Source organism: Vigna radiata, chromosome 5 (genome assembly GCF_000741045.1).
Source record: "Vigna radiata var. radiata cultivar VC1973A chromosome 5, Vradiata_ver6, whole genome shotgun sequence".
NCBI lineage: Eukaryota > Viridiplantae > Streptophyta > Magnoliopsida > Fabales > Fabaceae > Vigna > Vigna radiata.
Window position 1 is genome coordinate 32,865,138 of NC_028355.1, and position 124,051 is coordinate 32,989,188.

The 124,051-nt window shown below is 31.7% G+C and overlaps 17 protein-coding genes and 2 pseudogenes across 30 annotated transcripts; 11 read left to right on the top strand and 8 right to left on the bottom strand.

Annotated features, from left to right (window-relative positions):
• The first annotated feature begins 1,998 nt into the window (after nucleotides 1-1,998).
• On the top strand, nucleotides 1,999-4,362 carry LOC106760631 (putative serine/threonine-protein kinase). The gene is made up of 5 exons (XM_014644049.1): nucleotides 1,999-2,392; nucleotides 2,491-2,639; nucleotides 3,156-3,371; nucleotides 3,582-3,731; nucleotides 4,234-4,362. Exons 1-5 carry the CDS (start codon nucleotides 1,999-2,001, stop codon nucleotides 4,360-4,362), a joined length of 1,038 nt encoding a protein of 345 aa, XP_014499535.1.
• Nucleotides 4,363-5,561: 1,199 nt separating this feature from the next.
• Nucleotides 5,562-11,771, top strand: LOC106762565 (vacuolar protein sorting-associated protein 26A). Its single transcript, XM_014646552.2, has 12 exons — nucleotides 5,562-5,839; nucleotides 6,058-6,111; nucleotides 6,264-6,338; nucleotides 6,558-6,632; nucleotides 6,762-6,834; nucleotides 7,697-7,741; nucleotides 7,895-8,006; nucleotides 8,141-8,207; nucleotides 8,416-8,460; nucleotides 9,265-9,320; nucleotides 10,033-10,208; nucleotides 11,175-11,771. The coding sequence occupies exons 2-12, from the start codon at nucleotides 6,109-6,111 to the stop codon at nucleotides 11,354-11,356; spliced, it is 909 nt and encodes a 302-aa protein (XP_014502038.1). The 5' UTR covers nucleotides 5,562-5,839; nucleotides 6,058-6,108; the 3' UTR covers nucleotides 11,357-11,771.
• A 2,448-nt stretch (nucleotides 11,772-14,219) lies between these two features.
• LOC106759977 (transcription factor MYB33) lies at nucleotides 14,220-19,514 on the bottom strand. Of its 7 annotated transcripts, none has more exons than XM_022781496.1 (5): nucleotides 19,382-19,514; nucleotides 19,134-19,164; nucleotides 17,817-18,181; nucleotides 15,612-16,605; nucleotides 14,220-15,254 (listed from the first exon to the last, which is right to left on the bottom strand). In XM_022781496.1, the coding sequence occupies exons 3-5, from the start codon at nucleotides 18,162-18,164 to the stop codon at nucleotides 15,064-15,066; spliced, it is 1,533 nt and encodes a 510-aa protein (XP_022637217.1). In that variant the 5' UTR covers nucleotides 18,165-18,181; nucleotides 19,134-19,164; nucleotides 19,382-19,514; the 3' UTR covers nucleotides 14,220-15,063. The 7 variants fall into 7 exon arrangements, with proteins under 7 accessions (XP_022637217.1, XP_014498876.1, XP_014498879.1 ...); XM_014643390.2 differs by having other exon boundaries at nucleotides 19,029-19,164; XM_014643393.2 differs by lacking the exon at nucleotides 19,134-19,164.
• A 5,754-nt stretch (nucleotides 19,515-25,268) lies between these two features.
• LOC106762719 (protein NCA1) lies at nucleotides 25,269-31,359 on the top strand. Its single transcript, XM_014646761.2, has 8 exons — nucleotides 25,269-25,421; nucleotides 26,284-26,568; nucleotides 26,654-26,882; nucleotides 27,192-27,337; nucleotides 29,029-29,116; nucleotides 29,218-29,364; nucleotides 29,735-29,884; nucleotides 30,845-31,359. Exons 2-8 carry the CDS (start codon nucleotides 26,297-26,299, stop codon nucleotides 30,914-30,916), a joined length of 1,104 nt encoding a protein of 367 aa, XP_014502247.1. The 5' UTR covers nucleotides 25,269-25,421; nucleotides 26,284-26,296; the 3' UTR covers nucleotides 30,917-31,359.
• A 1,714-nt stretch (nucleotides 31,360-33,073) lies between these two features.
• LOC106761238 (U11/U12 small nuclear ribonucleoprotein 31 kDa protein) lies at nucleotides 33,074-34,190 on the bottom strand. Its single transcript, XM_014644767.2, has one exon. It carries the CDS (start codon nucleotides 34,102-34,104, stop codon nucleotides 33,304-33,306), a length of 801 nt encoding a protein of 266 aa, XP_014500253.1. The 5' UTR covers nucleotides 34,105-34,190; the 3' UTR covers nucleotides 33,074-33,303.
• Nucleotides 34,191-35,012: 822 nt separating this feature from the next.
• On the top strand, nucleotides 35,013-43,426 carry LOC106761369 (histone-lysine N-methyltransferase, H3 lysine-9 specific SUVH1). Of its 3 annotated transcripts, none has more exons than XR_002668038.1 (4): nucleotides 35,013-35,251; nucleotides 35,508-37,663; nucleotides 38,328-38,395; nucleotides 43,414-43,426. XR_002668038.1 is itself a non-coding variant. In XM_014644919.2 (3 exons), exon 2 carries the CDS (start codon nucleotides 35,636-35,638, stop codon nucleotides 37,634-37,636), a length of 2,001 nt encoding a protein of 666 aa, XP_014500405.1. In that variant the 5' UTR covers nucleotides 35,013-35,251; nucleotides 35,508-35,635; the 3' UTR covers nucleotides 37,637-37,663; nucleotides 38,328-40,421. The 3 variants fall into 3 exon arrangements, 1 of the variants encoding a protein (XP_014500405.1); XR_002668039.1 differs by lacking the exon at nucleotides 43,414-43,426 and adding an exon at nucleotides 40,434-40,599; XM_014644919.2 differs by lacking the exon at nucleotides 43,414-43,426 and having other exon boundaries at nucleotides 38,328-40,421.
• LOC106761263 lies at nucleotides 42,054-45,334 on the top strand. Its single transcript, XM_014644794.2, has 2 exons — nucleotides 42,054-42,743; nucleotides 43,428-45,334. Exons 1-2 carry the CDS (start codon nucleotides 42,233-42,235, stop codon nucleotides 44,936-44,938), a joined length of 2,022 nt encoding a protein of 673 aa, XP_014500280.1. The 5' UTR covers nucleotides 42,054-42,232; the 3' UTR covers nucleotides 44,939-45,334.
• A 2,020-nt stretch (nucleotides 45,335-47,354) lies between these two features.
• On the bottom strand, nucleotides 47,355-52,616 carry LOC106760855 (protein ZINC INDUCED FACILITATOR-LIKE 1). The gene is made up of 17 exons (XM_014644288.2): nucleotides 52,375-52,616; nucleotides 51,989-52,029; nucleotides 51,659-51,719; nucleotides 51,484-51,586; nucleotides 51,274-51,376; nucleotides 50,941-50,994; nucleotides 50,789-50,851; nucleotides 50,560-50,609; nucleotides 50,388-50,466; nucleotides 49,657-49,836; nucleotides 49,485-49,572; nucleotides 48,803-48,888; nucleotides 48,465-48,572; nucleotides 48,347-48,391; nucleotides 48,192-48,280; nucleotides 47,962-48,005; nucleotides 47,355-47,572 (listed from the first exon to the last, which is right to left on the bottom strand). Exons 1-17 carry the CDS (start codon nucleotides 52,523-52,525, stop codon nucleotides 47,469-47,471), a joined length of 1,449 nt encoding a protein of 482 aa, XP_014499774.1. The 5' UTR covers nucleotides 52,526-52,616; the 3' UTR covers nucleotides 47,355-47,468.
• A 4,132-nt stretch (nucleotides 52,617-56,748) lies between these two features.
• On the top strand, nucleotides 56,749-59,651 carry LOC106762724 (annotated as a pseudogene).
• A 450-nt stretch (nucleotides 59,652-60,101) lies between these two features.
• Nucleotides 60,102-61,467, top strand: LOC106762725 (annotated as a pseudogene).
• A 306-nt stretch (nucleotides 61,468-61,773) lies between these two features.
• On the top strand, nucleotides 61,774-65,244 carry LOC106760632 (protein NCA1-like). Its single transcript, XM_022781500.1, has 4 exons — nucleotides 61,774-61,916; nucleotides 62,002-62,230; nucleotides 63,298-63,349; nucleotides 64,975-65,244. The coding sequence occupies exons 1-4, from the start codon at nucleotides 61,774-61,776 to the stop codon at nucleotides 65,037-65,039; spliced, it is 489 nt and encodes a 162-aa protein (XP_022637221.1). The 3' UTR covers nucleotides 65,040-65,244.
• Nucleotides 65,245-68,263: 3,019 nt separating this feature from the next.
• Nucleotides 68,264-76,351, top strand: LOC106762403 (serrate RNA effector molecule). Of its 2 annotated transcripts, none has more exons than XM_022781501.1 (12): nucleotides 68,264-68,782; nucleotides 69,504-69,631; nucleotides 70,954-71,005; nucleotides 73,104-73,178; nucleotides 73,278-73,352; nucleotides 73,467-73,514; nucleotides 73,676-73,744; nucleotides 73,827-74,627; nucleotides 74,716-74,761; nucleotides 75,083-75,324; nucleotides 75,416-75,595; nucleotides 75,977-76,351. In XM_022781501.1, exons 1-12 carry the CDS (start codon nucleotides 68,451-68,453, stop codon nucleotides 76,035-76,037), a joined length of 2,109 nt encoding a protein of 702 aa, XP_022637222.1. In that variant the 5' UTR covers nucleotides 68,264-68,450; the 3' UTR covers nucleotides 76,038-76,351. The 2 variants fall into 2 exon arrangements, with proteins under 2 accessions (XP_022637222.1, XP_014501789.1); XM_014646303.2 differs by having other exon boundaries at nucleotides 69,507-69,631.
• A 1,604-nt stretch (nucleotides 76,352-77,955) lies between these two features.
• Nucleotides 77,956-78,899, bottom strand: LOC106760723 (50S ribosomal protein L7/L12-like). Its single transcript, XM_014644133.2, is given in 2 exon segments — nucleotides 77,956-78,317; nucleotides 78,319-78,899. Coding segments are annotated over 2 exon segments (756 nt in total). The 5' UTR covers nucleotides 78,873-78,899; the 3' UTR covers nucleotides 77,956-78,115.
• Nucleotides 78,844-80,417, bottom strand: LOC106760713 (pentatricopeptide repeat-containing protein At1g77405). The gene has a single exon (XM_014644122.2). It carries the CDS (start codon nucleotides 80,199-80,201, stop codon nucleotides 78,879-78,881), a length of 1,323 nt encoding a protein of 440 aa, XP_014499608.1. The 5' UTR covers nucleotides 80,202-80,417; the 3' UTR covers nucleotides 78,844-78,878.
• Nucleotides 80,418-80,690: 273 nt separating this feature from the next.
• On the bottom strand, nucleotides 80,691-86,606 carry LOC106760714 (histone acetyltransferase of the MYST family 1). The gene is made up of 9 exons (XM_014644124.2): nucleotides 86,277-86,606; nucleotides 85,112-85,200; nucleotides 84,549-84,611; nucleotides 83,431-83,640; nucleotides 82,720-82,788; nucleotides 82,015-82,176; nucleotides 81,451-81,544; nucleotides 81,204-81,346; nucleotides 80,691-81,125 (listed from the first exon to the last, which is right to left on the bottom strand). Exons 1-9 carry the CDS (start codon nucleotides 86,545-86,547, stop codon nucleotides 80,922-80,924), a joined length of 1,305 nt encoding a protein of 434 aa, XP_014499610.1. The 5' UTR covers nucleotides 86,548-86,606; the 3' UTR covers nucleotides 80,691-80,921.
• A 2,865-nt stretch (nucleotides 86,607-89,471) lies between these two features.
• Nucleotides 89,472-91,317, bottom strand: LOC106760717 (ribosomal RNA small subunit methyltransferase-like). The gene is made up of 2 exons (XM_014644127.2): nucleotides 90,855-91,317; nucleotides 89,472-90,475 (listed from the first exon to the last, which is right to left on the bottom strand). Exons 1-2 carry the CDS (start codon nucleotides 91,161-91,163, stop codon nucleotides 89,735-89,737), a joined length of 1,050 nt encoding a protein of 349 aa, XP_014499613.1. The 5' UTR covers nucleotides 91,164-91,317; the 3' UTR covers nucleotides 89,472-89,734.
• A 185-nt stretch (nucleotides 91,318-91,502) lies between these two features.
• LOC106760727 (ubiquitin-40S ribosomal protein S27a) lies at nucleotides 91,503-92,175 on the top strand. Its single transcript, XM_014644136.2, has one exon. The coding sequence runs from the start codon at nucleotides 91,544-91,546 to the stop codon at nucleotides 92,009-92,011; it is 468 nt and encodes a 155-aa protein (XP_014499622.1). The 5' UTR covers nucleotides 91,503-91,543; the 3' UTR covers nucleotides 92,012-92,175.
• Nucleotides 92,176-98,291: 6,116 nt separating this feature from the next.
• On the top strand, nucleotides 98,292-99,471 carry LOC106760633 (ABSCISIC ACID-INSENSITIVE 5-like protein 2). The gene is made up of 3 exons (XM_014644051.1): nucleotides 98,292-98,606; nucleotides 98,856-98,927; nucleotides 99,391-99,471. Exons 1-3 carry the CDS (start codon nucleotides 98,292-98,294, stop codon nucleotides 99,469-99,471), a joined length of 468 nt encoding a protein of 155 aa, XP_014499537.1.
• Nucleotides 99,472-101,802: 2,331 nt separating this feature from the next.
• LOC106760705 (protein FAR-RED ELONGATED HYPOCOTYL 3) lies at nucleotides 101,803-110,207 on the bottom strand. 5 transcript variants are annotated; one of them, XM_022781504.1, is made up of 11 exons: nucleotides 109,962-110,207; nucleotides 108,516-108,566; nucleotides 108,273-108,395; nucleotides 103,257-105,462; nucleotides 103,128-103,184; nucleotides 102,824-102,895; nucleotides 102,669-102,731; nucleotides 102,519-102,587; nucleotides 102,397-102,441; nucleotides 102,241-102,323; nucleotides 101,803-102,135 (listed from the first exon to the last, which is right to left on the bottom strand). In XM_022781504.1, exons 4-10 carry the CDS (start codon nucleotides 105,423-105,425, stop codon nucleotides 102,267-102,269), a joined length of 2,532 nt encoding a protein of 843 aa, XP_022637225.1. In that variant the 5' UTR covers nucleotides 105,426-105,462; nucleotides 108,273-108,395; nucleotides 108,516-108,566; nucleotides 109,962-110,207; the 3' UTR covers nucleotides 101,803-102,135; nucleotides 102,241-102,266. The 5 variants fall into 5 exon arrangements, with proteins under 5 accessions (XP_022637225.1, XP_014499596.1, XP_014499597.1 ...); XM_014644110.2 differs by lacking the exon at nucleotides 108,516-108,566 and having other exon boundaries at nucleotides 108,287-108,395; XM_014644111.2 differs by lacking the exon at nucleotides 108,516-108,566.
• Between the last annotated feature and the right edge of the window lie 13,844 nt (nucleotides 110,208-124,051).

Below are 124,051 nucleotides of genomic sequence, written 5' to 3' on the forward strand. Positions count from 1 at the left end.
TGTGTACAAAAAATATTCTAATGTCCAAATTGGTTGAGTGTGTCAAATAATAGTTAATGTTATAATAATGAACATAAATTATTTATCTCATTAGTAGTATTGTTTATAGGATAATTACGACTCGGGTCCTTAATTGTCTTATACTCATCTTGTTTCCATCAGAAAGCTTCACCAAATTATTGTTCCAGAGAACGTTGGGTTATTTTTAAAATCAAAGTTGAAAAACATAAATTAAGGAAATTTAAGGAAGAATAAACACCAGATTTAAATATTTTAAATTTACCTCCTTAAAAAACTTGTTGAACGTACAGAGTAATCATTCCAATAAGTATTTCTAGTTACACTACAAGTGAAGCTTTTTAACCAAAAATAATAAGATCTGAAACAAAATCATTTTTAAAATAAGAATAATAAATTAAATAAATATCTTCATAAGTTAAATAATAATGTATAAAAAATATATTATATAAAAATTATTATTTTTAATTAGAGTATAAGTTAATTATAATTTTTTTTGTTTGTTTGTAAGGATGTTGATAGAAAAGCATATTAAAGTAAAATAGATTTCAATGAATGAGTTGGCTATGGTTTCTTTAAGAATATTTTCAACCACAAATTTTAGTGACATTTTCAATGTCAACTTCTAAGCATTGTTCTCTCTCAACTTCATATTTGGACAGATATGTTAAAGGTACAATTGATCAGAATATGGAAGTGTGTATTATAATAATAAGTGTTACATTTCCCAGTCAATTTTCTATATTTAATATTAAACAAAACTAATACTTAAAATTTATATAATAAAAGTGATAATATTTTATTGGTTAAAATTTATTAAAGTTCACGTAAAATTGTATAGTTCGCATCTTATTTTTAATGTTTTCTCTTGTTTTATAATTTTCTATAATTTCTAACTAATGTGTTAAAAAATCATTTTTATCATTTTCGCGTGTGAATGAAATACATTGCTTTAACATTGTTGTTGGGTGTTAAAATATATATGAAAAGCCTCCAAGTTGTGATTTATAAGCATTAATTTCTTGCACATTGTTATTCTAATCATTTCCAAAGCTTAAAATCTTGAATTCTCAAACAGTGTCTTCGACAACTTTTCTACTTTTAGAACTTTTCGAAAGTTAAAACACTTCATTCCAAAACATTACATAGACAATACTCCTCGTACTATGGAGATGTCTTTTTCTTCAACATTTTGTCTTTAGGATTGTTCCATTCAAAACAACTACTAAACAAATTTCCCCACCAAGAATCATGACCAGGGGAGAAAAAGAAAAATATTTTTTAATATATCTAAATTTTTTATATTAATTTGACTTTATCCTTTTCTATCTTTTATTTTTTTTTTAAAAAAATACAAAAATTTATACTTTTATGATATTTTATTTTGGGTTAAATATGTTTTTAGTCCCTATACTTTGAGACAATTTTGGTTATAGTCCATTTTCAAACTATGGTACAATTTAGTCCTTTAATTTTAGAAAATTCTGGTTTTAGTCATTTTTACCAAATTTTTTTAATTTTATTTGTTGTTTCAAGCACGTTTTATTATAACATTTGCATTGTTTACTTTTACTTTTATATTTTGTGTTAAATGAATGTAAAAGTATCTCACGGTACCATTGTCAACCAGAAAATCAGTTTTAGAATAAAAGAAAATTGATAACATCAAAACTTCTAAGTATATTCAAAGACTGGATGAAAAGAATCATCACATACAATTCCTTAACAATTACTACAATGTCATGTGGTAAAGACAGTTCCAAGATCCTTAATTGTTCTTCAACTTAGTAAAACCTGGAAAACCAAGGCACCAACATGCATATATATAATCTCACAAAATGCCAAATTTTCTGTCACCAAATTCAAGGTTAGTAGAATCCTTCAAATAGGGCATTGTGCATTCTCATTCTCTATGCTGAAGGGACAAGTCAAACAAAAATGTCCAATCCACAAACACAAGTTAAACAAGAAAAACAGCACATGAGCTGCCATGAAGCACACCAAAGGGCTGCAAAATCTGTTTGCTCTGTTTGCAATAACAGAAGACCACAGTTTGAAAGGAACAGAAAAAAAGAGTTCTCATATGCTGAGTTGTGTGCAGCCACACAAGGGTTTTCCCCTAAGAACTATATATCAGAAGGAGGGTTTGGTTCTGTCTATAAAGGGGAGTTGTTGTGTGGACAAAAGATTGCTGTCAAGCAACACACGTACGCTAACCAAAAGGGAGAGAAGGAATTCAAGTCTGAAGTTGATGTTCTCAGCAAAGCAATGCATGAGAATGTGGTCATGCTGTTAGGATCATGCGCAGAAGGGATTCATAGACTTCTTGTCTATGAATATGTCTGCAATGCTTCATTGGACCAACATTTATCTCGTACGACAGAAATCAAACCAAACTTGTACAGATTATGATTGCGTGCATTTATTGATATTAAATTGAAGGGGTACTAACCTCGGCTTCTTACTGTGCAGAACATTGTCGTAAACTTCTTGATTGGCCAGATAGGGTGAAAGTAGCTGATGGTGCTGCCAAAGGACTGCTATACCTGCATGAGAATAACATAATACACAGAGATATGACAACAAACAACATTCTTCTTACACATGATTATGATGCAAGGGTAATAATATCTGCAGTTAATAGTTGGAGATCTCGTATCCACTAGACTAGACATAATATTAATTTATAATAGATGCAAATTTTATCTTATAAGTCAATTTTATAAGACTGAATTAGGTTTGAAGTTCGTTTTCTAATATAGTATCAGAATCAAGACATGACAATATCTACAAGGATATAAATTTCTAATTTTGTAAGATGAATTAGGCTTAAAGTTAACTACTACATGCATATTACATGGTCATCAAAAGAAAAGAGAACTAATTTATTTTGTACCAAATTGCAGCATCTACTCTCCAATATATACACTTTCATTTATAATGGATTATTGGAAACACTAGATTTCTATATATATATATATATATATATATATATATATATACACACACATTTTATACTCTATTTTAATGATGAGAGATCGTTTAATGAGCCATGGTTCATTGCAATTTGGTTCCACAGCCAAAACATCCTTCACCTCATCAAGTTTGACTAACGAATTACTTTTGTGTTTTATCAGCTAGGCGATTTTGGTTTGGCTAGAACTGTGACTGAAGGCTCCTCATACTGTACAGAATGTGTAGGGAATCTGACTTATATGGCACCAGAATATGCAGAATCTGGAAAAGTGTCAATAAAAACAGATGTGTATTCCTTTGGGGTGGTTCTACTACAGTTAATAACTGGAATGAGGACCACAGACAAACGACTTGGGGGTAAAGGTCTGGTGGAATGGGTAAGAATCATATATGAACCTATTATCTTAAAATTTTAGGTTGAAGATGATGTCTGATGTAGATTGACATCGTTTCTCATTGGTGTTGTTGTATGTTCTGAGTAATCCTCTCTGGAAATACCTCTCAACTAGTTGATAATTAGCAAATAGAACTCATGCAGGCATAACAATGCAGATTCCAAGGATTTTTAGTTGCTCATTTTTGTTCAGGCTAGACCACTACTGAGGGAAGGAAAATGCCAAGATCTTATTGATGGGAGAATGATGAACTCCCATGATTGCCATCAACTCTATTGGATGAGCCGTCTAGCCGGAAATTGTCTTCAGAGGGATCCCGAAAAGAGATTGCATATGAGTACAGTAAGTCTACTGCAAAAGCTAGTTACATAACATGAATGACATCTAAAGTTGTCATATTCTGCTGTTTTCTCAAGCAACTTACATAAGATCAATGACATCTAAAGTTGTCATGTTCTGCTGTTTTTTCATAGATTGGACACCACTTCATGTCATCTTTATCTGTCATAGCATCAAAATGTTGAAAATATAAGTGAGTCTAAGTTCTACATTGGATAGAAATGAAAAAATAGAACACTATATAAAGATGAAAGACTCGTTAATCCATTGTCTTAAGGTTTTAGATAGAGAATGATATGAATTCATTATGTGATTGGACTTAACGTTAATTTGACTTGTAAGGTGAGATCTACACCTCATTATATATTATAATTTGGCGCTATAGTCGATGTAAGACTTTCAATAGATATTGTCTGAGTTGCCTTACATGAATGACATACATATTTTTTATAGAGTGAAGATTGAACATTCTGTGTAATGATGTGAATTTTGTAATTTATGATAGGTGGTGAAGGCTTTAAATCAGATAGGAAAAGGTTGTAGCTGCATTGTGAGAAAAGATCATACCCTTCTAATCTCAGGCACTTCAAGGTCAAAAGATGATTCAGAGGAATCTTCACAATCAGAAGAGTGAAGTGAAAGTATGTATTGTAGATCCAACAATGCAAAGTAGCAAAAGAAAGAAAAAAAAAAATTGTTGATTATATATATATATATATATATATATATATAAGCTGTCAATCTCCAACCGTAAAAATCATTGATTTGTAAGAGTTTATCCTCTTCAAAGTATCCAAATTGTATTAACTTATAACATTTTCATCTCCTCTCATATTAATGATTTCTTTTTAGTTGAAACTATGTTTGAAAAAAATTCTCCGATTTAATGGTCTTCTTTAGAATGTTCATCGTCGTTAGATGAGTGTTATACATTTAAGCATAAAATATATCATTGAAAATTTCTATTTATATAAAGCAAATAAAATGAAATAATAAATATGAATTTTATGATAACTCTTTTTATATTTAAATATATTAAAATTTATTCTAAAAAAATAATTTAAATAAGATAATATAAACTAAGCAACAAAAGTTAAAAGAAAAAAAATGTAAAAACAAAAACACTTTTAAAGAAGAAAGAAGAGAAATCTTCTTATCTTGATCATTTAGAAGTGAAATAAACATTCTAATAAATAACCGCAAGAAATTTTTTTTAATATTCAATTGTATTTATAATGGATTATAATCAAAATAAATGTTTATTTAAGTAATTTTAATAAAACGCAATTTTAAATTAACTAAAATTTAAAGAAAAGTTGTTTATATAAGAGATGAAACAAGAAACGTAATAGAAAATAATTACATTTTTTAATATTTATCCAAGCACCTTTGTTTTTCAGAGTTTTCTTTTACAAAAGATTATTTTTTTTCAATACTACTCAAATGAATTAAAAAGAAAAACTTTTCTACATGCTCCAACACATGAAATGTCGCAGCAAATTTTGTCTTTTATACAAACAAAAATATTTATATATATATATATATATATATATATATATATATATATATATATATATATATATATATAGAAAAATTCAAAAAATAGTAATAATAAAATGTTATTTTTATGTAAAAAAATATTTTCATTGTATTCGTCTGGTCATCCAAAATCATCATGTGATTTGGTGAGAAAAATTGATTTATTATTATAAATTAGATCTCTCTTATTATTTTAGGCAAAATTATATAAATTTTATTTTGTAAATTTTCGAAATTAATATTATACTTTTTTATTATAAAAAAACATACGACTTATTTTGGCCATGTTGTCCAAATGGTACAGAGCAGAGGTGAATGGGAGAAAGAAAAGGCAACGCAACACAATACAAGACACAGCCTCAGTGAAACGACAATGCGTTTTGGTTTTGGAAACGCAGAAGAATAAGAAGACGCGATTCTGCTACTTCTGCTACCTCTCTCGTTTCACTGTTAGGGCTCACGGAGTTTCTGATTCACTTTCAAATTATGCGTTTCGTTACCAAATCAAACCAAGTGGCAGATAATCGCAACTCCACCGTTTCCTTTTGTTGATCCGTGGGATAGCGCACACGGTACCTCTTCAATTTCATTAGATTTCGGGTTTCGGGTTTTGAGAGGGGGATAGCGGTAGAACTAGACAATTTAGGTGAAAAGGGGTTTTGAGTGTGATCATGGACGCCCAATTGGACTTTGACTCAATTTGATTTGGTTTTGGGGTGAAGATCTGTGAATCAGGAGCATTTTTTTTTGGGTGTGAATGGTTTTAAATTAATAGATTTGTGCTTCACAGGTGTTGGTGTGTGCACTGAGGTATAAAGAAGAATACTGAATTTTGAGCACCATGGTGAGTTTTGTTTCCTTGGGGTTTATGTTTTGGTTATGATCCTGATGGTTATTGTTCTAACCTTGGTTCACTTGATTTGCTGATGGTGATGACTCTTTATGCTTATTTTTGGGGAACCAAAATGAAAAAAAAAAAAATATGCATGTATGTAGAATTACTTGCTTGGAGCTTTCAAGCCTGCGTGTAATGTCTTGATCTCGTTTAACGATGGGAAGAACCGGAAGCAGGTAAGCAACCGTTTTTATTTTGTTTTTATGAGTAGTGGTATACTTCACATTGTGGCAATTTCATTTTGTAATAATGTTGTTAAAGGCAAAGGTTGATGCTTGTGATAGTTGAAGATGGTGGGAGAGGAATTGTGATCTTTCAATAGCTTTGGCTTTCCTTGTTCATTGTAGTGTCTTATATGCTAGTTTTGGTTGATTTTCTCTTCGTGGGTATTTCAGGTTCCCTTTAAAAAGGAAAATGGTCAAATGGTTACAGTCCCACTTTTCCAAAGTCAAGAAAACATTGCTGGGAAGGTATTTTATTTGATGTTCATAATATTGGACCATTAAGTTTAAGTTTAAACACATGCTGTTTTTCAATAACCTATTATATATTGTCTACCTCACTGCGTTGAATACTATTTTATTTGCTGCCATTTTTAGATAACTGTAGAACCAATGCAAGGGAAGAAGATTGATCACAATGGTATAAAAGTTGAGCTCCTTGGACAGATAGGTTCGTACTTGACTAATCTCTCCGATTCTTCAACGAGTTATATGTCTTGAAAATCTCAACGGAATAAAACAAAATGAAGAAGTAGAATGAATTGGTGTTTACAAATCTTTTGCCAGTATCTAAGTGATGAAACTGATAATGATAGCAAAATTCTGTTGTACTTTGTGGACTTATGATGCACTTGCATAAAGGAATTTACCTTGTCAGTTACCATCAAGGTATATGATTTTCCATTTCCCCTAAAATAAAATTTTCATTATCTACTATCTTTGTCCTTTTGTATCACATGTATTGAATGTTCAATTACGATTATAACTCCTAGGGATGCTACATTGTCACATTTGCATCACATTGTAAGATAGATGTGTGATTTTCTCTATGTAATTCACCTTCATACCTTTAAGGAGTCTGGAATCATTTAAAAATCAATCTGGCATTGACGATGCATGAATTTTATTCATTATTTTCTTATAATCTTAGGCAACATAAATGAATTATTATACAGAACACTTTCAGTCCTAAAGATGCACAGCGGAAAGATGAATTTCCTAATTGAAGTTTTTCATTTCAGTTTTATGAAAATAGTTTATGGAACTTATTTTCTTTGGATTTTTATCCACCCGTTATTCTCTTGAGCATCTGCACCTGAAACTGTTGTAATCGTCCTGACATTGATAATCTTATTTCAAATTTGTGCACTTGGAGATTATTTTTACAATGATGTACGTAACTGTTAAATTTTTTGCTGGTAATGGCTGGCAAAGAAGAAATTATCCATTCATCGTTATTTCTTTGGGAATAATTTTTGTTGTGACCGTTATCTTACTAACAAATTCATTTTCAATTTTGTTTCATTGTGCAGAGATGTATTTTGACAGAGGAAATTTTTATGACTTTACTTCCCTTGGTAATCAGCTGTTTTCTGCCATTTCCATTCTTAAACTTAAATATTCTACCTGGTTGTAGTCAGCCTTTCATTTAGTACAACTAATGGAGTGACCCATGCGATGCTTAGTTATACTATTGTTAAATAACATATGTTCTTTTTACTGTTTTGCAGTACGAGAGCTAGATGTTCCTGGAGAAATTTACGAGAGGAAAACATATGCATTTGAGTTTTCTACTGTTGAAATGCCATATGAAACTTATAATGGGGTGAATGTGAGGCTTAGGTAAGATACCTTGTAGATCCATGGACTTCTCAGTTTGCTTTTTGTTTATAGTCTGAAATATTTATTTTCCTATAAGGGTATGGGATGCATGAATATGATATTTTGTTATGCTTTTATGCATTTTCAACTTCCAGGTATGTCTTGAAAGTGACCATTAATCGGGGCTATGCTGGAAGCATAATAGAATACCAGGATTTTGTGGTATGTTCTCTTTGAGTAAATAGAATTTCTGATTTGTGATCTCTGATATCAAATTTATTGTTTTATCAAATCATTACATGCATGCACAAGATTGTGGTGGATGTAGTTGTAGAAGTATATAATTCACTTGAGTATGTCTAAAAAAAATAAGTTTGTATATGTGAATATATTTTCTTTGTTAACTTGTATTTTTTTCTTCATCTGTCAGGTTCGGAACTATTCTCCACCTCCAGAAATTAACAATAGCATCAAGGTGAGCATAATGATGTGGTGATTAAATTTTAATTGTCTAGCACATATCCGTTGCTACAAACTGTGATATTCATTTTCACAATTTTCAATCAATCAAAACCAATAATGACTCAGGAACAATGATAAAGTGAAGTCATGAAATCAATGTCTACCATTGTCTTTGAATTACCTGTCGCCAAAGTATCTGCTGGTGCATGTAGTTATTGTGATAGCTCTGTTAGTTGAGGGGCCTTAGTTCATCAGTAAGGGTTGAATTAGTCAGTTAGTGGATTACTTATAGAAACTGGATCATAAAATCAAAAAGGAAAAGAACACTCAAACAAAGAAACTAAAGAGTTTGTATGGAAGTTTCAAAAGTTTACAGATATACCATACTGCTGGCATTTTGAGGGTTCAGAACACCTCCCACTAATCACTAATTTTTCTGACACATTCAAGACCTGAAAACGCACCTATATACAACAACAAACTTAAGTACTAACAGATTTACAGCTGTTTGAATTAAAACAGTTAGGTGTATTTTCCTTTTCCCTTCTTTCATCTTTCATAGACCTTTGTAATAGGAGCTCATACCCTGACAGTTACTTAGTCAGTCACGAGGCTGATGTTATATAGAAATAGGAAGAGGGGTTCAGAGGGGAGTCATTTACTGTCTGTTCTATGTTCTTGATTCTGAAAACACATCGGTGCCTGTATTGGGAATAAGGGTTCTTAATAAAATCTATTCCTTGTGTGCTTTACCTCAACTTTGTTATTGGCTACTTCCATTTCTTAATTGTATTTCATGGTATTATACCTTATACAGATGGAGGTTGGAATTGAAGATTGTCTACACATTGAATTTGAATACAATAAAAGCAAGTAAGCTGAAAATTTAATTGGCTATTTGACTGGAATTGTGTTTGTTTATCTTAATTATGTACCAACCTGTATCTTGTGGAGTTTCCGTTCATAGCTTGCAGTATGAAATATATGCATTACGTTATCTTTTTCTTTTAGACCTATGGATTTGTTTTTTTGTTTACACGAAGCCTATGGATTATAATAGAAACAACTGGACAATTTAACAGTTATCTGCGCCAAAGATTTTTTTGTCAAAAATTTACACTGCATCTAGGAAGGAAAAATACGATACGGACACAAGGGGACAACAAATTTTACAAATTATAGGACACAACATGACTATAATATAATATTTAAAATTCATTTAAAGTAGACATTTTAATCAAAGGATTGAGTTTAAATTTTAACAATTTTGTAACTTATAGCAGTCACGATGAAATACTACATCTATCTAATTATTGTAGTATTCCAATCTATGTTGGCATAAAAGTTTGAAATCTATAGGAAAATAAAGTGTAAAAATGCAGTTAAGATTTTGAAATGTTTACGTTGGTACATGTCCATCACGGCTATGACATGACATGGCTACTATTTAGAAATGTCTGTGCATCTTAGTACTGTATGCTGCATTGAGCTTTTGTGCATGTTTGAAGAGAAGATACTTTTCTCATCTAATGTGTACTTTATTGGGGAGCCTTGCAAATACTTATTCGTATGAACTGCTCTTCAGGTATCATCTGAAAGATGTCATCATTGGTAAGATATACTTTTTACTTGTCAGAATCAAGATAAAAAACATGGATCTCGAGATTAGGCGTCGAGAATCCACAGGGTCAGGGACCAACACCCATGTTGAGACAGAAACATTGGCTAAATTTGAGTTGATGGATGGTGCTCCTGTTAGAGGTTGGTTAGCCTTGAAATTGGATTACATCTTTTGTACTTTCTATTTACAAATTAATCTGGATAACATAAAAATAGTTTAGACATCTCATCTAGGTTTTCATATACTTTCACCGGTAAACCAACTCCCCCCTTTTGTATTAACTGAACTTTAAAATAAAAAAAATCTTATTAAGCATAATATCTCATTTATGCATACATATTCATAAATCTTTTTTAATTCACTCTTTTACCAGAGGTGAAAATGTATTTTACTGGTTTTGTATTCATAACTTATGATTGCTATCAGCAAAACATTAGTTAAGGCGACAATTTTCTGCCACATAGATGTTGATTTTAATGACATAAAACTTATCGTTTTTTGGAGTAAATATAAAGATAAATTACGTTTCTCTTGTAGATTGGTAAACTAAAGTTCTTTCTTTATTTTAAAACTCAAATAATTATTAATTATTGATATTTGAGAAAGATATGAATGTTTTAGGTGATGTTTCCAAAGCTATGCCATGGATGTTCTGAAATTAATAATAAAGCTTTTAATAATGTCTTTAGAAGACTTTGGTCGTATCAATGTTAATATTAGTTTGTTAAAATCGGTTAAATTTGTACTCATTTCATTTCTCCACGACGGAGGCTAGTCTAATTTACACATCTGCAGGGAAGAGAGTGTATCAAAATATAAAAGCCTGTCAAACTTTATGTAAACTGGTCTCAAGCCAAAGATAAAAGAAGATTGTCTCAAGTAATTGATAGACAACTACAATTTTGTCAAATCTTTTTTGCCAAAGTATTAATAACAATTTAAAGCCCTAAAATAATATCAAGGCCCTAGAATAATATATTTGTAAAAACGTGTTAATGTTTTTGTACTTCATCTCGTAGACTGATTAAAACTGAAAACAATAAACAGATGTTGACTTCACCCTTGTGAAATACATTTCACCTTTATGTGTGTGATTGTATTGACAGGTGAATCAATTCCGATCAGACTGTTCCTCAGTCCTTATGAGCTGACACCAACTCATCGCAACATTAATAACAAATTCAGTGTGAAGTACTTTTTAAATCTTGTGTTGGTTGATGAAGAGGACAGGCGATATTTCAAGCAGCAAGAAATCACAATGTATAGGCTGGAAGAAGAAGCTTCTTGATTACATGTCATAAAGGGAATGCGCATTAGGTATGTAACAAATAATAAAGATTGTGATGGACATTGAGAGCTCTTACATATGGAAGTAGTCACGTGAATCCTGTTTCTTAAGTGGTAAAATGGCTTGGTATTCTAGCATGCTTGAAATTCATCACTTTCAAACATGTACATTGACTGATCTCTCATTGATGTCTTTATAGTTCTGTAATTTTTAAACATGTCATCGGAGGAAGCATCTTTAGAAATGTATTGGGTCAGTGATACCAATGTGAAAGTGGGTTCTTTGTATACGTGTGATTCCTGTAGTACTTTGTCTTTTTGTTTTTAACTTTTGCATTGTTTACCTCATGAACATAATGATACCCTTTTTGAATTCTTTTGAAGAGACAGAATCTGATGCAGGACTTTGGTTTATCTGTCTTTGAGTTGCCATCTTCTATTTTGTTAAATTTATTTTAGTAACCATACTTTGCACCCAATGCATTTTGTCTTTTTTAGTAAATTATAATAATCACGTCTGAAGTTTGCTTGAAATTATAGTTTAGAGTATATTTACTTTGATCTTGAAAAAAAAATATTTTTAGCTTCAATTCTATTTCAAGCATATTATCTTCAACTCAATTTTAACCAAATTATTTCTGAATTAGCCATTTTCATCATATCCATGATCAGAGTATCTCAAACTCAATATTCATCAAAGAATGGGTTATCTACTTGTGACCATTCTAAATTACAATAAAACGATAATGGGTTATCTACTTCTTAACTTTAACTATGATTACAGCCTGAGATATTTTGTTTATTAGATATACTGATGTCTCTTCAAATGACATAAATTTTTGTACAACTATATTTGGCTATGTGAATAAAATAAATAAGTTAAAAAAATATATTAAAAATTCAAGAAATGAAAAGGAGAAGTTGACTTGTGTTTCTAAAAGTTAACTTATTTCTCTCCTCTCCTTTTTTTTTTTTCTTTCATTTTATCTTTAATTACACTGAATAGAATTTATGTTCTTTCTATTTCCTTACAATGTAATCAAATATATCATACATAATGTAGGAGAGCTTAAAACTGTCTACTATTTAACAAAATTGTAGCATTTTTAAAAACTAAATACTGAAATTAGTTCGTTTTTAAACATATTAGACACACAAATAGTGTTGAAGAAGTGTTTTGCTTTCAAATCTTATTATGTTTGTTATGGAGAGCTTAGAGCTTTAATTATTAAAGCGAATTGGGTAAAAAGATGAAAATGTATCATTACTAGAAGGAGATAATAACAAAAATATGATTTATCAATTATTAAAATTAAAAGATATAGTAATTCAAGATTTTTAGTTGTTTAAAAATGTATTTATAAATTTAATTTGTATATTAATTTATTGAAACTTAATTAATCAATATTTATAAATTTTATTATTTTCAAGCTTTCAAATCTTGTTTTTTTTAATCATTTTCGTTAATATAAATAATTGAGTTTCTTTCAGCTCAATTTATATTTCTAGTAATACTTTAGATTTATGAAAACTTGTAATTATTACTTTATTAACGGTTTGTAAATAAATTAATCTATAATTATTATTTTTTTAAAATTATGTTTTATACTAAATCATTTATAACTATATTTTGATTTTAAGATTATGCCATCTGAAATTTTTTAAATCAAGATATGTCTAATTATATAATTTGGAATTTAGATTATAGTGTTTTAAAATATAGTTTTGGATTGACTATAAAAGATTAGTGATTTAAAACATAAGATTTCGAATTGACTATGGAGCATTATCAATTTTAGATTATACATTAATAATTTAGAATATGTAGTTTTGAAATGATTATGAAATATTATGTTTTTTTAATAATATAAAAGATACTCATGGATGAATTTTAGATTTTGTTTTTTTCCAATTTTCAGAGAGTGAGCGAATTAGCTTTTAAATAAAAGGTCACTTTTATGTCAAGAAAACCACCATTATCTTTAATGTTTTATTGGATTTCTAAGATTTGATGAAAGATTTTTTTTATTAAATTTCGAGATTTCAAAATTTAATAAAAAAATTTCAAAAATTTTATAATTTTGAAATTTAATATAAAAAATCTAAAATCCATTAATAAAATATAATATTTAAGAGAACCAATAAACACATTAGTGAAATGAATGTTACTAATAATTTAAATGGGTTACAGAATAAATTGATTTTAAAAGGTAGATGTATCATGAAAACTTAGACCTATTGTAAAAACTTTCTGAAAAAATATAAATGTAAATGAATTTGGAACACTTGTTTTAAAATGGACATCACAAAACACTTATTCCAATCAATAACACCATTATATCTAATTTGTCAACAAAGAACCAAACTGCAACCAGCAAGGTGTTTCTGGTTAATTTATTCAGAGGTGAACATCTTTTCTAAGGCTCAAATACGTCCAACCGACAATGACACGCATATGACATGTATCGGTAAGTGTCTAATTTGAAACACATTTTGTTTGTCTCTAACATGATTTTAACATGATTCTAACACAATGTCACCGAGAACAAATACAATCATTTTCTAAAATCTTATAAACTTATAAACCCTTATTATATAAGTTTCTATTATGATTATAAAAATAAGGAAAAAATCATATATCATTACTACTTTTCACTTTTTGATATTAGATAAAAGGATTTGATGGTTTTTTATTAGGTGACAAATATATTTTACATTATTTGACTAATCTTGTACATAGATGATTTTGAGTATATAAATATTGGTTTTAAATTAAATAATTCATAAATAGATTTGTATCTCACGTCCTAGATTTTGGAACTTAACTGACAAAATACTAAGCTTCTAACCTAAGTCTTGGTGGCATTTAAGGCTGAAAAACTGTGGTTAAGTTTGCAGTTAGACCAAAATTAAAAGATTTAAAGAGTTTATTATGGGATAGGACAGTTTTTCGAAGGTTAGAAGTGATTTAGAATAGGTTCTTGGTGAGTTCGGAAGAGAATTTTGGTGATACAAGAGGTTGGGGGAGATGATGTTCTGGGTTGATTTTCTAGGTTTGGTGAACTCTTTGTTGGGGTTTGTTGCGCATTAGGGAAGAGATTGAACTTGGTTTACTAAATGGTGATAATGAAACGCTAAAGGCAGTGAACAAACCGATGGCCTAAGTTTTGTTTGGGGAACCATGGTGTGATTGGAATGTGGGAGGTTGATTAACATTTCTAAAACAGTGAGAACAATTCTTCCCTGGTTAATATCCTATATTTAAGTAAACCGAGCCTATCTTTATACTTTCTAAAATATCAAAAGCTACCAAACCTTCATACAGAACCAAAAAGAAAATGCAAGACAATTGTCATTTCATGACCTAAACGTTGTCAAAAGTTTCAAGTGCAGTGTTATTGCACAAATTATTCAAAACCCTGCAAAAACAATTTGTCTTGAAGTGGTTAAAGACGGTGTGCAATAAATGTAACAAAGAAACAAGTTTCTCTACCTAGGATAACATAGATCACATCCATATACACTCTCACAATGGTAGATGTTACACATATTAACCAAACATAACCAAACATAAATGAATACTAGAAAGTTTGAATCAGTTCTGAATTAATAGCAGACAATTGCAAAAAGAGTAGTCTTAATCCACACGAAAGAAACAATATCCTGTACTTGAACTTAAAATATGAGTTCCATTAGTCACCCACATGCTTACTGTCTTGTGAAATTATCACTAGCATCAATCATGTCAGCTTGGTTCATGCTATTGTTCTCAGAATACAGTTCGTGCCAATCTGAGGCTAACAAGACATCTGGCCAAGTGAGATTCAACATAGACATGGATTGATTTTCAATCTTAGGGGCCGAAACCTGATCAACTGACTGCAATTTCACATTGTTGCCTGCAAGAGTTTTCTAATAAAATCTCAACTTCCCAATATATTTGTTGCAACTAACAAACTTAGCACATGAATGAAGGAAAAAACTCATGGAGTTTATTTTCATCAAGATTCATAATCAATTTCTAATGAGACAACTTTAGAGGAAATAAAAATTTTTACTAAATTTATTTAAGACAAGTCAACATTTTTATGATCCAGAATGTGCATGACATGACATAATTAAGCTTTGTTAAGTAAAATAGGTAATCTTACTTTTAAATCAGTTTTGCAGTGTCAAAGATATATGTGGATGTGTGCAGAAAATAATGAATGCTTTCCAAATATCATCCTTATCATACCACATTAGAAGGTACTAACCACTAAAGGTCTGAAAAGGTTCCCACCCATCCCATGGCTTTCCGTTGGTGCCAACAACAGGATGCTCATTCAGGATTGAAGTTGCACCAAAGGGAGATACAGGGTCAGCATAATCCTCCCACTCTGTCTCGTACATATTCAAAGCTGAACTCTCAGCTCCATCAACGGGAGTTGCAATGGATGAATTTGAACTCTCAGGCCAATTATTATTTGAATAACCAAGAGTCTTCGCCTGCTGATAAAGAAATTCATTAAGGAAGCGACTGAGTGATGAAGAAGAACCTGAGTCTAGTGCATAAGGTGGTTGAGGAGAATGGATGAAAACATCAGTAGAATCATTCAATGGAGGCGGGGTAGAGGTACCCCAGCTACCAAATTCAGTTTCTGGATATTGGAGTGAAGGGAGCTCTGACTTCACAGCCTCAGAAGCCAGCTTAGAAGTAGAGTAATTGTCATTCGATACTGAATGGCTGTAACAGATTGAGCCATATGAGGAGGCACCATGATCAAGGGGAGAATGCAATCCAAATGATTCTGCAATCCTATCAGAAGTATTATCCTTAAAGTTGTCAAATGGATAAAACCCATTACTGTTCAATTCATTGGAACCAACAAATGAGACGGATGACTCTTGAAGATGATCATGGTTAGGTAATGTCGATGGCAGGAAATTACAGTATGAAGGAGAACCAAGAACATTTGGCAGAATGCTATTAGCAGAAATATCAGGAAGCTGAGGCACAAAAGGTAAGATTCCCTGATTTTCCTTCAGACTGTCATATATTGCATCATGCATCTCGTAATTGCTTTTCTCCATGAAATCCTGGTGGCCTCCATCTCCATCGCTGATTTCAGCAGTACCTTGGTCATGCTTATTATCTTGAAATCCTTGCAGTACTACTTCCGGAGGATAAAGTGGCAAGCCAGCCCGTTGACGCCTCTTCATCCGGGTGTTCCAGTAGTTTTTTATTTCGTTATCTGTACGACCAGGCAACTGAAAACAAAAGAAATCAATCATTCTAAATCACCATTGATAGAGAAAATGAATACATTATAATGATGACAGAAAAAGAAATTAAGTGTGCAGTGATTGCTAGCATACTCTTTTATTTATAAGGGGTAATTCCAGCTTCTAATTCTAACAAAAATATGTCCTCATTTGTTTTATTGCTCTCCTCTTTTTACTCATTAGCATTAATCTCTCCCACATCTTTTCTGTCACTAACTGATTTCTTTTTCTTTGGGTGGGTGGTGTCGGGTAGAAATACCAGTATTGTAATCTCCCTCTTCCACCCCTGGCAACAGCAGCATTGTGATCTTAAATAAAGACTCACTGATTACATATCCTTTTTAAAAGAGAGAATGATGGTTCTTTGGACACAATGAAAAGGTGGTTGAAGTTAGGAAGAAACTGAATTTTGCTGTCAATCTTTTGCGATATGCAAGGAAAGAAATACACAAGTTGGTTTGCAATAAATGCAATCTCAAAAACTCTGAATGTATTTTAAAACGGATGTAACTTTCATTTCCCCAGTTTGGCACATTACCATGTGCCATCTTTTATCAGACAGGAAACACGCACAAAAAAAAGAAAAAAAAAAGAGCATGACATAGGTTACCTTTTTCATAACAAGCGTAAGCAGTTTTCCTTTTCGTGCTATTTTCTAACTTTAATGGTCTAAAATTATGATTAAGATAAGAAAGTAATATGTTAGTCTATCTTCATATCTAAGAGAGAATTAAAAGTGATTTACAGACAGAAAAAAATTCAAATAGATGCTCAGAGACAAGTCTCATCAAGAACACAGTACCATAATACTGGTTACATTCCCAAAATAGACATGATGTCAAGAACAATCGAGAAAAAAGTTACAAGGCTCTATACTGTCAAAGATTTGTCACACTTAACTGTTGCAGTATTCAATGACAGTTATGCATAATGTTTTATGTTAAATTCAGAATATTATTAAATGGCAACTAAAGTGTATTATGCCACATTAGACTGTGTATTTATTGTTAAATGGCCTTGAAATGCATAAATCTAACAAGTTAGTTTCATATTGTAAGGGACAAGTCCAATAAAAAAGAAGACATGGGCAAAAAGAATTCATACATTTAAAAAAAACAAAAAAAAGAGTGAAAGAAACAGCAAAAGTAAAACAAAATTAAATACGTAAGTCAACAAAAATTGTGCAGTCTGCTTACATGTGCCGCCATGCGTGCCCATTTGTTTCCCATTTTGGCATGGAGTTCAGCGATCGTCTGCTCCTCTTCTGCAGTAAATGCGCCTTTCTTTAAGTTTGGCCGTAGGTGATTGGCCCATCGCAATCTGCAGCTTTTTCCACAACGAGAAAGGCCTGAATACTTCTGAACAGCATTCCAATTCCCCTCTCCATGCGTATTGACATAGTCCACCAAAATAACATCTTCAGCAGCTGTCCATGGCCCTTTCTTCAGAACAGTACCTCCTCCAATACCACCGCCATTCAACCGTGACCCTGTCTGATTCTCACCATGCACATTGTCATCAATCTCATGTGTCATTTGACCCATCTCTTAAATAATACTCTCTGCAATGAGTTTGTGAATCACATATTAAAGTACTAGAAAATGAAAAACGGAAAAGTAAAAATAAATAAATAAATAAAAAATAAAAATTGGAGCTTTCCACTAAATTCCCTCTCATTGGATGTTACTTTTGTGTGGTGGACCACATTGTAATATTGCACATCAATACACAAGTAGAATGAAATTCGATGATCGAGACAATAAGGAAGAAAACCAGAAAATAACTTTATAAGGTGCCTCAGAAACAAACAGAGATACCATAATCCTTAAATGGTACGGGAAACAATCAAAACTAAAAGCACCATAAAATCCAAGGAGATCCTTTTATAAAATTGTAGATCACAGAGAACAAGTAAAGCATTACGCATATAAGTTTTAACAATACAAGTTTCTGCCTGAACACAAAACTATTGATGATCTTCTGTAAACCAGGAAACCAGACCCCAAAATAAAACCAAGTACAATTGCCACAGTTTCAAATCATATTCACCATTCTTACCCAAACAGAAAGTAAATACAAAGAGGAACATAAGTCTTTTTATCTTGGAGATGGCAAAACAAAAAATTTCACCAACAGACCATACCCACAATACAGAATTCAATATCCCCACAAGCCTGGTGCTGGTTACAGTAATATATAATTATTTCAAAAAAATAAAAAAAATAAAAAACATTATCAAAAGAGCAAATTTCACTTTCAACACTTCAACAAAATTAACAGCGACTTCACATCTTAACACGTCCAAATTTCTTTCAAAGGAAAGGAACTTATCAGTAAATAACAATAGGGATAATAATAATTATAATAATAATAATAATAAATAATCGTAATATTATTAATAATAATACCTAAACAGGACGTGAGAGTATTGAAGCTAAAACCTAAAACCCAAGGATTTTAGTTCAAATTCCCAATAAACATGAATCTTATTGTTGCTAGCAGAGAAGCTGAACCTGAGTTAAAAACTGAAGGAAAACCGCGTCCCTGAAATTCACAGATGAAAAGCAAAATAAAGAAATTTAAATAAACAACTAATAATTAGACCCAATAAAGTGAATTCCATGCCACATTTATACACAGAGCATAACGATGAATTGGTTTCGGAATTTCAATCTACCCAATCATAAAAATAATACAATTGAATTGAGAATTCAGATTCATAGAGAGAACGAAAAGAGAGAAATGGAAATGGGAGTACAACCGTTGTTGGAAGAGGATCAGAGCGCAGAGACAGAAGAACATGAGATGAAAACCTCAAACATTCGCAGTCTCATGCAGAGAGACAAAAAAAGGGTTAAAGAAAACAAAATTGAAGAGAGTGAGAGAAGAACTGAAGAAAAAACATGAAGTGAAGAGAGAAATATATATACATATATATATATATATATATATATTTCTAAGTTAAAACCTACAAAAATTAGTTTATGCATAAATAAACATTAATTTATACAAATTTATATCAATTTTTATGTTAAAATGTTTTTATATAAGCTTCTTCCAATATACCGTAATTCGCCTTAATTATAATCAAATAATATTGGCATGATTTTTTTAAGAAATAAACAAATTGTATAAATACACTTTTACTTATTTTAATAAAAAAATTATGGAGTTGACTTGAAGATTGTCAACTTTTACTATTTTTATATCAAACATTTTATATAATTATGTGAGCTTTAATGTTTGACTTGGTTATGTTATGTTTTTAATTTACTTTATTTATTATGTCATTTTAGGTTAACTACATAGAGTCACTTTTGACTATATAATAAAGGTTGACAAGAAAAGTTTTTTCACCAAAAAAGATATATAAAGTCTAAATATTTCTTCTTATAGAATATAATTTCACATAATAAAAGAATTTGAGAAGACTAAATTTAAGTTGTGTATGCATCTAATGTTTTTCTTTTATAGTTTGTCAAATATTCATATTTCATTCTTCAATCATTATACATCTTTTAAAGGGTTAAATATGTTTTTAGTCCCTATATTTTCGGACGATTTTGGTTTTAGTCCCTCTTTCAAACTAAGATACAATTTAGTCCTTCAACTTTATAAAACTCTGATTTTAGTCATTTTTACCAAATTTTAAAATTTTACAAATAAATTTTAAAAAAATTGGTAAAAAAGACTAAAACCAGAGTTTTCTAAAGTTGAAGGACTAAATTGTATCTTAGTTTGAAAGAATGACTAAAACCAAAATCGTCCCAAAGTATAGGGACTAAAAACATATTTAACCATTTTTTAAACTTTTGCATACCATATAATAATTTATCAAAATCACACACACACACACACACACACATATATATATATATATATATATATATATATATATATATATATATATATATATTATGTAAAACTCTTAAAATTAAACTGGTGTCTATTTATACGATTTTTTTTACACCTTAGTAACAATTTTACGATAAACAAAATCGTAAGATGATTTTAAACACTTTTTATATCAATTATATAATAATCAATATAAAAAGGTCATTCAATATCATTATAATACAACATATGAATTAATGATAAATAATACTTTTTATATCAATTAACATAAAAAAACTTATAAATATTATAAATTTTGTATTGTGTTATAATTATTAAATAATTGATATAAATTTTTATTATAAATTACTTTTTTTAATAGTATTAATTGAAGTTTTTTATAATGCATACACATAATTATGCATTTTAAACAATGCCAAACACACGCATAAATCATCTTATGATTCAATCAACACACCAACCATATATAAAATATCTTTCTCTTCTCAGTAAAATTAATTATTGGGATTATTATTATTAAACTTTTTGAAGAAATATAATAAGGAGATGAACATTAATTAATCATAGATAAGTTATAAATAAATTCATATAAGCTAGCAAAACACTATCTTTATCCTATATTTAAACAGAATAAGTTTATAAGTTATTTTATTTATATATCATTTATCTAACTCTAGGTGTAATACTTCCAAAACCACCTTAAATTACTATATCTTATGTGTAAATTTTTTATCTTATCGAACAATATATTCATAAATATACCTTTTTGCATTGATTATCAAGAGAAGATTAGTAATATACTGATCATTAAAATCTTTATCTCAAATTAATAGGAGAATTTGAAAATAAATAACTAGCATACAAATAATAATGAAATATAATTTGAGTTTAGATTATCTCTTTTGTGATGAGATGTGATTATACAAAAGTTTATAGTTTTTTTTTTCTCATGTATAAGATATTAAATCAGATATTTTCTTGTACTCCTACCATGTTATTATCTATATTATGAATCAATTTCTAAGTTTTATTCCGAAAGATCATTTTCGAACAATTATCACAATTGTTAATTCTTAAAAAATAAAATTCATTAATAATAATAAAAAAAAAATCGTTGATAATTTAAGTTTATTGATAAATTTATTAACATTTACGAAAGGATAAAAAATTTGTCAATAATTACCAAAATAAATATATTTAAAAAAATTGGTTTTATTTGTAAATTAATTTTAAATTATGGAATAATTTATTTTTTATATTTTTCTTAGACTTAAACAATATATTGTCAATCAGTGTATTATTAACACCCTAGTTTTACATGTCTAAAACAATTTTGGTGAGATCCATTCATCTTATATGTTTAAATAAATATTTAATTTTAAGAGTTAAATATGTTTTTACTCTTTATATTTTGGGATGATTTTGATTTTAGTCTCTCTTTCAAACTAAGGTACAATTTAGTTCTTCAACTTTAGAAAACTCTGGTTTTAATCATTTTTACTAATTTTTTTTAACTTTATTTGCGGTTTCAAACGCGTTTCTCAGTTAACATTGAAGCAAAAATATGTCAAACAGTGTAAACAATCCAAATGCTATAATGAAACATGCTTGAAATAGTAAATAAAGTTAAAAAATTTGATAAAAAAGACTAAAACCAGATTTTCTAAAGTTGAAAGACTAAATTGTACCTTAGTTTAAAAGAGAGACTAAAACCAAAATCACCCCAAAGTATAGGGAATAAAAACATATTTAACCATAATTTTAATGAATTAATGATTTCATCATGTAAGCATTTTGATGTAATAAAATATCATCTATTCTCATAGAAGTTAACAAAGTCTTTGCATAAGATTGTATAGTTTATATAACCAACATTTCAAGAGATATATGAAACACATAAAAGGAAAAAACAAAAAAAACTATAGCAAGATGTGTTATAACATTTAAGACGAGTTTAATTCTAAATATTCCTTATCAATGAATCTTACACGAATACATAATAAACATCAATTGATCATGTGTTTCTACTACTTGATTTAAAATTAAGATTTAACACTTTATTTATCTCTTAAACCCTTGTATACTTAGATAACAAGTGATTAATCCTTTATACTTTACATAGATGGTGTGATGCAAAATAAGAAATTAAAAAATAAAAAAAATTGTCAAAGTTAGTATTCACAAATTGGTTTTTCCAAAAATTCAATTTTTTTTTTAAATTTTCAAGTTACATTAAGATGTTCATTGTTTAAACTTTTTTAACTATCAAGAAAAGCAAGATTGAAGAAAGAATTTGCCTCTAATTTTCCTTTAAACAACTGAGCTTAGAAGATTTTCACTATATTGAAAAAGTTTACAGAATTACAAGCGTACTATAATAATTTTAAACCCTCTAAATGCAATGCTTCACACAATTATAGCCAGACTACCATCTACACAGGAAAACCAATATAAAAAATTGAAAAATACATAAAGTAAATAAAATAAATACACCTAAAAGTATAAATCTTAGAAGACATTCCTAATGCTAAACAAACAAGCTCTAAAATAAAAGAAAAATGATATTTTAACACTATTTTTTGACACTACACACGTGTTAAGATGTAGTTGGACGATTTCAAATTAAAAAAAAAAACTTTAGTTTTTCTCTTCCAAATATACTCTTATCTAAACTTTTTTAATTTGAAATCGTCCAACCATATTTTGACACATGTACAGTATCAAAATAGTGTTAAAATATCATTTTCCAAAAAGAAACGAAACCTATCTTGATTGATTCCTAATGTAGTAAAAAGAAACCCAACAATGCTTTGTCGAAGAATTCAAGAAGGTCTTTATCTCACAATATTAATTTTTTTTATATCAAAATTTATGTTTTCAGAATGCGTAGAAAACTGACTTTTAAAGATAAAATTGTTCATCAATAATATTAGTTAATTATGAAATTACCCTAATAGAGTAATGTTCTTTAATTTTGAAATCCTATAAATTTGTTTTGTTTTTATTTATTAGATTGATGAGCTAATCAATTAATATTATTTTTACATTTTGTCAAAACTTATCTTAATTATGTTGAAATTAATTCGATTTCATTAACATTTTGTTTGACTTACAACATTTTCTAAACTTAATTTACTTATCTAGACTTACTCAATGGATGTACACAAAAAACCATAAACTTGGAGTTCCACCCCTTCAACAAAAAAATTGTTTAAATTAGATAAAATATAATTATTTTATTTATTGTTAACAAAAATCTTTTTATTATTTTTGATATTATTTTTCTGTCCATCCATTTTTTTTATTATTTAGTATTATCATTGTAAGGACATGGAAAATGCTAAAGTGTATAAATAAATCAAAGGTGTAGAGGTTATGGTTTAAATGATACCTTGATAGAGGCTAATATACGAGTGTGATAAACATTGAAAGCAATGAATGTTAGCTGCAATTACATTGATGTTGTGTAATTGTAGAAAGCATACATTAACATACCAAAAAAAATTATTTTAACAACACTTTATTATAATGTATGTCAGTTTATGATTGGTTTGTTTCAAAATTTTTTAAACATAAATTTAAATAGATCAATAAAATGATGACACAGTCCTATTGTCAAAAAATTATTAAAAAAAATTGTCAAAATATCAAGCTCTTTAACTAATTACATGGAGTAGACAATATGTGTAATTATAGAAAGTGAATGATTAATATTGTAGCTAATTAATTATGGTCTCATAAATATATATTTTTACTCACTATATTTTCAAAAAATTCAATTTTTTAGCTACAAAATAATTTTGTTATTAATCGTAGCTAACAAATGAAACTTATATTTAATTTCCAAGCTATTCTCTCACAAATTTATATATCATATATGATTCTATTCCAAAAAATTCCCAAATTAGATTAAAAAAGAATAATCATTTTAAATTATTAAATTTACTTTTGGAGATAAATTATTATTTATATAAAAAACTAATTTTGTATAGTATCAAAAATGAAATTTAAAAAATAATTATAATTGTTTTGAATAAAATTTAAATGTTAAATTTAAATTATTTATTATAATGTATACTAAATATATAAGTATTACTTTTTTTACTTTTTATTTAAAACCACTAATGATATTATAATTATAGATTGAATATGTTTTTGTTTCTAAACTATCACATCTTTTCTTTTTCTCTTTCAAATTTTGATCTTTTGAGAATTCAGTTACTAATGGATTTAGTCACACACAAAATTTTCATGTAAAACGTCTACGTAAATTATGACCAAAGCATATTTAATTAGTTAACATTAACTATTTAAAAGATGATGTAAACATAAAAGAATTTTATTGATGTAATTAATGAATTTACAAATAAAATTAAAACTTTTTTTTAAAAAAAAAAAAACCTAGTTGATACATTATTTTCAAAATAAATATATGATAGAGTATTTTAAAAAGCAACTAAATAAGTGTTTACTTTATAATTAAAGAGTATAAATGCAAATTCTTCTTAATTTTTCTATTATGTTTTAGAAATCATTTAAACATGTGGGTATGTATTTAAATTTGATTGAACGAACACAAAACTTAGTTAAATTTAGGACCTTAATAATGTATGGTATATTATAAATTAACCCTTACATGAGAATAAATATAATTTTCAATTTAAGTCTTAACAAACATATTACAGGGGTAGAGATAAAAAATAAATTAATTAGTTAAAACGTAAATATGTGGTCACTTTAGAAATACACAACAAATTGGGGACCAAAAACCAAAATATAAAGTACAGGTTCTTTCAACTTCATCATCATCGTCATCCACATTTTCTCTGAGAACCATCGAACGATTCTCTGCCTCACACAAACAAAGACGAAGGAAGAAGAACACCATAGCAGCTGCAACGACGTCGTTCTTTGCAACATCCAGTTTCTTCGTTTCCCTGGATACTGTAATATTTTCATCCTTTTTAATTCTGCAAATTAAGGAAAGGGATTTTTTTTTTTTGATAAAAATTGAATCTTGTTTTTGATTCAATGTACCCAGTTGGGAAGTCGATGATTCTAAAATAATTGAGGCACAAGGGAGTGTGCAAATTTTAAAAGTTCATCTGTGATGCAACTTTCGCGTTATTGCTACTTCCTAGGTTTGAGGAACTCTTCCTTAGATGTTGTCTTTGCAGTAAAAAAGAGAGTTTAGATTGAATTATTAAGTTCACCGTGTAAATCATTGATAGGATTTAAATGTGTGTCTAACTGACGAGGATTGGTGCATTTGTTTTTTCCAATATGACTTTTGTTTTACATTTATTTTTTTATTCAAGGCTTCGATTGCTCAAAGAAAAATGGTGAAGAAACAGGGTCGACGGATTGTTAACGTTGTTTTTTTTTTATTATTATTATTTGAACTGCAGCTTTTATTGGGTTGAAGACCTTGCATATATAAGATACCTGTTATAAACTTGAGCAAAATCAACTATTGAACGAATCAATTATCTGGAAATTTTATATTTCTCTTAAACCAAATACTTTTGTTTTACTCTTTCTTTTCATTTGATCTATCTTATTTTTTACCTTTTTACCAAATGCACCAGAAGGAATCACAAGTGAAAAGTTTAATTGAAATGTGTAGAATTTAATGTAAACAATGCCTGTTCTGTGATTTCTTATAAAAAAAAGAAACTATTTATTGTTTCCTTAACTATTATTCTTAGGATAATGGTTGGGAAACCTGTTATATGTTTAGAAAGTTTTACTTAAAATAAATAGTAAAAGGATGATAACAATGCCTCTTTGTTTTTTATATTTTGGCAGGCTCTTGTTCTTGATGAATATGACACCAGTTTGCCCATTTGTCAAAGCTGCTCGCCCTGATGATAACAATGCTTCCAAAAAATCGGGTGAAAACTCTATGAAACATCAGGTTGAGTCTGAGAGTAAGGTGAAGAAAGAGCCTAATGACTCAGCTAGTGCGTCACCAAAGTGCCCTTTTGGATATGATTCACAATCGTTTAAGATTGGTCCTCTTAGCTGTACAGTGTGCCAGGCTCTTTTATTTGACACCAGCAAATGTGTGCCTTGTTCTCATGTTTTCTGCAAGTATGTACCTTGTCCAGTGTTTATATCTTGAGTCTATGATGAATTGCATACGCTCATCTCTTATATTCTACTTGTCTGAAACTAGATCATGCATATCCCGCTTTAAGGACTGTCCATTATGTGGGGCTGACATTGTAAAGATCGAGCCTGATGCTAATCTTCAAGGTGTAGTTGATCGCTTTATTGAAGGTCATGCTAGGATCAAAAGGTCTGTTAGTTCAGACAAAGGAGAAGAAGCTACAGAGAGTAAACAGGTCATCTATGAGGATGTTTCTTTGGAAAGAGGTTCTTTCTTAGTTCAACAAGCCATGAGGGTATGTATGGCCTTTACAAATATTAATGTTGGATCTTATTATATATGAACGATTAAATGGTGTAAGATCCTTGAAATTGCATGCCCTTAATTTAATTGGCGTTGATGCTAATAACTTTTGATAGATACTAAACTGTTATATATGATTGGATGTGTTGGAAAATATATTTATGTGGAAGAGACATTGGTGTCAATAGCTGTTTCTCTGGAGAACCTACTGCCTTTTGTTTTACTAAATTACGATTTAAACTTTGTTGAGTTTGTACTACCACTTGATAGTGAGTATTTTGCTATATTCAATGCAAAACAGGCATTCCGTGCTCAGAACTTAGAAAGTGCCAAATCAAGACTCAACCTCTGTGCTGAAGACATTCGTGATCAATTAGAACAAGTTGGTAACACTTCAGAGTTATGTTCCCAGCTTGGAGCAGTCTTGGGTATGCTTGGTGACTGCTGGTATGTGTTCTTGCTTTCTTTCCCTGCCACTCACAGAGCATCTGATTAATAAGTCTGTTACTCTTATTTCCTGTTCATGCATATATCTACATTATTTTTTTCAGTATTCTCATTACCACAATCTGCTATCTTGTATTTGTTAGTTTTAGTGTTTGTAGAATATTATTGTTACAGATGCTCAACTGATTAGATATTATCTGCGTAAATGATTTGTCTCACTATAATCCTTGAGAGGACTAATTTAATATGATTTTTGTAAATTTAAGGACCAAGTTGCACACAAAAATGATCTCAGAAAAGGCAAATGGACGATAATTCCTAGGATTGACTTGTCTATTTAAATTATTATAGAAGTAGATGCCAAATAAATATGCTTTTATCCAACAAGATGTTGGAGATTGTCATTTATGATATAGTTTATCTGATGGGTTTAACATATAATCAACAACACTCATGATCTTTATTTGAGTTGCTGAAGTGATCAAGAAAATTATGAGTCTAGGAATTTGGGCTTTAGGGTCTAACTCAACCTCTCAACCAGCTTGTATGGTAAATCAATTTTCATAAGCACTCTTGAGGCAACATCTTTGGTCAATATGGTATTTCAAGCTCCCGAGAATGGATGCTCCAGTGGCTGCTCACTGCAGTGTTTCACTCAACCTTTCTAGTCAGCTGCATCATAGGTAGCCCTTCCTTAGACATTCGCTACCAACTTTTATAAGCTGCATTTAAGGTGGACTAAAAGTGACATTGATTAAGGTAGCTTTCGAAAGTATATCCTCACACCCAAGGTTATGAGCTTGGAGCATGACAATGCAGGTGGTCCAACAATGGATCTAGGACAATCTCTAATACCATTTTAGGATTTGAGCTTAGGGACTGACTCTACTTCATGACTTGTACAGTAAGGATTTCCAAGCTTTATAAGCACTGTTTAGACCTTATCTATAGTGATGTAGAATTTCTATCCCTAAGAGTTGTTGTTTCAGTGGTTACACACTAAGTTGCTGCACTCAACCTTCCTGATCAATCTCTTTGTAGGTAGCTTTTTTCTGAGACGTTGACAACCAACTTTGGTAACCTGCAATTAAGGCAGGATTAGGGATGAAAACAGTCAAGGTGACTTTTTGATGATGACATCATGTCATGAGCTTCAGTTGAAACTCAATCAAAGTTCAGGAGATTAGTTAGAAATTGAAATTAGAAGATAAAATCACTGATATTATTTACACCCTTATGTTAAGACTTTAAATTAGTTTTATATCGCTAACATGTCCAATCCTCATGTTCAAAGCACATACATATTTTATGATGTGCTAAAATTCAACGTTCCTTGAAGATTAAGGGCTGCGAGAATAAATCTGAATACTTAATCACGGAGGTTATGATAGTATTGAGGACCAATCATCTTAACGGCAAGTTTAGTTTAGTATCTCTGATAGAAATCTATACTTATATCCTAGATCTGCAATTGAAATCAATGTGACATCATTTTGGTGTAAAAGAAACATAGTTTCTTACAAAATCTAATAATTATCTACAAAAACTTGAGGTTTTAATATGTGACTAATTATGACCTGTTTCTTCTCTAATAATATTTTTTATTCTATAACAAAATGGTGAAAGAATATTGTTCTGTGACATGTTTAATGGAGGCATATTGTGACCTACATACGTTCTTTCTTTTGCAGCCGAGCAATGGGTGATGCCAGTTCTGCAGTTTCTTATTTTGAAGAAAGCGTTCAGTTTCTGTCCAAGTTGCCAAAAGAAGATATGGAGGTCTTTTCATCTGAACATGGCTTTTTTCAAACTTCAACATAATACTTTTCTCGTTTGCTTGTTTGTTGTTAATTTAATTTTTTAATTTCCTTGTCCTACAGATTACACATACACTTTCTGTTTCACTTAACAAAATTGGAGATCTTAAATATTATGATGGAGATCTTCAAGCTGCAAGATCTTACTATTTTAAATCTTTGGATGTTCGCCGGGGTGTTGTCAACCAGAATTCTAAAGTTCCATCCCAGGTTGGATATTACTATCTAAATACAGTTTGTTTGAACTTTTGATTTTATTTTATGTAATCATTCAAGTTTCTTACTTTTCTTTGGGTCTGGTGCAAGCTTTACTATGTTGGTTTCTAGATTGAGGTGCAATGTCATAAGTTGACCAGCTAAGGCGATTTATTAAAAGTTTGGAGAAATATGGAAGAAATTGATGAAATTAAATCTCTCAGGCAAAATTCACCCTTTATGTTACCAGCTTTACAGTCTGCCATGAGTTTTTTTATGACTATTGATACTTTGCAGTTTTATTTTGATTTTCTTCTGAAACAACTGAACCGTAATTTTGATAATTAACTGGTTCTCTTTTTCATTGTTTTTATAAACTTTATAGGTTCTAGATGTTGCTGTTTCTCTTGCAAAAGTTGCGGATGTGGACAGAAATCTTGGGGAGGAAAAGTTAGCTAGTGATGGGTTTCAAGAAGCCATAGACTTACTGGAATCACTAACGTTGAAATCTGAAGCTAGTGGGCTTGAACAACGGGTAAGATGCTTAAACAAAGGAGACTGTATATATAAGTGATATAACAAATGATGGGACCATTTTTATTTCAATGACTGAAGCAAATATTGATCATAAACCATACTAGTGAAAGATTAGAAGTTAAATGAAGATTATATGTTCACTTAGAAAGGTAGCAGGACTTATATGTTAAAATCTTAACCATTCATGGGAGATGTAGGGGTTAAGATGAGCTTCTTCTCTCAAATTAAAAAGTTTTCTTATTTCATGTCTCTTATATAGGTGTTGTAGTTGACTTTATGATAATCCTGTAGATGTGTCAATTTAATTTTTTTTCTTTGTTCAAATATTCAACAACCATATATGAAAACAGGTCTGAAGTATAACTAGAATTAAACTTTTAGAATAGACTATTTACTTAGATGAGCTTAGTTCTAATACCATGTCAGATTTCATTTGAAAACTAACATTAAACGAAATAACAAGTATATATAAGTTGTTCTTAAGAGTTGAGACATAGAATGTGAAACTTCCCCACACTCCCTCCACATATACTTGTTAAACTAGCAAGCCAACTAGAATAGACAATTACTAAGATGAACTATAGATTCTGATTAGGTAGCTTGTTCCACATCGCTTATCTCAATTCTTGAAGTATGACTTGTATATATGTATATGTATATCAAGTTACTTAATGTCAATAGGTTTTAAGATAAATCGTACAAAGTTAACTAATAATTTTAGACAGCAGTTATTAGTTATAAATTACATTTGTTAAGGTATAGTTAATGATTTTTTAGTTGAAGTACATTGTAAGCTACATTGCCCTCTTTTTTTTCAATAATTCCTAGTTATAACTTTCCAGCATACTCCAAGTAAAAGGAGTATATATGAACACACACACACAAACAAATGTTTGTTTCATGCTGGATTTCCTTATCAAATCCTGCAATTAATTTCAATTTGAATGCTTCTGCACAGCGGCAATCTGTTCTAGACTTCCTCAGAGGCCAACTTCCAGATAAACAAGAACAAGCTGAGGCAACAGTCTGAGATAGATGGTCCACATGAAGAAAGGCAACATGAATTCAGATGCAAATAAATGTTTCTGTATGCCATGGGACAAGTTTGTAAAATAAGCTCAGCTTAACAAAGGCACTACAATTGGAGGAAGAGGAGATCTCAGAGTAATGAATGTTTTAGTCACTTCTGACACTGCAGTACCTTCCTATACCAAAGATTATGCAGCGATTCTGTCTGTGCTTTCTTATGCACCACTCTTATCTTTTTGTTTCCACCTCCTTCCTTGCTTATATCTTGGTGCATTGTGACAGTTGTACTGGGGTGTTCCTTGCATCATTGTAACTAGATATATAATAAACTGGAAACGAAGAAACATGTGTAGGTTGTGCATTTTGAGTCAGAACTTGATGAATACATTCCATACTGTGAAAAGTGAAATTTATAGAATATTTTTCATTACCATATTTCTTATACTTGATGGTGCCAAATACTCTTGTGCATTCTGATTTCATAATTCCATGCATTAGAATTTTCTTACAAGTAGTAAATAGAAGATCATTTATCTGGGTGGAGATACAAGTATAAAATTTACTATGAATTAAAAATAACTTGACCAATTTACCTTTTTTATAAATAGATCTTGAGCTTGTTTGAAGAGAAAAAATATGATTCAATTGAATTGATAGTAAACCAGTCCACAAGGGTATATACATAAACCAAAATATCTGCTCAGTATCATATAGTATAATAATTGTCATAATTACAACAATTGATTATATCTTTTGCAATTCAACAAAAGCTTTTCATAACTCAAGTTGGTGGATGAATTTTTGAGCTTATTATGTAAAATGGTGGAATCGTTATATGAGAAAACTTTTATAAACAAATTCGTTGACATCTTGACGGAACGTAAGATATGGTCATTATCCAATTTTTCTTTGACGAATTATTAGTTATCTTTATAGATTTTATAGTAAGACTTTATAAACAAATATTAATTGATGTCTTGATGGAATGTGGGAAGTAACGATAAGACCATCATTCAATTTTTCTTTATTGAAGTATTGGGTATCCTTATTGGTTCTGTGAAATCATGCTTAACTAGCTTGAGAGTCATACTAATGGTTGATTTATTATTACAATAAAGGATTATAGGTTCTTCACACTTCATTTTAAGATCACTTAGTAATTTTCATTCATAACAATTTACACAACTTGTTCCACGGTTCAAGTCATCAAGTGTCCACCTAAACATGCAATATTCGAAGGTGGAATTTTGGATTCCAAGATAATTTTCTCATATAATGATTCCACGATTTCAAATACAACAATGGAGTGACAATTACAAAAATGATGAATATGGAAAAAGAGTGACAAAACAACTTGGGAGCACTTCAGACATCACAGAAAGAAGAAATTGGTGCACTTAAAAGCAAAAAAAAAATGACTTATAACTAAGGTGACAAGGAAATGAGATACTTTGATACCAACTGGAGAAAAGAAAGGAATACTTAAATATTTGAAAAGAAAATGTATGATTAAATTGAGTTGACAAAAAATACGTAAAGAGGGTGTATATAACACTGTAGAATCTCAGTAAGGTATAAGAAAACCAACTACTGATAATCCAACATTTTGCAACTGTTATGCATACACATACACATGTAATGTCAACCGGTGATTTTGTTATCAATGGCTTTAGCTTTTAAAGTAGGTTACACACTTTAGAAGAGCCAAATCCTATTGATATCTTTATTTAAAAAATATGTTCATAAAATATCAGTTTATGTAGAATACATTGAAGAAACTAACATAAATGAAGCATGCTCAATTTTATGTTTCAAATTTCACTAGACAACAATCTCCTAACAGAAAAACCATCTCAACCTAATATACTTAAAAGAGAAGGTTGTCAATCAATAACAGAAGGGAACCTCATTTTTGTATCAAACTATTACTGTGTATCAAATTCCAAACTTGGAACAAATTACATACCCTTCCATTTTCATCAACATAAAAACAACAGGCAACAGCATATTCAAAGATGAAACTTATAAGGCACTTTTGTCATTGTTTTCCAATCTAAATTAGAATTTCACCAAGAAAATCTGTGTAAGAAAGATTTAAATTAAAAAGTCAAAGTACATTATTGAAGGAAACCTTCAATTGTGATTGGAGAGCAGTATCAACACCATAAATAAACACCATTCAATTCTCATCAACATCAAACAAATAGGTAAAACCATGTAGTTTATTTGGCGTTTCCAGTGTTGTTTTCTAATCAAGATTAGAGTTCCATATCAATAATCTACAGAATAAAAGTTCACATTAACCTTCAAAATTATACTTCAAGTCTGATTGGATTAGAGTACCAAAGGCATAAAAAAAATTGCTTCTAAGTTTCCAATTGCACCAACTCAACCATCAAAGTCATCATCATCACTCTCATCACTGAAGTACCCAGCTTTCTTCTTCTTCTTACTCTTCGCAGCCACAGCATCGTCGTCGCGCTTTCCCGTCAACAGCCTCTCATCGGCGCCGTCGTCCACGACGGACGCCCAATTATCATCTTCGAACCGAGCACCGGCTCCGACACCGTCAGAATCCTCCCCGCCGTCGTCGTTGTCGTCATCGCGGTGGTGGGGCACACGTCGGGGGCGTTTGGGCTCGGGGCGCTGGCGGGGGCCTAAATGGTTCCGCGGGCAATCGTAGGAGAGGTGCCCGTCGGCGCCGCACTCGAAGCAGCGGGCAGTGTCGCGGTAGACGCGCTTGCGGATGAACTCGGGCGCGCGGCCGTTGTCGGTGGCGATGGAGGCGGTGAGAGTGCGGTCTTTGAGGATCATCCGGTGCGTCTGCTCGGCAGCGTTGCGCGCGTCGTCGGGGGAGACGAACTGGATGAATGCGACGCCACGGCTTAGGCGCGTGTGGCGGTCCTTGAGGACTGTGACGCGCGCGATTCGGCCGAATTTGGAGAAGAGCGTGTGGAGGTCGGAATTGGTTAGCGAGTAATCGAGGTTTGAAACGTACAACGTTGATTTGGACGGTGCCAACGACGAGGATCCTTTGTTATTGGTTTTGGGATTTGAATTGGGATTTGGATTTGAATTGGGATTGTGTTGGGTAGGGTTAGGGTTTACGCTGCTATAGCGGTAGTAGAAAACGTCGTCGTCTTCGTCGCTTTCGCTCTTTTTCTTCTTCTTCCCTTTGTTTTTGGACATGATTCGATGAATGCTTCTTTCTCTGTTTCCGTTCGAACTTGTTTCTTCTTCTGCTGCTCTTCTTTCTCACTTTGCTTAGTTTTTGAATTATTAATGTTTTATTGCAGGGAGGATAATTGTTTTTTTTTCTTCTGTAAATAAAATATTATAATAAATACTTTTAATTTTTTTTATAATTATAAACGTATTTAGTGTAATTTAATTTAAAATTGAGATAAAATGAAGTGAATTAAAACCAGTTGTTAAAGCTTTTGATTCATTGGGATTTAATCATAGTCATTAAGATTTTAATAAATTTTACAAGAAAACTTTTACATACGTACATTAAAATTAAACTATGAAATGAAAAATATTAAATAATAGCAATAAATGAATATTAGTTAAAGATAAAGAACCGAAAAATAACTTAATATATAAAACAATTAATTAATGCCTATATTTTTAACCTGTAAAAATAGCGAGTACAATATATTTGATATCCATTCATTAAGTATGATTTAATCTTGATCAGAACGACTTTTAATATACATTTAAATAAAATATAATTAAAACAAGTTACAAAATGAAACATATTAAGTAACTTATAGTAAATAATTAATTAATAATTTAGTACATATATTTAATTATATGATACAATTTTATATTTATATTTTCTTAACTTAATTGAGTTTTAATATATATACATATATATATATATATATATATATATTCCATTTTATCTTTAAGATTAAAAATAAATATATAAAATAAAATGAATGATTGTATTAAGAAATATTATTTATTATCTTTAAATGATATTAAAATTATTAAACAAAAGAGACCTAATTAAATTTTTTATATAAGAAACAAAAATGATATTAAGTATACATAAAACTAACAATAATTATGTTTAGAGATATTGTGTTCTTCTCAACACTTTTTCTTTTCTTATTATCGTCACCCTGACACACGAGCCATGCACAGTAACTTTACTGCACGTGTTCCTATGTCACCACACACAGCATTGCCTATTTATCAGCCATTTTCCTCACTCTTCTTTGTACTCAGAAGCTGTGCCTCATTTTCCTCATTTTTTTTTCACTTGGAGCTTTTTCATCCGCCTACTTTCTTGTGTCTTTCAAGCTTTAAGAATCAAGCACCCCACAAGGTAACCACAACAAGTTCTTCTTTTCATGCAATGTTGTCGTCCTTTTTGTTTTAAGGATCCTGTGGTTGTCCTGTTCCCTTAGTGGCAGACTGTTTGTTATGTTTATTTTGAGTGAAAAATGCTTACTTAATCTCATTTTCTTTCTGGGTTTTAACTACAAAGATCCTTGTAAATGCATGGCCCTTTTTTGAAAAAATGATGAAACTTTTCAATTTGGGTTTTGAAATGAAGTAGTGACTTTGATAATTGTGTGTAGGGTGGATTGAAGGGAAAGAGAAACAAAAGGTTGAGATGAATTATGTTTGAGGGTGAAAAGGGGGAAGTTTGTGAAAGAAAAGGGAGGAAATTTTCATCTAGTGAAGGTTGATTGAAAGGTGTTCTGTAATGGAAGGAGGGACAAGGCAGGACTCAGTTCCTCTTCATGGTTCCATTGATAAGTCTAGGATTCTGGATGTTAAACCTCTGAAGAGTTTGATTCCTATTTTCTCTATGTCTTCTCAAGCTCCACCTCCTGGCCAGTATCCTACTGGGTTTTCACCATTTTCCCCCTTTGGTGCACCTCAGCAAACTCCAACTGAGGTGACACCAAATGGTGCTTCCATACCTACTCCAATAAGGGTATATAGCATTCCACCAGGGGCAGGAGACTCCAGTTCAACAATGGAGGGGTTCAGTGGTCAACGTACTTCTGGGAAGAAAAAACGTGGATCACCAAAGTCGAGCAGCGCCAAATCATCCTTAGATAAGCCTAAGAAAACTCAAGAGCCCCCTGTTGATTTAGGTGTTTTAGTTGGTATTACCCCTGCTCAAAAAGAAGATGGTAGCCGTGAAGTGGTTAATTTTGTGCTCATGGCGTTTGATGCTCTTAGAAGAAGGCTCTGCCAACTTGAAGGGGCCAAAGAATTGAGCTTGGGTCCGATCAAGCGTGCAGATTTGAAAGCCTGCAATACTTTGATGACCAAAGGAATCCGGACAAACACGAGGAAGAGAATAGGATCAGTTCCTGGGGTTGAGATTGGTGACATTTTCTTTTTCAGAGCCGAAATGTGTGTTGTGGGTTTGCATGCTCACTTCATGGGTGGAATTGATGCCTTGCATATTAGGGGTGAGTTTGAGGAGGAAACTTTGGCTGTGAGCATTGTTTCATCAGGAGAATATGATGATGATGCTGAGGATATTGATGTTATAACGTATACTGGTCAGGGAGGGAACTTCTTCAAGAAAGATAAGCACGCCATTGACCAGAAGCTTAAAAGGGGTAATCTTGCTATGGATAGGAGTTCGCGACAACTCAATGAAATAAGAGTCATCCGGGGGATTAGGGATGATGTGAATCCAAATTTAAAAGTCTATGTCTATGATGGTTTGTATAAAATTCAGGATTCATGGATTGGAAAAGCAAAAGGTGGTGGTGATGTATTTAAGTATAAGTTGGTTAGAATGCCTGGACAACCTAGTGCCTATTCTGTTTGGAAATCAGTTCAGAAGTGGAAATCTGGCACTTCAAGGATTGGACTTATTCTTGCAGACATTTCCAATGGAGCTGAGAATATTCCTGTATCACTTGTCAATGAAGTTGATAATGTGAAGGCGCCTACTTATTTCAATTATTTCCATTCTCTTAGACACCCTAAATCATTCAGTTTGATGCAGCCTTCAAATGGGTGCACCTGTACTAAATCATGTGTCCCTGGTGATTCGAACTGCTCTTGCATTAGGAGAAATGAAGGTGATTTCCCTTATATTGGAAATGGTGTTCTGGTGAGCCGGATGCAATTGGTTCATGAATGTGGCCCTACATGTCAGTGTTTTCCTAACTGCAAAAATAGAGTATCCCAAACCGGTTTAAAGCACCCCATGGAAGTGTTCAAAACGAAGGATAGAGGGTGGGGTCTTCGGTCTCTGGATCCTATTCGCTCTGGTACCTTCATTTGTGAATATGCAGGAGAAGTTGTTGATAGGGCCAAAGTAAGTCAGCTTGTGAGGGAAGGAAATGAGTATGTTTTTGATACAACCCAGATTTATGGTCAATTCAAGTGGAATTATGAGCCTAGGCTTTTGGAAGAAGTCAATCCCAATGAATCTAGTGAGCATTATGCCATGCCGTATCCTTTGACCATAAGTGCCAAGAATTTTGGGAATGTGGCTAGATTCATGAATCATAGTTGCTCCCCAAATGTTTTTTGGCAGCCTGTGGTATATGAAGAAAACAACCAATCGTACGTCCATGTTGCCTTCTTTGCTCTCAGACACATTCCACCAATGACAGAGTTAACGTATGACTATGGAGTTGCTCGATCTGATCATGCTGAGGGTATCCGTGCAGTCAAAGGGAGAAAGAAATGCTTATGCAGATCATCGAAATGCCGAGGTTCTTATGGTTAAAGTCGCTCAAGAACAGTATGGTAACAGGTAATGCTTTTACATTTCTAGTTCTCTTTCATTTCAAAACTTACTCACCCAGATTCAACATTGTGATGTGTAACAATGTTGCCCTGTATATATATATATATATATATATATATATATATATATATATATATATATATATATATATATATATATATATATATATATATATATATATATATATATATAACTATTTTAAAAAATCACTTTGAAATTTACCCTTGTTTTGTTTCTTTCTCTTGTTATTCTAAATTTTGGTGTAAGCAAGAATTTTATGGTTTCTCAAACTTAGGTATGCAATATACATTAGATCTCTTAGCTTCCAATTTACCAATACACTTGAGTTCTAAAACAGAAACATGCTTCATTGTTCACTGTCAATTATTGTTCCTCCTATTTTCTGGAAGTTTTGCATAAAGGTACTATTACTTCAAATTTTTGTTCTGCTTCTCTGGTGTTGTTGGCATGCTACCTTTCATGTTTGACTTCAAATTCAATAGGCATGTAAGTTCATAATCTCTTGAATTCTTTTGAGGTGGTATTAGATGTTGATTAATAGTGTTATGTATGTTTCCTCTATTTACATGTGTATATGTGTATACGTTATCTGACCCAGGAAAGCTAAATAACTAATTGTTATTTTCATCTTTCTTATTTTTTTTAACAGAGGATGATTTTATGTTGGGAGCCACTTTAGGAGTTCGAGTTTAGTGGATGTATGGTTCTAAATCAAGTGTAAGTGTGTTTGACTATAAAAAACGTGACTCTCTGGACCTAGCCTTATTTTGGATCCAATAATATCATAAATTATCGGTTACGTGTAATGTTAAAGTTGGAAATGGCCATGATGCACCAGAGAAGTATATAACTAGCTATGAATTCACTTGTTTATCCCTGCCTTTTTCCTATGGATATGGGTATGTTTTGCTGTTAGTTATGTATAAGAAGATTAGAATTTTCTTCTACATTTTTTATTGTAGAAGTAATGGCATGGATCATATCCTATGCTAATTGCATTTGTATGAATTCATCTTCCTCTTGTTATGTTATTTATTAATTATTAGGGATACCTTGATATGTGCAATTGATTGTTGAATAAATAATTGTTTAACCATCTAGAGCATATTCATTTTAGCCCATGATAGTTTTAACTTATTTTAGATAAATAATTGTTTCTTACCAGTTTTTGGATAAGCCATATAGAATGTCTAACAATATGCAAATCCAATACTTGATATCACTCTTTAACTTGGAGGAAACAATGATCTTTGAATTTGGTTCTTTAGTATATGCTGGCATAGGTTCTATGCAAATAGTTTGCATATTGGAATTCAATGTAATGACAGTTACCTCTAACTTGTCATTGGTTACTGCATCATAGTTTTTGGGGCTTGGTTCCTCTAATATGAGATCAGCTTCTAAGCATGTCTAAGTGTATCATCAATCACATTTGTTCATTATCTCACTACTGCATTTCGAATAAAGCCATTGTGTTTATAAATTGTTTCTCATTGCATTATGTAACTTCAAACTTTGAAAAATAGAAGAAGCAATTATATCCTATAAAACAATCACAACCAAACGTATGCTTGTCAAATTCATTTTTGTCTCACTTAACCCTGGTGGAGGGAGTTTTTTTTGGTCAAGAGAGAGTGCTAATTTCTCAACCTTTGAGAGAGAGAAAGAGAGCACAATAATTGGTTGGCATATTTACTGAGCAGTTTCGGTAGAACTATGATTCCTACTTCGTTTGGATGAGACTGAAAATTGGACAACAGGTTCGCGTCATATTGTTCTTTGTTTGGACTGTTGGGATTGTTGATTGGATGCCGTGGTTGGAGAAATCAATTCTGCATTGTTGTTCTGTTTTAAGTTTCTTTTTCTTTGTTCTTCATCTGGGAAAGCATTACTGCTGTGATGTATAATTGACTGATGGTAAGCACCTGATTGCCGTGAACCTCCTGTCCAATTCTCAGCCTTATCCAATGATAAATAAAGTGGGAATCATGATTGCACCAAATTTGCTTGGTAAATAAGTGAACCAGTTTTTGTACTTTTTTTTTTCCAAATGGTGCAAAATTAAGACTCTATTAACCCAGAAGACTCCTCTCCACTTGGGTTAAGTAGCACAACTTGTTAAGTTTAGACTTTTTAGATACAGAGATAGGAGCTCAACCCAACAATACCATCTAAAAACCTGCCTTAGGGAGCAGTAAAGGCTAATAGTTTTCTTATTTAGAACTCATGAATATGACGTGTGTGTTGAAAATTCAAGTACGAGTCTAAATCCTGCATTGGATAAAAATGAGAAAGTAGAGCACTGTATAAAGATGAAAAACCCATAAATCCATTGTCTTAAGGTTTTAGATAAAGAGTGGAGTTGATTCCTTATATGGTTGGGCTCAGATGTCATTGGTGTTTGTATCTCTTCGATGAACTTCCTTCTCGATAGATTCAACCGTGTGAAGGACTATGCTTGAACACATCAATTGCTCTCACTCATGTTTTGAGTATTTTGTTTTTGTCCTACCACTAGTTTTTTCAAGTTCACTATGTTAGAGATTGATCTCCCTTGAATCTTTGATTATACGTTATTTAACATAGATAGTCTGCTTAACCTGTAAGTGCAGGGTGTCTAATAACCATGTTATCTCATCATGTCATACTTTGCAGGGTATTGAGTAGGTTGAAATTAATAAGGTTTTGTGTGTTTGAGTTAGATTGAGAAGGTTTTGTATACAACCAATTTATTTTGTGGTTCTTTCTTCTTTAGCAAAATTCTGCTATCTGGAGACTAGTTTCTGCAATGTTATACTTTTTAGAAAGCAGTTAGTTTGCAGTACATCTGCAACCAGCAAAAGAAAAAAAGTGAAACTTCACAAGAACTGGAGAATATTGTGCTGGTGAAGAAGACTGGTATGCAAACAAGAGAAAAAGATGACAAATTTTGTCATATAGGTATATGGTATTATAATATTCATTCCTTTTTTATTTAAATTTTTCTTTTATATTTAATTATAATGAAAGCCATTATAACAAGTTTTCTTCTCTGATTAAATTCATCAAATGAACAAAAGTATCTTAAAGAAGTTTCAATTTACAAATTTCATGAATCATTTTTTATGATTAGGAATGGAATTGATTTGAGCATTGGAATCTTCTTTTCTATGAAAGACATGTTTTGAAGGAGTGAAATAGTCTTTTTTTTTCTTATATTTTATGTAATAATATTAGAAAATATCAAAATCCTAATATATTAATTTTCTCTTAAAAATATTTTTCTGTTTTTCCATCTTTATTTATTATCTCTCAATTTCATCTTATGTCCAAGTATATTGTAAGATAATGTTCTAGCCTTCTCATTCTGCTCAAATCCTTTTTTAAAGTCTATTAATTTTTGAATTTAAAATTTAAACTTGACATATTTAATTTTAATATTTTAAATTTAAAAACTTTCTATTATAATATTTTAAACTTATATATGTGTAAGATAATATTACAATATTATGTGGTTTTTATCATTTTAATTCTTGGCAACAAAGAATAAGTAATAGGTAATAAATAATACTTTGATTAAAGTCAGAGTAAGCTCCAATCATATTAATTAACATTAAAAAGGCAAAGGTCACACATATAGTATAAAATTTAATATAGATAAAATAAAATTCAACTAACACATGATTTAGCTAATAAAATGTTTTCATTTGTTATTTTTAATATTGAAATAGAAAAAATACTGTAAAAAGATAATATTTTACATTCCTAAATTTACCTTAATGTTGACATTTAAAAATTGTAGATTTAGGTAGAAATGACATATTTTTACTACCACTTTTTAATTCTGGAAAAGAATAGTTTTTTACTTTTTAATTAATAAAATAATTTTAATATATAATTAAAAAGCTAACACAGAATATCCAACTTTTGTACCATTAAACATGAAAAATAAAGCCTTCAAAATTTAAAATAAAAAATACAAACAGATAATCACTACCATACTTTCTTCCTCTCTTTTTTTTTCAGAGACTATTATATCAATTTATTAGATGATTTTGGCATTTAATAATCAATTAAAAAACAATGTCTTTATGTTCTTATTGCTATTTGTCTATGTATTTTTAACTTTTAAATCAACAAAATTATTTCACAAACATTTTCAAATACGCCATCTTTTAATAAATAAGTAACTTTTTGATTTCTTTTTATTCCTCATTTCTAATTATCTCTCAATCAGTTATTTTTTTTTTCAAAATTAAAGATATTTAAAAATGGAGGAGATATAATATGCAACTTTTTGTTTAGACTAATAACTTTACTATATTAAGAGAGAGAAATCACAAAAAAATTGACAACTTTCATAATTTTTTAATTGAATTTAAACTTTTTTTGATGTTATTAAAAATTTAAACTTTTTTTTAAAAAAATTCATTGAAAACAAAGGGGGTAAATAATCAATTTTGAGAGTTGCAAAGACCAGATTTTTATAGCGGGAAAATTCTCCAGAATTCAGAGTCATAACCTAAGAGCTGGTTCATCTCTGAGATAATCATCATTCTCAAGCGTTTGTTTGCGATGGAGAGTGTGAAGAAGAAGAAGATGAAGAGAGGAGACATGGTGTGGGTCAGATTCCCCTTCTGCCCTCGCAAATGGCTTCCTGCATTGGTTCTTTCTTCCGACAACCTTGGCGTCAATGTCACCTGCTCCTTTTCCTACACCAAAAAAGACGCCGTTTTCCCCTCCTACGTCTCCCACTCTCAGATTCTCCCCTTCGAGGAAGCGTTCCCCTTTACCGCTAAGCGCAACGAAGTTGATTTGCCGCTGCTTCATTCCGCGCTACGCTTCTTTGGCCGGAGAATCATTTCCGGGCTGCGTTGTCGGTGTCTGACGGGCCTTGACGGGCCGGACTGTTCTTCTGGGTTTGATCCGACTGAGGTTTTGGGCTTTGTTTTGGACGCCGCCGTTTCGCCGTCGGTCGAATTCCCATCTTTCGCACGTGCTGTTAGAGTCGTTGCTCAGGTTCACGCTTATCGGAGCTGTTGTTCTTTAAAGCACAAGAAACTTTACAAAGAAACTAAAATCGCAGGTAGTTCTGTTTAGGTTAATAGCAGTTTTGTTTCAGTTTCGTCTCAGTATTTTAATAGTTCTTGGTCAAATTATACTTTAAAGGGGTGCATGTAAAAAATAATAATTTTTATTATAAAGAAAAAAAAAATCTAGACTTTGGGTGTAAATTTCTTTAGTTTGTTGATTTTGTATTTTCAACAAATTTTATTGATTGTGTTTGAAGGAAGGTATGAAAAGGTGTAATACTAAACTTTTTTGGCAGGGTTTGTTTTAATTTTGGTCTATTTTATTTTTGAAAAATTTATAGTTGTTGATTTTAGTTCCTATTTCTGTGTTATTCTGTTGTGTTTTGGACTAAGCTTTGAATGTATGAGCCAGGTTTCTGGCTGTAAATTGACGACTTCTCAAAGTGGCTCTATTGATTATTGTGAGTTGAGAAAAAAATTTGTAACATGTATACGCCTTGATAAGTTGAGGTTTACCATTTTTCTTGACATAACTAAGCTGCTGGTCCCGTATGGTGAATGACATCTTGAATTTAGAAACTTCTGTTGGGATAAGTATGTTGGATTTTCCAGTTTTATTGTTGTCTGGTACTCCAATGTCATGTTTCTGACTTTAGTATACATTGTAGTGAACTGCAGAGGCTGTGTATTGATTTTATCCCGTCATTTTATAATGTTTTTCAGTATGCTTTTCATAGGTGATAAGTTGAAGCTGGTTCCAAGTTCAATTTTGGGCCAGAAGAGGCATTTAGTTACTCAAGAATCTGTTGCTTTGGAATCCCAGGTAAAATGTCAGATCGTATCCAAAAACCAACAGTCAAAGAAGGTTCTTGGTGCTATGAAGAGATTGAACTCAACGGTTCCAGTTTGGGAAGTAAATTCTGCACACTTGTTTTTGAATAGACATCTGATTATTTCGGAGAGTTTTATAGACTGTCCTTCTTTAGAGCCACTTCACATGGTGCTAGAAAGACTAAAATCTTCAAGGCAGAGCCTTTTGGGATTCAAAAAGATATCAGACCGGGGCTTAGTTGATATCTCTTTTGAAAACATAGATACTATGAGTAAAACTCACATCTTAGTTCCTTCCAATTTTATGATTCATTTGAGAAAATATATTGATGAAAGAGAAGACAATGGTCAGGAGCTTTGCTGGAGATTGCCTGACAAAGACATCATTATATACCTTAACAGGAAAAGAAGGCGACTAGATAAATCAGCTTCATGTCATGTTTTGCCTCAAACTAGTGGAGTTCAAGAAAATGAAAGGGATGCATACATTCCAAAACATACCAGACCAAGGATCTCAGACATTAAGATGCTTGAACCAGAAGGAAGTATCCAGAAAGGCATTCGGTCCTCAACGTACGTTTGTGAAACAAATGTGAACTTCACTGACAAGGTTGATTCTACAAGAAGTCAAAACTGTGAATCATTGTCTAACTCAGTGTTTGACTTCCATTCTGATAAGTGTGAGGTTGATGCTGGTGCAGCAAAAGGTAAAGGTATTCTAGGATCTGACTCATCTCTTTACCAAGAAAGTCTGCAAATGAGTTGCAATAGTGTTGCAACGACTCCCAGTTCAGAAAAGTCTGAAGAAACGGAATTATTTTCTGAGGGTTGTTTGGCTGAGGGTAATGATCGCTTCCAAGGTGTTGCTTCTTCGAAATTCAATTCAAAAGCTGGACAGTTATCAAGAACGCATGTCCCCTCTTCTGTTAAATCTCTTCACATGAAGTTCCCCAAGAATTTCAACCTTCCATCCAAGGAAGAGTTAGTAAAAAAGTTCAGTGTAGTTGGTTCAGTAGATTCCTCTAAAACAAGAGTCTTTTTCTACTGTGGCTCGGCTCAGGTATGCTTTTTACAAGAAGGTGTTGCAGTTGCTGCATATAAATATGCCAAAAGGAAGGCCTTGTTTGGTATGGCTAAAGTCCAGTTTTGGCTTGACCCTTTTGAGCACAAAAGAAGAGGATTCGAGTGTTCTGCTAACGTGCCCTTACTGAAATCATGTCTGAAAAAATCCAATACCTTGAGAAAGGAAAGCCGAAAGAAAGAACGCAGAGTAAGATTTGAGTGTTGTGCTCTTGTGCCCCCATTAGCTAGTAAACAAACAGGACCACCACTGAAATCATGTCTGAAAAATTCCAGTACCTTAGGCAAGGATAGCAGAAAGAAAAAACGAAGAGTAAGATTCACAATAGTGACATAGTTGACATGGATTTGTTGAATGAAGAATGTCATAACGTATTCTGTTGGCTCATCTTTGTTTCTTCTTTCAACATGGAAGTGACGAAAAAGAAAAAAAAAAACCGAGCATTTAAATGCAAGGCGAAAATGTTAATTTGGTAAATATCAAAGGTCTGTGTTGAACCTTTACAGCTGTAAAAATGTTATCAAAAGGTGCTTAATGGTTGAATTTGTTCTTAACTAGAGATATTGTTTTATATATACTGACATATAAATGTTCACATGATGTGATCAAGACCATTCTAAAAAAACCAAAATCAAAATGAATAGATTCTCAATCAAAGGTTTGCTGTATGAATAAAAACTCAGATAAATGCAATATTTTTCATATTTCAACCACAATCAAATTTATGATAAAACTGCAACCATGCACCTCGCACATCTTGTTAGTAAAAATTGAAACTTCTATGTATAAACTAAAAATTTATGTTTTGTTAATAGTTTTAGTATTATTTTTCTTTGTATTTTTGAAGTAAAATTGATCGCTATTTCTTTTTAATTAAGATCCAGTTAAAAAATATCTATTAATATGTAGGCCACATGATTCTAATAACGGGGCAATGATCACAAGTAACTTCAACATCATTGTATTATTTGCATGGCTAAAGTCCCACATCGGTAGAAATTGAAAGTTAAAATATGTTTATAAAGCGTTACACATGACACGCCATTAACTTTGGATTAGGGGAGATGTGACTGGGCCTATGCTTATAGCTGGGCTTAGGAAAGTCCCCGGGCCCATACTGCAGAAATGCAGGCCCTGCAAGGGGTCACTACGAGCTGAACTTGCGGCTGAGACATGTGTGGAGCCTATGCTTGTTCTGCCGTAGTAATTGGCCAATTTCTCACAGTCATCCACATGGTCACCATGACTAACAGAACGGGGCTTACTCCCTCCTAATCCCATTTTAATTTTTATTTAAATTAATTTATTTTATCTTTTATAATATTTTATTTACATTTTAACTAATATGTTAAATAATATTATACAGCATGTTGTAATTATTGATATACAAATTAAACATATTTTTTAAAATAATTATGTTAGTGTGAGTTTCTTTTATATATATAATTGTAGTTTTTATGTTATTTTTTTTATATAAATCTATAATGATTATAAAAATGGTTTTGATAATTTAATTAAAAGGTTTTGGATAATTTAATCATAAAAGTGAGTTAGTTGAGATTTTATAAAATATATTATTTAGAGACTACCAATTAAGATAAAAATAAGTTTATTTATGAAGATAATGTTTTTTATAAAAAAAATTAAAAAAATAAATCGAATAGAAATAGGTATGTTTCCTGTTAATATGAATGAGAGATATGTTACTTGAATTAAAATAGAAAAAATCGGTGTGAAACATTATTATGGTGAAAGTGGTGTTATAACAGGACAGGAGTCATAGGTGTTTAAAAAAATGTTACAAAAGATAAATGGGTATGTTGATTTTTTTAGTGGCTACAGAGATTTTTGTTAATTGGCTATGTGATATAGTATGGTTATATCATTATATGTATATCACGTCAAATTGGTAAGTTTTGTTAAATTTAGCGTTGTAAGAACGGAAACGAATTGACGCTGATTGCTTGTAAATTTTAATGTTTTTTTTTTTTATATGTTGTCTTGGTAATATACAGGATGTAGTAATATTTTTTATAAGATGTGAGGTTGTGTTTTATAGAAACCGTAGTATTTTTATTTGAGGTTGTGATGTTTTTTTATAAAGTTGTTCTATTTGTTGTTGTGATATTTTATATGATACCATGTAGTATGAGTTGTGGGGGTGGATTGATATGTTTATTGTTGGTTATATATAAATTTAGTTCTAGTTGTTGGTGAAATTGTTATAAATATTTCCATGTAATTGTCATGTTGTTATGATTAAGTGCTAAGTTTTTCTTATTAATTAGATTATATTTTAAAGTTTATTAGGAAATAAACATTGTCTTGGAGGTTGTGCAAGAGAATGAGTTTTGAAAAGGAAAAAACTTTTTTAACAATTTTTTTTTTTACAATTTTTTGACAAAGCATACTTAGTAATTTATAATTTGTTCGTTTCAAATATTTATTTTTTTTAAATAAATTCAAACAGAGGAATGAAATGGTAACACATGTCCGGTTATGAAAAAATTGTTAAAAAGTGTTGTTAAAATATCAGAATGTAGTGTGCATTATAAATGTACTTTTAGCTTTGGTCATATTTAATAATCATAAAAACTATACTGACCTATCATAGAATGACACGTAAATGATATTAAAATGTTAAAAATATCATTATCCTGTGTGCACAAAAGACTTGTTTTGAATACATATTAAACCATTTGTACTAAAATCTCAATAATCATTATCCAAATTAAGATGTTAACACACAATCATCCAGAATAATTTCATCATACATATTGTTAGTTATGATCTCTCAAAAATCAATTAATACAATTTATCCCTAAATGTTTGACCCCTTATATAAAATTTATTAATATTAGGGTTACTACTCAGATGGTGTTTCATTCTTCACACTCAAAAATGGTTTGAACATCAACAATATCCCAAGTCCTTCAACAACATTCAGGGCTAGGAACACTACATGGGTGCCTGTAGTTAAATGTAAAAAGTGAGTTTTTAGCAATATACCAAGAAAAACAAAATTTGTTTCTATTGCATTGTCCAAAAATACTAATTACAAGTGAAAAGGTTAGACTAGACTTTGCTTGTATGGCTGTTGTTGGAACAATGGTACCATGACACACTTTTACATTTATTTAACAAAGAATATAAAAGTAAAATGGTCATAAAAGTAAAATTTTATATTTTTTTATAAAAGAAGAGACTAAAAAGTAGAAAAGAATAATGTGAAATAAATGTAAAAAAGTTAGGTGTATCAAATAATTATTTTTCTACGTTGTTTTAGTTAAGGAAAAATAAGTGAAACAAAAATAAGTACGGATTTCATATTTAACATTTGGAATAAGAAGGAAGCTTACCTGGAAGAAAAGAATCATTAACATGCTTTTGTGACCAAGATAATCTACATTGACCAAAATCAAAATTAGAAATCTAGTAGATTTATCAATAGAACTATGTAACTCAGAAAACATGAATTTCATGAGAAACCTAGAATCAATGGATGACAGAACCATGTCCCATATGAACATAACATCAAATTTGATATATATGCAAGAGAATTAGGGTTTGAAATGAAATGGAGACTCACAAGGCACCAGCACTAGCAGGACCAATTGTTTTGAATGCTGACATACCAGTCATGGCAATACTATTAGCTGTTCCTCTTTGATGTTGTTCCTGTTTTCCATAAAGAACAATCTTAACTTTTGCAAATAATTGAAAGCAAAGGTGTCAGAGATTTACCACTGCTTTGTTTTGCAGAAGGAACAAACTAGTTGCAATTGTCTCCTAAATCCAGCAACAACAATACAATTAGAAACTTTACAATGAAATAACTTTGGTGAATGAGTTTTGCACTTACAATCATTACATTCTTCAGAATGGAGGCAACATTGATCACTAGTTGTAGTGTGAAACCAGACAACATTGTCATCAAAGGATAACATTGCAAGAGAGGTATGGATAAAACCTAAAATATAATGCAAAATTACAATAATCCAACCAAAATCAAAATATACATTTAAGTTTTACATTAATTATGCAACAAAAAAGATTCACAAATATTTTAAATTAAAAATGATATCAGTACAATATCTTACGAGTTAGATTCATTAATATTATGTTTATTTGGAAATATACTCAAGAACATGAAATAGAAATTCAAATTAGTTGACTGATAAAAAAAAGTTAAAAACTAACCCCAGTTATTTGCACCAGAGTAACAGGTCCACAAGCTTTCTGCACTAATCGATAAAGGCTAAGCTGGTAGATTGTAATAGCAACACCTAATGAAGTTAAAAGATGTTAGTAATTAAACAAAATGTATGTTAAAAGATGTCAGTGACAGATATATATATGAGCATTATCACTATCATGACATACTTTTACATTTATTTAACACACATTACAGAGGTAAAATGATTATAAAAGTATATATTTTTGTATTTTTTCAAAAAAGAAAAAAGTAAAAAGTAAAAAAGGTTATGTTAAATGAATATAAAAAATTTATGTAAAAATGATTCTTTGATACACTTAAATTTTTTACATTCATTTGGCATTATCCTCCTTTACTTTTTATTCTCTTCTTTTTGAAAGAAAAATAATTTTTTTGACACATCTAAATTTTTTACATTCATTTTGACACTACTCTTACTTTTTATTTTTTATTTTTTTTTCAAAAAAAAATACAAAATTTTACACTTTTAGGACCATTTTACTTTTATATTCTGTGTCAAATGAATATAAAAGTATGTCACGATATTATTTCTTCTTGAAAAAAATACAAAAGTTTGTATTTTTATAATATTTTATTCTGTTAAATGAATATAAAAATATGTGATGATATATATTTTTTTTTTCATACATGAAAAGAAGAATATACCTGAAATTGCGAGTACAATACCAACGTCATCACTTGTGAAGTTTAAACCACCTAATCTTGTAGGACTGAGTGCCCACAATGAGAAAACCTAGGGTAGTCAGTCATGAATGGTATTATTAGTAGTATCACGGAAGAAGGTTAAAATGGTAAAATCCTTAAGCGGAAATACTACCTCTTGATAAGCAACGTCATGCAGTGAAAAAACACAATATATAATTATAGATGACATTAATGGCCAATTTTGAAATATGCTTTTGTTTTTCTGCATCATCTTATCTTTGTCTGTCCCACAACTTTCTATTTCCATAACTCGAGCAGTGTTGCTGGATTCATTGTGATTATGAAGAGTCTCCTGCATGATGCAAACATTTTACAATAAATAATAAAGGATAATGATACTTTAACAACTTTTTTTTAATAACTTTTTGACAACAGGACACATGTCATCATTTTATTGGTATGTTTGAATTTATCTTTAAAAAAATATTTGAAACGGATCAATCATAGACTGCCACGTATGCTTTATAAAAAAGTTGTCAAAAAAAAGTTGTTAAAGAGACTTTTTCCAATAATAAATTCTTTCTTAATAAAGAAAGGATAATGATACTTTCACAATAATTTTTTAACAACATTTTAACATCATCTACGTGTCATTTTATGATGGATTAAAAATTACTCTATAATTATTAATAATAATCATAAACACCAACATGAACCATTTATGACACGGAAATGATATTAAAATATCGTTAAAAAAATGTTATCAAAGTATCGTTATTTAGAAATATATATATTAATACTTATCCTTAGCATTTTTGTTTTTTTATAGAAAACATTGAGTTTATAAGAAATGAAATATTGAAACGATTGATGAAGTTATATGGGATTATTTGCAATACTTACTGGGAGCCAAATAATGCAAGCAATTGCTGATGCAAACGCAAAAGCTGATATTATGAAGCACGGCAAGAAGTATGGAAACCTGTACGAGAATCACGTTTTGGCAAAACAAACAAAATGAATAGACAGAAACAACATTCAACCATTAAATGTTGTACAAAATTACCAAACATACCTATCCCAGAATGAATCCGCTGGAAATACATTTGGGTATTTCAACACTGGCTGTAATAAAACATTAACTTATTTTAACTTTTTGTCCTTTTCATAACGCATCACTGTTTTAATTCATGCATAGTGTTATTTATATAAATTAAAAAAGCATTAATTTATTATTATAAATACTGTGATGAAAAGAAGTATCAAGGATTTTAAAATAATTTAAAAGCTATCAGAAAAATTACCTGAGCCAAATAACCTCCCAATGCTGGACCAATGACTAACCCTACACCCCAAGCAGCAACCACCTGAAATCAGATTACACTGAATAATTGCTCATTGAAAATCAATAATTTCTTAAAAGAATATTCTACAAAAATTTATGAGACTTGATTACTGTTGAGAGTCCTAGGGCTTGATCTTCTTCTCTAAAAATTTCAGTTGCATAAGCCTGTTGATGAAAAATGTTGTGTTAGATTATAATAATGGAAAATTAACACTTTTTTTTACACCATTTTGACACTGCACACGTGTTAAAATATGGTTAAACTTTCAAATTAAAAAAACAAATTTTGGTTTTTTTCTTCTAAATATACCTCTACTTCAACCTTTTTAATTTAAAATCGTCCAATCACATTTTGACACGTGTACAGTATCAAAAAATAATGTTAAAATATCATTTTCCTTATACTAATTACTATTATATGCATATATCTATAGAAAACAACACCTTTATTGGTCCAAGTAAGCCATTTAAACTTCCAAGAAGAAATCTCATGCTAACAGCCATCCAAAAACTGGTGCTGAGACCAAATAGTGTGTTGAAAATAACACTGAAATGAAGGAAAAAGGATCAGAATAGTTAGCAGAAAAAAACATAATTGTACAACAATAGCATGATTCATGAAAGAAAGTATCTATCAGTGAAATGCATACTTACACAGTGATGATCCCAATAATGATAACAGGTTTTCTACCATATCGATCAGAAATCATACCCCACAATATTGATGTCAAAGCCCTACCAAACATCATCGATGATCCTACAATGTTTCCACCGTCACATGATGTCCACCAATTTCATCACATGATTCAACTACAAACAAAAATCCTACCCACATAACCAGCATATGTACTTATATCTTCCTCTGTTTCTGCAATGTTAAAATCTTTCACCTGAAATCAAAGATTTTTTGTTGTTTATATCAGATCAATATAGGAATATGTTAAATATAGCAAATCAAACCAATAAAAGCTATTATTTTCAGAAAGTGATGCTCAAGCTGCATTTTTAGTCAAAGTTCAAATCATTAAAAGGCTGAAATTGAAAACAGAAACATGTCCTGCATAATCACAGAAACTTCTTAGAAATAACAGTATCATTAAAATCAGATCTTCATCATAATATATTGAAAAAATTAAGATTGATAGGAATTTAAACTCACCATGAAATAAACAAAGGGAAAGAGTGATGCTACAGGCAACGCTGTAATTGATAAAAGAAGAGAAATATCAGTGAGAAATATAATCACTCCATTTTCTAACTGAGGCACACAACTTCAGATGTTTAAGAGAAAGATCAGAAACCATATCATTGAGTTCAACCAGTTTCTTCAAGAGAATGTTTAACTCAGATCGTGTTGTCATCTTGCAAAATAGAATAATACAGCTTGAAAAACACTAACTAGAGTTTGAACTTTGGATGAAAAGGGTGAAAAATCTAACTTGTTGAAGAAAAGTTGAGTTTTTGACAAATTTGAAGCCATATTTATAGCAGTCAGAAAGAAAAGCACCCTAGAAGTGAAATTTAGAAGAGAATTAAAGTGCTTACTGCCACTCAACACAGCCAACCATATGAAAGAAAGATTTATAAAGGAAGCTTCCTTTTTGTTCTCCTTGGCTTGATCCACCTTACAAGCAGGACAGTTCTCATGATACTTTTTCTTCAACAATGGTGAAGTTTCAAGCTTCTCCTCTTCCATCTTTGTGATACAACCTCACTTCTTTCACACAGACCACTGCTACCACCCCAAATGATTAGTATATTATGCAGAGAACATCATCTTTTCAATGGCAATGATTAAGGGTGAGGAGTTAAAGACAAACACTGAAAATTTCTGTTTTTACCTTACACCTACTGCATTGAAAAAAAAAATATCATGATATTTTAAGAATTTTTTTAACAATTTTTTATTACAAAGATATGGGTTATCATTTTAAAAAAATATATCTGAAACAATCATATCAAAAAGTTGTCAAAAAAAATTGTTAAAAAAATTTTTTTGAAAAAGAAAATTATTTTATTATTAGTCTATATATTTGAAACAGATTAATCATAAATTATTATTTGTTGTAAAAAAATTATTAAAAAAACATTTTTCTTTTACATTTTCTTTCTGATATAAACTAAAATGATATTTTGATATATATTAATATTTTATATTTATTTAACAATAAATACTTTATATTTATTTGATATTATTTTTTGAAAACAAAATATAAAAATTTATTTTTTTATAATTGTTTTATTTTTTTGACATATGTCAAAAGTAATGTAAATATTTATCCTCTTATTATTATTCTATAAATTATTTAACAAGTTTAAAAGATTGTCAAATGAAATATAATGTAAAGAGTATGAAAGTATCTTTTCTTTACCACTTTTTATAGTAAATTTTTTACCTAAAAAGTTTTTAACAATTTCTTTTTACAATTTTTGACGGTGGTAGTTTGTTTCAAATATTTTTCTGAAAATAAATTTAAATAGATTTATAAAACAATGACACATATCTAATTATCAAAAAATTCTTAAAAAAAATTATTAACATATCATATATTTTTTTACACGTGTCTGAAATATCATTAGTTTCATCCATACAAATAATGAACTATATTTTTAATATCAACATAATTTAAACAAAATTAATAAAATTAAAATTTTATATTAAAATTTGTACATATCCAGTCTAAAAATATCTTACCAAACAGTCCAACAATCTTAACAATTTTATTATATTTTTTAAATAATCATTAAATACCTTTTAATATACGATATTATATAAATATACATGCTTTCATATATAAAAATCTTACTCTACTTAATTAAACGTCCAAGAGTTTTTTAAGGTGGATTTTAGACGACTATACTCTAAAATTCGGTAAGAACCAAATTATAATTTCTTTTTTCATTATATTAAAAATAAAATATGTTAATATTTATTGTACTAATTTTAACTTTAGTCTTTTTATATTATTATTTAACAATCATGAATATTGTTATTTTATTTTAAGTTTTTGTTCAATTAAATATAATATTTTATTTTAAAACGTGTTCAAAGATGGAAGAAGAAAAAGTGAGTGTAAAATGACAAGTTTTCATAAATAACAATGTTACGAACTATTTTAGAATTATCATTTCAATGGTTAAAGATCTCTAATATAGTAGACATATACAAAGGATAGATTATATAATATATAAATGGATGTGCTACAAATTTTTTTATAATCATTTTTTTAAATACATTATTCATAATTATCTTTATACAAATTATTTATTTCATTTCATCTTTAATTTTATTTTAAAATTACAACGCTTTCTTTCTACTAACCAACTCTATGTTTCACTCTCCAACATAACCAATAAAATTATCACAAAAGTGTATGAAGTAGGTAAAAACAAAAAGTGAAACATTTTCTGTAATTAATCTTAATATTCTTATAACGAAGGATATAAAATTAAAAAAAAAAAACATATATTAAGTTGAACATTAGTAACGAAAAAGAAATGAAAATAATCTAAAAAAAAGTAATTATACAGTGTACTTTTTTCTTACATGTTATAGTGATACATATACTTTATTTTAAAAGATATATGAAATTAAAATTAATATAAACATTATATTTTAACTATAAAACAAAAATTAGAAGAAAAAAAAATGTTGAACTACATTTGCAACAGTATTTATATTCTCTTTAGTTAAAAGTAATGAATTTTAAAATTAGAAGGACAAAAATAAAACAAAAACCCAACTTCGAAAATTTTCAGCAAAAACACATTTTAGCAATAATTCTTCTTTCATTCTCTTTCTGAAGAAACCATATAATTCTAATAATAGTTATTATTTCTTTTAATATATTCATATCACATAATTATATTGTAAAAGAACAAAACAAAACTGATGACGTGTCTTTGCCATCGAAATCTACATATATATAATTTTTTATTTCAACATCACTTTCTACTTTACTGAAAATAGACAAAACAATGAATACATAAACGAAGACTTTGGCTTGGCTCCATATGTAATCTATAATGAAGCTAAAAGCACGTCAGAAAAGTGATTCCAATCATGATACACGACTCAAGGAAATCAACCAAATTTTAACCTTATTTGACGACAAAAAATAGGAAAAAGTCAATAACGTTTGAATTTAACTTTTATTAGCCAATATAAAAATCTATATTCTAATTAATCAATTAAAAATATATTTTGAAGTAACTTTTACAAAACTAAATAGTTTTTCAAAAATGAAAATACATGATTAAGATAATAATTTACTTTTACAAAGTACTTAGTACAAAATTGACCTAAGAAACAAAGAGAAAACCTTTTTTAGCGGTGTCAAAAGATCTTTTTGTTATATGATTTGCATTGTGATGTCCCACATCGATAGAAATTTTGAGTAAAGGTATGTTTATATACCTGTAGCCCCAATCGTATATTAATTCTCGGTTATGGGGTTATTTGATTTGGCACATGCAATTAGCTGGGCTAAGGAAAGTTCCCGGGCCCGGGCCCAGGCCCAGGCCCCCCTATATAGGGTAACTTACGCATTGGATCCATAGTAGAAATTGGTTGCTTTCACATGGGTGTTACTCCCTCCATCTCTCCCATTCTAACATATTTTACTCCAAACTCTCTCAGTTTCGTGGTCCTCCTCTCCATTTTGTGGTGGTGCAGTGTGTGCAGAAATGACAGTATAAAGGATCTCAGAGATGAATAATAAAGAAGGATGCAGAAGGTGTTGTGTGTGGTGAGACACTCACTCATGTTTTATTTATTTATTTACTATTATTTATTTATTCCCTCATTTGTTAGTATATAAATCGCAATTTAATTTAATTTAATTTTTCTTTTATTTTTTATAATATAGTTATTAGTTTCATTGGAATTAAAATAAACTTACCTCTCCTACACTATTAAGAATGTAATAAATAAATGTAACACTGAGATTTTAGAATATTAGAATATGTGTTGCTTCCTCTTCCTTCATTCATATATTCTCTCTCCACTTTAAAGTTTTTAACAGAGGGTGGTGGATGCTTCTCCTTTTGATTTTTATTTGAACGTGATTGGATGTCTCCAAATGAATAAAAAAAATTGAAAGATGAAATAGTAATTAATATTTGATACTTTTTTTAATATGGCATGTGAACACTCCTATGTAAACTTCGAACTCTGCATTTTAAAATGTTGACATCCATTTTACTTATAAACAGATCTTGACATCCGTTTTATCTTAAACGGATGTTTATATCCGTGGATGGATGTGTATTTCCGTTTAAATATTTTCATATTGTATAACCTTAAAAATGAAAAGGATAAATTAGAAATAGATAACGTAGAATGAGATGTAGAAAAGAAAGGGGAGGTGGAGGAAGAAAATAGGGAGGTGCAGGGAATAACGCCCCTTTCACATTCATTCACATGGTTTAACTTGACTAACAGAATGGGGCTTACTCCTCCATAATCCAATTTTTTATTAGTTTAAAACATATATAACAACACATTTCAATGACAGAATGAGATATTAGAAATTATTAAAACAGTATATATAAGTAAATTTCATACCAAGCATGGGACTTTCATATCTGGTTTTATTAAGCAATACATGAACATACTGGTTTTATAAGAAACTCACGCCATCTTTTTAATAATTCAAATAAGCATACATTTTATGATAATTCTCCTGTCCATACATATCCAAAACAAATTTTTACTCCTCATTCTCTTTATGTAACTTTTCAGTCTGCACCAAAATATCATAATGAATTATTTGAAAGAAAACCTATGTCACTTTCAAAGAGACTACTGCTGGATTGAAGGAACTTTAAACGAACTTCAAAAAACCAAGTAAAAGGTTTAACATGGAAAAGATTGACAAACCAACAAAAGCTATTATTTTCAGAAAGTGATGCTCAACAAAGGGAAAGAGTGATGCCACAGGTAAAAGAAGAGAAATATAATCACTCCATTTTCTAACCAAGGCACACAACTTCAGATATTATACTTTCTATCCATGCGAAACAAATTTGGCCGAGGAGAAAAAATTTTAAAACCCAAAACGAGGTCGTTTGGAATCGCTTTAGAGTGAAGAAAATTCACCGATTAAGGGATTAGGTTCACTCTTGCTCTTATTCAGCCCTTTCTTCGTTCTTTCACCGATTAAGTGATCCTTCTCAACCCCTGCGTTTAGTGTCTCAGCAAGTGGATATTAATGCATTTCAAATGCACCGAAAGCATGTATAAAAAATGTCTGAGCTCATGCAGACATAAGTTCGATTCTTACGTATGAATCCAAGGAACTTGGGTAACTTTGCATTGCGTCCAAGGTGAGACACCTCAAAGTAGAATGAGTACCCAATTCATCACTCTACGCCCCCCACCAATTCCCAACATCACAAACCCAAACACCAGAAAAAGACCAACGCCAGCCCCTCTTTACCAAAGAATTTTCATCCCTTCCCATGTCTACAGACACCCTTCCGCCGTACTTTTAGAACTCTGCACTTCCCTCAAAGAGCTTCACCAAATCCTCCCCCTTGTCATCAAAATCGGTTTCTACCACGAGCACTTTTCCAGACCAAGCTCATCAGCCTGTTCTGCAAGTTCAGCAGCATCACTGAAGCTGCACGTGTCTTTGAGACTGTGGAACACAAGCTCGACGTGCTTTACCACACCATGCTCAAAGGGTACGCGAAAAACTCAGCTTTACGTGATGCCCTGAAGTTTTATGGTAGGATGAGGTATGATGAGGTGAGTCCTGTGGTGTATGACTTCACCTACTTGTTGCAGCTGTGCGGTGACAGTTTGGATCTNAGGAGGGGGAGGGAGGTTCACGGGATGGTCATAACTAATGGGTTTCAGTCAAATTTGTTTGCCATGACTGCTGTGGTGAATTTATATGCCAAGTGCAGGCAGGTCGAGGATGCGTACAAGATGTTTGAGAGAATGCCGCAGCGGGACTTGGTTTCGTGGAACACGGTGGTGGCGGGGTTCGCACAGAATGGCCTTGCCAGGAGGGCTGTGCAGCTGGTTTTGCAGATGCAAGAGGCTGGCCAGAAGCCCGATTCCATCACGTTGGTCACTGTTTTGCCAGCCCTGGCGGATGTCAAGGCTTTGAAGATTGGAAAGTCTGTCCACGGTTATGCTTTCAGAGCTGGCTTTGAGTCTATGGTTAATGTTGGGACAGCGATGCTGGACATGTACTTCAAATGTGGGTCTGTGAAGAATGCAAGGTTGGTGTTTAAGGGGATGAGTGGCAGGAATGTTGTTTCGTGGAATACAATGATTAATNGCTATGAGCAGAATGGGGAATCTGAAGAAGCGTTTTCGACGTTTTTGAAGATGTTGGATGAGGGGGTGGAACCAACTAATGTTAGTATGATGGGGGCTTTGCATGCTTGTGCTAATTTGTGTGATCTAGAACGAGGGAGATTTGTTCATAGATTGTTGGAGGAAAAGAAACTTGGTTCTGACGTGTCAGTTATGAATTCTTTGATATCCATGTATTCAAAGTGTAAGAGGATTGATATTGCAGCATCACTGTTTGGTAATCTGAANCAGAAAACAGTCNTTACATGGAATGCCATGATATTAGGTTATGCACANAATGGATACATAAATGAAGCCTTAAATCTATTCTGTGAGATGCAGTCTCATGACATCAAACCCGATTCCTTTACATTGGTGAGCGTAATTACTGCTCTTGCAGATTTATCAGTTACCCGGCAGGCTAAGTGGATTCATGGACTTGCTATAAGAGCTTTGATGGACAAAAATGTCTTTGTTTGTACAGCACTTGTGGACACCTATGCCAAATGTGGAGCCATTCAAACTGCAAGAAATCTTTTTGACACGATGGACGAACGACATGTGATAACGTGGAATGCAATGATTGATGGATATGGAACACATGGGCATGGAAAAGAAGCACTAGATCTCTTTGATGAAATGCAGAAGGGATCTGTTAAACCGAATGAGATAACGTTTCTTTCTGTTATAGCAGCTTGTAGTCACTCAGGTTTAGTGGAAGAAGGACTTTACTACTTTGAAAGCATGAAGGAAAACTATGGCTTGAAACCTGCAGTGGATCATTATGGTGCGATGGTTGATCTCCTTGGTCGTGCTGGAAGGCTAGATGATGCTTGGGAATTCATCCAGGATATGCCTGTCAAACCAGGAATTACTGTTTTAGGTGCAATGCTAGGTGCATGCAAAATCCATAAAAATGTAGAATTGGGTGAGAAANTTGCAGATGAACTATTTGAGTTAGANCCAGATGAGGGAGGGTATCATGTGTTGCTTGCCAACATGTATGCATCGGCTTCAATGTGGGAAAAGGTTGCTAAGGTGAGGACAGCCATGGAGAAGAAAGGGATCCAGAAAACTCCTGGCTGCAGTTTGGTTGAGTTGAGAAATGAAGTTCATACATTCTACTCAGGAAGTACTAATCATCCTCAATCCAAAAGAATCTATGCATACCTTGACACTCTTGGAGATGAGATCAAGGCTGCTGNGTATGTTCCCGACTCCGATTCAATTCATGATGTAGAAGAAGATGTGAGGGAGCAATTGGTCAGTAGCCATAGTGAGAGGCTTGCCATTGCATTTGGACTTCTAAATACAAGCCGTGGCACAACAATACACATTAGGAAGAATCTAAGAGTTTGTGGNGATTGCCATGAAGCCACCAAGTACATTTCACTTGTGACAGGAAGGGAAATAATTGTACGTGATTTACGACGGTTCCATCATTTCAAGAATGGAAGCTGTTCTTGTAAGGATTACTGGTGAATCAATAGAAACCTTTGTCATCATCAATTGCTGTGTTAATTTTTTAGAATGAACTGCAATTTGATTTTATGAAGCTTTGCACCATTATTCTTTTGTTCCCTCTTAATGGAATAAATTGTTGTATTCCTACGAACGATACTCATTTACATCTTACAAATAAATTAGTGTTCTCTAGACTTTTTCTTGTACCAACTGAATTTTGTTGCATATGAAGAAAAGATAAGGATAAGCTGCCGCGGAGGGTGGCTTGTTGTTGAAGGAGGATGTGGTGCACAAGAGAATAAAGGATGGCACATGGAATAGGTATAGAAAATGATGAAGGTGAAACCTGGTATGAATCGCAAGGGCTATCCAGAGATGGAGGAACCAGTTTGATTTTGAATGAACAAATCTAATTTTTTCTGCTTTCAGGGTCAATATATTTATTGGATTAGGCGAACACGATGGGTGTTAAACTGGATTTATTTTGCATTCTGAGATACTGTATCACAATCAGTTGAGAATGAGCTTGCTTTCAAGAATAAAGCATTATTCACCCCATGGTTTGTATATACAAACTTTTCAGCCAACCATAGTGCAGCTTAACTCTAGTAACATATATGCATTTTCAAGAAATTTTGGTCAGCCTGCAAGGAAAGAGGAGGAGGATGTATAGGAAGTGGAAATTTACCCAAGAAATCTTCCAGCTGATTTTGATCCTGCTACATTTGATCCCAATGATCATCGAGGTCCTCCACCAGAAAGAGTTTTCAGGCTTGTTGATGAAATAGCATCTCTTACAGTAGCTGAAGCCTCAAAATTGGGCCTTGCGCTGATGAAGTAAATGGGAGTGAAGGAGATGCCTAATGTGGAATTTATAAAAGCAGGAGCGAGAAATTTGGCTGCGGCCAAGGAGGAGCAAAAGCCGGAAAAAACTGTGTTTGAGTTGAAACTGGAGTCCTACGAAGCGGCTTGCAAAATTAAAATCATCAAGGAGGTCTGGGGCTTTACAGATTTAGGTTTGAAGGAGGCCAAGAATTTGGTGGATAAAACACCTTCTTATATAAAGAAAGGTGTTTCAAAAGAAGAAGGGGAGAAGATAATGGAGAAACTCAAAGCTCGTGGTGCAAAAGTTGTTATGCAATGATGTATGTTGTTTCATTTTACTTTTCTNAAAATTAGAANACTTTATAGTTGNTGTGTTAATTTTTTAGCATGAACTGCAATTTGATTTTATGTAGCTTTGCAACATTATTCTTCTGTTCCCTCGTAATGGAATAAGTTGTTGTATTCCNACGTNCGATACTCATTAACATCTTGCAAATAAATTAGTGTTCTCTAGACTTTTTCTTGTATCAATTGAATTTTGTTGCATATGAAGAAAAGATAAGGATAAGCTTAAACGTAAAACTGATCTTGAATATTATCTCACACACCAAACAGACACGACTACTATATATAGGCTCTAAAGCCTTCTGTTCAAGCAACAAAAATAGAAAACTAACATCCAGTTGAATAACTGAATGCTTTTATATCAATATCTCTAATATGATCTGACTGCCAACTCTTCTTGTCCACTCCCAGGTAGNNTANATGAGTAACCTTTATTCTGATTTTAGTTCTTCCATCANTTTCAACTTCTAGAGTGTTGAGTATGTAATACAAGTTCAGTTATGCTTTGTTCTTGGAGAGAATTAATTACAGCACTCCTTGTGAGAATTCATGACNGCACTCCTTGTGAGAATTCCTCTGTTTTTCCCCAGATGAAGTCCACTTACTGTCAGTATGTTCCTGTATTATGCATTCATTTTGCAGATGTGGATATTAACCGTGGTTATGCAGATTTGTCAAGTGGAAGTAGACAAAGGTCAGTTTTTTTCTCTTTAATTTAAACAAGGCACGAATAAATGTATCTGCCTTGTTTAATCTATTCCTCGTGCTACATCTGCTAAAAGTTCAATCAACACGATGGTAGTTGAGAAAGGAAATATGGTGAAGGAGCCAATAATCTTTGTTTTTATGTTTTGGCAGGCTCTTGTTCTTGATGAATATGACACCAGTTGGCCCATTTGTCAAAGCTGCTCGCCCTGATGATAACAATGCTTCCAAAAAATCAGGTGAAAACTCTATGAAACATCAGGTTGAGTCTGATAGTAAGGTGAAGAAAGAGGCTAATGACTCAGCTAGTGCGTCCCCAAAGTGCCCTTTTGGATATGATTCACAATCGTTTAAGATTGGTCCTCTTAGCTGTACAGTGTGCCAGGCTCTTTTATTTGACACCAGCAAATGTATTCCTTGTTCTCAATGTTTTCTGCAAGTATGTACCTTGTCCAGTGTTTATATCTTGAATCTATGATGAATTGCATACGCTCATCTCTTATATTCTACTTGTATGAAACTAGATCATGCATATCCCGCTTTAAGGACTGTCCATTATGTGGGGCTGACATTGTGAAGATTGAGCCTGACGCTAATCTTCAAGGTGTAGTTGATCGCTTTATTGAAGGTCATGCTAGGATCAAAAGGTCTGTTAGTTCAGACAAAGGAGAAGAAGCTACAGAGAGTAAACAGGTCATCTATGAGGATGTTTCTTTGGAAAGAGGTTCTTTCTTAGTGCAACAAGCCATGAGGGTATGTATGGCCTTCTCAAATATTAATGTTGGATCTTATTATATATGAACGATTAAATGGTGTGAGATCCTTGAAATTGCATGCCCTTAATTTAATTGGCGTTGATGCTAATAACTTTTGATAGATACTAAACTGAATTGAATTTTGTTGCAAATGAAGAAAAGATAAGGATAAGCTTAAACGTAAAACTGATCTTGATTATTATCTCACACACCAAACAGACACGACGACTATATATAGGCTCTAAAGCCTTCTGTTCAAGCAACAAAAATAGAAAACTAACATCCAGTTGAATAATTGAATGCATTTACATCAATATCTATGATATTATTATCTAACTGCCAACTCTTCTTGTCCACTCCCAGGTAGGATATATGAGTAACCTTTATTCTGATTTTAGTTCTTCCATCAGTTTCAACTTCTAGAGTGTTGAGTATGTAATACTTAGGGTGTGTTTGAATTCAATGAAATTTGAGGAAAAAAGCTTCTCTGATATAACCCTTTTTAAAATACTTTTTTAGACGCAACTCATTTAGCTTCTAAGAAAGGCATCAGAACGCTTTTTTTGTGCAGTTCTTACTTTTCTCCAGGAAACTAAATTTTGTAAACCGTTTTAAATTTTTAAAATGTTCTGTACTTAAAAATAATTCAACTGAACAGCTCCCTTATATGTGTTTGTGATTTGATTACTTCATATTCATTAATCGCTGTCTAGATGATATGCTGATAGAATGAATGAGTTATTACGATGAACTGGTTAATGGAAGCCTTATTATTCATTAGTAAATTTACTGATAGTCAACTAACTATATTTGTTTATTTTGCTGTGTGGTAAAGTTGTAGCATTTACATTCCTTTTCTTACAATTTGACAAATTATTGATGGTATTTTCAGAACTGATTCCAAGGATTAATAAACTAATAACTTTTTTACCTTCATAAGTTCAGTTATGCTTTGTTCTTGGTGAGAATTAATGACAGCAATCCTGGTGAGAATTCCTCTGTTTTTTCCCCATATGAAGTCCACTTACTCTCAGTATGTTCCTGTGTTATGCATTCATTTTGCAGATGTGGATATTAACCGTGGTTATGCAGATTTGTCAAGTGGAGGTACACAAAGGTCAGTTTTTTTTTCTTTAATTTAAAACAATGCACGAATAAATGTATCTGCCTATTTTCATCTGCTAGAAGTTCTATCAACACGATGGTAGTTGAGAAAGGAAATATGGTGAAGGAGCCAATATAATCTTTAGAACATTGCAGGATTGGAACATAAGCTTTATAGGTTATTGAGAGTTTTACATATCATCTGAGTTGAAATGTTTACCACCATAAGTCAAAGAAAGTAGCCAAACCTTAATAAGAAAAAAGAAATTCCTTCATTGATTATACTTTTACTGGAAGTTTTGACTCACACACTCAAAGAGAGAGAGGAATCAAATTATGCTACCACAAATTACAATTTACATCAGCTTTCAAACCATCAATAACTTTATATAGAATGTGATTTTTATTATTCCAACTATTGGGTATAACTATATATTGACTTAATTATATCAATCTTTGTCAAAGTTGAATAATTATTACAACATAGTCAAACAATTTCTATTTTTTTGTTTTAAAAATATATATTACGTTTTGTTTGAAAGATATCAATAGAATATTAATTGTGGATTAATGTATAATAAATTGTAGATATGATTTATATGATAAAACATTAATTCAATGATAAATTTTTTAGATAAAGTTATCTAATAAAGTTATGGAATAGTCTAAGAATTCATGCAACTCGTAGTGATGTAATTTGATTCTATGCCCTGTTTATGAAATCTTGAAATGTAATTCTAATGTGTGCCTCTTGTACGTGCTACTCCTGTAATTTAGCAGAAAGTTTTAAAAAGGTTTAATTACTGTGTTATCTACACATTTATTCCTTTACTTCTTATACTTAAACTCGTCTATCTTTAGTTCTTACACGTCATTTTTATCCATTTTGGTTTAATCCTTACTTTACTTTATTTTATTTTAATGAGATTGGTGATTGCATGATGTTGGGTGTACACATTAACTTAAAAATAAATAGTTAATACAACAATTATTGATATATTGTTAATAAGAGTTATATTTTTAGTACAAAAATATTAATTTTATAAATTTTGTTTGATTTTCAATGATTGAGAAAATTGAATATGACGTTTTATCTTTAGTAATTGTTATATATATTTATTAAAGGGATACAAAATTAAAAGAAGATAAAAAGTTTCTTTCAAGATTATATGTTAACATTAATTTTCTCTTTAAAAAGATGTACATGATACTAAACATGAGTTCAATTATGTTTTAGAATTGAGTAAAAATCCACTTAAATTCCATTTTGGCCAGACACATTTTCAAAATCGTATTTAAACTGTACAAGATTAAATTTTTATATTGATTATTCACTTTATATTTTAGTAAAAGCCTTACTATTCAGACTATACAGTTTGAAATATCCACATTATCTAAACTAATGTCAAATACATTTTGAATTACATAACTATATATATATATATATATATATATATATATATATATATATATATATATATAGGATCATCATTTCAAGAATGGAAACTGTTCTTGTAAGGATTACTGTTGAATCAATAGAAACCTTTGTCATCATCATTCCATCATCATGATTTTCTACAAGGACCTAGATTAGGATAACTTGTGTTGAAATTTAAGAATATTAATGACAATTTTCAGATTCACGAAGAGATACAACTATTCATGAAGAGTTACCATTCATGAAAAGTTACCATCATTCATGAAGAAATATAACTAATCAGAATCCCATATCTTTTGGATTTGAAAGATGTCTGATCAACATCTATATAAGGGATTTTGTGCTCTATTAATATATGAGACTTTTTCTCTTAATACACATATCAATTCGTGAGAATTTTATTATTGTTTGACATTAATACTAAGAGTGAGTATTATCGTTGTATTTCTTCTTTGTATCTCAAAAGCGGATTTCGTGATCTCCTTCACTCTTATAAGAGATGAAATATTACTTTTAAGAAAGTGTGTATTCACGCGTATAAGATTATATCAAACCTACATTGTTGTTCATCTTGTTTTCTTAAGTTCTTGGAAAATTGTTCCAACAACTTGAGTACCTCAATGGAAGAACCAGCTCAACATTTACTAGAGGTGAGTTGCTTTGTTTATCAATTTTTCAGAAAGGGATTTTGGAGAAGTTTTCTTGTTCTATCCGAATATTTCTTTATTCTTTTTTATGTTATTTATACTTTGTCATAACTGAATAATATTTCTATACTCAATATTTTGTTCGATAAAAGTAAAATAGAAATGTCATACCATTTCATTGTACAATTGTTGTAAAATTTGGTAATATATGTTCTAACCAACAAAATGTTTCGTTTCAGAGTGAAATAAAGAGAGGAAATAAATGTAAAAAAAGAACAGAAATATATTAAACAAAGCCAAGATAATTTGGATGGTTACGGGTGACAAAACAGGTCAACTGGGTTAGCGTGACTCGATATTAATTTGCCAAAAATGGGTCGGGTTAAACTGGCGTGCAATTGAAATCACGTTAAACTTTACAACTTGACACGTTGCCCAACTGACCTATCTTTTTTTTTAGGTTTAATAGGTTCAGAGGTTCCTATATTTGGAGGTTTGTTTCAATTGGGTCCTCCAATTTTTGAAATGATCAATTAGGTCCCTAATTTTGTCAATTTGAATTAATAAAAGCCTTTCTGTTAAATGCAGTTAACGCCGTGAAGTTTTTGAACATGTGACACGCTAACGTTTCCAGGTGGCATCGTTTCAAGTGCATATGTGAATTATAAAAGAGTGAAATCCCTAAATTAAAAGGGTGTATTTGAAGGTGAAATCCCTAAATTAAAAGGGATTTCACCATTTTATAATCCACCTATGCACTTGAAACTTGCCACCTGGAAGCGTCAGCGTGCCACATGTTCAAAAACTTCACGGCGTTAACTGCATTTAACGGAAAGACTTTTATTGATTCAAATTGACAAAATTAGGGACCTAATTGATCACTTTCAAAATTGGAGGACCCAATTGAAACAAACCCCCAAATATAGGGACCTCCGAACCTATTAAACCTTTTTTTTAATAAAAACATGTTGAATTTTTTTTTTTTACATGAAAATTGGGTTGATGAAAGGGCTGCCAGGTTGTTTGAGATCTGGGTGAGCTTTATCAAACCTTGTTCGAACTGTTTTAGACATTGAGCGAGTTGTATCAAATCTTGGTTGAGTTTTTAGATTGTGTTAATATGATGTTTCATGGCACAAGTTCAATTTTTTTTAATGAAGTTGGGTTGTTGAGTTGGCTCGTGAGACTACCGAGCTTAGCCCACTTTTTTGGTAGGACTGAAAACATTATCTTGACCTGTCTTTTGCAATCCCTAGGATTGGCTTGTCAGGTTTGGCATATCAAGTTAGTTCGAACTCTCGAGTTGAAAAATTGTCCCGACCCAACATTTTTGGTCGGACTGGCCTGTCAGACCTAATTCTTTTTGCCATCCCTAATTCTAGTGTATTATGTAGTATTAATTCTTAAAGACTTCATTATTATTATTTTTAATTCAGATGTTATGTACAGAGTTGTGCTGTAAGCTTGTTATGTGTTTTTCAACATGTTATGTACGGGCTTTGTGACGTGAAATTTAATAATCTTAGGGTTTGGAAAAACATGTTTGTGTCCATTTTAATATTATTTTAAAATGTTTGGGTCTCATAACATGGAAATGGGTAATTATGTCATTTTGCAAGTAAGGGTGATTAGTCCAGAAGGTCAGTAGGCCGAGCTCAACATAGAAGACCCACATTAGTCAAACTTGAAATCTTAGAATCAAATTAATCAAGTATAAACAATTAAAATGATCTTTGGCATGAAAAGAATATATTTTGGAATATACAACACTCATATAAATTATTTTAATCTAGTGGCATACCTACATAATTGATTAAAACAAAACCAAGTTTTCATAATGCAAAAATCTGAATAATATTAATCGATTAGGATAGTTCTCATAATCGATTAATTATAGAGAAAGATTTTTCCTTTAATTATAAGTCTTTCTCATTTAAAAAAAAAATTCATGTATCCAAAAGTTGATTATGTTAAAAAAGAAAAAAAAGAAGCGTTTTTTAATTATTGAAGAAAGTAAGAGCTCGACATTTGGAAAATTCATCAAGATGAGTTTAATTCTATGGATTGTTGCTTGCCGTAAGATTGATTAATAATATATGCATTGTAGGTATATACTTTTATTTTACTTTTTATATTGTTCATTCTTTATAGTCTTTTCATTGTGCAAGTGAATATTTTGATGTAATTGTGTGAAACATTATATCTAGAGATTGATTGTTAATATCTTATGGTCTAAGATTATTAAGGTGTATTTATAATTTGGTAAAAACCTATGATTATGCTAGAAAATCTTTCAAGTTTAGGTTATTTGGAAGAAAATTTGATGTAGATTCAAGTTTAGGATAACTAAAAATTTGGGCATTCTTTCTCTTTTTTTTTTTCATCAATCTTGTGTTTCTTTGAAAGTTTGAAAAAAGCTTGACATCTCAAGATTTAGTTTAAAAAGATTCAAAATTTTGTGAAACTGATTCCATCCCCTCTTGGTGGAAATAATACTTAATAAATTAAAAAATATATATTTTTTAAATGTTTATATTATTTTTGTTTATTAATAATGCCATAGTTCAATTTAAAATAACGGTTATATAAACAATAAAATTAAAAGGAAAACATATGATAAAAAACAAATACCCTTTATCTACAGGAAAACATACAAATATACATATAAATAGAAAGAAGAAGATATAATCGTATTTCTCCTTCATATATATATAAAACATTTGATATGATTGAAATTTATAATATTATTAATTTATCTCGTTCTTGTTTAATCAAGTATTATTATCTTTTTTATTTCTGTAAAAATAAACTTAAAAGATATATATAAACCCTAATTAGTTATCTCGTCGTAAATGCCTTTTGATATCCAATTTACGATTTGTATGCGAACCACCAATTCACTGCATCCCAACGACACACCACACTCATCTTAATCTCATTTGCAACGAAACCAAACCAAAACCTAAATCTTCAATCTTCAATTGAATTGGGATTAGGTTTTTCTGTCCATCCTTCCTCTTCTCTCAACCATGGCTGAAGTCATCAACATGCCCCCCGAATCTCTCGATCAATCTCCCTCTGCTTCCGCTCCTCCTCAACCCCCTCCACCAGCCACTTCCGCCGCCGAAGATGACCCCCCTCCGCCGCGCCGCCGAGACCGCCGCGACGATCGGGAATTAGACCGCCACCCCAACCGTAGCCGCGATTACTACGACCGCGACAGGGACTTCAAGCGCCGCCGTAGCCCCAGCCCTGGCTACCGCGACCGCCGCTACTCTCCACAGCCGCCATCGCGTCGCTCGCCTCCGCCGTACAAGCGGTCTCGGAGGGGCAGCCCCCGTGGTTATGGAACTGAGGACAGGTGATACCAGCTTTTGCCGTCATTTTTTAAGTATATGGAACTTAGGTTTGTAATATAGGGAATTAGGTCTTTTTTATTTTCAAGCTAGATGTTTATAATTAATAATGACAGTGTTTGGGTTGAGCACATGGTAAGTAAAATAGCATTGGAATTAGGTCATGTACGTTAGTGTAGTTTATTTTAATTCAGGGGTTTTGACGTAAAAGGTCGTGTTTTTATTATGGTGGGAACTGTTGGTTGAATTGATTGCTTATGTTGCTGAAAATGAAGAAATCCTCATGGATGGGAAGTGTATATGTTTTTTCTTCAATGACATTTAGTTGGATGGGAAATTAACCCTCTAATTCACAAGGGAGTTGAGGTTCCTTTGGCGGAACCCTAGACTTTATCTATTTTTTGACTTTCAAATTTCACCTATTGTAGCATGATTACACAAAGACGAGTGTTTTTGTGTTGACTAAATGATGTGCTGATATATTCATGCTATCCTGTTATTATTTAAGTTTATGTTTAAAGGACACAATATTCTCGGAGATGAATGGTTATTTGTTGACTGTGTTATGTGATTTCATGCTGTCGTGAAATTATTCAAATTGTTTATAGGTAATACTTTGGAAGTATATTTTTTTCACCTTTGAATTTGTTGCTTTACTTTCTTTTTATCCTGGGCTATGTGTCACTTTATGCTGATAGTTTATTTATTAATTGAATGTGGTTAAAGCAGATTTGGGTATGAGTATTTTGGTGGCTATGAACGAGGAGTGGGTGGAAGAACTGGTTATGCGGATGAGAAGTCTTATGGCAGGCTTGCACATCGATCTGTTGGGGGATATCATAATGGGATGTCTGGTATGTTAATAATTTTTAATTTGTAATTCGCTTGGGTTTTCCTTTCATAGTGTAGGTGACATTTATAACTCAAATTTCAATTTTATTCTCTAATCGAGCTATGTTAAACACATTTTCCCACACTGCATACTGAAAAATAACTGCACATAATATAATAGTTTTTTATGCTCTTCAATTTCATTTGTTTGTGTTGCTTATGATGGGAGTTAAATTGGTTGTATCATGTTTGTGTAGACAATGTGCATATTATTTTATAGATTATTCCATAGGTGTACTATTGAATCAGCATGATTAGTGCAGATAGAATGTTAATTATACATAGTATACAATCTCTTCCATTGCAACAAAAATAAATATCACTGTCCTACTATTCATTACGTATCCTATGCTGCTTTTTAGTTTATTCAGTGTACTTTTTGTGCTATTATCAAACATAAGCTGATACATTCACCATACAGCATGAAATGCTGTATACAAGTTTACATTTATTTGTTTGTCAGGCAACAAATTATCAGAATCTTTGACTTCAATACATATTGTAGTTAACTGTTCTGTCTACGAGTGAAAAATGCTGATGTTAATTGTTCCAGGTTCTTAAAATACTAAGATTGACATCTGCAAGGAGGAGGCGAATGATCATATACATATTAATAGTTTTTATAGCTCCCACCATATTTTTTTATTTTCTTGTTTAAATATGCCAGATGTCTTGAAATATGAATTATAGAAAAAAAGATGGTCATAAGTTAGACAGTTTCAGCTTCTAGAGTGTTTAATATGTAATACTTAGGGCTTGTTTAATGAAATTTTAGGAAAAAAATTCTGTCTGGAGAATATGCTGATATTATGGATGAGTTATTATGATGAGCCAGCTTATGGAAGCCTTATTATTCATTAGTGAATTTACTGATAGTCAACTATCTAGATTTGTTTATTTTGCTGTGTGGTAAAGTTGTAACATTTACAGTCCTTTTTACAATTTGACAAATAATTGATAGTATTTTCAGAACTGATTCCAAGGTTTAATAAATTAATAATATCTTTACATGTATAAGTTCAATTATGCTTTGTTCTTTTTGAGAATTCATGACAACGCTCCTATTCGCCTTAACATTTGAAGAAATATAAAATCAGACATTTCAATATAAGAAATCAATCTTTTTCACAATATTTCATGTTTACCTTTTTCCTTTCTAAATATTTTTTATTTTCTTTAAAAGGTTTGTTGTAGATCAACACTTTTATGCTATTAAGTACATACGTTCCTCTGTTTTTACCCAGATGAAGTCAGCTTACTGTCAGTATGTTCCTGTATTTTGCAGATGTGGATATTAATCGTGGTTATACAGATTTGTCAAGTGGAGGTACACAAAGGTTAGCTTTTTCTTTTTTAATTTAAACAATGCACGAATAAATATACCTGCCTTGTTTCATCTATTCCTTGTGCCACATCTGCTAAAAAGCAAATATGGTGAAGGATCCAATAAACTCTTTAGAACATTGCAGGAGTGGAACATAAGCATTACAGGTTATTGAGAGTTTTTTGTTTCATCTCAGATGAAATGTTTACTTTGTTTGTGCCCTGAGTTGAGATCTCTTCTTGTTGAGCAATTTGGAGACGGGATTATTAGAGGAATTTGAAATGTGTGTTACAAGCATGTGCATATTTTGCAGCTCAGTTATCCTTGATCCATAAATAGGCATCTGAAATATGGATTCCAATGCACTCTGCAAAGACTGAAGTAATGCATTAAAATATCTGTGACTGAAATGACATTCAAATACAAAGATACCTTTTGGCAAAGGAAAGTTTAGGAAGAAGCTATGATGTTATGGCAAGTTAATTTCTGGAAAGTAACAGGAACTTATTGTCTGAGAACACTAAGGGTCTCTTTGGGAGAAGTGGTAAAGAGGGGAAATCTTACAACTTGTATGGTCTCCCTCCCTTTTTCCTTTTCCACTTCTTTCAAACAGGCCCTGAGTCTTCTTCGATGGTTGGTGAAGATTGATTTCTGCAGGACTGGTGCTTCTATATTCATTATGAGCTTTATAAGCAAAACTATATTTAGACAAACAATCAGTCCAGACAGGATAATGATTAAAAGAAAATAACTGATTAAAAATGTCAAAGAAAGTAGCCAAACCGTACTAAGAGTTGAGTAACTCAGATTTAAGTGAACAATGTATGTTTTCCTTAAGTTACTGTTACAATTTTGTACTGTATTTATAGAGTACAGTAGTGCAGAATACAAAAGGTCAGGAAACCCTAAAACAATATTCTTTAAGATTTTGTAAATTGTAAACATATTCTATTTCACACCGTAATTACTTTTTTATTTATTTATATTCAATACTATTTATTGTTTTGGAGTTGTTTACTACCATCATAAATTATGCTCTTATTTGATCGGTTGATTTTTATTTTCTCCTTCTTGTTAGAATTTTCACTGGTCTTGCTTCTATGTTTTTTTTTCCTTTGGATATGTAGATATTCTACTAGCATTTGGTTCCTCTCTTATGCCTGCAAAAAAAAGCAGTAATATTTAATTAATGAGTTAATTTTTTTTTTCTGTACAGACGGTATTGAAACATTGTGCAAACTTGTATTATTTGTACGGAGTTTAGAAATATGCATGTTGGAGATCCATCGACTAAAGATAGTTAGTACAAACCTTAGCTTAGAAGCTTATTATGTGAGATTGAATTAGGTTTGAATTTTATTTTCTAAAATGACATCATATCTTATCCTAACATGGTTTGTTGGGCTTAATGTGTCACCTGCTATTGCATGCCATTCTATTCTCATGCTGGAGATGTGTGGTCCTTAGTCAATTTTGTGAGATCGAGTTAAAGATTAAAGTCTACTTTTGGAAATTGCAAAACAATTCAGTTACATTTGATTGTTTGTCCTCGTCATTGAGTTCTTACCCATTTAGGTACAAAAGGATGGCATATTTTGTTATAATCAACAGAAGAAGTTTCAGCTTGCCACTATGTATTGATTCTTCCTTATTACATTTTGGCAATGGAGTTTCCTGTTCTCTTTTATTGTTTCTACCCTCTTTTGTGAATTCAAATGTCACTTTTTTTAATCTCGTGTCCTGTTATATTATGCTATAGAAGTATACTAAATGGCAAAAAAAGGAATCTGTAAGTTATACTTTGTCTCATATTAGCACATGTACTGACCAGTATTATTTTCTTCCCTATGCTGTATTCCCAACCTTGTGGGAAGTTGTGCTTTGCGTTTGTGCTTAACTTTTGCAAAATTAATATGCCTAATTGTATCTCCCACTTTTGGGGAATTATCACTATATAGAAAAAGTAAAATTGATTTTATTATTTATTTAAATTCTTACTTTTTTTTTTCTTTCTTGAAGTGTATTTGTAGCAGTTTTTATTTAAAGTGTTGATTATGTTACTAATTCACGGGGAAGTCTGTTTACAGTTTAGATGTTTTCAATTATTTCAGAGAGGGGTTGATGTCCTATAAACAATTCATTCAGGAGCTTGAAGATGATGTACTGCCAGCTGAAGCTGAGCGTAGGTAAGTGTTGGAATATAATATCCTTTTCATCTCGCCTAAGCTCACAAAATAACTTATTGGATAGTTGTTGACTGATTATATGCTATTAATTTTTCATAGGTATCAAGAATACAAATCGGAGTATATTTCTACCCAAAAACGAGCTTATTTTAATGCTCATAAGGATGAGGAATGGTATGAATTTTCTTGGTGCACTGCTTACATTTTTATTTTGATTCTTGGGTTATCATCCTGCTTCAATTTCGTTGCAATCTTCTGATCCTTCCTTCTTTTGATTCTTTTGTGTAGGTTAAAAGATAAGTATCATCCAACAAATTTACTAACAGTAATTGAAAGGTGAGTTTTTGCAGATTTTCTAATCAAAACTGAGTGAAGCACCCTCTATACGTTGATGGAACATATAATAGAGTTTTTAGTTGGGTGGTTACTAGGTATGATGGTAAATTAATGTTTTGAAATACTTTTTTATTGATCCTCTCTGCCACATCATCTTTTAGGAGGAATGAAAATGCTCGACGACTTGCGAAGGATTTTTTTCTTGACTTGCAGAGTGGAACGTTAGACCTGTATGTTTTTTCTCTTTCTCACAGTTTGCTTTTGACTGCTCTTCCTAATTTTTTGACTTATGATAATTTTCAATCAATACAGAAATCCTGGTTTGAATTCCTCTTCGTCCAGTAAATCAGGGCATGCCAGCGAACCTAATTCAGAGGAAGAAACAGATGGTGGCATTAAGCGAAGAAGACATGGTAGGGGACCTAATAAAGATAATGATTTCTCAGCTGCACCCAAGGCTCACCCTATCAGTTCTGAACCTAGACGGATACAAGCAGATATTTTAAAAGCTCAGGCTGTTGTTCGTAAGCTTGACATGGAGAAGGGTATTGAAGACAATATCTTATGTACTAGTGACCACAACAGAAATGGTGAAAAGTCTCACAGTGGATCTGTGGGCCCCATAATAATAATCCGAGGCTTAACATCTGTTAAGGGCTTAGAAGGTGTTGAGCTATTGGACACACTTATTACATATCTTTGGCGCATTCATGGTATTGATTATTATGGAATGGTTGAGATTAATGAGGCCAAGGGTTTTAGACATGTGAGACCAGAAGGAGCAGGGCATGAAGAAACAAGTAAATCAGGTTCCGAATGGGAGAAAAAACTTGATTCATTTTGGCAGGACAGGTTGAATGGTCAGGATCCATTGGAATTGATGACTGCCAAGGAGAAGATAGATGCTGCTGCAGCTGATGTGTTGGATCCATATGTTAGAAAAATTAGGGATGAGAAATATGGGTGGAAGTATGGTTGTGGAGCTAAGGGCTGCACAAAGCTTTTTCATGCGGCTGAATTTGTGTACAAACATTTGAAGCTAAAACATCCCGAGCTTGTAATGGAACTGACATCAAAATTGCGTGAGGATCTTTATTTTCAAAATTACATGAAGTAAGTACTATTTAAGGCTTCTTTTATTTAGTGGTTATCATTGCTTGTGTTGGTGGACCTGCTTACGGTGCCCTTTCTTCCATTGTAGTGATGCTGATGCTCCTGGTGGAACACCTGTCATGCAGCAACCTCAGGTAGTCTAGTTATTTTGTTTACCACGCAGTTGTATACCTTGAAGATTACTCTATCTTTGTTGTCCATCAAAGTATGTTATAGAAACGTTTTGATGTCCAGGTTTTGGTGGGTGTTTATCTGTATCGAGGCATTTTAGCATCATTACAGATGTGGTCTGCACTGTTTTCTGCATTTCCCTATGAATATCTATTGCTATATGGGAAAGTAGCCTGATATATCAGTTGTTAGGAATTTATGGCTTTTGTATAGCAGTATATTTTTGTACAATGTCAGTAAGGATTGATTTTCAAATGCTCAGTCCCCTTTTGTTCTGCTTGTAGAAGGATAGGTCTCTAAAGCGAAGATTAGGAGGTTTGGAGGGCCGATTGAAGGATGACCGTGGTAACAGGCGAGACCAGGACACAAATGACAAAATGAATGGAGATAATAGTTCCCCATCCAATGAAAGGCAAATGGGAAACCATGATGAAGCAATGTATGATTACGGAGGGCCTGGTGTACCTCCATTTACCTCAGATATGCCCCCTCCTCCGCCAGTTTTGATGCCTGTACCTGGGGCAGGGTTGGTTTCCTTTCCCATTTTCTGATTCCAATCCACTTTATTTCTTTAATTGAGGATTTGTTGGTGCTTAAATAAATTTTCAATTACACAGGCCTTTGGGACCCTTTGTCCCTGCTCCACCAGAAGTTGCAATGCAGATGTTAAGGGAGCAAGGAGGACCGTCGTATGATGCCTCAGGAAGGAAGATGCGATCTGGTCCTCATATAGGTGGACCAGGGCCTATAATTGCTGTCCCTCCATCCTTTAGACCAGATCCTCGACGGATGCGAAGGTAATTATTATGCTGTCTTTTTACCCAGACATACCCTTTCAGGATACAAATCATATTACCTCTTTCCTGTCCATATTATTCTGCAGACTTTAATCTGCAACCCAATCCAACTCTCTGTGCCCTTTTTGAACTAGTTACATGTTATTCAGTGCTCAAGATATTCATGCCTTACTAGTTACATATTTATTTATCCCTTTGTAAGGAAAGATCATTTACTTAAGATATTTCTTTCTTAGCTTATGTTCTGGAAAAAGTTGATGGGAGTTCAAGGATTTTCATGTCATTATATAACTCTGCACTTGCCAGATATGGGCATTTACTTATTTGTTGTCTTCTATCGATTGTATGAAACATTTACTGATTCTCCAAATGGTGGTGCAGCTATCAAGATCTGGATGCCCCTGAAGACGAAGTAACTGTGATAGACTATCGGAGCTTGTAGGAGTTGGTGGAATTCATCTAACTTATATGATTTTACACTTTCTTGATCAGAGCTGCAGTCTACCCTTAGCGGGCTTAGGGTTCATTTATTTGGTGCATTTGTCTGAGTCTTATTTTCTAATGTGGAGAGCCGACGGATCTAACTTTGATTATGTACTCGAGATAAGATTTGTAGAATTCATTCACAAAATGTCATGTGAAAGGATAATTTATAAATATTAGCCGATTTGTTATTTACTGGATAATGGTGTGCTTAGCATCATGTGAGTGAAAAGTTACTTGGTAAATGAAAACTTCCTCTCTTATTTATTTCAAGTATATTCTGAATTCTTTTGAGAGAATTCTAATGTGCGTAGAGTGAAAGAGAACAACACTAAAGTTTACATCTTTTAAGAGAGATTATTTATTCCGTTGGGTTGAGTGATTGAGTTATACAGGGAATCTGATGGATGGGGCTGAGTAGGGTTAAATCATATTAAGAATAGGCTTTTTCTTCTATGGCTTTCAAATTTTAAAGTTTATACTTTATTTTAACTATTTATTTTAAGTTAATGTGTGTACCCTAATATCATGCAATCACCAATCATTAAAAAAAATAAGGACTAAACCAAAATGGATAAAAATGACGTGTAATAACTAAAGAGATTATTTTAAGTATAAGAAGTAAAGGAATAAATGTGTAGATAATACAAGTATCAAATGAGTAATTAAACCTTTTTAAAACTCTGGTAGATTACAGGAGTAGCACGTACAAGAAGCACACATTAGAATTACATTTCAACATTTCATAAATAAATAGGGAATAGAATCAAATTACATCACTACGAGTTGCATGAATTCTTAGACTATTCTATAACTTCATCTAAAAAATGTATCATTGAATTAATGTTTTATCAAATAAATCATATCTAATTTATTATACATTAATCCACAATTAATATTCTATTGATATCTTTCAAACAAAACGTAATATATATTTTTAAAACATAAAAATAGAAATTGTTTCACTACGTTCTAATAATTATTCAACTTTGACAAACATTGATATAATCAAGCCAATATATAGTTATACCCAATAGTTGGAATAATAAAAATCACATTCTATATAAAGTTATAACCAATGAAGGAATTTCTTTTTCTTATCAAGGTTTGGCTAATTTCTTTGATTTATGGTAGTAAACATTTCATCCCAGAAGATATGAAAAACTCTCAATAACCTATAAAGCTTATGTTCCAATCCTGCAATGTTCTAAAGATTATATTGGCTCCTTCATCATATTTCCTTTCTCAACTACATCGTGTTGATAGAACTTCTAGCAGATGAAACAAGGCAGATACATTTATTCGTGCATAGTTTAAATTAAAGAAAAAAAAAAACAAAAAAAACTGACCTTTATGTACCTCCACTTGACAAATCTGCATAACCACGGTTAATATCCACATCTGCAAAATGAATGCATAATACAGGAACATACTGACAGTAAGTGGACTTCATCTGGGGAAAAACAGAGGAATTCTTACCAGGAGTGCTGTCATGAATTCTCACCAGGAGTGCTGTAATTACTTCTCACCAAGAACAAAGCATAACTGAACTTGTATTACATACTCAACACTCTAGAAGTTGAAACTGATGGAAGAACTAAAATCAGAATAAAGGTTATTCATATATCCTACCTGGGAGTGGACAAGAAGAGTTGGCAGTCAGATAATATTAGAGATATTGATGTAAAAGCATTCAGTTATTCAACTGGATGTTAGTTTTCTATTTTTGTTGCTTGAACAGAAGGCCTTAGAGCCTATATATGGTAGTCGTGTCTGTTTGGTGTGAGATAATATTCAAGATCAGTTTAACGTTTAAGCTTACCCTTATCTTTTCTTCATATGCAACAAAATTCAATTGATACAAGAAAAAGTCTAGAGAACACTAATTTATTTGTAAGATGTTAATGAGTATCGTGCGTAGGAATACAACAATTTATTCCATTAAGAGGGAACAGAAGAATAATGTTGCAAAAAATTAACACAGCAACTATAAAGTTTTCTAATTTTCAGAAAAGTAAAATGAAACAGCATACATCATTACATAACTTTTGCACCACGAGCTTTGAGTTTCTCCATTATCTTCTCCCCTTCTTCTTTTGAAACACCTTTCTTTATATGAGAAGGTGTTTTATCCACCAAATTCTTGGCCTCCTTCAAACCTAAATCAGTAAAGCCCCGTACCTCCTTGATGATTTTAATTTTGCAAGCCGCTTCACAGGACTCCAGTTTCAATTCAAACAGTTTTTTCCGGCTTTTGCTCCTCCTTGGCCGCAGCTAGTGCTTTCGCTGCCATTCCAGCCAAATTTCCAGCTCCTGCTTTCATAAATTCCACATTAGGCATTTCCTTCACTCCCATTTTCTTCATCATCACAAGACCCAATTTTGAGGCTTCAGCTACTGTAAGAGATGCTATTTTATCAACAAGCCTGAAAACTCTTGCTGATGGAGGACCTCGATGATCATTGGGATCAAATGTAGTAGGATCAAAATCAGCTGGAAGACTTCTTGGGTAAATTTCCACTTCCTCTACATCCTCCTCCTCTTTCCTTGCAGGCTGACCAAAATTTCTTGAAAATGCATTTATGCTACCAGAGTTAAGCTGCACTATGGTTGGCTGAAAAGTTTGTGTATACAAACCATGGGGTAAATAATGCATTATTCTTGAAAGCTCATTCTCAACTGATTGTGATACAGTATCTAAGAATGCAAAATCAATCCAGCTTAACACCCATCCTGTTCGCCTAATCCAATAAATAAATTGACCTTGAAAGCAGAAAAAAATAGATTTGTGCATTCAAACTCAAACTGGTTCCTCCATCTCTGGATAGCCCTTGCGAGTCATAACAGGTTTCACCTTCATCATTTGCCTATACCTATTCCATATGCCATCCTTTATTCTCTTGTGCACCACATCCTCCTTCAACAACAAGCCACCCTCCCCGGCAGCGCGAAGCGAATCACAAACCAACCCATAAGTATACTCTCTGGGCACTGATCCGCCATCGACCAACTCAACAAGAAACCCCCAAGCCTCAACAACCCTCCCAGCTTCACAAAGCGCGTGAATGATGGGAGTATATGAATTCGAACCGGGAACCCCGTGCCCCAACCTCTGCATCTGCCTCAACATCTCAACACCCTTATCAATCTCATTCACAGCACTATAGTACCTTATGAAAGACCCGTAAGTAACATGGTTCGGAACAACACCCCTTGTCTTCATATCATCGAACAACTCCAGAGCCCTCTCCACGCGCAACGTCTTACAGCACCCATCAATTAGGGCATTGTAAGTCACAACATCGGGAACCAACCCTTTGAAAAGCATTGACCGGAAGAGACGCCCGGCCTCGTAAATCCGCCGGCGCGTGGCCTTCCTGCAGCCGGTGAGCCTTCCGTAGCGGCAATAAGAGCTTATGAGAATCGTGTAAGTGAAGGTGTCAGGCGGGCACCGGAAACCGGGAAGCTCCATTTGCTGGAGAAGGTAACGCGCCTTGGTGAAGTTCCCCACACAGCATAGCGCGTAAATCAGCGTGTTGTAGGAATGGGTATCAGGTTTGCAGCGGAACTGTTTCATTCGGTGGAAGGTGAGCAAGGCTTCGTCGGCGAGGCCGTGCTCTCCGAGGAGTTTGATGACGCACGTGACAGTGGCGGTGGTCACGTGAGGGCATTGTTTGAGGAAATTCCAGAGGTGCTTGGTTGCGCTGGCACGGGCAAGTAGGCATGCCAGCTCGCGGCACGTGGCTTCGGAATGGGCAAAGGCGAAGCGGGCTTCGACCCAGCGGAAGAACTCGAGGGCCTTTAATGAGCCGAGATGGACCTTGTCGGGGTCTTGGTGGGCAGCCGGGCCTAAGACGAGGGTGTTGTTGCAGAACTTGTGGTGTTCGAGGTTGAGGTTGCGCTGCCGCAGCGGGGTGCGGTGACGGAAGCCGCTCTGGCGACCGATGGAGCGAGGTGATTGAAGGGTGTAGCGGGAGATGGAGCGGAGAACTTCCGTGACGGCGTCATTTGTCCATGACGCAGGTGACGGTGACGGTGGTAATGGAAGGTCTTTGATTACCAATACCAGTACTTGGTTGGCAAGGTGTTTGTTAAAATGACGCGCAGGGTTTGTTATTCCCATTTACGTTTTGCAAACGTTGCAATTTGAACCATGTGCTCACCGTAGTAAGGAAAAATTATTGTTGGAAACCAAAAAGTATATCTGCCCTTAAGGGTTTTTAATAATATTTTAATCAGGGGTAAATGGGAAAATTTTGCAAGAAATGTGATCCTAATTGTGTTAATATATGTGCTTATATAATTCAAAATGTATTTGACATTAGTTTAGATAGTGTGGATATTTTAAAATGTATAATACAGTTTTGATTTTTTTTTAGATAGTGCGGATATTTTAGATAATGTTGACATACAACCTTGAAAGAAACTTTTTTTTTTTTTTAATTTTGTAAACTTAAAATCTTAGTAATCCCTTTAATAAATGCATATAATATTCAATTTTCTCAATCATTGAAAACAAAAAAAAAAATAATAAATTTAAATTTTTTTATAATTCTTTAAAAAAAATATATCGATAATAACTGTATTAACTATTTATTTTTAAGTTGATGTGTACAACTAACATCATGCACTCACCAATCTCATTAAAATAAAATAAATTTTTGCTTCTGGCATTCATGATTAGAAAGATAGGAGGAAAGGGATAATAATAGAGCAGTAGATGTCTACGCTAAAGTTACAGTTACAGCTATAGCTACAGGAGCTAGGGTTCAGCACTACCCAATCAGTATTGTTCCTATTCTGATTTTCACTATACACAAAGGTACAATTTGTTTTTGGGGGATCAACTCTGTTCTTTATAAGGAGTCCAGATCAATTTGCTAACATCAACATCCAGGCCTCCCCTTCCAGCAGCTTTAAGATGACGATCCAACACTTTGGGATCAGCACAGATCACATGTTGACCTTTCCTGTATTGAATCAATTCTAGACTCTGCAGGGTTGTTAATATATCTTCAGCTTTAATGGCAGTCATATCACTCAGTTCCTGTTCAAAACCAAATCATAAGTCATTCATTCAATAAAAACCACTCTCATTGCCCTCCAAACATTCACAACAAGGTACCTTGATAGAAATGTTCCCCTTGTGCTTCTTCAGAATGTCCAAGAGAACCCTGGTCCAATATCCTCTGTAGCTTAGCAGTCCAAGATCTGATAGGGGTCTTTCAGGTGTCCCAACTTTGCTCTCCTTCTTCGACAGTTCATATGCTTTTCAATCATTCAAATTTCAACCAGTTTCAGTCACACTTTATCACATATACTCTAGACACTGGTAAATAAGAGACCCTTTTTTATAGAAAAGGAGAGCTTACAGAAAGCAATTAGAAATTTGCCATAGCCTTTCCTTTGGTAAGGTGGAAGGGTGAGGATACATGCCAAATTGTAAGATTCCTCGGAATGTTTTTCCTGCACAAGAAAAAAGTAAACATAATCAACAAGATTAACCATAACGTGCAGAAAATAATAAACAAATATGTATGACTAACAAATGAAAAGCTTGAAGACTAAATATATTTAAATTAGAACCAAGTTCTTTCCTTATAATGCACAACTCAGTAAATCGGCAAGTAGGAGAACCACCGGTTGCAGCAATGAAAACCTATGTCAGTTTCAAAGAGACTACTGCTGTATTGAAGGAACTTTAAGTGAACTTCAAAAAACCAAGTAAAAGGCTTAACATGAAAAAGATTGAACTCGAGAAATCAAGAAAATGACAAGAATGAATCACTGCACCAGAAGCAAATTTGAAAAACATAAGTACATGTATAAATATAAACACTAGTACGACCACAACTTTTTAAACACTGACTAAAAGCAAACAATATTCTATTTGCAATTATTCAAAGCAAAATAATTACAGCATTGTAATATTTTACCTTCGAAAAATAGCCAACCATGTGACAACCTCGATCATCACATTCACACAAAACATAAAACAGAAACAGATCTACGTCATAATAGAGTGTCTTGTGATCAAGAAATAACTTGGCCAAGTAACAAAGATTCTGCCCATAAACCTTGTTCTTCTTTCCATCAACCTGTTTCCAGATATAATAATAATAATAATTAAAAATAGCAATAAAAAATTCAAACTTCGATAATAATCAAGGACTAATAATAAAAAATGTGCAGATAACTATTGCAATTTGCAACTGCCAGCAAAATAAAACAACTGTCAGCAAAATAAAACAACTGTCATTTTCTAAATCGAAATAATTTCCAATATTTTAGATGTTTTAACTTCCACTACAATATCATTTAACTATTTCAAAACAAAATCACCTATTTTCTTTTAATGAGAGAATTAATTAAAAAAATTATTGGAAAGCTGGTGCTCATCAGGTTAGGGAGCCGCAGAAACTTGGGCAACCATCAATGTCTTTAAAAAAGAACTCTACCAGAATCAAAGCAGAATAATGAATTTTTATACAAATTGTGAGTATTCATTGCACAAATATTTAAAGATAAGTGACAAAAAGAAAAAACTTAATTTTGAACTAAAAAAATTGAAGATAATGGAATGAGTACTAATGAGAATAAATGGAGGAATTTGTGATATTGAGAACAGTTTTAATATGTACCTCAAACATTGACAGTGTGCCACTTCTATATATCTCATCACCAGGAGGATGCTTCAGATCGCATTTCCTCTGCATGAACAGGAAGGCAACGTTAGCATTGAAAATGGTGCTGAAGTGAGCATTGGGTATACTAAACTGGCATCTTTCTTCAAGTTTTTGGAAGCCCAACGGAGAGAAAAGAATAAATACCAGCAGATGAATTTTATAGACTGTTTCATATAATACTCTTTTATCAATTTTCAAGTGGTAAAGAAACTAAAAACATTCATTTCACTCAAACAGGTTCATTTTAAAATAAGTAGAAAGAAGAAATAGATTTTAAAGATGACTAAATGATTAAAAGTGCAATCCTGAGTATGAGTAAATTTCAAATGGCAAACAAGACAAAACCACAGAATGTTTGGAATCCCATCGAAAGCTACAACAAATAGAACTTCAATGAAGAATAAGCATCATAGGTGCAGATTATGATCACAAAAAACTAAGCAGTTTTTGTACCAATACTGCAATAAGGAGGACAAGCGTAGTAAAATTGGTAACAGGTATTTTGCCTTTTGGAGAACAAACTTTCCCCTCAGATAAGTTCAATGCCTTAGTTTGTGTATACAGAGCTATCTGCTAGTTTTTGTTCTTCGCTCAAAAAAAAAAAAAACGTTGCATACACTAAACAAAGAAATATAAAGTGAAAGGACATTTTCAGTCGCAGCTCACCATATGCCTCTGAAGCTGTTCTTTGCGCTTCATGAAATTGAGGCAAAACTCGCAAAAGTACAGCCTCAAACAGTCATTGTATTCTGGAGGGAATGGGGAGAAGTACCATGTCTCGATCTCATATCTTCCAAGCTCAATAGTAGCTATATTTTTCACTTTTGTAAATTCCTCATGTTCTCGTAAACTGGCAGCATCAAGCTCCTCGTGACCCTATAATTTAACAATACATATATAAATTTAAAATACAATGAACAAATTGATAGTTGAAGCAGGAACAAACTGAACAGCCAGTAGAATATAGTAGATTCAACTTGAACGCACAAGAAAGCAATGATCGGCATCCAGCTCAAACATAATAATATCACAAATTCACAATTATATGTTAAATGCAACTTCAATGTTACCATTAAAGCTACTCATGCAAACAAGGATAGAGTTTTTGAAGCACCTATGGACGAGGTGTCTTAGTGTGTTTGCCGAACTTTTTTTGTCAAACAGCTTTTTTCATGAAGAAAAACTATTATAACATACATCCATTATCCAATACCCATCTATCATATACATGTTTGAAAATTGTTAGAAATTCAGCTTATGATGTTCAATTTTTTACAGAGAAATAGCTTCTTCGAAATAAGTGGGAAAAAAAAAAAACTGGAGCTTATGATTAAAAACCTGTATCAGCTTATTTTCTAGGCAGCAAATTTCAGTTTTCTCATTTTATCCCCAACAATTGATAATCTGAATACAACCAATTACAAATAATTCAATACCTTTTTTTTAATGTTACTACAGAAGAAGTAATTCTTTTATGCAATCTAAACAAAATAGATTTTAAAATCATTGTTAACCTTACATATCCTGAAAATAACTTATTCTATATAGTCAATCATAACAATAATTTATTGTATACTCAATATATTTTTTACAGCTAATCCAAACACGCTGCTATACATCATTTTGAAGTAACACTCAAATGTTGATAAGATATTCAATCAGAACAGTATGCACAAAGAATTGTGCCAGTGCAAAAATTAACAAATTATAGCTTGTGTTTTGTAGTGTGTATTTGTGTCTAACAGCTTATGTTGAAGTTGTATCTGAAAATGTAATAATTCTACCTCTACATGTGTCTCATCAATCTTCCTCTTTTGGTGGCGTGTCATCTTCAAACCAGTTGCGCCCTAAAAAACCATATTTGCAAGGTTTAAAATGAGTCCAGTCACAATACCCCAAATTTTGATATAAGAGGTAGACATTACCAAGAAAGTAAACAACAATTAAGATATTAAATTGAAGAATGGCCAGTACAAGTGAAAACAAATGTGTATTAAATGTATTAAATTCCAGACACCAAGATGAACATGACTACAACTCGTTATCATACCAGAACTCTTCTGCTACCACCAGGTCCCACCAAAAGGAGATTCCATACAAAAGAAAATATGTCTGTTTTATATATTATAAAACCATGGACTTAAATATAATCCGATGATATCATCTGTTTCATGCAACCAATCCCATCTAATAGGAAAGGATGAGGTTGTGTTTGTATACAATAAACAGATGTCTCCACTACATTATCACTTTTTCCTCAGGGAATTCCCATTACCTTCTTCAGAAAAAATAAATTGAAGAGGTCTAACTAATTCTGCCGATACAATTTGGAGTAAATATTCATTACCTTCTCCTCCACTTTCTCATCGACAACCGCCTCCACTGAATCAAGATCAAGCTGTTCAAGCTTAACCCACTCGTCAAGCCTTCTATTGACTGCCAAAGAAAAAGGCAAAAAAAAAAATTACAACAAGACTAACCAGTAAGCATCTTATCATCATTCCTGACTGCCAGTATTTTAAATTTCTGGAAGCGGCTTATAACAACGACCACAAAAAAAGGCTATAATAAGTTAGCTGCTATTTTGAAACTTTATATATAACAGGTATCTTCAATTACGAATGATAGAAATCAATCAAGATTAATGACATTCATAACTAACAATAAAAATCCATAGATGTCCTAAACAAAACATACAAACAAATACCAACCAAAGTCAAATAAGTTTCCAAGATAGGAATCCTCAGTTTTCAATCACTACCTTCTAATTCAAGGTTCCTTCTTTATCATTTTCACTACTATTACAGTTGTAGATTTCATTTTGCATAATTGAAAACCCAAAACTATGATGCAAAATGTCCCAATGCCTCTCTTCATAGCATGTTTTGGGAATCAAAACATCGTGCCGCTTCTGTCACTATTCAGCCCGTTATTTTGTATGCTACAACAACCACACTAAACCACTTCGGTACGGAAAACCCTAAAGTAGGTGTAGCCGCACCACAACACTATGCTGCTGTATCAGAGCTATTCACATCCTAATTTTATTGCACTCCTTCATTTCCAAAATACCAGTTATGGCTTCCTTGCTCACCCACGATTGGGATAAAAACCACACACGCGCAAAAGTGATTCACTTCTCTTCAACTCGGAACTTTTCATTCTCTAAAACAAAACCTCAAAGAATAAATAATCCTAACTCTGCCTACTAACAAATTCATAAATAATAACTTATAACAATCCAGGTTCTGTGAAAGCTTCACTAGTATTCACATCATATTCATAACGAACCCTATTAGTAATAAGATTTAAATTACAATCAAAGCTACCGACACAATACTCACCGTTAACCCAAAACAAAACGCGAAACCAAATCAAATTGCATCCAAACAAACCTTAAATCAACACACAGCTCAACCAACCAATCAACCCTCGAAGCCGAAACCATAAAAGTTCACTCTATTCATTCAAATGGAGAAACAGAACGAAGGTCGAAGGTCGAAGGATCCTACACTCGGTGTAATGGACGTAATACTCGTAATCGCTGGGGATGGCGTTGTGAACCTTCCGGCGTTCGATGACCTTAACGGGATGGTACTTGCTGTCCCTCCACCGGCACATGACACGCGTGCCGACCTCCAGGGGGAGAACCGACGATCTCCTACGCTTCGACATGTCGGGCTCCGGCGCCGCCTCCGCGCCGTCGACGGACATGGATTTGCCTTTGCCGGCGGAAGGAGCGGAACCGTTTTCCCCGCCGGTTGGGGTTTCAAGCGAACCCATGAAAGAGAGAAAGACGAGTCAAATTTCTTATCTGAAATAAACCTAAGGTTTTAAAAAATCCCATCTGATAAAGTTAAGTAGAGTGAAAACAAAGGCTTAATTAAGATGGGTGTAACTACAGATAAATTTGTAACTTTCAACCTATTTTAATCATTATCAGTTGGGTTTTTTTTAAATAAGTCTCTTTCTTTTTCTTTTCTTTTTAATTTGGTCTTTAAAAATGAAAAATCAAAGTAATTTGATTTCTGAAGTTAAATTGGATTGACAAATTAAAATTAAGTTGAGTTATCATTCTAAGGTATGTTATGTAGAATATGTGAAATTAAAAAAAAAATTGTTTCTGAAAATTAAAATTAGAGTTCATGAAAACGAAATTAGAGTTCATCATATTTAGTTTTTCTCCAAATTAGAAACCCTAATAATTCTAGGGTTGGTTTTGAATTTGGTTTTTCTTGCAGGTTCTGGTTCAAAATGAAGGTGTGACGACGGCCTCGTGATAGCTGACGAAGGAGTAACTTGTGATGCACGTTTGAAGAAGATGAAGGGTTGAGACTTCTGCGTGAAAAGATTGTGCGATTTGTGTAATGAATACGAAGGAGTTTTGTGATTTGGGTACTTATGGGTTTTTGGGTTAAAGGATATTGACTTGATTTTTTGTAGGTCTGAAATTTGGTATTTGTGTGAGAAGGGAGAAGAGAACTCATCCAATGGTGACGCGATTATAGGGTTCCTGAATTTGGATTTTTTTTAATTTCTGCAGGTTCAGACTCGCTGCAGCATAGCTCTAGCGATGCTTGCGGTTTGGGTTGCGTGGCATGCCAATGAAGAGAAAACAAACCTAATTCGTGGTGATAGCGCATGGACATTGGCTACCCATGGTGGTTTTGCTTATGCATAGCTGGTTTCACGATTGTGCGAGGAAGACGAACATGGTTTTGCAAAGGTGGTGGTTGTGTGAAGGCTAGTGATGACGTTTTTAGGTGGCTGTCATGAACTATTAGTGTTTTTGATTTGGGGAAAGGTTGAAGAATATAACGTGGCAGAATGTGGTGACACTTAACTTAATGTGATGATATGTATATCCTTAATAATTCCACCTAGTAGAGCTGTCAAAACGGATAATTCGGCGCAACCCAACCCGACCCACCATTAGTTGACCACTTAATAAGCTAACCCAACCTGACTCATTTATTAGCAAGCTGAAAAAATTTGAACCCGATCCGACCCACCACGGGTTGGTGGGTTAAATGGGTTGGCTCATTAGCTCACTTAACTTTTTTTCACCCTCTTGTTCTGAAATTCTTATAACACGTTACTTTGATAGATCAAATTGAAACAATAATAATTGGACTAATTGATAAAATTTTGCTAATTTAGTTTAATGAAACATACACAACTGTATTACCAAGAAGCTACATATAGCTGTCAACTGCGTTTTGAATGATTAATTTAATTAATTTGATTTCAATAAAAAATAGGACTTGAATAATTAATTTGATTTCAATAAAGAAAAATAGGTGGGCTGGTGAATAAACCCAGCTCACTACCGGATAAGTCAGGTTCTTAGCGAGCCGGGTCAAAATTGACTCGCATCAAAATTTTCACATTTTTTTCCAACCCAACCCGGCTTAAACTTGTGGTGAGCCGGGTTGACTCACGGGTTTCAACCCATTTTGACGGCACTACCTAACCGTTACAATTCAACTTACATTTAACTCTATTAATCAAATTTAACACCAGAGACCTAATTGTACTAACTTTTCACTTTTAAGAACCTAATTGAAGAATAAAATAAGAAATGAACCTATTTGAAAAGGTCCAATATAAATAGAGATTATCAAAATAATTAAACCAAAATTTTATGGCATATTTGCTGTTTAAAAATTTAAAATTCTTGAATTGTGTTTCTACGGTTAGATTTTTGAAGATTTTTAGGAGGATTTTGAAATTTGTAACAAAATAAATAAAATTCTATTTCTTAATTATTTTATTAGATTTTAGATTTAGAGATATTTGAGGTAAAATCTTGCAAGTTAAAATAGAAAGATAACTTTAGATTTTGAGCATGGAGTTGCATATAAATGGTAAAATCCTAATGGTTAATTTGTTCCTTTTGTCTAAAAAGGGTTTCTTTATTATTGAGAGAGAAGATCCATCAAAACACTCTCATAAGTAGGGATTACAAAAAATATAGTACAGATATCCGTGAATAAAATTCGCAACCAATAATTATTATTCATGAATATTTATTACTCACGAATAGTGAATAATAAATATTTTAATATCCATTTTTAAATGGATCTAAATACGGATATTATACTATTTGAGCACCTATTTTGACTATAAAATTAGCTGGGGCTCAACGTTACTTTCACCATTGCTATCTATACTCTCTTCAAGAACTGAGCGTCCTATTTTTCTTTTCTCAAAAGTAATAATGTCGACTTATATGCTTTCTTACTCATCATCAATGGGCCTATGAATCAAGCTCTTGCGGTTCAATTTTAACGTAAGTAACCAAACAAATAGCACACGAAACAACTCGTTTCAGCGTCCACTACAACGAGCTCATTATGGCCATGGGCCACAAAGGGGTTCGATATTAACTTGGTAATACCATTAAAAAAGGCACAAGCACCCATGTCAAAGAAGCATGAATAATTCTACTATAAAACCTTTCAAAGTGTATTTGATTCAGGTAGTGTAGACATTTTTCCAACCTTAGAATATCATATGCCTCAAATAACCAAAAAACTACCTATAAATTTTAGTATCAAATGTTGAAATTTAACCTGCGTGTGACAAATTATAGCTAAATATCGGTTCATCTGTAACTGCAATATGCCTCATGATCATTATCTACAATTCAGCTTCCCAATCAGGTTGCAGCAAAAAGAGAAAATGAGTATATTTGCCAAAAAAAATAATGTGTGTGACACCACACAGAAAGCTGCAGATGCAGATTTTCATAAAGTAACGAAGGAAGAGCAACAAGTAATCTAAACACTATAGATTATATGGAGTAGAACACATCCCATGAAGGATCTCAACAAAATACAATGCTTAAGAAAAGTTTATCTAATACCACTCTTTCTTTGAAAATTGCAGCCTAATGATAAGACTAATAAGCAAAAAATATTGTAGATTTAAGACTGAAGAAGCTATCAAGAAAATTGACCATCTGAAATTAGGAGAAGTGTATGCCAGCTTTGTTAAATAGAGATAGCAGGTATAGGAATTCCTGCAATGTGAGCTTGGATGACCTCTTTTCTTCAAAATCTCCCTCTTTCAGAACATCCAAAACCTTGTCCTTGAATTCAGATTGCACCTCATCAGCTTCCCCATCCTCAACTTCCATTTCATCATCATCTGCTCCATCATCATCCATCTCCATACCTTGATCATCACCAAAACTAGCAAAGTCAATTTTGGTATCTGCTTCCTTCAATGAATCTTCTTGTCCAAGTTGCAGCGCCCTAACAGTCCTGTAGTTCTTTTCAAGCAAGGAGATCACACTCTTCTGCCTAAATATTGAACCAAGTGTTTTGTTCTTCCTGTTGAAACAAATTCGCAAAAACCCCTCCCATTCCTTCTGGTTTACTTCGATACGGGGTTTCCTGGGCTCAATTCGCACTACAGAGGAATCAACTTTGGGAGGGGGCCTGAAGTTATTTCTTCCAACTTTGAGGAGGTGGAAGACTCGAGCATGGAGTTGAGTGTTCACCGTAAGACGACAATATAGTTTGTCACTAGGCTGAGCAACCAGTCTCATGGCAAATTCTCTCTGGAACATTATGATTGCAGCCCTAAATACAGGCTGGTGATTGAGTAACTTGAATGTGAGAGGAGAAGATATTTGGTAGGGAATGTTTGCAACACATATGTCAAAATAAGGAAGATCGGTTTTCAGCACATCGCCTTGGATAACCTGTAACCGTGAAAAACATAAAACAGAACACAAGTATCCATCTTGTAAGTTGAAAAGAAGCTCTTCCAAACGAATTCTCTATGCTCATCATGCATGATACACTTAATTCATAACTCATCGAAATAAGCACTTGAAATATAAGTTGAAAACTGTTTTCATAGGCTACCCTAAAAACCCATTGAAGCAATCTACCCCATATTTTAAAAACCCAGTCACTGACCTTCTAACAACTCAAGTTTCTGGTTATTTTCAATTTTCACAGAATCAAATATTTTGAATTGTTGACTGTATTTGACTGAAAAATTGAGAATTCGCAGTGGAATTAACTTTTCTAAAAACTGAAAAAGAGAAAGTGAAATTTTGTATTTTGTATACATACCGTGAGGCGATTGGAGTGAGGAGTGCCCTGGAACCGTCGCTGGAGCTCGAGAACCATGCGTGGATCGATCTCAACGGCGACTACTTTCTTGGCTACTTCTAGAAGCTTCTTAGTGAGGTTTCCGGTACCCGGACCGATCTCGAGGACGACGTCGGTGGGTTTGACGCCGGATTTTTGCACAATGGAGTCGACGAGCAAGGGGTTCTTGAGAATGTGCTGCCCCTTCGATTTGTGGAAGGAGATTCCTCCCTGGTACGGCATGTGCTGCTGCGCCTTCGCCTTCTCCTTCCTCGCTTTCCCTCCCGCCATTGAAACGCGCGTTCTCGCAAGGCGTTGTTTGTTTTGGATCAAAATTACTTAGAATGGAACAACGTGCTGAATAGGGAACGCTGAAATGCGAAAAAGAATTTAAAATAGCTTAACAGAGAATATATATCTCAAACTAGCTTCTGCGTTTTTATTTCACGAATGAAAAATTATATATATTTTTTCACAATGTAGTGTCATAATTCATTGAATAATACTAATATATAATAAAAATGTAATTTTTCTTCAAAACTTAACGTTAAATGGGCTGGGCCCAGCAAGTTTTGGGCTGAAAAGAGTCCAGCAGAAACCCTAATTCCTACACTATTTAAACCTTCCACACGATCAGAAACCCTACATTGGAAACCCTAGCAGTAGCAGCAATGCAGATATTTGTCAAGACCCTTACGGGGAAGACCATCACCCTTGAGGTGGAGTCTTCTGACACCATCGACAATGTCAAGGCCAAGATCCAGGACAAGGAGGGAATCCCACCAGATCAGCAGCGTCTCATCTTCGCCGGAAAGCAGCTCGAGGACGGCCGCACCCTCGCCGACTACAACATCCAGAAGGAGTCCACTCTTCACCTCGTCCTCCGTCTCCGCGGTGGTGCCAAGAAGCGCAAGAAGAAGACATATACCAAGCCTAAAAAGATCAAGCACAAGCACAAGAAGGTGAAGCTCGCCATCTTGCAGTTTTATAAGGTTGACGACTCCGGCAAGGTGCAGAGGCTCCGCAAGGAGTGCCCCAACACTGAGTGCGGCGCTGGAACCTTCATGGCTAACCACTTCGATCGTCACTACTGCGGCAAGTGTGGTCTCACCTATGTGTACCAGAAGGCCGATGCCTAATCCGTAATGAATTTGCTTTTCTTATTAGTATTTTTAGTTTTTAAAAGTTTTGTTTCGTGTTTGTCTAATTAAACTTTTATCAATACTTTATCGATTTGGATTATCTGTTATTCGCATTCATATATTTTGTTAAATTCCGTTGATGCCATTGGTGTTTGATCGAATTGATATGATTGTTTATTGTTCTATGATATGTCGGGTGTGTGGTATACGAAATGAAATTGTAGATTGAGATTGGAAAATCCTATTTATTCGTTTTGAGTTGGGATTTAGGTGTTAATGGTAGGGGTGGCAAAACGTGTAGGTATTTTTAACCAGATATTCGATTAGACAGAACACATATTGGAGGTATTTTTTTAAACCCGTATTCGATTAGATGGATAACAGGTCGGGTAAATGGGTAGGAATTATTTGTGTATGAACAAACCGCTGTCATTGTTTAGGTGATTATGTTCCCATTTTATGTTTATCATTTTGTAATCGTTTTCTTGATTGGGGATATAAAAGAATTGCTTGTGGAAAGGTTTGCAAGTGTGATTGGATCTTGTAAGGTTGAAGATCGATTTTTAAGTGTTGTACTACTTATCTGTTTTTTGTAATGAGTCTGTAAAATTTGAAGTTGGTGATTTAGTTTTATCAAATTGATAAACAACTAGATGTAGCCTTTTTCAAGAGGTGAACTAGTATAAGTATATGTATTTTTCTTTTTGATATCTATCTCTTACATATATATGCACTTAGAACACTTGGTTTTCTAGCTTTCTTTTCCTAGATTAAAAAAACTTTGATAATACATCTCAATATCTTGATCTAAAGTTTCTTCTTGAGTAAAAAAACTTTGATAATTCATCTCACACTCTCTTGGATTCATCTCCCGAATCAAAAGCAAGAGAAAAATGACATCTTGCATTGTTTCATGTGTTGTCATGCAAATAGGGCAACTTGCTACACACTTAACTACACACTTAACTTTGCTACACACTTAACTTTTCTTACAAATAATTTATGAGCCTTTAAAGCAATTACTCTCTCTTTTTTTAATTGTTATACTTTCATAACTAAATTTTTTATATAATAACCATTCTTCAGTTGCTTTTATTCCTTTTTTGTTGAGTGATTTATTTATATTTTAATAAAAATATCTTATTCATTAATATTTAGTAATATTTTATTATTAAAAGTGAGTTGGTATTTGACATTTTTAAAAAACTTTTGCCAATGTATTTTTTTCCATTTTTGTTATTAATTAATCTCATTTCATTTTCTTGTAAATAATTAATCAACTAATACAAATATAATACTAATACCGAGGCCAAAAAAGTCATAATAAATTACCTAATAATTGTAGTTTTGACGTATTTAAGTTATAATTACTTTCCACAAAGTTTTTTTTTTCAATAATCTTGTTTGTAATTGATTTTGTTAAAGATTGGACAACTTTTACAAATGAATGAGAGGTTTTAAGTTTTCAAATATTGAGACATAAAAATTAGTGTATCAGTTAACAAAAAAATATAATGGTTTATTACTTAAGTTTTCAAATATTGAGACATGCATAAATTAATATTTATAGATAATTAGAAAAATATTGTAAATATTTTCTAAATAAATGCATATCGATATTTGAAAAGATTTAATTGATCATATGGTCTTATCTTATTTGTATAAGGAAATTAGATAAGATTATTTTTAACAAGAGATGATAATAAAAAGAAGTCTCTATTCATATTTGTCTTGAAGATCACATTATATTCTTTGTTTTTGAGAGTCTACCATGAAGAATATTCAACTTTTGATACAAAATTTATGCAAATCAGAATATGTCTTTTATAGAATTTTAACAATAATTTCGAATTGTTTCAAAAGGAGCTCGTGTTGAAGATCAATTTCCAATTCTATTCTGTGCTTAAAGAGTTATACTATTGTAGTAGTTTAACGTCTTTATTTGTAATCATCTATAATGTTTTAAATGAGAATGTGGAAGTTATTGTAATATTCTTCACATTCCATTCAGTAATAATTAAAATATCTTATAAAAAAATTCAAACTCATTGGTTTTATCTTATACTAACAAAACAATTGAAAAATGAAAAATTTGTAAACAGATTAAAGGAAAATTCAATATATTTAAATATTTTTAAAAATTAAATTGTTTAGTAAAAACAAACATTTGAAAAATGAAAAAATAAATTAAATATTTTCGAATGTATTAAATTATGAAATTTCTTATCCATGGTAGAGTGGATTTACTAGTGGAAGGAGCCCGAGAGACAACATACAATATAAATTATATTCTATAATTTCAATTCACTTTGATTAGTACAAGAAATTATATTTAAAAGAGTAAATTTATGGCCTTTTTTTATATAAGTTTAAAGTATCGGATTATCCTCATATTTATTCAGGAATTTCAATTTGTTCTTAAAAATGTTTCAATTGAATCATAAATTTTGTAAAAATTGTAACAATTAAACTTTGGATAAGAAATTACATCTTGCAGTGTATATTACACATACTTGATTTGAATGATTTTATTATACGAAAATAGAATTTAAATTATGACTTGCAATTAATAAGATTGCAAACACTCATCGTGTTATTGTCATCTTCATTAGATTATTGTAACTCTAACATGTTCGTTCCAACATCTTTCACACATGCGCACCCATCAGTCTCATCACGCACAACAATGTAGTCGTTCCTTAATCGCAAAAATCACAAGCTCCACCATTGTACCATGATCGTGCCTCCATGAAGACATGAAAACCATAAAACTCAGATTGCGAAAAGCTCCAAATCACAACCAAGACGTGAACCAAGAAACCACCACCACAGTGCCGTGTCTTCGTTCCTCTTCCATCGTAAAATCATCTTCTTCACGAATCTGCAAAAATCAAATCGTGAGAATCACGCCACCCAAATCGTGCAACCGCTGTCATGGACCATCCAATTCCATCATCACGCACCTGCAATCATAGATAACCTAAAAACCAAAAAAACCCAGAGAAACACAAATTGAAACCCTAACTCACGAGTTCGCAAGTTCTTCACTACAAAACCATCAACCTCGTCGTTAATCACCAACAAAACCCAAATCGCATTCCAACCTGTAGAGAACAAAATCCTAGTATGAAATCCTTGTGTAATCCTCCTTCATACCAAACTTAATTGTGTCACCATGACCTCTTCATCGAATTGTAGTAGCGAATCACCCGCAAATCGAAACCAACAAGAAATTGCATTCTCATGAGTTTGACGCGAACATCATCTTCTTTAGGGAAACCTCACACATCGCCTTCATTAGCTTCTTCAACCTGTAAAAAAAGAAAAGACCACATAACCAGACTATGCAATGGGCCATTGTGATAGAACAACAATCACTAGAAAACCTTCTCCACGTCCTCGCGAAGAGTCTCCTTTGCATCAAAACTCTAATTTGGGTGAAAAAATTACACGTCATAATTTAAATTTTATTTTCACGTTATAAAATCATCTACATCAACATGTCTAATATACACCACATCAATAATACAAATAAACCCAAAACTATATAATATTTTTTTTTCAAATAAAAATGAACTGTAATAGAATAAATATGTTTATTAAAATAATCTTTAAGTTTTGTTTGCTTAATTTAAAAATACATGCATATTTATTGGCATTAATAATACATTAATAATTAGTAGATGTATAATTAATATATACATTAACATATTTATTTGAAGATAAAAAACAAGTGTTTGAGGAAGGTAGATGCATGAAATCTTGTGCCAAACAAAAAAGTATTAATAAAACTAGTATCGTCAAACCGAAATCCATCATAAGGGGTTCACTTAGTGAATCAATCAAACTCAACTTATTTATTAGTAAGTCAAAATTTTTTTGACTTACTAATTACAATTTTTTTTCAATTAAAAAATAAAATAAAAAAAATTCTAATTCAAATCTAAAAAAAGTGGAAAGGTCTTAAATTAAATTTATGATCAATAAAACATAAGATTTCATTTATATAAAAATATTATAAAATCTTTTCAACAAAATTTTTGATGGCTCTATAGTGATTTAAATTTGTTTTTGTATAAAAATTGAATTACTAAGTATAAATTTATGGATTTTTCATGTTGTCTAATTATTTCATATAAAAATAATTTCACGCAAGATTCCGTTTCAATATTTTGTAAAATGACTAATCCAACAAAAAATATTTACTAGAAAAATTAGGTGGGTTTCAACTTGGTTCATCACGAGTTCAATTTGATTGAAATTGGTCTATATCAAAATTTTAATTTTTTTTCAACTCAATTTGGTCTGAACTTGTGGTGGACCGAGTTAACTCGTGAATTTTAACTTGTTTTGACAGCACTAAATAAAACTAAACATTGTTTTGCGTGAAGTGTGCATAGAAGAAAAAATATGTAATTTGGTTTTATGGATAGTTCTCTCTTCACTCACACGGAAACGTTATTGTCTTTGTCCTTTTCCGACCACATTTCAACATTTTGATATAACATTCATATTATCTTTTCATTGAGTTTAGAACACGTCAGCACTGTAATAAATAAATAATAAATTAGAGAAAAAATAACGTATATTTTATATCTAAATATTATAAAAAAATGTGTTAAAATATTTTTTTTCATATAAATATATGCATCCAAACACAACATACATTTGTATTTCTGAGCTTTGTGTTTTTGAGACACTCTCAAATCTCAATTTCATTCCTTTCTCCACTCATGAGATCGCTTTGATACACAAGGTAAACTTTTCATTCTACTTTTTATTTTTCTTTCCTTTTTCTAAAAACCATAGCTTCAATATCTTTTCACTTCTCATGTTAAAAATGGAGCTTGATCTCCTTTTGCCACTGAATTAAGTGCATGTAAACCATTCTTCTTTGTATGTTTTCATTTTTATTTTTTTTCAATTTTTCATTGTGTATCTGTTCTTATTTGTTTTCCATTTTTTACTTCAAAAGAAAATTGAGTCTATACTCTTAACAAAAGGGTTTTGGAGTGGAATTTACCTTTTATTGTTTTAATTGTGGGGTTTAGTGTTTGAATGGGAATTTATTTGAGGTACATGTATTTGAGCATGGATGCAAATTATTAATGTTCTTAATGTACTCTTTGATGCTTATAAAGAAAGAAGCAAAATATATATTTTTTTTTTCATGTGAGAATTTTGATCAAATTTCTAAGTGCTTATGTAAAATATTAGTGTGATACCAAGGGAATAAGGTTTGAAAATGCATAATTTGTACTATATTAGAAAACGATGTCCTAGTCCCAAGTTTATCACACTCTTTGGTAATAGTTGTCATTTTGATATCATATCAATATTTTTTCATTTTTTAAATAAAATAATTGAAAATATTGTTAAATTATGGGTTTTGTTCTTCTTGGATTGGACTGAATCCTTTAGATTTCATGCTTATGGCCTCAATTTAAAATTTAAGAACCACAACAATGACAATAAAAGTCCTTTACCATTAGATGTATGATCTCATTGTTTTCCAATGTTTATTCCCAATAGAAATTAGTATTTTTCTTAATGCTTTTTAATAATAAATAATCCTTTATGTAAACTTTGTATAATTTCACAAAAAAAAGCCTCATAAAGTATAAAAAAAAATCTACTACTATTTCATATTAACGTTTGAATAGATAGATCTTTCAACACAACATTTTGTTTTTGTTTGAAGTATTCTTTATTGAATAATGATACGATAACACATTTTTTTAACAACATTTTAACATGTACATTTACATATGTTATAATAAAAAATAAAATGTATTTTACTAAAATGTCGTAATAAAAAATATGCTAAAATATAATTTTTTTTATTTAAATATATGTTTGAAAAAAAGTTTGAAGAAGCTTCTTTCTTTCCAATGAACAAAAAACACAATTGGCAAAAATGTTTCTTTTTTCATCTCATGGTTACGAAGATGAAAAAGTTTATTGTTGGTCAATCTATAGACATATATGCTAAATTTTAAAGGAATTGAAGAGTATTTAGATAAAGATATTCATTCTTCAAGGCATTTTTTATTGTATGATATGATGTAAAATGTTGATCTGATCAACACAAAGCTATTGAATTCATATTCTGTGTTTTGTCAGGTTGAGTTTATATATAAGGTGCTTATGATTGAAGATTTGTATTTGTTAGTCTTACATCAGAGTATTAATTACTCATAAAAAATCTATTTTACCTGTCATAAAAAGTTTTGTATACATATTGTAACTTTGATAACAGGCTTTTGTGATATAAATCATGGAATCCAAAGATGGTGATGATAAGAATGAAAAACATTTACAACAACACCCTTTGGTGAAAGGAGGAGTTGTTGTTGAAGCATCTTCTACTCTTGTTAATCCTCAACAAGCACAATACCAGATTCCACAAGGTTTAATGGAGATTTACATGACTGGCCAGAATATAGCACAATCGTTACACACACAAGATAATGTTACATCAGATGAACATGGTAGAAAACGAGGCACATCACAAGATAAGGCCTTTGAGAAAAGACAAAAGAGAATGATTAAGAATAGAGAATCTGCTGCACGTTCTAGAGCAAGAAAACAAGTAAGAATTTTCTTTCTTTTAAGGATAATGATACTTTGACAATATTTTAACATCATATACGCGTCATTCTATGATTGGTCTAAAATTATTCCATAATCAATAATAATAATCATAAACACCAACATGGACCAATCACAAGATGCTAAAATGTCGTTAAAAAAATGTCAAAATATCATTATCCTTATTTTAAATGTTATCGTATATTATTTTGGTTAAATTCCTTATCATAAGTGTGATAATAATGAACAGGCTTACACAACTGAATTGGAGCACAAAGTCTCTCGTCTGGAAGAAGAAAATCAAAAGCTCAGGAGACAAAAGGTTTGGTTCAAGTTCTACTTTTTGTTTTTTTCACTTCTATTGATTCAAAGTGATGAATATATAATGTATAGTATATTGAGTATATTATCTCCTTTTGATTGAAAAGTTCGTAACTTAATAGTTTTTTTCACTGTCATTTTCTATACCAATTCTCTATATAACCAGTATAGAAAAGTCTTTCCTTATTTTCAATTATTTCATCATTGCTTTCTATATCATGTGTGAGTTTCAACCGATATAAAAAATTATTATAAAAAGTGATTTTTTCTTTGAAACATTGATTTTCAGGAGATATTATAGTTTTGTTACGGTCAATTTCTATATTGACTCTTTGTTAATCTTTTTATATTTACAATTATTTCACTATCATTTTTTATATCTGTAAATTTAAACTGATATAAAAAGTTTTATAAAAAGTGATTTTTGTACTAGTGAAAATTTCTTTTGAAACATTGATTTTCAGGAGATAGAAGATATATCGTCGATTATGCCACCTCAAAAACCAAGATACCAGATTCGTCGAACTAAATCAGCTTGGTTTTGACATTTTTGCATCTGTAAGGACAAATTTCTAGATATATGAGCATCAATGGATGCTTCTTTCAGTATGTTAGTAATATTAGCTATTTGATGCATTTGGATATAACCGTTTTTTTGTTATCAATGGATGCTTCTTTCAGTATCTTTTGTAAACTTCTTGAGAAACATTATGGTTTTATGTTGTTTGATACAAGGAACATATTTTCTTGTTATAATGCTTCTCTAATTATAATACCTCACTGAAATCTCTATAGTAAAAACCTATTGAGCAACATTATAGTTTTATGGCATTCATTATATATAACTTTTTCAATTAGTTGAGTTTATTATGAAAGCTTTATAGAGTGGCTTGAATCTTGGATGACATGCTTGCTGAGCATTTCAACTTTTCGTGTTATGAAAAAGGAAATGTTGTTATAAAGAAATAGCATTAATAATTATTAAAACAAAATTTTAAGCCTTTTTATTTTTCATTTATAGACAAAATATGATGTAGAGATTATAAGAAAGAAGTCACGATGGAGTAGTTCAAAATTTAATGTATTGGTTGAATTGCTGTATTATTACTTTTTCCATTGCGTTAGGTATAATATTTTATGTGCAAACAAGCAGAAGAAAGTACCGAATATTGTCTGAGTGAAAACTTACAGTACAAGTTTGGAATATGTGTTATAAAATTTCATCACAAGTTGAGTAAGACTCCCATTTTGATTCATCATAGATTGAAATTGTTATCCTAATTAAACTTCTTAATATTGGATGTGATACTCGTCTTCTTTGAAAAAAATAGTCATTACAAATGTATCAAGATTGGAAAGGACTCTAATAGTAGTTGTGTGTTCATCTATTATCGTTGAAATGAGTCCAAAAAACAATTTGATACTCATTACTAACCTTGATAAGGATGATACTAAAATATATAGTCAAAATATAAAAAATTAAATTGTGATACCACTTGTTCACAACAATAAAACATTTTTATTGACAAGTACTAAAAAATATATATCAAGTTTCAAAAATATAAAATTATCAAACTAACAATGAAAAAGAAACTCTTTTTTAAAAAAAATGTCAATTTGTGTCGAATTTTTGTTTGGGATGGATCATCATGTATGGTTTGGGCCAACTTGTTCTAACATTCAGTTTGGCGGTCTTGTCTCGATCTTAGGCTTGACTAAATTAATTGGATTTGAAATTTAGTTCAATCTGGCCTTCGATTTAGGTTGACTTAACTAGAACTTTAATTCAAGCGGATCAGATCGACCTTCAAGCAAGGACGACTTAGCTCGACCTATGAGCTAGACGTAAAGTGTTGTATTTAAAAGGTGATTAAAGTTCTATAATGGGGTCAAATCCACTTTGGCTTAGATCCTAACCCACTTTAACAAGGGATTTTGGGAATTGAAACTTTATTTTGACCCAAGGTCCATGGACTAAAACGACACTTCTCTAGTCATAAGTACTAAAATTATACATCATGGACTAGGCAAGTCTTCATGTCAACTAGCCAGACTCCTAACAATCTTCATGTCAAGTGGTTGGTCTCCAACTGGTTGGCCTGAGGAGCCTCTCTTACGTCCAAACTACTCGGATGGTACATGTAGAAGGTATGTCAATGCTAAAGTCAATAGGTGACCAAGCAGAAAAACATTGACTGTCATGATGCATGTTTTTTGGAGTATTAAAACAATTTTTCTTATAATAACATATCTAAATCTATAATATTTCTTTAAACATCTTCAAATTAAATTAGCACAAAAATTAACACTATTTACCAACCTTTCACTTTCATGTTTCTTCTTTTTCGTTAGTTGTCATATTCTCGTTACTCCATCTTGTAATTTTCTTTTCATTGTATGTTTTGTTTATTGTGGTTAAGGAGACAACTAATTGAGGTGCCAATAAAAACACTTCACGTAATCAAGATTGAAGAATATCTAAACCAAAGAAAACACTAAGTGAAATCGTTAAAAAATTAAAATATTGATCTATATGAATTCCTTTGTAAATTTAGCAATGTGTTTGGATTGATAATAGCTACAAAGTTTTCATATTGGAAAGTGAAATGAAAAGTTAATGTTATTGTTTATATTGAAACATCTAAACTTTTCATATACTAGCTACAAACTTTTCATTTTTATTATATTGAAAGTAAACTTAACAACATTTTAAAGTTATATTTGGTTCAAATAACATTTCATAAAAAAATAAAAAACTGAACAAAGTCGTTAACATGCATTCAGGACTCATGCATAATTATGTTTCACAGGGAAAAATGTTGTAATTTGACAATTATAAATACAGAATATATTGACCAAAGGAGAAAATAAAATTATAAATGTAAGAGTATATCATTTGCACTGAAGGAAATAAGCATGCGAAATACTTCATTCCTAACAAATATTTCATAATTACAATTTCTCAAGCAGCCTAAAGAATAAGTATATAATACAACAATCTCCAAATGAGGTTGATCGCTAAAAAGCCTTACAATATCTATTAATATTTATAGTAGACTTTAATTGCAGTTATCCTATATTATGTTATTAATATAACAGTATTATATTACAAATACTGGATTTGGAGATTTTCCACTATAACCTCAAATGGCCAAGAGGTATCCATTCTCAACGCCAGAAAATCATCTAGTAGCTCTCATTTCATCAGCCTATAAATAGGAACAATTTGAAACACAACTTGAAACATTCGTCTTCAACGAAATTACTCATTTAACCACAACAAAATATTGGGGTTGGCTCAAAATATAAACTACCTTGTTCCAAAAGGATAATATGATAATTATGCATGTCTTGATGGATCCTCATGCAACTGTGTTGCTCTCACGTTAGGATCATCCTGCCACAATGAAGCAATTTATAGAAGTGCTCTTCAGAAAAAATACTAATAATGTTTGAATTACCATACTAACCCGAATGCTATATGTGAAGCCAGTTCGCAAAAAATCTAGTTGTGCCTGCATGTTTGAACCGTATAAGAATTCATCAAACATTGAGGGAAAGAAAATTATCCTTGGCTTTTAGTAAACCATACCAGACCAGAAATGCCCTGATGTGCACCATAGTAACCATCGTGACTGGTTGGTATTGAACTTATTGGTCCCTACATATGTAAACACAGTTTCTATATTATTATACTGTAAAAAATATTTAACAAAAGATTATCACAAGTTCTTTTACGCACCAGCCCCTGAAGAGTCTGTTGATTCCCATAGTAATCATCACGAGTTGGTCCCATTAAGTTCAACTACACCATCATGAAATAAAAAAATGTTATAAAGTTTAACTCATTAAATATATATGATAAAATATTAGAACTTTAGTATGTCGTATTCATACCATTCCTTGCACGCTCTGTTGTGTACCATAATAACCTTCAAGGGTTACTGCTGCTCTTGAGCTGAATTTTTCCTGCAAAAGAAGGTTCCTTTTAACTGAACTGCTGTGTAATTCAAGTAAGCAGACACATGTATTCATTAAAGTAAGTTGAAATTCACATGTATTGTTTCATAACTTTTCCCCTCTAGGTTCACATAAATACATACATCCTGACAACAATCCTGAATTTCATCTACATGTTTTTTATCCCAAAGACTAAAAGATCAAACATTTTTAAGGGTTAACGAATTGCAGGAGAACAAACCATTTGTTGCAAGTTGTCTAGGGCACCAACTGTCATCACTTCTGCTTCAGAGTTCACCTGCAAGTCAAAGAGGAGGTCATATAGCAAAAACATGAAAGTGTAGAAGTCAAGTTCTTATAAACAACAAACCTTTTTCTTTTTAGTTGGATTCTTCTTTTTGTTTGGCTTGCCTATATTTCTACTTTGTGTATCTTCTTCAGTGGAAAGCTGACCATGAGCCCCTGATGTACCAGCTTCTGTAGGACTCTTACTAGAATTGTTAACACTCACACAACTTTTGTGTGCTTCATGTAGTGCATGGAATGCAATACTATAACTCTCTTGGGACAATGATCCCTCTTCACTAAGCTTCAGTGCTCGCTGACATAAATCATTGTACCGTTGCACCCTAGTTAGCATGTGTTCAGATTCTTCTCCAATTATATTCCTGAGCTTTGCATCTTTTGTCCACCGTTTCAAAATATATTGAGGCGGGAACACTGACTGTCCAGAATATTGAAGAACAATCAATGCATGTCTACAAAGATAACCTCTGTATTCAAATAACCTACATATACAAGACAACTCGAACTTCACTTGATTCACCACAACAAAAAAGTCTTTACTTGTTTCCATGTCATGAACCCTGTGAACTGTGGTTGTATCATCCTGTCTGTCAGCTTTAGGATGACAGGCAACTGCACCTACAACCTCAGCTTGAATTTTCTTGAATACAGCATGAGTGAAAGTCCCTGCAACACTCTTCTCCAAGGGTGAAGGAGTTTTTAAAGTTGCCAATTTATTCCAAGTATCAGAATCTGCTTTTGCTTCCTCTTCATACCTGTCTTGCAAGATTGATTCATACTGTTTGACAAAGTCTTGGACAGAGGTCTTCTTATGAACATATTTGTCAAAGAAGGAATTTACACTTTCAGATCGCTGGACAGTAGACATACCACCTAAGAAAACATCTTTCATGAATGTTGGTGCCCATAACTTTCGATCTTCATACAATGACTGCATGCATTCATCCTCTCGAAGTTCAAACTTATCAACAATTTTCCACCATCTCCTCTCAAAATCATCACTGGTCAAGGACCGATAAATGCATTTTTCAAATTTTGCCATAAAATTCTCATGCTTTTTAATTACAGGAGCTAAATTTTCTGATACCTTCCCTAATACATGCCATAGGCAAACACAATGACTAGAATTAGGAAAGATGTCTGAAATAACTGACTTCAATGTCTTGTCATGGTCAGTAATGATCACTTTTGGAACTTGACCACCAACTCCTTTCAGCCATGTCCGAAATAGCCAAGAAAAAGTGGCAGCACTTTCATCTGATATCAAGGCACATCCAAGTAATGTAAATTGGTAATGCTGGTTCACTCCAACAAAAAGTGCAAGAGGCATTTTATATTTGTTTCTAACATACGTGGTGTCAAATGACACTACATCACAAAAGTTGATATAGTCATGCCTACTTTTAGCATCAATCCATAAAAGATTTTTCAGACGTTGATCTTCACCAAGATCTACTGCATAAAAGAAGTTAGAATTCATATTTTGCATCTGTATGAAAAAATCAAGCATGAGCTTAGCCTCCCCTGACTCCAGGCCCAAATTCCGACCTTTATCAAATGGATTCTTCTCATTCTTGAGACCAACCACAGTTTTGTATTCAGCAAACTGCCTAGCCATTGCAGCATACATTCTTCTTGTTTGTTCACTAACTGCTTGGGCTGGTAAAAGCTCATGATTATGCTCTTTCACAAAGCTATGTATAACCCACTTTCCATCTGACCTTCTTTTTACATGCATGCTTGCTTTACAATCAGTTTTAGAGCAAGATCTTCGACCTGTTGAATTTTCAGAATCTTGTTTGTTCTGTCGAGCACGTGGTCGATTAAATGATTTGTCATACTCTCGTTTTGTTCCATATCTAGAGCAAGCAAACTTCGCATCTATAAATTCTCTTGATGTTTTTGAACGACGACTATTTTGTATTGCAGTGTTGAATCCCATTGACCGAGCATATTCTTGGTAAAAAGAATAAGCTTCCCCATGAGACTCAAATTCCATGCCAGAAAGTGGCTCAAGATTTGTATCTTCCTTAAACATTACAATATCAACTGTGGGTGAATTCAAATCTCCACCATTTAGAGCATGTACCTCAATACCAGCATCAACTATATTTCTGCCATCTATACCTCCATTATGCAATTTTTCTTCACTGTCCAGCATGTTATCAATTGTAGTTGTTTCTTCATCCTCCTTATCATGTTCACCAGAAGGTAACCGGAGATCTATATCCATGACGAAAAAGGCTTTCGGCTCAGTGGTTTCAATGGTACTGAAAAATATAAAGGAAAGGCATGTCAAACGATCAAGTAGTTCACCTCATTAACTGCCTCCCTGTGTGATTATGCATTTTCTAGGAACAAAAGAAAGCAATATAGATCATGACAAGGAATTTTAACTAAAAAGGAATACAATTTGTTGGTTTAAAGGCACAAGATAGTCAAATCATCTATAGAAGAATTGACAGCATAACCTTATTATAGGCAGAAACAGTCACAGTCACAGATAATAAGCATATGTACATATTTCGAAACTTCAATTAGTAACCAACCAATGCTTCTAATTTAGGGGAAAGTTCCGTGACAGTTTATAGAGGGCCCAAATTCTTTACATGATCTTGAGAAGAGCAAATGAAGACTGCCACGGAAATTAAGTCATTTTCTCCGGAGAAATTCATATGCTGCACAAAGCAAAGACTAAATAAATAGCACCCTGATTTGAATATGAGAAATGCTTGGAGCACACTCTCTTTCATCATGTGAAATTTATGTGGATCACATTAATTATGTGGACCACAACCCCCATCTGGTGGGTTCCATGCTCAAACCAAAGGCACCAACATCAATTCTAACCATGGGGAGTATGTATAGAATGAGTGTGTTTCTAGCACTCTTATTTAACGATAAGAAGTTCTCCAAATAAAGAAAACGGGGAGGCGGAAGGGGAAAGTAGAAAAATGAATGGGGGAATGAGTGGGCATTCGATGGAGGAAGGAATGGAGAATAACTACCCACTCTTTACAAACCATTTTGGAAATTCTTAAATCACTTTACTTTGTACCTGGAAACAAGGTTTAGTTGTTGAAATAGAACCCTTTACCTGGAGAAAAAAGGAGGAAGGACATTCGATGTTCTCATATCTGACAAGGCCCAGAGAAATGAGTGGGCTTCCTCAACCTATAGCCCATGAAGGTACCAAGACACAGTGGGGAAAGTATACGTTAGAAAGAAGAACCCAAGGGCTGAGGTGGCAGGTAGTTAGAGGAAAGAGAAATCAGGAGGGGAATGGAGAGATTCTATTTGTATTCAGTTTTTGCTTAACGTTGGGGAGGACTGGGATTTTGGTTGACAGAGGAGAGGAACCGTTTGCGTTGCTCTGGAGAGGACCGTAGCCCTGGCTGGGATTTGTTATCCTTCTACTTCATGTTTTTGTTGGCAGAATAGTATACATCAGTGTTCATTTCATTCCTTTCTTTTTCTTACAAGCTTTTAAGGTGTGGGTCTGTATCAAAATCCAATCCAAAAAGATAAACCAAATTATACCAATTGTTCTATTGTGTAAGTTGAATTGAGGCTAGCAACAGCACCAACAGTGCCATGTCAACTAGATGTGCGAACAAGTGGTTTGACTGCCAATGGGTATTTGGTGACCACATGATAAGAACTTGGGTATATAGAGTACCTAAGTCCCATATCAAGTAATGAGATGTTCGATGGGGTATGTAAGTGTTTGTTCTCCCCCCTTGCTATATGTTGAGGGTGGATTCCTCTAGTGCTAGGGTGCTTAATCAAATTTGTATCAGAATTGAATGTCAATACTTCAGAAATGGCTATCTACAGAGGGTGTTTACCATTGATTAAGTTGAGTGAAGTGTCCATGGGTAAAGTGTCACAACGTGAAAGGAGTGTGTTATGTTGCATTTTTTTGTCATCAAAGTCTAGGATTAAATTTTTTTTAAACTCTTTTAGAACTAACAAACAGCTAAGTTTCACAACAGCCAAATTTAACTTTTGGGGTTTCTCTCAAAGAACAAGAAATCCTCTTTAAAGAACAAAGAATGGGCTATAAAAAGCTCATCATAGAAGTGTAAAGTCATTAAACTATTTTTCATTTACAAAAAAATCCCTCTAAAACCTCATAAGTTGAATGTGATAAAGAGGCAAAGAAGAGGATTTATTATTGAAATCTTTGGGGTTTCTCTCCAACCAAGTTGATATTTGAAGCTTAGCCCTATTTACTTATATCAAAGCTTCAAAAATTAGTGGAACTAAAATGTTCCAAGCTAACAGGACAATGTCACGTTCACCAAAAGCAAAAACATCTGCATTGTTGGATATCTCACATCAACTAGAGATATGGTCAAATTATAGTATATAAGTGAGTACAAAACTTACTTTACAAGTTGTTTTTGTGATGTAGGCTTCAAATCCACTTTCTAAGATGGTACTCAGGATTATTCTAATCCTAACGAGGTTTCCTGGTCTATCATGTCACCCACTATGGGCCCCCCTTTATTCCCATGCTCAAGATATCGAGTCCTTTTGGCATTAGGGGTGTGTTGAAGAACGATATTGACTAGAGCTAAAATCAAATTATAGTCCATAAGTGGAGTCAAACCTCATATTACAAGTCGCTTTTATGAGATTAAATTAGACCTAAAATTCATTTTCTAAGAGTTACTAATATTCTTCTTATACAAATAACTTACTATTGCAATTTGAAAAAAATAATAATTTGAAAGTATGAAATTTCCCATATTAAAGGACCATATACAACTATGATCTATACAAACCACGTTATTTTTCCCATAATAGCAAATGACCATTCAGAAAAATAATGAAGCAACCATAATCAGGACCCTACAAAAACCAACTGAAATAGAATGGAAAAAGTGTATTTCCACTTCAACGCCCCCCCTCTCTCCCTATGGAGTTTATCAAAGTGACACTCAACCCTGAAGTAGAACATAACTCCACCTCACTTGCCTATTATATTACTAGCAGTAAAACAAGAAGGCTACCATATAAAAAGAAAAAGGCAGAAAACAACTAATATCCACATTAAAGGATTTGGTACAGGAACCAGAATTTTCAGACCCTTCACATCAATGACCTCCTCCGTTCCATCTGATCCTCTCTTACTGTGACTATGCGATCATTTCCTTCAGAAAAAAGGATATGATCACCAGAGTTTCTGAACACCTCCCTGTGAGAAACAAATCATCAGAGCACATAAGAGCAAAGAAATAACATATGGGTTTGAGTTATTGAATAATGTTGGCCTCAAGTTCCTCGTTCTGATATTTCTAGTGAAAATAATGCATACCTTCCAAGTAGATAGAAGTTGCAGCAGACATGGTTAACATTGTGATTACACCTAGTAGAACAGATTCAAGTAAAGCAACAAGCACTGACAGACAACAGGAAGGTTTTACAGAAAGACAAAATGTCCTAAAGCTCCACAGCCAACTATTTCTATAAAAGGCATAGCATACAAAAAAAAACTCAAGGAAAGAAGCATATAAATCCAACTGTTCAATCCAAGCAAATAATTTGCTTCGACAAATCATTTTCCAAGCATACAAGAAAACCTATAATCCTCCACCACCTACTTTCTCTTCCATCTCATTTCCACCCAATTTTCTTCCCATCCCTATCTTTCTTTACCATTACATCTCTTGTTACATCCTCTTCCTACCTTTTCACTTTTCTTGATATCTCTCCCATCTTTCCACCCCAATTCATTCAATTTCAGGGTGAAAGTTTATCGCGCTCATAAAACAACTAGCGATCAACATTAATATAATGATATCAACCAAAAAATTAGGCTGTCACAATTTAATTCAAATTGCAAATTATTCTTTCCACTGTAATGTTATGAAATAACCATTACACCATAATTCTATAACAGGGTTTCTTCGACCAACCCACCATAGGCAATTTGTGGAGGTTGGCAGCACCAAAGGCTACAACGGTGTGTTTCTATTACATAATTTTGGGATTCCACACTCAGCAACTGTTCAACTTGTTCCAGTGGCAAAACATCACTTCAGAGCCTTCCAGAAGGTTTAACTTAACCTCAAGAAATATCAACATATACAATGGTATGCATCGGACAAAAATTTGAATCATTGCTCACGCAATTCAATCCAAATAGTTAACATCCTTTTCAAAGGCTGACCATACTTTAGAGAACCTCAAGAAGGCTAAGTCTAACTAACCACCAAAACCACTTACAATAACTAACAAATCTGAAATCATTTCAAATTCAACTTCATTCAACAAAATAAAAGAACCACAATATCAACACAATTCAGCCAAGCAGGGTTTTTTAAGTCTAACCTCCAAAAACACAGTACCATTCGTCTCTCATAGTGCACAAGTCAAAAACACACAGAAAAACACAAGTCAACAAACTTGAAATGCCGAACCACAAATGTTAAAACACTCCAACTCATTCTTTCATTCATCTACATCACGACATTAATTCCTCTTTAATTTCACAGTTAAATTAATCAAACACAGTAAGTCTCTAAGTCACAGAGACAAACACTGGCACCTAGCCTAACAATTTTAGTACCTACCCAACTAGCACCAAAACACACAAAACTTCAAATTCCAATCCAAATTCCACTTCCTTGTGCACAATACTATCTCTCCATCTCTCGCGTACGCACACACATAAGCACATAGTATTTGATTAATGATCGTCAATGAATGAATGAAGAAAAGAAAAAAAAAAAAAAAGGAGGAAATCATGGTGAGAGAGTACCTGAAAAGAAGAGAGATTGACGATGGTTTTGACGATGATCGATGTGTGTTGAGAGTGAAGAAGAGAGAGAGAAAGATGAAGAGAGAGAGAAGAAGAAGGTCACGCGAGGAGCATGAGCGAGTGGAGGAAGGAGGTTCCCCAAATGCGTGAAGCTTAGGGTTTCCGAAACCACTCTGTTCTCTTCGTTTCCCAATCCGACTCTCCCAGACCCGAGCACGTGTCGCGTACCTTCTACTTACCACACCCTCTTAATGAATATTATTAATTATTAATACCAAAATAAAATAGAAGATTAACACTCCTAATAATGATTATTAAAATTAAAATTAATATATTAGTATTTATTGATGCTTTTTCCCGCTCAAGGTTTATTCCTTTTAAAACACAAGCCAATAAAGAGGCGCGTGCAAATTAAGCTCAGTTCACACAAATAAATAACATAATATTAAACAATTTTGTTAAAAAATAATATGAATCAGTTTAAAAAATTAAAAAAAATAAATAAATGTTCCGAAGGATGAAAAGACAAAATAGAATTTGATTATTTTTTGTATAAAATAAATTACAGTTCATAAACGTTCATATGCTAATTAAGGAATCTTGGAATCATATAGATATTATTAGATCAAAATCAAATAAATAAGATAAAGCTCATAGATAAATAAATAAATTCTCTATAATATAAGATATTAAAAAAGATAATTCTGTTCTTAAAAGTGATTAATTTATTTGCAGATAAAAAAGAATATCATTTTTCTAATGTTGTTTATCTTTAGATTCAAAGATATATATTTATTATTCAATTTACAACCATGCTATATGTACCTATAAATAAAATAATAGACAAAAGTCATAAACAATTTGAATGCTCGACTTTGAGAGCACCAAAACTTGTGCTTTGCTTAAAAAGTGAAAACAAAAAAGCTACATGCTTATTTTAGAGATGTTGTTACGAAGACATGTATTTAAGAAGACGTGTATTTAATGATTAGTCAAAAGCATTTAACTTTAAGATCAAATTATATAATGAAGGTTTAATATCTTTGATACTCCCTATTTTTGTAAGATTTATTTGATTTAGTCCTAGTTTCTTTTTTCGATTCAATGTTGTCCTAAAAATTGTAATTTATGTTCAATTTAGTCATTTTTGCAAACATTGTTTAAATCGTTAACGGTAGACAGTGTAGCTATGCATATCAGTGCTGACTTGCCTTGACTGAAACATGACGTAGCCAATGAAAGACTGCCACGTGACAGTCCCTTCCCCACCCAAAAAATTAGGGTTTCTGATGTAAGGGGAAAGGCTTCCTTACGCCTACGCTGCCGTGAGAGGAAAATTGAATGAGTTTCGAAATGCAGGAGCGTGGCGATGCGAATCTGGCTTGTGATTGCTTGTCTGCGTTTGGTTTCTTTGGTTTCTTTCTACTTGTAGGTTTGAAGAGCAGTTTTGCGATGGCTGGAGAAGATGAAGATTGATGGAGAATGGTGCTTTTGCAGCAACGATTTTGCTCCAATTGGCTTTTTCATTCTCTGTATTTTCCTTTGCAGGTTGAAGACTTGACGGAGAAGATGAGCTCGTGCATGACTCGCTGTCTCATTACGGCGGTCATGGTTGTCGCGACAAAATGTTAATGGCGATTCATGGTGGAGGAAGGGGAAGATGGTCATGGTGGTGTTTTTGAGTGGTTGCTGGATGGAGAAGATGAATAGCGGTGGTGGCGGCGCGACCATCTGGTTAGGATTTGGAAATGTTTGATGATGGAGGTGCGAAGACGGTGGTTGGCCATGAGCGTGGCGGCGACAGTTAGGGTTAGGGGAAATTAGGGTTTCTGGAGGTAGGAGATGATGACATGTCAAGGGTGATGTGTCACTTATTACACAGGTGGACTGTCTACCGTTAACGATTTAAACGGCGTTTGCAAAAAGGACTAAATTGAACATAAATTACATTCTTTAGGATAAAATTGAACCGAAAAAAAAACTACGACCAAATCGAATAAACCTTAGGAAAATAGGGATCATCAGGAATATTAAGCCTATAATAAATCCCATTAGACAGTCTAAGTCTAATGCATATAAGTCACCTAATGATTTTAATGATAATTATAAATAATGTGAATTAACATTTCATATGAAGATAAAATGTGTGTTTTTCAATTGAAGAGCATTTTTATAAGTATATTTCTATCTTTAATCAAACAACCATGAAGACATCATTTAATGTTTTTACATACAACGTCTCCTATATTAAAATTAGTTCTAATAAAATCAATCAAATCAAACTGATAAATGCATTATAGACTAAGTTAAAATTAATCTCAAACAATTATCATATGAACGTTGAGGAGATCAAATTAAATCATTCCAAAGATAGGATATCTTCATCATAAAGATGAAATATACAACTTGAGATCTCAACACGAAAACTTTATATATCCAAGTTTACCTTATATAGAATCATCGGTCAAGTTTTTAGAAGCTATATAAAGAGAACAAGTTGTTTCTTTAGAACACACATCAATAATACATATTTCTAGACCTCCTTGTATAATTTATGTTCTTTATGGCTTATGAGAAAAACGTGTAAATGCTTCACATTGTGAAGCTTTCACAAGTGAGCTTAAAATTCACAACTAGGAGAGGTTTGTGTATTCATTGTAACTTGGAGAGGTTGATGTACTTGTTACAATCGTTCCTTGATTAGTATAACTTGTTAAGTAGTGTGCTTAAAAGAGAATTAGACATTGCCTATCAATTTGGACAAACCAATATAAAATATTTTATATGTTTTTTGATCTTTGTGAACTGGACGGTCTAGTGTGGTTTTATATGAAAAAGAATCTAAAATTCTACTCAATTCCCTTATAAAGCCAATTGTATTATCATTTTTATGTGTTTTACAACTTCAAAATATGATCAAACGCAAGAAAAATCATTAGCAAAAGAGAAACTTATAGTTATTTGATAAAAACTCTAAAAAACTTGTAATGAATCTTATTTTCAAGTTCTATATAAAGAAGATTATGGTAAAGAAGGAAGGTTGATGAAACTTTTACAAAGAAAACATAAAAAACCCTTGCTTTCTCAAACAATCCTTAATTTATACTTCTGAGAAAGAACATTATATATATGTGCTCATGGCTATTTAGAATAATCAAATTTATCTTGTATCCATCATAAGACATAATAACCCTCTCTCTAACAAGCATCCTACTAATATTTTAGATAAGAGTGAATGAGGTCTAAATAATATCTACTTAAAGAAATAACATTAGTATATTTAGTGGAGCTCAATCAAATATTGATCGATATATAAATGTATTTTGTTGTTTATAGACAAACTAATATAGAAAAATTTAAAATAAATCTTTAATCTCTTTAAACCTTTTACATTACATATTATTGATTTACATATAAACTAAAAAAAAAAAAGAGTTTTTTGTGAAAACAAAATTTGACAAAATGTGTTTGATTTTGGGTTTGTCAAACTTATTACAAGAAAAATCAAGATTATTTGTTGTCAAAATCCATAAAAAAAATGTTTGAAATTTGTAGATAAATTTATATAATACTCAATAGTTACAAATGTGTATATAATTACATATTATAAGGTTCATACGTAATACAAAATGAATTATGCAAATAATTTCGTATAGAAGGAATTTCTACACAATTACAATTACATGTGGATATTATCCTTATGTAATTAAGTACATATGAAATTCATATGTTATTATATATAATACAAATATTATTTGGAAGAAAATCAACAATTTTTATATCTTGAGATTATGTAAGACATTTTTTATAAGATGTTACCATTTAAAAAATCACTTCACAAATCATTCATTCATATCATCATACAAAATTTTATGAAAAGTTTACAAAAACACAATCCAACTTATTAATTAGGGTTAAATATGCTTTTAGTCTCTAAAGTTTCACTGATTTTGGTTTTAGTCCCTGCATGAAACATTGATTGCTTTTAGTCCTTATAGTTTTGAAACTCTCATTTTTCGTCCTTAAAATTGGACGGCGTTAATTTTTTTTTTTGACGTGGCAAACGGCCAGTCCACCCAGATACCAACTTCTCTTATATGTGTGTGCCACGTTTTTTTTTTCAGTTTTACTCTTCAATGACCTGTCAACTGCCGGCGTAACCATCATGGTCGCTGCAAAGCTACTACGAATGCACCATAACCACCATCTCCAGCAAGCTTTGACCTCCAGAAACCTACAGAAGAACTCAAATCACGAACAATGTCGTTCCTCACTCACAACCTCAGGCTGCCATCAACAGCGGGGAGTTCAACGCAAAAACCTAAACAGGAGAAACCAAGAATCCCAATTTAGGTACCCTAATTGCGAATCTATCTTCTCACGCAACCTCCATCTCATTCACGGCGCAAAAGCTTTCCCTTCACACACAGACCAACATAAACCTGCAAGGAAACCAAAGAAGCAAAAACAAAAACCAGATCAGGAATTCCTCCCTAAACTAAGTGAAGCCGCCGTGAAGGAGAGGAATTCCTCTGAAACAGCGTCGCCTGAATCTCCACTGCATTTTTCTCGCTCTGCAGCCATAGTATCTTCGTCGTTGTCTCCTTGGTTGCGGAGGCCGCTGCCCCCTCTCCTTCTCAATCTCCGCGCATGCCGTTGCCCTTGGTCTTACCCTTTCCTTCATTACAGATTTGGCCGATGCAGTAATAGAAACTCTCCCATCAGCAAAGTTCTACAATTAATCGACATCAACACCTCTTTGATCACCACCTGCTCACTCCACCGCAGGCCATTGGGGTTCTTGTGTATCAGAAATTCGCCACCCATCTCGCTAAGCTCTTCTCTTTCTCACACTAGGGTAAAAAGATAGGGGTAACGTGGCAAAGAAATTTTAAAAAAGGAAAGCAACGTGGCATAGCAAAAAAAAGAAGTTGGCTCACCGTTTGTCACATAAAAAAAAATTAACGCCGTCCAATTTTAAGGACGAAAAATGAGAGTTTTAAAAATATGAGAACTAAAAGCCATCAATGTTTCATGCAGGGACTAAAACCAAAAATCAGTGAAACTTCAAGAACTAAAAGCATATTTAACCCTATTAATTATGTTTTTTCATCTATTTTTTTATAAAAAGATGCAACAAATTTACCATTTAAGACTATTAATGCAATTTTATATAAATATATAAAGTAAAATGATTCGATATTATACTAAGTATAGTATAAAAGTTGTTTCAATAATGCTTTTGGACATCATATGATTAAATATTTGGACATCATATGATTAAATATAGTATATTCATTAAACGTATCATTTTTAAATGTTTTAAATATTGCATATTTATCTTATATATTTATTTATTTATTATATGTATAATTTTTATGTGTATTAAAATTTATTATTAAAAAAGTAATATGGTATCAAATTATATATATATATATATATATATTTATTTGTGTGCTAAAATTTATATTAAAAACTTAATATATTTATTGTGTGTATAAAACATTTTAAGAAAAAGAATTTGAACAAAAATACATAAAATCATATCTTTTAACTAACTTTTATTTTTAATTATTGCAGTTTAAGATTTATTTAGATTTATTTAAAATTCAAGTCTACATATAAAAGCTAAATTAAGTGTACATTTAAAAACTATCTCCTCTTAATTTGGGTGAGTTCTTTTTGTAATTTAAAAATAAAAATAATAATATTAATTAATATACGTCTACTACTTTTTCCGTATGTGTAATCTACGTATTTTATGATAAGCCGTTCCTACTTTTTTTTTTTTAGTGATAAATTCTTTTTTTTCAATAAGTGGTTTTTTTAAATACTCATTTTGAAATACGTATTCTGAAAGTATGCAAACTAACCCATTGTTATACAAAAATACATGTTTGAAAATAATCAAATTAAAAACATACTTGAAAGAATATAAATAACTCACATAAATATATAAATATTGTATTAAGCAAATTATTTTATTGACTGAATAATGTCTGTACTCACTCGCTCATGGGCCCAAAGGCCCAATTCCTAAGAAGATCCTCCACGGGAACACAATAATTATCAATCTTACAAAATTTCCTCAATCCCGTAATTTTTTTAATATTTTATTTTAGAAGTTTCACAAATATAACTTACTTTTTATTATTTGATCTTAAAAGAGAAAAAAATATAAATCCATTTATCATTAAATTATTCATAATATTTTTATGGGTTTGTAGTGATATTTTTGTAAATTTATGATTTAGTTAATTGTTTTTATTAAGTTTTTAGGAAGCTTCTTGTTGAAGATCATTCCATTAACTGGTTGTAACTTATACTATTTAGATGGTTTGGAAGATAGAAAATTATAATAGATTTTAACAAAGTGTTTATTGCTAACAAAGTTGTAATATTGTAAACTTTTATACACACTATTAGAAAAAAAAAATGTAAAATTAATACATAATTCTTCTACAAAGTATATGAAGAATGATATGCGTGATATTCTTATTTTAAAATCTTCTTACATAAATCATTAGATTTAGGAGAAATACTTCTCATCATATGTACGTGTTTTGGCGATTCATAGAAGCTAGTTAGATTAAGGAAAACATTAATGGTGTAGCTTATGAAAGTTATAGTCTTACGAACTGGTGGTTTTTTCAAAGGTAATATAATAGAGGTGAATATATTGGTAATATTTTCTCTCTTTTTCTTTATTCAAAATTCTTTATATGCTGGAATTATTATTGGAGTTATTATTGTTATTGAGCATTTTCAAGGGATAAATTTTAGACGTGTTTGGTTGGAAAATAACTACGTATAATTTATGTAAAACACACATAGTATCAATTGAAAATTCTGATCGATACTAATTCTTGAGATATATCTTTAAAATTTTCATGTATCTCTCAATTAGGTATATCTATTTCAAAAAACTGACCAACATAATCAAATTTTCCTTAGTAGATGACTTATAAAAAAATCCATGATATCAAAAAATAAAGTGGAAAATACATTTCTAATTAATACAATACTTTGATGACCTCATTTCTCAAATCATCTAACACTCGAGGGTTAATAACTTTTTTTGCAAATGAGATTAAAAAATTTACTCAAACGTGTTACAATATATCTAACAGAAACAGACAAGATGACTTGTATAACTATTGATAAAAGTTATTGCATCAACACATGACAATCGTTGGACTCTAAACTAACTAATTAAACACTTACTACTTAATATTTGAAGGATAACATACTACTTAAACACTTACAAAAAAAATGTTTTTCATTTTTAGAAAGAGTGTGACAGGTTAGGGATAGGTAGGTGCGTCCTCCAAATAACTGTGGATGTAACTCGGAATGAATGCTCATGTCAACCAAATATCTTCATGTTTTTACTCAATCTTTTGTATTTCCTTTTACATTTAGTAAAGTCTCAATGACACTATCACATACATCTTTTTTCAACGTGCATCATGTCTATACAATATCGTACATCAAGTTTACACTAGTACGAATGATTAAAGAATATTGATTGTCTTTTTTCAAATATTTTTAACAGTGGTCCTATTCTTTTGATGTTTTTCGAACACAATGTTAATGTTTTTCACATGATTGTATATTTTTCACCATTGCGGGGTCTTAACACAACGTCATCCTCAATACTTCCATTAAATTTTTTTTATTCTACAGTAAGGATGATTTCAAGGAAGGAATTTTCAATGTCTCGTATACACGGTTTTTTTTCATGCTTCAATTGAATATTACCCGTGTTTTCCTCACAAATGGACATTTTAAAAAGACCTTTAACATTGTAGCCACCCAAGTTTCCATATGTTGGAAAATCGTTTATGGTGCAAAATAATATTGTATGCAAACAGAAAGTTTCTTAAGTATATGAATCAAACACATCGACACCAACTTCCCACAACATTTTCAAATCATCGATCAATGACTTTAGGTACACATCAATGTCATTTCCAAGTTGTTTAGAACCCGATATCATCATAGATATCATCATAACTCTTCAAGCACAATGGATAGGTAACGTGTTATTTTTTTCGTCTCGTAACTATGGATAGGTAATGTGTTATTTTCTAAAAGCATTTCCTTCAGGAACTTATATAATTCTATGAAAATTTTATATTTGTTCCCTTCTTTTAAACTGAACAATCTCAAAGTTGCCAATAGTCGTATAAAGTTGGAGCATCCTAGGTACAACTCTTCTTCTGAATCGAACTTAAGAGAATCATATAAATGAATTCTTCCAAAAAAAATTCACATACATCATGTACCATGTCGTCTAAATGATCACTCATTCATTCACATAATTTGTTCCTCGTGATATTGTAGGCTTGTATAATACTTTTCCATGTCAAGTCTAAACTATATAATTCCTCTTACCGAAGATGAATAGATTATCACATTTGTTGCCCAAGTTCTGACGTATTTGATTAAGACAAGGAACACAAGGACAAAAATATGTCTTGTTCACAGAGATTGCATGTTTTTGAGCATATTGCAAGAACTCAAAAATCTTCTTTTCATACTCTTCAATGATATGACGTTCATACATCCAGCTTAGATCCATTCTATATTCGTAACATACTCCATCAATCTCAGTTTTTTAACTCTCATAAGGTGAAGCTTTACGCATTTGAAAATAAATAATTTTCATACTGTCTGATCGGACAATTCGGGATTAAAAGTTTAATCATTTATACTAAATCTCAAACGGAAACTAAGGTTCATTCAATGTTAAACTAAAGTTATAATAATTTTTAAAAAAACTAAAATTATTTAAACATACAACATCTAATAAATCTAAAATTAATCAACTTATTAATATAAACTAAAAATAAAATTTAATCAATCACTTAATAATTAATCAAACATATCCATAAAACTAAATTTGATAGTAAAAATATTCTATAAATTTAAATGAAACAAACATGTTAACAAAACCAAGAAATAAAGGGGTGAAAACAACTTCTCCAAACAAAGTTTCTCAAATCTCTAAAACATTTGGCCAAGATAAATAAAATAATGGGAAACATAATGGCAAAAATCACATGCAAATCAAATCATATCTAATTGCTAACACATATACAAAAGTTGGAAGATGGTGGAAGAGTCGTCGTCGCCGTGGAGGAGTCTTTGTCGGTGAAGAAGAAAGGTGAACTCGCACCACCGCTTGAAGGTATTCAAAACATAGTTCCTGCACGAAAACAATCAGTGAAAATGAAAAAATCATATACAAGGTAGTCAAGCAATGTACATTTACATTAAGTGAAAGAAAACTTACCTTTGGTAGTGGTCACACTTGTCGCCGCAACTACTGAGAGGCTTGAGAAGAGAGAGTGCAAAGAAACAATGAAAGAGAAATGCTCTTACGTTGTTGTTTTTTTTTTAATCTTTAAATAACATATATGATGTCAGATTCAATAGGAAGAAATGTCATATCTCCTTAGACACATATTTGTAGGGGTCTCACTCTCTAATTGGTACAAGAAAATGACTTTCGTGTTGATTTTTTTAATGCTTTAAACACCATATGACGTCGGTCACCCTACAATCTGACATCTAATGAGATATGACATCCCCCTTTATAAAATTTGATGTCTAAAGGACACATGAAAGGTCTTTCCTATCTAAGTTTTTTTAATGTTTTAAACATCATTAGACTCTACTTCCTAACTATCCAACATCAAACTTTTTGAAAATATTGTCTTTCATATGATTATTTTAAATGTTTAAAAACAATATAACGTTGGTATCCCTCCAAATCGACGTCTAAAAGTGATATGACGTTGATTTCTATAATATTTGATGTCAAACTCTTTTGAAAACATGACTTTCAACTCACTTTTTTAAATGTTTATAAACAATATAATACCAACCTTCATAAGAAAACATATAAAGGTAATATAACGTCTCTCTCCCTTAATGTTTGATGTCAAACTTCTAGATTGAAGTTGAATGAGAGACTTAAATTTGATGATGAATCTTATGTTTCCTCAAAACTTAAAAGAAAATTGTATTAAGATCATCCTCAAACAACAAAATAATAAGAATGTGCTAGAGAAGTAACTTCATTTTTCTTTAACTATATTAATTAGAACTAACTCATAATCTAAAATAGTTAGGACTTAGGAGCCGAAACCGCGTTTGCAAGTTCGGAAAAAACAAAATCCTTTGAAAAAATTTATAAGCAGTGTTTCTCTTGTCGTTTGCATCCAACAAAACGCAATAAGAAAATACAACTTTTTGTCTCATGCCAAATAATAATAATATTCTACCTTCGATGTTGACAACAACTTAAAATTAAAAATGTCTTAATCAAAGAATAACTTTAATATATTTTTCTTCTTGTTCTACTACATATTTTTAATGGGTGTTATTCAAATATATGTGTGTATTTATTCATGATGTCGTTTATAGAGAGCTCAAATCACAAAAACACATTACAAGGTTGACTTTGGGATATGGATTACAGCTAGCTTCTTGCTAAATTCATTCCAATTTTTTAAAAAAGTTGTCCATTTTCCTATTTCTCTAATTTCAATAAAAGCATAATTCAGTTTATATGATGTGGATTGCTTTAAATTAATTGGTACCTATGGTAGTTCATATATATACTAATAAATCTAAACCTAAATTCGAATCATTTGTTTTAAAAGAAATTGAAAATAATAAGTTGGACATCTTACATTAACCATTAAGAAGATAAATTTATAATATATAAACAAATACAAATATCATTTTTAAAAATTAGTTTTGTAAAATTAAATTAAATTTAAAATTTACTTTTTAAATCGATATCAAAACAATTTTTAACTAAATTTGTTGTTTGTAGGTGTATTATTTCACCTATTATCATATTAGTATCAGATAACTTATTAATATATCTAATCATATGTTTAAAATACACATATCTTAATATTAAAAAAATAGATTAAAAATTACACATCATAAAAAATAAAACAAAATTATAATAATAAATGTAAACTTCTTCTTATAAATTAATTTTATATATAAAATTAAATTAAATTTAAACCCTAAAGCCTATAGAATAACAAAAACATGAATTTAGATCAAGTTTAATTAAATATTAAATTTTTTCATAAATTTAAGTATTTTTAATTGAATTTTTATTTATTAAATATTTAAAAGTTTTATCTTTTCTAATTAAATCTTTATCATCAAACTTTTTTGTTAACTGTATAATATAATTATTGTTTTGTTTCATACCTTATATTTACTCATCTTCACATATTAAAAAGTATAAAATATTATAATTGATAAATATGTTGTATTTTAAAGTATAATATTGAAGGATGTGTGAACATAGGAAGGTTCTTAAGTGTATAATATTGCAATATTCCTTCCACTTAGAAAAGGAGAAGTACTATGCTACAGACACTGCCACACACACTTTTGACTTTTTCAAAGCTTTATTTATGATTGTTTCATTGACCACAATGCCACTTTGTGGAATTTGAGCTGTCACCTGGCTAGACATATATCTCTATATTTATTTCATATATATTATAAAAATAAAATAATATCAAAATAAATATAAAAAATTATGTATATTAAATTATCATTTTTTACTTTTTACTTACTACATTTAAACAAAATAATTACAAGTTTTTAAATAGACTGCTACCAGTTTTATAAGTGTAGGTTTGGATCTTTCTAAGATCAATTTTTTGTTTTTTGTTTTCATTCTGGCGATGCAAAAACGTACTTAAGATAGAACCAGTAAGTGTTTTTTTTCCTTAAAACAGAAAAAAATAAAGAAGTAATATGTAAGATCACAACTTCAAGTAAAAAGCAATAACGATATTTAAACAATATTTTTTTTATAACATTTAAATATCATTTACGTGTCATCTTATAATTGATTCATAATAGTATTTATGATTATTGTTATTAATTATAAATAATTTTAGATCAATCATATATTAACACGTAAATAATGTTTAAATATTATCTATAATATTTTTCAAAGCACTTAAGTTTGCCATAGAAAAGTTGATGAAGAAGCTGAACTATCACTGACGTCATATCTTGCTTCGACTTTTGTAAACGATCGATATAGATAAAGTATCTTAATTTTTTTTAACTAACTCTATCTAATAAGCACTTTTTTCCTTCTAAAATCGCTTTTTAGTGCGCATGATATTTTGTCAGAGCTCTAGCACCTATGTATACATTTCCACGTAATAATGATTAATCACTAAATCATTGTTTAATTTAATCCCACCTTATCTCTTATTATCATGTGGTTAAATTGAGATTTGCAAAATTATCTGTAAATTTTAAATTTTGTTTGTTTGAATATATTTAATAGTTCTACTTCACTTACTAGTTGAAGCTAAGAACAGTTCAAAATACTTAAAATGAATTTTAAAATTATTTAACTTTATAAAAACAATTTATAAGTGGAGATTCACTTGCAAATCAATTTTACTAAAACTTCCAACCTAATTTGCTCACAATAAATAAATAAATTATATATATATATATATATATATATATATATATTAATAAATAGTTCATAATAAAAAAAATAACAAATTCAACAAATAATAATTGTTAGAATAAGTTTTAATAAATATCCTGATATATTATATTAAAAAGTTGATTTTAAATTTAACTCAATTTTGTTTTATTTATCAAAATAGATTTAAAATTCGTTTTTTAATCTGATATCAAATTGTGTTTTAGAATTTATTCTAAATTTGGTATTTATCAAGTTTATCTTTCCATTCTTTATTAGATTACCATTAATATCTAACCTCGTTCATAAGATTATATATCTCAAAAAGTGTATTAATATCAACTAAGTATAAAATCAATAATATATAAATACAATCAAACTAGATCATATAAATTTGTTTTGTGAATTTGAATTAAATTTAAATTTTATTTTTATAAAATTTAAAGTTAATAATATATTAAATACCATATTATCTTACTAAACTTAGAGTCCAAACATTATCTATATAAACAGGAACAACACTTTTATTTTTAATAAAATATTAGTTTTTTTAATTTTCTTTAATAAATACCAATATTGTATTGGAATAATAAATAATGCTTGTAGACAAATTAAAGTAAAAATATTTGAAGAAAATTTGAATAATGGGTTCCCAAGCATTTATTTAGTAACAAATATATTAAAAAAAAAGAAAAAAAAAAGCAGTAAAATATTCTTCCTCTTTTTCTTTTCTTTTCAATATTAGATGACAAAATTAGAATACAAGTTTTACGGCTTTATTAAAAATTAAAAATCTAACTTAACACGATTTTTTCTTTTGAAAATTAAAACATTATTCAACTTAAAATAGAAGTAACATTGTCTTGAATTAATTATTTTTCTAAACTATTAAAAGCCTCTAATATCACTCCACTTAAATTAAAGGGAGCAAATAAACATCTACCTAACATAGAGATATAGACTAATCTCTTTCTTTGTGAGAGATATCAAACTTCATATATTCTATATTTCACCACACGTTTTTCAAGTTAATATTGTATTATTACAATTATATTACATCATCGAAGCTTGAAACAAATATAAAACAACAAGAAATAAAAAAGTGTTTTAGATCTTCAAATTTCCACTAGCTTTTTTATTATTATTAAATTTAAATTTAATTTTTCAGTTCATTTGACTTGAAAAAAACGAACTTCTTCTAATTCCTCTTTTCAAGTGCTTTATACATAAATGTTATTAAATAAACACTTAAAAAGTACGTGAAGAAATATTTAATTAAAAAAATCAATTGAATGCACATTTGAAAGACCAAAAGCGTATTAATTAAAAAGATAAAGAGACTTTTTATATATTTTTAAAAACGCTTTTAAATATTAATAAAAAAAATTCTTCCTAAACTAAAACCAACCCAACTTATGCATAATCTAAAAAATAGAATTTATTTACAAATAAATTATGTATAAACTAATTTTAATTAATGCAAAGTGCTTTTAACACTTTTTTTTTTTACAAATTCATAAAGCATGTGTATAAGAAAAAACATAAAATTAACTCTAAAAGTAATGCTACCATGACATATTTTAATATTCAT

What these genes read in the sequence shown, in the direction of transcription:
- LOC106760631 (XM_014644049.1), top strand. Translation starts at nt 1,999, where the DNA reads ATGAGCTGCCATGAAGCACACCAAAGGGCTGCAAAATCTGTTTGCTCT. An exon ending in ATTGGACCAACATTTATCTC is followed by an intron (nt 2,393 to 2,490) that starts GTACGACAGAAA and finishes CTTACTGTGCAG; the next exon opens with AACATTGTCGTAAACTTCTT. An exon ending in CACATGATTATGATGCAAGG is followed by an intron (nt 2,640 to 3,155) that starts GTAATAATATCT and finishes GTGTTTTATCAG; the next exon opens with CTAGGCGATTTTGGTTTGGC.
- LOC106762565 (XM_014646552.2), top strand. An exon ending in AAGAAAACATTGCTGGGAAG is followed by an intron (nt 6,633 to 6,761) that starts GTATTTTATTTG and finishes TGCCATTTTTAG; the next exon opens with ATAACTGTAGAACCAATGCA. An exon ending in GGATGGTGCTCCTGTTAGAG is followed by an intron (nt 10,209 to 11,174) that starts GTTGGTTAGCCT and finishes TTGTATTGACAG; the next exon opens with GTGAATCAATTCCGATCAGA.
- LOC106759977 (XM_014643393.2), bottom strand. Translation starts at nt 18,164, where the DNA reads ATGGGTCAAATGACACATGAGATTGATGACAATGTGCATGGTGAGAAT. An exon ending in GGGCACGCATGGCGGCACAT is followed by an intron (nt 16,606 to 17,816) that starts GTAAGCAGACTG and finishes TTTTGTTTTCAG; the next exon opens with TTGCCTGGTCGTACAGATAA. An exon ending in ACCTTTTCAGACCTTTAGTG is followed by an intron (nt 15,255 to 15,611) that starts GTTAGTACCTTC and finishes AAACTCTTGCAG; the next exon opens with GCAACAATGTGAAATTGCAG.
- LOC106762719 (XM_014646761.2), top strand. Translation starts at nt 26,297, where the DNA reads ATGAATATGACACCAGTTTGCCCATTTGTCAAAGCTGCTCGCCCTGAT. An exon ending in TGTTCTCATGTTTTCTGCAA is followed by an intron (nt 26,569 to 26,653) that starts GTATGTACCTTG and finishes GTCTGAAACTAG; the next exon opens with ATCATGCATATCCCGCTTTA. An exon ending in TAGTTCAACAAGCCATGAGG is followed by an intron (nt 26,883 to 27,191) that starts GTATGTATGGCC and finishes AATGCAAAACAG; the next exon opens with GCATTCCGTGCTCAGAACTT.
- LOC106761238 (XM_014644767.2), bottom strand. Translation starts at nt 34,104, where the DNA reads ATGTCCAAAAACAAAGGGAAGAAGAAGAAAAAGAGCGAAAGCGACGAA.
- LOC106761369 (XM_014644919.2), top strand. Translation starts at nt 35,636, where the DNA reads ATGGAAGGAGGGACAAGGCAGGACTCAGTTCCTCTTCATGGTTCCATT.
- LOC106761263 (XM_014644794.2), top strand. Translation starts at nt 42,233, where the DNA reads ATGGAGAGTGTGAAGAAGAAGAAGATGAAGAGAGGAGACATGGTGTGG. An exon ending in CAAAGAAACTAAAATCGCAG is followed by an intron (nt 42,744 to 43,427) that starts GTAGTTCTGTTT and finishes TGCTTTTCATAG; the next exon opens with GTGATAAGTTGAAGCTGGTT.
- LOC106760855 (XM_014644288.2), bottom strand. Translation starts at nt 52,525, where the DNA reads ATGGAAGAGGAGAAGCTTGAAACTTCACCATTGTTGAAGAAAAAGTAT. An exon ending in TACATATGCTGGTTATGTGG is followed by an intron (nt 51,587 to 51,658) that starts GTAGGATTTTTG and finishes GAAACATTGTAG; the next exon opens with GATCATCGATGATGTTTGGT. An exon ending in GCGGATTCATTCTGGGATAG is followed by an intron (nt 50,467 to 50,559) that starts GTATGTTTGGTA and finishes ATTCTCGTACAG; the next exon opens with GTTTCCATACTTCTTGCCGT.
- LOC106760632 (XM_022781500.1), top strand. Translation starts at nt 61,774, where the DNA reads ATGACTCAGCTAGTGCGTCCCCAAAGTGCCCTTTTGGATATGATTCAC. An exon ending in GTTCTCAATGTTTTCTGCAA is followed by an intron (nt 61,917 to 62,001) that starts GTATGTACCTTG and finishes GTATGAAACTAG; the next exon opens with ATCATGCATATCCCGCTTTA. An exon ending in TAGTGCAACAAGCCATGAGG is followed by an intron (nt 62,231 to 63,297) that starts GTATGTATGGCC and finishes TTCATTTTGCAG; the next exon opens with ATGTGGATATTAACCGTGGT.
- LOC106762403 (XM_022781501.1), top strand. Translation starts at nt 68,451, where the DNA reads ATGGCTGAAGTCATCAACATGCCCCCCGAATCTCTCGATCAATCTCCC. An exon ending in ATATCATAATGGGATGTCTG is followed by an intron (nt 69,632 to 70,953) that starts GTATGTTAATAA and finishes TGTATTTTGCAG; the next exon opens with ATGTGGATATTAATCGTGGT. An exon ending in GATCCTCGACGGATGCGAAG is followed by an intron (nt 75,596 to 75,976) that starts GTAATTATTATG and finishes ATGGTGGTGCAG; the next exon opens with CTATCAAGATCTGGATGCCC.
- LOC106760713 (XM_014644122.2), bottom strand. Translation starts at nt 80,201, where the DNA reads ATGGGAATAACAAACCCTGCGCGTCATTTTAACAAACACCTTGCCAAC.
- LOC106760714 (XM_014644124.2), bottom strand. Translation starts at nt 86,547, where the DNA reads ATGGGTTCGCTTGAAACCCCAACCGGCGGGGAAAACGGTTCCGCTCCT. An exon ending in GCACACTGTCAATGTTTGAG is followed by an intron (nt 82,177 to 82,719) that starts GTACATATTAAA and finishes ATCTGGAAACAG; the next exon opens with GTTGATGGAAAGAAGAACAA. An exon ending in AGGGGAACATTTCTATCAAG is followed by an intron (nt 81,126 to 81,203) that starts GTACCTTGTTGT and finishes GGTTTTGAACAG; the next exon opens with GAACTGAGTGATATGACTGC.
- LOC106760717 (XM_014644127.2), bottom strand. Translation starts at nt 91,163, where the DNA reads ATGGCGGGAGGGAAAGCGAGGAAGGAGAAGGCGAAGGCGCAGCAGCAC. An exon ending in CTCACTCCAATCGCCTCACG is followed by an intron (nt 90,476 to 90,854) that starts GTATGTATACAA and finishes TCACGGTTACAG; the next exon opens with GTTATCCAAGGCGATGTGCT.
- LOC106760727 (XM_014644136.2), top strand. Translation starts at nt 91,544, where the DNA reads ATGCAGATATTTGTCAAGACCCTTACGGGGAAGACCATCACCCTTGAG.
- LOC106760633 (XM_014644051.1), top strand. Translation starts at nt 98,292, where the DNA reads ATGGAATCCAAAGATGGTGATGATAAGAATGAAAAACATTTACAACAA. An exon ending in GTTCTAGAGCAAGAAAACAA is followed by an intron (nt 98,607 to 98,855) that starts GTAAGAATTTTC and finishes AATAATGAACAG; the next exon opens with GCTTACACAACTGAATTGGA. An exon ending in AAAAGCTCAGGAGACAAAAG is followed by an intron (nt 98,928 to 99,390) that starts GTTTGGTTCAAG and finishes ATTGATTTTCAG; the next exon opens with GAGATAGAAGATATATCGTC.
- LOC106760705 (XM_014644112.2), bottom strand. Translation starts at nt 105,425, where the DNA reads ATGGATATAGATCTCCGGTTACCTTCTGGTGAACATGATAAGGAGGAT. An exon ending in ATCCAACTAAAAAGAAAAAG is followed by an intron (nt 103,185 to 103,256) that starts GTTTGTTGTTTA and finishes TTTGACTTGCAG; the next exon opens with GTGAACTCTGAAGCAGAAGT. An exon ending in AACAGACTCTTCAGGGGCTG is followed by an intron (nt 102,588 to 102,668) that starts GTGCGTAAAAGA and finishes TTACATATGTAG; the next exon opens with GGACCAATAAGTTCAATACC.